The 144,179-nt window shown below is 41.7% G+C and overlaps 5 protein-coding genes and 1 long non-coding RNA gene across 12 annotated transcripts in view; 4 read left to right on the forward strand and 2 right to left on the reverse strand.

Annotated features, from left to right (window-relative positions):
• The first annotated feature begins 4,834 nt into the window (after positions 1 to 4,834).
• On the forward strand, positions 4,835 to 26,239 carry NPFFR1 (neuropeptide FF receptor 1). The gene is made up of 3 exons (XM_042456335.1): positions 4,835 to 5,126; positions 19,801 to 19,900; positions 24,536 to 26,239. The coding sequence occupies exons 1-3, from the start codon at positions 4,937 to 4,939 to the stop codon at positions 25,425 to 25,427; spliced, it is 1,182 nt and encodes a 393-aa protein (XP_042312269.1). The 5' UTR covers positions 4,835 to 4,936; the 3' UTR covers positions 25,428 to 26,239.
• Positions 22,233 to 31,618, reverse strand: LOC121924845. The gene is made up of 3 exons (XR_006102738.1): positions 31,520 to 31,618; positions 29,868 to 29,939; positions 22,233 to 22,540 (listed from the first exon to the last, which is right to left on the reverse strand). It is a non-coding gene; the product is annotated as an uncharacterized LOC121924845 (long non-coding RNA).
• Positions 31,619 to 36,302: 4,684 nt separating this feature from the next.
• Positions 36,303 to 59,124, forward strand: PPA1 (inorganic pyrophosphatase 1). Of its 2 annotated transcripts, XM_042458753.1 has the most exons (12): positions 36,303 to 36,458; positions 42,925 to 42,989; positions 45,544 to 45,588; positions 48,662 to 48,715; positions 49,004 to 49,123; positions 50,322 to 50,408; positions 51,571 to 51,697; positions 52,522 to 52,649; positions 55,309 to 55,394; positions 55,631 to 55,700; positions 57,332 to 57,371; positions 58,756 to 59,124. In XM_042458753.1, the coding sequence occupies exons 1-12, from the start codon at positions 36,395 to 36,397 to the stop codon at positions 58,782 to 58,784; spliced, it is 915 nt and encodes a 304-aa protein (XP_042314687.1). In that variant the 5' UTR covers positions 36,303 to 36,394; the 3' UTR covers positions 58,785 to 59,124. The 2 variants fall into 2 exon arrangements, with proteins under 2 accessions (XP_042314687.1, XP_042314688.1); XM_042458754.1 differs by lacking the exon at positions 45,544 to 45,588 and having other exon boundaries at positions 36,304 to 36,458.
• Positions 59,125 to 67,226: 8,102 nt separating this feature from the next.
• Positions 67,227 to 79,245, forward strand: SAR1A (secretion associated Ras related GTPase 1A). The gene is made up of 7 exons (XM_042459505.1): positions 67,227 to 67,379; positions 71,464 to 71,538; positions 73,248 to 73,367; positions 74,522 to 74,587; positions 75,109 to 75,212; positions 75,588 to 75,719; positions 76,670 to 79,245. Exons 2-7 carry the CDS (start codon positions 71,481 to 71,483, stop codon positions 76,784 to 76,786), a joined length of 597 nt encoding a protein of 198 aa, XP_042315439.1. The 5' UTR covers positions 67,227 to 67,379; positions 71,464 to 71,480; the 3' UTR covers positions 76,787 to 79,245.
• A 3,880-nt stretch (positions 79,246 to 83,125) lies between these two features.
• On the forward strand, positions 83,126 to 97,050 carry TYSND1 (trypsin like peroxisomal matrix peptidase 1). 3 transcript variants are annotated; one of them, XM_042461005.1, is made up of 5 exons: positions 83,126 to 83,249; positions 85,438 to 86,636; positions 87,964 to 88,094; positions 94,545 to 94,730; positions 96,127 to 97,050. In XM_042461005.1, the coding sequence occupies exons 2-5, from the start codon at positions 85,468 to 85,470 to the stop codon at positions 96,342 to 96,344; spliced, it is 1,704 nt and encodes a 567-aa protein (XP_042316939.1). In that variant the 5' UTR covers positions 83,126 to 83,249; positions 85,438 to 85,467; the 3' UTR covers positions 96,345 to 97,050. The 3 variants fall into 3 exon arrangements, with proteins under 3 accessions (XP_042316939.1, XP_042316941.1, XP_042316940.1); XM_042461007.1 differs by lacking the exon at positions 83,126 to 83,249 and adding an exon at positions 83,256 to 83,663; XM_042461006.1 differs by lacking the exon at positions 83,126 to 83,249 and adding an exon at positions 83,895 to 84,168.
• A 41,044-nt stretch (positions 97,051 to 138,094) lies between these two features.
• Positions 138,095 to 144,179, reverse strand: part of SPOCK2 (SPARC (osteonectin), cwcv and kazal like domains proteoglycan 2) — a 108,090-nt gene continuing 102,005 nt past the window's right edge. For all 4 annotated transcript variants that reach the window (XM_042459637.1, XM_042459636.1, XM_042459639.1 and 1 more), the window contains 2 exons: positions 141,683 to 141,820; positions 138,095 to 139,941 (listed from right to left, as the gene is read on the reverse strand). In XM_042459637.1, the coding sequence (XP_042315571.1) occupies positions 139,796 to 139,941; positions 141,683 to 141,820 (284 nt within the window). In that variant the 3' untranslated portion in view covers positions 138,095 to 139,795. The remainder of the gene's footprint in view (positions 139,942 to 141,682; positions 141,821 to 144,179) is intronic.

Raw genomic sequence — 144,179 nt, forward strand, 5'->3', positions numbered from 1 at the left:
TCTTTGCAAAAAACCAAAAAAGGAACAAAAAGCATTCTTGTGATGGGCATTCTTTTCCTTGAAGGAGGAAAAATGAATCAGGGCAGATGGAAGCTTTGCAAAGTCTTTGTAATAATTTTTGAGCCAAAAGCCTAATTGCAGCTTGGCAAGTGTCCGCTCTTGACAACAAAGGGGGGGGGGGAATAAATATCGCCTGCTTTTATCTTTCTCCTTCCAAAACTGAAGTAGGCAATCTTGGAGGAAAGTGAGAATAAAGAAAGAAGTGGCATCTTTGCAATTCATTGGAAGCTCTCCGAACTCAGTAAGGCGACTGATTTCAAGTGTGAGCAACTAGACTCTTAAGGCCAGCTGTTATTCAAGATAGCATTCTTCACTTGAAATAAACAGTTGCCCTCTCTGTGTGTGAGAAAAAGAGAGGAAGCCTCGAGAAAAGAAACATTAAGGAGTGGATTTTATTTCACTGCTGTAAAGAAGAAAATACCTATCTCTTCCCTTCTATAGCTGGAGAAGGGGCTGGGAGACTGACAGCAACATGGAAGATGAGACAGGTAACATTATTCTTATTACTTTTGCAGAATAAACTCAGTCCATTCCAGACAGACTGCATTAAAATCAATTGCATAATTCGCATACAACTTATCCAGAGTCTGCAGAATATAGCCATGTTGTTGCTGCTGTTGTTGTGTGCCTTCAAGTTGTTGCTGACAAACCTAGCACAGGATTTTCTGCGGCTGAGAGTGTGTGACTTGCCCAAGGCACCCAGTGGGTTTCCAGGGCTGAGCAGGGAACTGAATCTTGGTTTTTAGAGTTGTAGTCCAGCACTCAAACCACTACACCATGCTGGCGCTATGAATTTAGCAATTTTATGAGGTTAACAAAAAATGGGGGGGGGGAAGCAACTTTTGAGGCAATGTTTCTCATGTGTAACATATGCTGGAGAGGAAGAAAGTAAGAGAAAATAGGATGAATAATTTTCTGTTGCTCCTACAAACGATATGCTCAAGTGCCTTGCAACTACTATCTCTTTGCATCAAAGCAGTGAGACCATTTCTGCTATAGACAGCTTAGCAGTTGTTTTCACATGTATCTAACAATGTGTAGTTTCTGGTTAGTTGGAAAATCCTGTAGATGTACAGGGGTACCTTCAAGGCTTATTATCCAGATCCTTATTTTTCCACAACCACCATCACCATGAGCACCATCATCAGCATCTTCATCAACAGTAGTCATAACAGTAGCCAGTAGCAGTAGTAACAACAACAACAACAACAACAACCATCACCTTACAGCAGGGGTCTTGGTTATCTGAAGGACTGTATACTATCATATCAGCCTTGAGACATGGGGGGGGGAGGTACTTCTCTTATTTTCACAATCCTCAGAGGCATATCTGGTGGGGATGTGAGAGTGGGTTTTCTTAGTGACTTATCCTAGACTCTGGAAGTCCCTTTCGATTGCCCTTCTATCAGCAAACAAACAAATTATTATTATTATTATTATTATTATTATTATTATTATTATTATTCTGGCAGGCGTTTTGGCATCTGAACAGTTTGTAAGGAAGAGGCTTTTAACAGGTGGCTGCTGGACTTTGAAGCATGATGTGTCTTTTTCAATAGGGTTTTGAATTGTCTTAAATGATGCCTTTAATTTAATTCCATTCTAGTCTTTGATCAATTCTACCCTAAGCTGCCTCAAATCTCATTTTGGAAGCAAAACAGGCTATCAGTCCAACACCTAATAGTTAATTTGCCAAAATCCATGTGAAGCATCTAAGCATAAACTCTGCCAGTTTGTACAACTGACAGGGGGCAGCCTACTTTGTGTAGTCCATGTGGCTGACAGCATTAATCATGGAGATCTCCTGGTAGAAAAAGTAGCTTTCAACATGCTCAGCCTTTGACTTTGATTAATCTTACCCAGCATGGACAAAAGTAAGGGATTATGGGGACTGTGGTCAAAAGCATCTGGATTACAAAATATATTCCCCACATTACAGAGTTGCGATTCCACCCTCAATCCAACAACCCTACGCCATTCTCATTTGAGTTTTCATCATCCAATAACAGAAGTTCTAAAGGAAAAGCTTGACCATCCATTTCTGTCATTGTTCCAAAGGACTGAAAAACCATATGCTACAATCCTCCCAGGACTTTTCCACTTCAGGAGACAACCAAGGGAACTGAAAAAATAAGTCAGAATCAACAGAGTGGTCAAGGTCCAGCCCAGCCCATTTCCAGACTCTTAACAACCGAGAGGACAAGTGCAAGGGGATGCTTGGCTCCTTTCACAGCAGTGTCCATATGGCAACCTGTTACATTTTCTTGTCAAAGGGAATGACAATACTTCACTTCTACAGGGAAAGATTAAAGGCATGGATGCTAGATCTATTCCTAGATCTAATATAGTATAGTATGTATGCTTATGGAGGAGGTCTATGAGCTGTGCATTTCAAGCATCTTCATTTTTTGGGAGAAAAATGCCAACACCAATTGAGTTCACTTTCCTCTCAGTTCAAGTTCTCACATTTTTATCTGCTCTCAATTTTTCCATTTTTGGGCATCCCCATACTTACACTATATGTATCCAGTGTAGAGTGAGAAGAGACCATGGGCAATCCCCTGGAGATTGATTCCAGGACACTCTAAAGATACCAAAATCCATGGATGCTCAAGTCCCATTATATACAAAGTTGTAGTGAAATGGCATCCCATATATAAAACGGCAATATCAAGCTTTTTGGATTTTAAAAAATATTTTCAAGCTAAGGTTGAATCCGTGGATGCAGAATCCATGGCTACAAGTGTGTGCCCAAGTGAATCAGATGCGGGCAAACATGTTGGGGGGCCCATAATTACAGTGGGGTGTCCAAACTCAATTTAGCATGAGTCTCCTAGCCCTAAATGCTTTCCCAGAACCAGAGACGTTTCACAGTACAGTGTTACCCCGGGATACGAATGCGCCGCCTTACGAAATTTCCGGGTTACGAAAAAATCCAATTGAAAAAAACTGTTCCGGGTTACGAAGGTTATTTCGGGTTACGAAAGAAATTTTGGTGCTTTTCGGCGCTTTTTCGCACCAAATCGCGGCTTTTCCCCATTAGCGCCTATGGGGTTTCGGCTTGCGAAAGCCTTTCGGGTTACGAAAGCGGCGGCGGAACGAATTATTTTCGTAACCCGGGGTAACACTGTACACACTTACAATGCTATGTTTCTACTTCAACTGTTAGAATGATATACTATGGAATCCTGGGATTTGAATTTTAGGGAGGGTGTTTAGAATTCTCAGACAGATTGTTCTAGTGACTCACCAAAATATAAAGCTCAGGACTCCATGGCAGTTAAGGCGGAATAAAAGTGCTATAACTCTGTGGTGTGAAAGGGTCCCCAGCTGGAGTGGCCAAATAAAAAAGGATAGGGCTCATACCTTTTAAAAACCGTGAAGAAGAGAGAATCTAAGCAATCATAGCTTATCAGAGACAGTGGTCAAGCATAGGAGCATACAACAATTTACAAAATAATGAATGAATCCTCATGACTGATTGATCATATACTGTAAAATTTGGCTTTGGGGGCTTGGTTATAGAAATAAAAATTTTTAAAGCTTCACTTGCTGAAAATCCCTTTTCTGTTCACCTATTGCAGGTGCAAAAGCTCTTTCCTCTATGGCTTGCAACCACCATAGACCCAATTCAGCCCTTAGCTGAAATGTCTTCCTCAGCCCTGTTTTATTGTGAGGCGATGTAATGAAGGAGTCATTGCCAAGTGCCAAATTTCCCAGTAACTACAAGAAAGTGTTTAATGGCACCAGAAAGATTAACAAGTTTATTATGCTGCATGCTTTTGTGGATCAGCATGCATGTATGGATTTGTGTTTGTGTGGGCACGTATTTAATTGCTGTTCAAACTTTTACTGGTGTTGCAATTAACCCTATTTTTATGACTGGTTCTGAGATGTTTCTGTGCATTTTTGTTGTAAGCTGCCCTGAATACAATTGTTAAACGGTGAGTTATAAACACATGTAGGCTTTAAAGCATTCAGCAGGAAGAGTTTAACCTCTGCTTCCCTCTGATGTTTCATTTTACAGTTGGACGACTCCAGGGACCTTATTGTACACACTTTTGCCCCTGATCTGGGCACGAACAGGGGACATGCGTGGCCAACTGAAAATGCATTTTATCGCATGCCATACTGTCCTCAAGGTGGCCCCATGCCATCCCCCAGTGCTAAGCCGTCCCAGATCAGAGCTCAGCTGCGTGATTTCGCTCAGCTGGAAAGCTTCCGTCTTTCAAAAAGCGGACTGTAACCTCCAGCAGCCCTGGTGAGGAATGCTGGGAGCTGTAGTTTGTGGATGCTTTGAGGACAGTGTGGCATGCGAAAAAATGCATTTTCACCCAGCCACGCACTTCCCTTGCCTGTACCCAGATCTGGGGCAAACGTGTGTGTGAGATAAGGTCCCAAGTTTAGCTTTTTGATTTGAATACATACCTGTCTCTACTCCCTACAACCTGTAGTAAGACCAATAATACAGGGAAAGCTTTTCTGCATAGATGATAACCATGTGGCCCTTCAGATGGTTTTGGACTGCAATTTCCAGCAGCCCTGAGGAATGCTGGGAGCTGTAGTTTGACAACATCTGAAAACTGCAAATTTTCACACTACTAGTACTTACTTATTGTACTTCTACAAACCAGTCCCTAGTGGGATTCAAGGGACAGCATACATGGAACTTTTATTTGTTTCAGAGTGAACCATACATTTATTGATTTTCTTTTCTATTATTTCCCTTTCCTTGCTCCCTTCCCTGATTTCAGGGGTCAGTTTCTGTCCTACCAACAGCAGCCTACTATCCTCTAAGAATGAAAGCCACAAACAAATCGTCAAGGGGAACTATACCTTCTCTTCCTACTACCAGCACTCTTCTCCTGTGGCTGCCATGTTCATCGTTGCCTACATCTTTATCTTCTTCATGTGCATGATTGGCAACATGCTAGTGTGCATCATTGTGCTAAAGAACCGGCAGATGCGAACGGTCACCAACATATTTATCCTGAATCTGGCTATCAGTGATGTCTTGGTGGGGATCTTCTGCATGCCAACGACCCTGGTGGACAACTTGATTACTGGTGAGTGAAAGAGTAGCAAGGAACAGAACATAAATGCACGAAGGCTGCACTATAACATCCCCTCAAATTTCGGCATGTGGAGATACACTATGCCAGCACCACACAAACCCATGCCAAGTCACAATATTGTGCAACACGTGCCAGTGACTGGATGCCATGAAATGTGCAGTGCACAACATTATCCTATGTTCAGCTGTGCACATGTATCTTGTGCTATGATAAATACATAGCACCCTATATGCATAGCATGACTTACACATGAATTTGGCATTAACAGGATGCCAGTCTCCAGGTGATGATAACAGTGGGCTTGTTACACTTTTTTTAAAAAATCCTCACTCTGAATTTGTGGTGATCCAGTCATACAATGTTCTGTCAATTTGGGGAATTAATGGGGGGGTTGAGGCCTGAGGAATTACTTTGTGGCTAGTCCAGGGAAAAACGAACCACAGTTTTCTTCAGATTTTCCAGAAAAATCTGGATGTGAGATAATGTGGCCAGAAGATTCATACTGATGGCAGGGAAAGAACAGTAAGTGATGAGTCCCCAGATGTGTGTGTTTGGAGCAGTGCAATTGTATTTATGTTGTATTTGTGTGCATATGCACATAACCTCATCTCTTTGCCTTTACCTTCACTCCTCCACATTCCTTGATGGACAGGTGAAAAAAAAAGGATGTTGTATGGCTAGAAATATCATATATACTTAACTATAAGTTGACATCATGTATAAGTCAAGGGCAGGTTTTGGGGCCAAAATTATGGATTTTGACATGACCCATGGACAAGTTGAGGGTAAAACTTAGTAGCATGTAATAAAGGATGTAAAGGCTGAAGTAAAGGAAAATGATGCTAAAAATCTTTAAAAGTTTTGACATACATAACTGTTTGTGCTCACCCTAAAGGTTGGATGGATGAGATAATGAGAATTTGCTCCAAATATCTGCCCTATCACTGTTAATAGTATAAATAAACCTCAGGATCACAGCAAATCTAGAAAATCCAGGGCACCTGGATTTTGCTGTATGTTTAGACAAGCCCATGTTGAAATGGTGAAGAGTTTCCAGTAAAATTATAACTGTTGGGTGAATATATGTGTACATGCTGAGCCTTCTTGGCTTTGAATCCAATGTAAGGCTCCAGTTTATATCATTTCACAAAATGAGAGGGTGTAAATGTTTTCCGGAATACCACTATCTCCTTCTAACGGCCTTTTCTCCACTTTGATGCATAGCCTGTCTTTTATTTGCTGGACCAGTTTGATGTATCTATGATAAATATTGGTTGCAGAGAGAACAATACTGTACTGTATGCATAGATTAATTTTAATGGTCTTTTTTTCCTTTTGGAAGACAATCTAAGAGCAACTTATTTGTGCAGTCACTTCAAATGTGATAGCATTTGTGGTTTATAAATTGAGTTGAGACACCTAATATCACTTATAATCTCGGACTTCGTTAATTCTCATGATTTGTATGTTTGACCTCCCCACACTCATAGCTGAAGATAGTGGAAATGTAATAATTAATAATAATTTGTTTTATTTATATACCGCTATTCCAAAGATCATAGCGGTGAACAGCAAGTAAGCTAATTAGCAAGTAAGCTAATTTGCCCCCAACAGTCTGGGTACTCATTTTAGCGACCTCGGAAGGATGCAAGCCTGAGTCGAGCTTGGGCCCTTTTGCTGGTCTTGAACTCGCAAACCTTGTGGTTTTGAGTGAATGGCTGCAGTACAGGCATTTACCCACTGCGCCACCAGGTAAGATTCACTATCTGGGATGTGAGTATTTACCATTCATTTACTACTCATTGGTGAGTTTCTGAACAAAAATAAAATAGGCCATCAAATGACCAGCAATTCTCTCCTGTTCTCTGTACTATTTTATTGTGTTTTCCTCAGTTTTGCCCATAACATCTTTGTTCTGGCCACCTCTGGCCAAAATTATCACTGCCTCTGAAGGGACAATAAGCCAGTTTCTGCAAGGTTTTTCTGGATTATAACATCTATACAAATTCTAGAAATTCCTCAAGATCATAGAGTTCACATGGATCAAAAAGCCTAATGTAACATGATTCCAGAGGAGGACCCATCTATGTTTGATTCTGTGTTCCTGCATGGCAAGGAATTGGACTGGATGGCCATTATAGTCTCTTCCAACTTTACGATTCTATGATTCTATCTGTCCATCCCTCCACAGATCAATCAACACAATACAGGCTGAAGTATAAAGCACCAGGGATCTTGAGCTTGGACTTCAGCAGTCACAAACTTTACCCTGGGTTCTAGTGTGGTAGCTTACTAGAAGTTGGAGCTAGTGGCTTGTCCCCTGCTGGGCTTACTCCATAGCATGGGAGTATTTCTTTTGAATTACAGTTGTCAGAATCCCCAGCCAGCAGGCCAGGGATTCTGAGAACTGTAACCAACCTAAGAAACTTTTCCAAACTCTGCATTAGGCACTACTTTTGTAGATGGTGAGAAGGGAGCACTGGTGAAGTGATCACATCAAGGTACAATAGGATTCTATCTAAAAAAATAAAACCCACCATCTGATTCTGGCACAGCTCCTGACAGGAATAATTAATTTTTTGAGTTAAAGTGCAAACAGTCTCCAGACTCCTCCTGTTTTCTTGATTTCTCTCTCTCTCTCTCTCTCTCCTCGACACACTGGCTTATTAAGTCACCTTCCTCTCTTCTCCATTCCAAATACTTGCCAGCTCACCTGTATTCCAAACTCCCCTTGTCTTTGATGCTTCGTCACTGTCAGAGTGTCTAGTTTTGACCTATGGTGATCCATGAGCAGGGCCACTACAAAAGGCACATATCCAAAAAATCTGCATGAAGTCCTTTGTAAATCCAGCAGAAATCAACCCTGTGTTGAGGAAAGGTAAAAAATACCTACAGGTTCCCTGGCCTGTGGATTTGAAGCCCCATTGACATGGAAGCCAACAGCTGCCACTATAGGAGAAGGAGTAATGTTGAGTTGAAAGGCTTCAAAGATTCACCTGACACTTTGGCTGAAGATGTGATGGCATGCGAGGGTGGCACACCTCTACACACACACATATACACGCACACAATCATCCAGGTTGTGGAAGGCTCCACATAGTGGTGGCAAATACAATCGCCCTCTCCCAAATACAAGCCTTCCCGGGCCTCCATGAAATTCCACTTCTGATTTGTCTTCTTCCTCTTTCTGATTGCTTAGTAGCTAAGGCACCCTGCACCTAGCCTGAGGGCATTGTACATGACATGGTACCTTCCTGAAGTCTCTGAGTATTCCTTGCCTAAGAAAACCCTATGAAATTAATCACATATGCCAACAGGTGTCTTGAGGGCACACACATGCTCAAGCGTGTCTTAGAAAAGCCGTGAGGCCAAATGCTATAGTGAAGCCTTTGACTTCAAACAGAGGTCAAATACTGCTTGAGATAAAAAATGTGTTTCCTGCTAAGTGAACACATTGAATACTTTGGTGATATTACACTCAAATATCAGATGATAGAAAGGATAAATGATGGGCATTCTAGCAGGTCCTGCTGGCAGTGCTGGGCTGAACAAGGCAGATGCTTCTGACCTCCACAATACAGCTGGCCATTAACCCTTCCTTTTTCTTTTGAAAGACAGAATGCCCAAGGCTTTCCTAATGGACACAAAAATTCTAACCGTTTTGCTTTTGCTCCTTACACTTAATCTTCCTCTCTACCTCTGCTCCCAGTATAGTTTCCCATCCATAATACTGAGCACAGGAGTAGAATAACTTGAGGCTTGCAGGATTTCTTTGCTTTTTGACTAGAATCCTAATATCCATCAAGAAATTGAGTGTACATCAATGATTCAGCCAAGTAGACATATACCAACAGTTGAGAAACAGACTGCCCTCAGTATCTGCTCAGCCCAGGAATTTGGGTTCAGCACCAGAACCAACCTCACAAATCTTTCCACACAAAAATCTAACCCTGGTTGTCCCTCAAGGGTTCTTTTTTCAGCACTCAAATTTAGGGAGGAAAAATACTTTTCTGTTATTGCAGTTATATGGCAACATGGAGCCAGAAATTGGTCTCAGAAACTTGCGGGTCCCTGAGACATCACCCAGAGATGTACCAGCTTGAGCTACCTTCATTTTATCCTTGACTTAGTCTATGATTCATAAGATGAAACCTGACACTATGTGTGTGTAGGTGCATTCAAGTAGCAATCCTTATGGATATCATACAGTTTTCTTAGGTAAGGACTACTCCAAGGTGGTTTTGCCAGTTCCTTCCTCTGAAGTATAGCCAACGGCATCTGATACTATCACACCTCAAATAATCTAGCCTACATCCTCAGTCTTGAGGCTGAAGCCTTACGTCATAATCAGATCCTATGGCTTTAGTATTGAGCCAGGATGATTTGTGGACTTTCCTGTTTCCAAGCCATCCCAAGTTCTTTAATGCTCAGTCATATGACAAGTTCTTAAGGACTCAAGATGTCACCTGTTAATGATATTTTAGTGATCTGTTATTAATAGTATTACCCAACTCTAGTTTTGTTTTTTGTTTTTGCTCATAAACCATACAGCTATGTTTGTTTTTGTATTATCCAGTGTAATTGTAATTGTTCCAGCTGCCATCCAACAATTCTGGATAATATCCAATGCTCGGCAGCATCTTAATTATAAATTTGGACTGATTAGTGTCTCTTGCGATAACAGGGAATGTCCAGCATTGATTTAGTGACAGAAGACAGAAATGAAATTGCACATTCTACAAGTATTAACATCCTTATTGCATACACAGAGGAGGTGCGGAAAAGGAGAAGAGTGTGGGAAATGTCTACTTATTTGATCTGTAGGAACAGTTTTTCAAGGTTAGGATTCAGACATTGCACAAGACAACAAAAATAGTATTTTGTGTTGAGCTTCTGTGGATAGACTTCCCCTCTCTTCTTTCACAAATAAGAACATTCATTTCCACAGAGAGTAGCAGACTGTGAACCAATGTCTTGAGCATTTTGTGTCATGGAAGTACAATCTCCAGACAGTATGATTGATGAAAAACATTTGTCAGTGTGCAAACCCATAACGTAATTGTTTCCTGCATGCTGAGTCACCTCTTTCCCTTCAGATCTCTTGTTCATTGTCAAATCTGGAAATTGAGTTCCCTTCACTTCTTCACATCAGGTAGTGGCTAGATAGATGGGGGCTTGGCGAGATGTCAGGTAAAGCTAAAAGCTGTCATTTTGTTACAGCAAAAACCTAAGGAGTCTTGCAGCATCTGACAAATAAACAAATTTATTATAGCATAAGTTATTATGTAGTAAAGTCCAACAGAGGCATGATGAATTGACTTTGATACAGATATATATGCTAATATTATGAACAGTAAAATCAAAGGGATGTGAAATGAACATGCAAGTAATGATGACTATCAATGTCAATTAAGTTTTTAATAGTGGCCATTTTAAAAAAAATGGATATTCTGGCATTGGTAAATTAATCAACACATCCTGTGACAAGAAACCTTTATCTCTATTTAAGTCACAAGCCATAAAACTGGATCTCTTAATGAAATGTAGTTCAGCTGCTTTGCACTGGAGCTCATCTTTGAAGTTCCTTTGTTCAGGAATAGCCATTCTGAGGCCATTGACACAGTGAACCCCCCTCCCGTATTGTGGTTTTTAATATTGCCATTTGCGATTTAAGATTTGTGTCCATTTATTATTTTGTGAGGGGCCTAAATACCCTAAAGGTACTAAATCCTGTCTGATCATGGATGCTAAGTAGGATCAGCCTGATTAGTACCTGGATGGGAAACTGCCAACAAATGCCAGATGATGTAGGCTATATTTCAAAGGAAAGAACTGGCAGAACCACTTTGAGTATTGCCTAAGAAGACCCTGTGGATTCATAGGGTCACCACAAGTGGACAGGTGACTTGAAGGCACATACATATTCAGAGAGACTCATATGTTTGTCCAATGAAAAAGGGTGATGCTGTGACATGATAACTTATGTGCAAGTGCATGAACTTCCAGTGCCATGAATGACTCCATTAGGTCATGTAACCATACTGTCAAAGGAAATATGGAGACAGAGTTGACAACTGAATCTACTTTAGCATTGGGCCCCTGTGTCTATAGCTATATTGTGTAGTTCCTTGTTGCTGGTGAATAGCTGTTCTATCACCATGGGCAACTCCTCTAATGTTTGGACTAAAAAGCAGGGTGGATTCTGTGTCTCACTGACACCAACTGCCTATGTCTGTAAACCAATCTGTTCTAAAAAAAATTAACAGCTGCAAATGCAAACAATGCAATGTTGTAAACAACTAAGGAATTATTGCTATTTAACAATTTCTACATGATTTCTAACTTCAACTTGCTGACTTCTGCATAGGAGTGTGGCAGCAGTGTATCCCTTCTGCCTTGGTTCTGCCATGAACTCAGAAGGCTGCCTATGAATAGGCTATCAGACTAACCTGCCCACTGCTTCCTTGCCTCTCACAATGCAGAAATATCAGAAGGCCATCTTCTGTCCAGACTCTTCAGATAGTGTAAAGCAGGGGAGGGCAACCTTTGGACAGGAGTAATAACATCACTTTATTATTCCTTTGCCATTGCACCTGGGGCTGCTGAGAAATTATGTCCAAGAAGGTGCAAGGTTGGCCTATAAGTGAAATGCTCTGCACAGGCCTTTGGTTGTAGAACAGCTATTCTCCAACAACAAGAAATCACACAACATATTTCTTAAACAGTACTGTGCATAATATTGCTTACACCTTGGCTCATGGAAATGGCAGGGGAAGATAGCAGTTGACAAGTGATTGGCCTCCCCACCCCCCTTTTATCCCTTTAACCCAGCGGGGAAGTGAAAATGTGATAAGAAAAAGTTAAAATGCAAAACAACTACTTTCTGAGAACTGCAGATAAGATATGTAAATGCATGGGAAGTTTTACCTAAGCATCAAACACCTTTGCCGTCATTAGAGAACTGGTCTTAATCAAAGCATGCCAATTATTCTTTTGATGGGGGCAATACATTGACCGCTTGTATAATCTGATGATAAAACCATCTCATGGTAAATAACTCCTTAAATTCGATTAGGCAAGCCTTCGCTACCCCTAACCATAAGACTTATCAGTTTGAAGCGCTGAGGAACTTCTGGTGAAATTTTCAATTATAATATAGGAGTAGATTCTTGCTGTTTTTATTAGTCGTATTATTATTTGTTGTGTTCCTTCGAGTTGTTTCTGACTAATGGCAACCCTAAGGCAAACCTATCATGGGTTTTTCTTGGCAGGTTCCTTCGGAGGGGGCTTGCCATTGCCATCTCTGAGGCTGAGAAAGTATGACTTACTCAAGGTCATCCAGTGGGTTTACATGGTCTCCAGAGTCATAGTCCAATGCTGAAACTACTACACCATGCTGGCTCACATTTGTTTTAGTTACATCTTGCCTTTCCTTCCAGGAGGGCAAAGTAGAATTCCTGACTTTCCTCTGCTACGTCTTATCCTCACAACATCCTTGTGAGGTAGTTTAGGCTGCGAGAGGGTGTGACTAGCCTGGTTTTATCCACTGAATTTCATGGCCAAATAGGGACTGGGAAGCTGCTTCAAGTCCCAGGACCTTATCACATGTGGGGGGGGGGGTTTGCAGCTGAGATCCGCAGTCACTCCTGTTCTAGTAATGCAAAGTGTGATGTTTTTTCACACCAGATCCAGAGTCACTCCTGTCTAGCAATGCGAACTGAGGTTAAAACGTGATGTTTTGCCATACCTGGCTGCCTTTTTGTTGTCCTTCCGAAGTGAGGGGCAAGCGAAGTCAGTTCTATTCCAAGCAAGTCACGTGATGCGGACTCAAGCAAAGGGGAGTGAGAGCACATTGTATTACCACACCAGATTTGAATTGTCACCCTGCGGAGAAAAGGGGATGGGGGCGGGGCTCCCTCCTCCTCCCTCATTTCCCACGGGTGACAGGGCCCCCTGGAAGGAAAGGACTGGGAGGGCTGCCTCCTCCTCTTCCCTCCCTTCCTGGGGATGATGGGCATCATCCCCAGGAAGGGACTGGGGGGCTGCCTCCTCCTCCTCCTCCCTTCCCATGGGTGCCAGGCACCCACGGGAAGGAAGGGACAGGGGCTGCCTCCTCCTCCTCCTCCCGGGGTGCTTGCGGTGGAGCACCAGAGCAGTAGCAAAGCTACATTCCAGACCAGACCAATCTGCAGTGCAACTGAAGGCAGCCTGGAAGCGAATTCTCTGAAGTCACTTTTTCCCCGTTTTTACCAAAATCAGGGGTGACTTCAGAAACACTGCTGAAGCACTTCGCAAGGGGCTCCCATAGAAATCAATGGCGTCTGATAACACAGTCATTTTACGACCTGAAACCGCATAGTTGGAAGTGCACTCACTTCGGAAGTGACCCTGAACTGACCCAGAAAACCACCCAAAAGCTCTGTGTGATATACTCCCCAGTCCTGCTTTCTGAGCAGTGCACCACACTGGCTTTCACAGAGGAAGCCCCAAGCCATGCAGTCCTTTTAAAGCAAAGATAGTGTACGTGAAAGGTAGTGTCAAAACCTGTATTAATCTTCAATCTGTAGTTCTGTTTTATTAATGAAGGGAATTAGAGATGTCATGAAATGTAGCTAGGAATGAGTCTGACAGCTCAGTACAAAAAGACTAAAATGGTTTTGGAGAATGGATGTTATTTTTACACCTGGCTGGCCACCTCTTGCTCTGATTTCTTCCCCTGCATTGGGTAACCCTTGGCATTGCACTGGTGTAAGTAATTTGCACATAAAACCAGGTCAGAGTTCTGCCTGATCATTATGCAAAGCAGGCAGGCACACTGCAGCTTAGTCAAGGGGCACTTTGTGTTTGTCTGCATTTAAGACAGCGGTACTCAACCAGTTTTATGGTTGGGAGTCACAACAACATGAGAAACTGTATTAAAGGGCCATGGCATTAGGAAGGTTGAGAACCACTGATGTAAGATCTGAAAACCCTAATTTGTAAAAAGCATATTTATGTTTCTGAACTCGTGTTAGCACTTTAGAGCAACAGCATGGAATCCTTGTGTGCAGAGAACAATATCACACTACAAGTAATGCAGTCTGACCCTGCTTTAACTGTCCGGGCTCCATCCTATCTAATCCTGGGGTTCGTAGTTCATTGTGTCACGAGAGCTCTTTGACAGAGAAAGCTAAATATCTCACATAACTATTAATCCCAGAATTCCATGGCACTGAGCCATGGCAGTTAAAGCAGTGTCAAACTGCATTAATTCTGCAGCATAAATGCAGCCACTGATACAGCACTATTATTCCACTTTAACTGCTATGGCATCTTCCTGTGGAATTCTGGGATTTTCAGTTTAGAGAGAGGCATTTAAAATTTTCAGCCAAAGACCTCTTAGGCTTCACTAAACTACAAACACCAGAATTCCACAGGAGACAGCCATAGCACTTAAAGTGGAAGAATAGCGCTATAACAGTGTAGTTTGATATAGCTGATATTTGCCCCCTGCAAGAGATTAGCCAGATTTTCTTCTTCTGGTTTTCAGCTGCTATTTTGCTCTGGATAACATTCAGATTTTGGGTAAGGAATAAAAGATTTTTGAAGAAGGCAAGATTCAGATATTTCTTCTTCCATGAGGTCTGATTTCAGTTGCAAAACAAAACAAGAGTTTCACATTTGATGTTACTGTATTATTTTTCTTTAATTTCCAGCAGTATAAGTAGCAGTGCTGTTAGGAAGCCTACTGGGTGATCTTAGGCAACTCACACATAGGAGCTTATCGCATGAACTTTAAAAGTGTTTCAAGCCTCCTGGGATGGAGCCGGGATGCGGGATGAAGGCGTGGATTATTGCATGCTAAATTGCCACCTGCCATCAGCCCAGGTCCAAGCCAGCACTTTTTTAGAAGTCAGAAGCTTCCCGCATCCATCCTGTATCCCAGTTCCCGCCCGGGAGGCTTGAAACACTTTTAATGTTCATGCAATATGCTCTTCTCTTAGCCTCATAGGAAGACAATGGCAAACTACCTCTGAATAAATGTTGCCAGCAAAACCCTAGGATAGGATTGGATTGCCATAGGTCAGAGTCAGCTTGAAGGCATCAAACAACAATTGTCAATATTAGATGGTCCAACATATATTTATGGTTAACTGATTTTAAATAATCTGAAACAATAAAAAAAGTCCCATTGTTTAAACAAGTCATAGTAGCTCTGTATGACTAACGACTAATTTTAACAAATGGGACTTGTCTCTCTATAGCCAAGAACCACTGTGGAATAATGGTTTGAGATCAGGATTTGAGTGCCAACTGAGCCATGCAAACCCACTGGCTGACCTTGGGCAAGTAATACTCTTTCAGCCTCAGTAGATGGCAATGGCACAACTACTCTGAACAAATCTTGCCAAGAAACCCCCATGATAGCATCACCTTAGGATCACCAAAAATCAGAAATGACTTGAAAGCAAACAGCAAGAAGTGTCTGCATTCAAAGGGTGACCAGACACCCTCCTTTTCCAGGACATGTTTTACATTTCAACCTTCTGTCCAGGAGGAATTTCAAAATGTCCTCCATTTTGAGCATGACTAAGAAGCATAAATTTACTTTTATATTAGTGTTTCCAGCTTTTATTTGCTGATGCCCTATATTTCTCGTGAATGTCCTACATTTTTGGTGCCTTGTCCTCCTTTGCGGTTATGACATTCAAAAGTTACCTCAGTTCTGGATTTCACCAGGTGTCTGAACTTGATTTCTCCCTAGGCTTGTGATTTTTTTATGGGTTCTCAATCGAAGAAAAGCTAAGCAACCTTTCTCCTTCTTCTGCTTGTTGTTATGTTTGTTTAATTACTGATATTTATGAATTACATACATTAAAATTTCTAAGTGATATACAAACAATTTTGATTAAAGCCATAATAAAATCCAATGTGAAACATAAAAGTGGCAGTGATATGACACCAGTGGGAGGCAGGTGACTATAACCACACTTTTGGGAAAGCTTGTTAGAACAAGTAAACCTTCAAAAGGTGGTAAAAATCCTGAAGGTTTGGAACCTTTTTTTTAAAGTTAAGGGTTGTTTTTTTTTTAGAAAGCGGGTATTGTACTCTTAAGACTCCATTTCAAACCATCATGGATGGGGCTTCCAATATCTTAGGTACAACCTGATGGTATGTTTCCTTTGTAGATTGCCACTTACGGTTTTGATGTCCTAATATGATGTTCATCTGATGACGCCTTCACATCTCTTGCCTTCTGGGAAATGTTTCCATTTTAATTTCTCTGCAGACGAATCTTTGGCGCACCATGGAACTTTAAAACATTGCTAAATTTGCTATTTTTTAAAGATCTTGTGGCATTCATGTGTGTTTGCTGCAACAAGTTAACACAATTACCCCCTTTGGAAATGGGTAGTTCAATTAAGCATATATTGAAAACCACTTGCTTACCTATTATTTCCAATGAAATGCTTGTCAGATCCCTTCATTTTGTTTTGTTTTAATGGGATGATATATCTTTGTTCTTAGAGGCTCTGCTGAGTTGTGAAAGTGGAGCTTTGGGGTTATTAGAGCCTTCGCAACCACAGCAAAAACAGATTCATGCCTGAGTCTTTCAACTCGGTAGATCTGAAACCTGTCATTTGGGGAGAGAAACTGGTGACATATTCTGTGAATTCTTCTTTCCCTGTTTCTCCCTCAGTGAATGATGGATTGGAGGTTAGCTCTAACTATGCCTTTCTTCTCCCTTCTGAGTGACAGTTGTTATTTGGAAAGGCAGCTTTTGCCACTTCAAGCATTGAAGCTGAGAAACAATTAGGTATGCATCAATAACTATGGGCTTTATCACACCAGGGTCGTCTCCTGCTAATATAGCACTGTTTCTAAAAATGCTATACAATCTGGATTGTTTTCTTTTCTTTCACACCTTTCCAGGATTGCAACCTTGGTTTGCCGGTACTCTAAAAGCTTATCACACACATGACATGGGAATGCCACCCAGTACCTTCTTCAAAACATTATTTTCACCCCTTTTCTTAGTTTTGCACATATGCGCACATGTGTGTGTGCACATGTGTGTACATGCGCACACACAGATGCCCCCCAGAATATAAATGAAAACAGTCTTACGTTTAAAAATACTTTTTCCTTACCCATGTGTGTATATATGTGTGTGTGTGTGTGTGTGTGTGTGTCCTGATTCAGGTTAGATTAGACTACAGTAGCTGGTGGCTTTCATCTACCAGAGATTAATCAAGTCTGAAACTCTAAGCAGCAAGGACAGGCAGAACAGGGTTAATGAAATAAATGCTTTTTTTTAAAACTGTAAAACCTTTTCCCCCTTTCCACTTATATTTTCAGGCATGTATGAGAGAGAGAGAGAGAGAGAGAGAGATTTTATAACTGGACTACTCTGCTGGAAAAAGAGGCAGGGAAGTGGAAATGAACAAAAATGTGCATTCTTGGCTTTGCTTACAAGTCCTAATTTGGGACGGAGGTAATTTGAGAATGGACTTTTTTCCTATAATTTTTTTTATTTAAATAAATCTCAGTGCCTAAATGAAAGGAAATTTTAAATTTCCATCCTTCTCCTTCTCACCTGATCACTAGGGCTTCTACACCACACCTACTGACCACCCACCGACCACTCAAAATCAGCATTAAAGTGGACTTGAACTATTACACTGGAAATCATAGCAAAGCAATAACTGGAATGGAGATCATTAACAAATTTTTGTGTTAATAAAAGGAAACACTTTCCAAATGGTCTCCCACTGGGAAAACAACAGAAGAGGAATGACATCAAATGATAAACCCCAACTGAAGAAGCTATTATCCTGATGTAATTGCAATTTACCTGCCTAGTGTGAGAAAGTCCATTGTAGACTCCACTGTGACCCACACCCTGTAAGTCGAAAGACAACTCCAGCAGGAAAGAAGAAACACTGAAAGTAAACAGAGTTTGGCTACCAGTCCTGAAAAACGCTAAGATCAAGACTCAGCACATGCAAATGAACATCACCCAGGGTCAGGGGGTTTCCCAGAAGACAATATATCATTAACTAAATAGACACACATATCCTTCCCGCATAGCCTCCTACCCTGAGGCCTTGCCATTCACCAACAAACCAACACACAGATTAACATGAAAATCACTTCCTCTCAACCAAGGGTCACACAGTGTGTGTGTATATATACACACCCCACACACCTCCATGCCACCATTCTCTGAAGATGGCAGCCACAGATGCAGGCAAAACATCAGGAAAAAATTCGTCTACAACACGGCCTTACAGCCTGAAAAACCCACAAAAAAACTATCAATGGAGAGAGTCTTTATTGGCTTTTCTAATAGAGCAGTGAAACAAAATAGAGATATTTATTTGCTACTCAACAGATGTACACTGAAAGTCAACAGTAGAAACAGATGGTGCACATACTTAAAAAAGGGTGGTGTGCATAGTAAAACCTACATTCAAACAGAGCACTTTACTATGCTGGATTAGTTAATTCTGCAACCTATCTGTTGTTGTTGTGTGCCTTCAAGTCATTTTTTGATTTATGGTGACTAGACAAACCTATAGGGTTTTCTTAACAGAATTTGTTGGGTTCAAACCCTGGTCTCCCAGTGTCCTAGTTCAACACTCAAACCACTGCACCTCACTGGCTTTCAGCCTATCTATATTTTGGAATTTAAAGACATTTGTGCTATCTTTTATCTTTTAAAAAATAGTTTGCATAAATTATTTCACTTCCACTAGCTGTAAAACATTTCTATGCAAGCAACCACAATTTTGTGCAGCCCGGTGCTAATCTTATGCAGCAGTCCACTTTGCTTCTGAGATTTCACTGGTTATTACACATTTTTACAAACCTAAGGGCTATGAACCTTTAAAAAAATCTACAAAGCTAGCATTCTCAACAACCAATGTAGCCATCCTTCTGAGTATTTAGCAACTAAACTCTCCCAGCATAAAAGACAAAACAGATTCTAGCAAACAGTTAATGCTTCTGAGCAAAAAATGTGTTCTTTCTTTCCTCCTGCAGGAAATGTTTAACCTGAAAAATTTCCAGCAGAAGTATCTAAAGGGCATTGTAATGTTTTGGAATTCAGCTAGTCCAGTGCCAAACACAAACCTGATCAATTTAGAAATGGATGGGGATGTGATCTCATGGTGGATGGAGACATCTAGAGGCAATTGGAAACATTATGCTTACTAGGTTTGAAGGAATTTTGAACATGAATGATTATCAGTGAAGGGACATACAGTATGTAAAGGCAGATAAGGATTGGCTTGGGCTGATTAAGTCGGTAAATCCAAACTACTTCCTGTAGTTAAAAAACAGCTGTTAAGTTTCCTTTGTTCTCTATTCCAAAATCTGAAATACTCCAAAAATCAAAACTTTTTTTCATAGGTGGCTGAAATAACGATACCTTTGCTTTCTGATGGTTCAATGTACACAAATTTTGTTTCGTGTACAAAATTATTTAAATTGTGTATAAATTTACTTTCAGGCTGTGTGTGTAAGGTGTATAATTGTTGGATGCATGCATCATTTAAACAGTAAACCTCCAAAGTGACATGAAGCAGCTTTATTTTGGCCTGTCTCTTCGGGTCCTGAGTCCAATAAATTATTCTCTGTTGCTAACTAGGATGTAAATATGTTGCTTTACATATCACTTTAGGCTGGCCATTTGACATTGTCATGTGCAAGATGAGTGGGCTGGTCCAAGGGATGTCTGTCTCAGCTTCTGTCTTCACCCTGGTGGCCATCGCAGTAGAAAGGTAAGTCCGCATCTCAGTTCAGCTTTATTTTCCTTGATTTGCAGCCAGGAAATTAAGTTTTGAAGCCATAGGCATTTTTATCTAAGGACCCAATGGAGTTGCCTCATCTCAGAAGTTGATGGGATTACAATCAACTGTCCATAGATGGCAAGAGTGATGGATTGAGTCCAAATTCCCATTCAGCCATAAAACTTATCTGGACAGTAATTCTCAGTATTGTTATGAGTTACTGTACTAGCAGGACTGTTGTGAAGATATAATGGGAAGAAGAGCCATGTATGTCATTTTGAGATCATTGGAGGAAAGGTAGTGCGATATAGATGTGACAGACAGATACATTCCCAAGTAGTTTGCTAAAACAAAAAGAATGCTTGGAGTGGGGCAACCAGGAGATTTGTTTAAGAAAGGACCCAGATGAGTCCTCGTCCTGAAAATAAATTACACCCAAACCCTTAATAAATGTATGAAATATCACTACTACACTACCATCATTTTGCATCTGACTCTTTTTGACAGATCTCAAGGTCCTGTCTCATTATGATCAGCTGTCCACTTGTTAATCTCTTCAGGGCAGTCGTTATCTAAGAAGGTCTGTTTGATGGTTAAACAGGAAAGGGCTTTCCTCCTATGTAGCTCTCAGACTGTGGGATGCAATCTATTCTCACTGTCACTCCTTTTAGGAAGTGTATGAAGACACATCTCTTCAATCTGGCCTTTTGAACTGTTTGGATGACTGAGCTGATTTTTAATGGTTTTGTTGTTTAATTTGTTTTGAGTGATATTTGTTAGCTGCATTTTACTATTTTTCAGTGGAAAGGTGGAGTAAAGTCTATTAAATTAATGAAGTGAGAGAGAGAGAGATCCACCAATTCTCACCAAGTCTAAAAATCTCTTGTGCAGAGCTTTGAAAAGTTACCTTTTTATATTACAACATTAAAAACACCCTGATTAGTGGCATGCTGATTGGGGTATTTGGATGTGTTAGTCTAAAAAAGTAACCTTTTAAAGCTACTCAACAGAGTAGCTGGTTTAGCTGTAGCTCAATGTTGTCATCTCCAGCTGTAAGTAGATGGAGACTGATCTTGGAAAGAAGTTTCCCCAGCCTTGCTTTATTGTTGTTGATGTGTGCCTTCAAGCTGTTTCTGAGTTCAGTATGTTATATTACTATTAATAAACATATTTTTAAAAAAGGAAAAGCAGCATTAGTCTCATCAAAATTGGAGGAAGGAACATCAATAATGTAAGATATGCACATGACACCATACTACTAGCAGACCATATCAGATTTTGAAAGATTATGGAAGAGACAGAAAGCTCAAAGGCAGGTTTATAGCTGAACATCAAGAAAACAAAAATTATGACCCTGGATGATCTACATATGTTTTAAAGTATACAACGAAGAGATCAAAATAGTTCAAGACTTCCCATACTTGGGCCCAGCTATCAATCAGAGTGGAGACTGCAGTCAAGAAATCAGAAGAAGTCTTGGACTTGTAAGGCCAGCTATGAGGAAACTAGACAAAACCCTGAAATGTAAAGATATATCCCATTCCCCACCACCACTCCCCTCTCCTTTTCTGTCGTGTCTTCTTAGATTGTAAGCCTGAGGGCAGGGAACTGTCTAACTAAAAGATTGTAATTACAGCGCTGTGTAAATTTACAGCACTTTATAAATAAAAGTTAATAATAATAATAATAATAATAATAATAATAATATGCTAATGTTAGGATTGTCCATGCCATCATATTTCTGATTTCTATGTATGGGTGTGAGAGCTGGACAGTGAAAAAAGCTGATATGAAGAAAATAAACTCATTTGAGATGCAGTGCTAGAGAAGCGTTCTGTGAATACTGGTGGACTGCTAAAAAGACCAATAAAAGAGTCCCAGAGCAAATCAGGCTTGGAGTCTTCCTAGAAGCAAAAATGACTAAAATGAGGTTGTCATATTTTGGCCATATCATATGAAGAACGAACTTACTTAAAAAGACAATAATACTTGTAAAAGATGAGGACAACAGGAAAAGGGGAAGACTGTATACCAGATGGATAGATTCAGCCATGAACCTGCAAGAACTGAGCAAAGCAGTTGAGGGTGACTTGGAGGTCTCTCATTCTTTGGGGCCGCCATGGGTCAAAGTCAACTTGAAGGCAGTTAACAACAACAAAGAATAGACTCATAAAATCACTGAAAACTGTTAAGTCAACATTTATGAAAGTGCCCTTGGTTCAACAGGTTTACTATGATTAAGGTTAAGAATAAAATGAGGTTTAGATTCATCTATATTGAAAACATGTTCTCCACCATTAAGAAATGGTTCTCTAGTCTGATGGTCTGGAATATCACAATTTCCAACTCTTGTGGGTAAATGAACAACAACTCCATATTCTCTGTAGATAAAAGTGAAAAATTTGCTGTTTAAAACAAAAAAGTGGAGGAGGGACTTACATTATATTTGTTTTGCTGGTGATAACAGGTGCAGCGCTAGCAGCATATTCTGCTCCCCGTGGTTTTGTCATATCATGCCAGTTTCTAGACAACTGTGCCATTTCCAGCTTGGCTTTCTATCTGTAGTCTGGATTGTGGTGTGTTTTTAAAAACCTGTCCCAATTGCCTGGAGTCCAGTCTGATCCAATATGCCTGAATGTGAAGAAGAATGGAAAGAATGAGACTTCAAATTGAACTGATGGGCAGGATATTAAATTTTAATAAAGATCTATCCAGGGTGGCTGTAGGATATTAGAATAGCCCAACATTTCTCAGCAGCTAAAATTACACAGTGAAAACACACTTGGACGAATCTCCAGAAACGCATTCTTTTTTTTTAAGGGAGTGTTTACCAATAGACTACAAAGGAAATAAATGTTTAAAATTACTGGCAAAGGCCCACTTCAGCCACCGTATGCCAATGAATACAAAATGACCATTCATATGTCTTGGCTTACATTACTCGCTGAAAAAAATCTTCTTCATCAGCTATGGAAAATTTCAGAATGGTATTTTTTCTTTTAAAAGGGAAGCATTTAAAGTATATTTTATTAACACATCACTTAAAAAACAACAACAACACTATTACCTTCTATGTAAGCTGTCTCTGAGAATGTATGGCATAATACATTTAAAAATAATAATATTGCAATCCTTCCTGGATACTTTGGTAGAAAGACAGGCTATAATAAAAATGGCTGGAATCCTCTCTGCACTACATTGGTACATAATCACAACAGATACGTAGCTGTGTAGTGAATCGCTGCCCAATCTCCCCATCCCTATTTACCGTTCAGCAGCCTCTTTGATTGCGGAGATCGGTTCCCCTATTGTTCAGGAAGCGGATGACTAATGCACCCTTCCCCTTGTGTAAGCGATCTCTATTGCAATAGACAGAAACAGGGTCACTGTCACAATCCTATCTTGCTGGAGAGATCATTTGCAAAAAGGTGGAAAAGTTAGTCACCTGCTTCCTGAGTGACAAGGGAACAGACCCTTGCCAATCGCAGCAGCTGCTGGCTGGTAAATGGGGATTGGGGGATTTTTCACAATCTCTGAGTATCTCCTAAACCACGTAATACATAGGGATTGTGAATATAAAGCAATCACAAATGCGTAACTCTCAGTTGCACACTCATGATTACCTAATAGGATTCTGACCAATAACAGTAGTAACAGCAACATCAACTCAAGGGAATATTTTGTGCTGTCATCGCAACAATCTTGTACATTATGTTGGGCTGGGAAAAAATGATTGACCACCCAGACTGATCATCTGATAAAGTTCATGACTGATAAGTGAATGTGAGCTCAGGTTACCTCAGTTCAATTCTGTTTCCAGGCTTAGTTTCACAATGTAGTTATTTTTGCTAATGTAAACAGCTTGCACAAATAGTTCTTCATAATGGCTTTTGTCCCATGATTATCCTTTTTTTAAGAGAAGCTAGACAGTTAAGATTTTTGGTACATTATTAACACATAATGGCCAAGATCCTATACAGCAGGGCACAAAGTAAAACTTCCACAGATGGAACTAAATTATGTCTTTCTTCCCTACCATCCACCCAAATATGCCACTTGGCCAATTTAGTCCCCTCTGCTGCCATTCAATGATGGGAGGAGAACAGGGAGAATTGGAGACGCATCCCTGTAAGCAAGATGCTGAATGATTACATTATCTACTGACATCCACTGGGTTCGTTTAGGGATCTCAGCAGATGATGCCATAATTCTGTGCCTGGTGACATGAACATAGCAGACACTTCTCCAATCCCACCCCCTGCTCCCCTTCAGCCAGTGAATGGCTGCTGAGGAGGCATGCAACAGCTAGAGTGAGTCAGGGAGGCTTTAGTCACTGCAGAGGAAGGAAGAGAATACCAATATCTACCATGAGAAGGGGGAGAGAGAGAGAGAGAGAGAGAGAGAGAGAGAGAGAGATGCAAGCATATGTTGGACATGTGTGGATATGTTACTACCAGGATGCCAGCCAGTTTAATGGGGGGGGGGCTGTCAAGGGCACCTGCAGAATGTTACCTATAAAAATCCTTTCAGTACATACTCTTGTAATACGTAACAGACCATAACCTAAATGCTTGTTTCATATGCCTGTTCCAGTACTGAATATCTTGTCTTTCCTTTCTCTTCTAGGTTCCGTTGTATTGTGTACCCATTCAGGCAGAAGCTAACCCTAAGGAAAGCCCTGATCACCATTGTTATCATCTGGGTCTTAGCTTTGATCATTATGTGCCCCTCAGCAGTCACCTTGACCGTCACCAGGGATGACTACCACTTCATGGTAGATGCCTACAACCATTCCTACCCACTCTACTCCTGCTGGGAGGCCTGGCCAGACCAGGAGATGCGTAAGATCTACACCACCATTCTTTTCTCCCACATTTACCTTGCTCCTCTTACTTCGATTGTTATTATGTATGCTCGTGTTGCCTTCAAACTGTTTAAATCATCTGCACCCATACGAGGCTCCCAGTCAGAGGACAACGAGGGGAGAAGGGTCTCCAAGAGGAAAATTAAAGTGATCAACATGTTGATAATTGTAGCATTGTTCTTCACTCTCTCGTGGTTGCCTCTATGGACTTTAATGCTCTTGACAGACTATGGGAACCTAACTGAGCATCAACTGAACCTCATTACAGTTTATTTTTTCCCCTTTGCCCACTGGCTGGCTTTCTTTAACAGCAGCATTAACCCAATCATCTATGGGTACTTCAATGAGAACTTCAGGAGAGGTTTCCAAGAGGCCTTCAAAGTCCAGCTCTGCTCCATGGAGAAGAGAGACAAGGACACCTATTCTGAAAGGAACAACAGCGGGTTCCTTTTTGGGGCACGTAATCGGATTTTTGTGGAAGTTCAAGGCAGTGACTCAGCACAGCCCTCTGAATCTGGCCAAAGCAGCCTTTTGAAGGCAGGATTATTCCCATCAAGGAATGGACGGGCAGCTCACCATGGGTTCGTGGTTGAGGATTTTGACAGTAAAGGTTGTTCTCCCAATACTGTCAGTGTCCCAGCTTGGGATATCTAAGGATATTTCAGACTCCACAGGCTGGTGCTGACTTTGCTAGATATCATTGTGTCACACAGCAGCACACATGTGAACCAAACACATGTCAAGGTGGCTTCTCAAAACCAAACTCTTTACCCTGTAATCTGTGCAGGGACATGGGATTTTCATATCCCACATGGAAGGATTTTCGCTTCTTCTAGTCAGAGGTTTAGATACTTCAGTGTGGCTTGGATGAGTTTTGAGAAAGTGATTTTATTTAAAAATGTGTATCCCTCATCAAACCTCAATAAATGGGGCGGAGGAGGCCTCAGGCTATATTTTGTGGCTCTAGGACTGATTTCCTTGTGTTAGAAGGAAATAGGACAGAACCCTCCTTTGGAAGAAGGCTTCTTAGCAGGAGCACAATTGACTATGACTGGTCAACAATTTCATTTATTGGACACTATTGGTGTGCTACCTCAGTAAAGAAACAACAAAGTAAGACTGAGAAATAAGAGGACGAAAAGCATTCATTCTGAGAACAAGAGCACCAAATGTTTGTAGTGTCTCCACAAAGAGAGACACAAAAAATGATGAATCATTTATTCTGCATCAACCTAATACTCCCTTTATCTTTTGTGACACTATGTCAGAGCACTATGAGATGGTTACAGAGAGCTTGGTAAAGTTATGTTTTTGGACTACAGCTGCCAGAGTCATCTAGCCAGCATGGTCAGTGGCTATACCAAACTCTAGACAAGTCATAGGAGGACTGAGGAAAAAGAATCACACTGGTGTTTCTGTGGTCACAAGAGGTCACTTCATCTAAAGGGCTAAACTGGGTTGTCACTTGTCACTCCAGTTCTCTTCAGTCTGTACAGATGTAATTTATCTGCTAATCCTGGCTAGGAGATTGAAAGCTTGCTCTTTCTCCATCCTAATTCCTTTATCCGCCTTTGTCTTATTTGCCTGACAGTGCACGCCTTTTTCGGATACAAAGCAAATGTTCCACAATTGTGCCTCATACTAGTCCAGGAATGGGCAACATGTGGCTCTCCAGATGTTGCTGTGACTCCCATCATCCCTCCTCATGGGCTATGCTAGCTGGTGGGAATTGGGGTCTTTATGGATCCCACATAACAGTATTAGCCAGAGTTATACAGTGTTTGTTTTTTAAACCAACAACAATGTGGAAGAAGAGTCATGAATCCACACACAGAAAAGGAGAAGGAGGAAGGGAGAGGGGATGCACAAGCCTAAGGCATGTTGCTGAGCACTGTAGGTACATAATCAGGGAAAGTAATGACTCCATCTCAGGCATAACTCTGTTATTTCCCCAAATTATAAGGATATAAGCTTATTTCTTTCACCAGGAGCCATGCTTAGATGATGGTAGCACATTGTCCTTTCACACTACATAGCCATACCACTATCATTCTTCTTTTAAATACCATGGCAGCATACCAAGAAATTCTGGAATTGGCAGTTTGGTGATGCAACCATGGCAGTTAAAGGGGCTAGAACTGTGTACTGTGAAAGGACCCTAGGATTGTTGCCACACTGCAGAAGTAATGCAGTATGACACCACTTTAAATGCCATGACCCCATGCTATGCAGTCTTGGGACTTGCCGTTTGTTGTGGCACCAGAGCTCTCAGGCAGAGAAGGCTAAATATCTCACAAAACTACAAATCCCAGAATTCCATAGCACTGAGCCATGGCAGCTAGAGCCATGTCAAACTGCATTAATTCTTCAGTGTAGATGCAGCCTGCTGTTTAAGGCTGTAAAACTTTACATACATCCTGCAAGAACGTTCAGTTCAGAGTTGGGAACATAAGGCTTTCAGAATTAATTCATTAATGCTGCTAGTTAGGAATTAGGAATTAATCAGTTGATGTTAACACTGGGAGGACAATGTGTAGCTTTGATCATTTGTTTTTTTATTATACTGACCAGTTTTTAAAAAAGCTATATAGGATGTACAGTAAATGGCTTTGGATTGACCTGTTGCCCTCTAGTGGTAATTTCTATTGGTTTCTTCAAAAGTAATACAGTAGAGTATTTCCATTGTTTTAAATTGTCTTTTTCAGCCTGGCAGTTTCCAGATCTGCTGTAGTACAAATCCCACAGTCTGATAGCAATGGTGGTGAGAACTATAGCCCAAATGTATTAGGACTGCTAGGTTGGGGAAGGTAGGCCTAAAGCATGGAGTCTAACAAGTGATCGATAACATCACTGACCTGCATATCGTTTCTTCTCTCCACCTGCTCCAACATATATGGTGTTCACTCAAATGCCCTGAATTGTTGGTTTGGGTTGGAAAAGATGAATTAGGAATGATGTGTTTATTCTAGCTGGAGGATATGGATCTGACATAAAACTGAAGTATACCAACAAGTAGCTACAACGTTCATTTTGGTGAATTCTTAATCAGAATCTTAATCAGAAATACTGTATTGTGATACCTGATCATATACTTCTGAGCATATGAACAACATGCTTCTGCACTGCTAAATAATTGTATCCTCTGACTCCCTATTCAGTTAGAATTAAGAAAAATGGTATGGAAAGATCAGTGATAGAGCAGATGTTTAACAGATGTGATAGAAAGAACATAAACTCATTTGCAATGTGGAACTGGGGAAGACTGGTGAGGACACCATGGATGGCCAAAAAGACAAACAAATGGGTCCTAGAATAGATTAATCCTGAACTCTTCTTGGAAGCAAAGATGACAAAACTGAGACTGTCATACTTTGGCCACATCATGAGAAGGCATGACTCATTAGAAAAGACTATAATGCTAGGAAAGGTGGAGGGAAGCAGAAAGAAAGGAAGACCACATGCCAGATGGGTAGACTTAACCAGGGAGGCCACAGGCCAGAGCCTGCAGGATCTGAGCAGAGCAGTTGAGGATAGGGAGGAGTTGAGATGTCTCGTTCACAGGGTCATTATGAGTCTACGGGGATTATCATATGGAGGTTTACTATGGGTTAAACACCAGCAAAACGCTCCTGAAGCACAAAGATGTGATAGTCAGTTGTGCTACCAATTCGTCACTGAAGCATTCCCTCACCTCTCCCATCCTCAAAGCATTCACGAAGCAGTCATCTCTTCATAATGGAAGTTCCCTCTTCAGGAGCATTTTCCCGGCGTTTAACCCACGGTAAATCTCCTGTGTGATAATCCCCTACGTTGATTTGAGGGCAGTTAACAATAGCAACAAGCAGCCTGGGATGGGAAACAACTTTGCTTATTTTTCTTAATTGTAAGAATTATCTGTTTCCCTCTACCCTCTGTTTATAATGTTTAACAATCAGATAGAGATCCATAGGACAACATCATTCTGTATTTTTACCCTTGAACTTTGAAGTTTACTTAGGATTCTTCGGTAAGGTATTTTGTCAAAAGCTTTTTCAAAGTCCAGGTATATATTCCCTATTAGATCACTCCAACTTATGCACGCAAAGGATTCTGGGGAATCTTTGGCCTTCCAGATGTTTTGGTCTACAACTCCCTCAGCCCTGCTCAGCAGAGCCAATGGTAAGGGATTATGAGAGCTGTGGAAGACATCTGGAAGACCAACATTTCCCCTTCCCTGTTCTAGAAGGCAGGATGAATTCTCCTTGGGGAAACCATGCTCTCTCCTCAAAGTCAAATTGTGTCTCTTTAGAACAACTGAAAATGGCAGCTATATGTTTGTGACCAGGGTTACTGCACTTATATTATGTGTTATTTTACATTTATTTTATAATGACTTTCTCCTTGCCCTTCAAACATGTTGCTAGGATGGGTATCTCTTCTTTCATTTTTACACCTGCAAAGGGTATAACATACTCCTCTCATTTCAGGAAGGTGTGCAGTTCTGCAGTATGAGGATGCCAACTAATGTCAGTAGGAGCTACCCTGCTCCTGTGCCTTTAACAGCAGCTTAATCTGCAGAAGACTGCAGCATCACTGCTTGCAGCTCAAGCTCATCTAAAGACACAGGTGCAGAGAGTAAAACAAAACAAAACAAATCCAACCCTGACAACTCTATTCAAACCTCATGCTTCATATCAACAGTTAGTTCTGAATCTGAAAGAATAAAACAACCAGTGAAATTAAGTGTGCATTCAAATCAGGATGTGTCCTTGAAATTCAAAGGCAAAAGCAAGTGGAGAATTCATCTGCCTAATGAAAATGTTTACTGCCTGTATTGGTCCTTTGTCTTCTACTGCACTCACTGTTAAGTAAAGATTTTGCCTTTGTATTGTAAATGTGATGTTGCTATTACCCAGTTCTTGACTGTGTACCAGAAATAAAGGATACTCTCTGTCGCCATCCTGTTTTAAATCACAAGGGTGTAAGCAATGGGTGCTGCAGATTTGCGCAGCACTCAGGACTGCCAACTCTGCAACATGCCCTTGCACTTGTCCTGTTGATCTGTAGTAACGAGCAAGGGGAAATGTTTATCTCCATGCCATTAAAAACCTTTACTTTAAGGGTGGGAAATCTCTGGCCCATCAGAGGTCTTGGACTTCATATCACAGAGGTCATAGCCAGGATAGTCTGGAATTATAACAGTTATAGTTATAAAACAGCTAGGGAAGCAATGGTTCCCTATCTAATAATGCTTTACCTGTTGATAGGTACATATTAGACCTGAGCACAAATACACCTTGAAAGTCAAGATGGTTAAACTTAGGCTGCCATACTTTGACCACATCATGAGAAGGCACAGATCACTGGAAAAGACAATAATGCTACGAAAGGTGGAAGGAAGTAGAAAGATGACTAGGTGGATGGACTATATTAAGGAGGCCAGGGGTATGAATACAGTCACCCCTCACGGGCTTGAGATGTGTGGTTTTGATTATTTGCGGAGGGGCGACCTCCGTTAAAGTTAATGGCGTGCGTGCCCGGCTGCGCATGAGAGCAAACAGCCATTCAAGCCTATGGGGCTTTAATATCCTCCGAATTTGTGGGGTGCTGGTGTCCAGAACAGATCCTCCATGAATTCAGAGGCTGCACTGTATACAGAAAGAAAGCAGAACAGTGGAGGACAGGAATTCTTAGAGATATCTCATCCACAGGGTTGCCGTGGGTTGAGATCGACTCAAGGGTAGTTAACAACAACAAACAAATATACTACAACATCTCATTACTTAGCAACTTATATAGAAAGGCATGCTGCCTATGCTACTGGATATACAGCCCTCCTGATTAGCGGTCATTAATGGCCATATCTTCTTCTAAGGCCATCCAAGGGGCTCGATAGACTGCCTCTAAGAGACGGCTCTGCACCGCTCCTGGAAGTGCTGTGTTGTGGATGCGGCAACCATACTCCAAGCCCCCGACCCAGTGCAAAAAGAAGCTGCAGCTCCTTTTTGCGTCACAGCAACAGCACCCTTTTTGCTGCCACTATAGCTCTTCCATGTCTCTTTGGCACAGCATGACTACATGCTGTGCCAAAGACACAGTGTGACACCACTCCCATGCGGTTTGGCACATGGCATGATAGCGGCATGATGGGGGCAGGTGGCATGTGGTCGCTACACCCCTGCTCTGCCCTCATGCCAGTCTGTTTAGGGCCTCAGTTGGCAAAAATAACAGTCCCGTGGCAGAGAATTCCACATTTTAACTCTTCTCTGCATAATGAAGTGAGCCAGCGTGGTACAGTGGTTTGAGCCTTGGACTACAACTCTGGAGATCAGGATTCGATTCCCTGCTCAACCATGGAAATACATTGGATGACCTTGGGCAAGCTGTTCTAATTTAAACAATGTTATTTCCTTATAAAATGTTAAGATATGAATATACCTAAATGAATGAAAATATGCACGCTAAATAAAATATTTTAATTCATACACTTTATCAAGTAGAGGAAGTGCTATGTCTGCATGTAGGTGTCAAGGGGTGTTGCAAGGGAGGAAAGTTTGAATACCGCTGCCTTAGCAAATGCTGGAAGATTATTACAATGGCAACTGTGGGTTTCATTTCCTAAGTGGAGCATGAGCTGTACAGATGGTTGGCTGCCCATTTCTGCATGCTTTCGTTTTTTAACACAGCATTGGGTAAACAGGGTAGCAACATGCAGGAGAACCAAGCAAAAATTCCTAAAAATCTCCCAAACCTAACACCATACAGACCTGCTGGACTATACAATTCTCATTCTTGTGCCGGCTGAAGTTGATGGAAGTTGTAGTTTAACACATCAGCATGGTTCCAGACTGGGGGAAACTGTGAGCCTTGTAAAAGAAAAGTAGGGAAAATAGATGTTTTAAAGCAAAGAAAGTAATTAGGAATTTTCCATGTTTGGTTAACCTCTGAATCATCAGTTACACAAAGAAACCACATTTGCTTTCAGTTTCATTATGAAAACAGATAAAACAGTTGCCTGTTCCTGGAACTGAAATGGAGTGAAAGCAAAAGTCAACTGGTAAAGCTGTTTGGTTTTTGAAGAAGAAGAAAAAGCCCAGCACATATCACCACACAAGCCTTTTAAGCCTTGCATGAGTTTTGCTCTGGCTCCAGCTCAGGTGAGAACAGAGCAATATCTCACTTTGGTTCATCAGGCTCTTCTTCCTAGACAAAATGCTACATAATCAGCATACTGTATAGCTAAAGTTGGGGTGTGAGAAACTGGGCCTAACGGGACTGAGATGTGCATAAAATGGTATTTACACTAGGCAGGTCTTTCAGTGTCCTAATGAATTGACAAGTAGCATAACGTTTTGTTCATCTTCAGAGAAAAGTGATTGCATGGTTAACTTCTAAAATGTATTCTGGTAACAGGTTGAAATTGAGAAAGGTTTTTTAAAACCACTGTCAGCACGTTGCAGTTCAAATCTTTCAACCTCAATTCTTGAAAGGTGGGGAACCTGCAGCATTCATCCTGCTCTTGTTCTAGGTAAAAATAATCCAGCATGAATCCAGGTTGAATCTCCATTGTTCATGTGCATTCAAAATATACCTGAGTAAAAAAAATAGGGGGGGGGGGGGGTTTGCCAGAAAAACCAATCAGGGATAATCAATATCAGGCTTTCCCACAAGTTTTTAAAAAAGAGCTGCATTGTCGGTAGTGTGAATAATAGTGTGTTTTCAAGACCCGAATAGATCCGGGATAAAACTGCATGCCTTGAACCAAATGCATTTGCATCGTCGACTCCATCTTGATTCGAGTGCTTGCACATGTGAGCAACAGAACTTGCAGAGAGGCACATAGATACAGTTCTATAGTGTGAATAACAAACCAGGAATACATGCGTGAGATTATTTGCATCATCATGCAAAAAACCCCGCAACATCCTAATTTCAAAAGCCCTCTGCAACTGGTAAATTTGGATATTTGGGAGAATTATCTGGCAACCCACAGGGCAGAAAAGGCAGGGGGAAAGAGAGAAAGGGCCTACTTTGGGCTCTGGTTCCAACCACTGTTGGCTTAATCTCTGGCTGTTTACACAGTGCAGAATTAAGACAGTTTGACACTGCTTTATCTGTCACGGCTCCATCCTATGGAATCCTAGGGTTTGCAGTTTGTTGTGGCACTAGAGGTCTCTGACTGAGAAGGCTAAATGCTTTTTTAAACTACAAATCCCAGAAATCCACACCACTGAGCCATGGCAGTGTCAAACTGCATTAATCCTGCAGTGCTGATGCAGCCCCTGATGCAAGGATGCAAAAAACAGGGCTAGCCATGTTAGCTGTAAGACAAATGCCGGAAGCTTTTACTGGGGCAACATCTTTATGAGGATATCCAAAGGGGCACAAAAGCGCAGCATAAACTGACTTTTGCTTTCACTCCATATCAATTCCAGGAACAGGCAACTGTTTCAGCAATGTTTTCATACTGAAACTGAAATGTCCCCCTGCCTCCTTCCCTGCCCTGTAGGCTGCCAGATGATTTCATGTTCTCCAGATCACTTGGTCAGATAAGATGTTGCAAAAAAGCAGATGGGGAATAGGATGCTTGCCCTTACAATCCCTTTGTATTGTAATGGAGGGCCAGAAGAGTCTGCAGAGATTAAAATGAGATTTTTATCTGGTCAAGTGATGGCACTGCACTATGTTTCACAATGTAACCCATAAGCAAACAAGAAGCAGGGGGAAAAACATAATTTCCCCCCCTCCCCATTCAATAAAGAGATGCAGAAAGTATTTTATTTAAGGCCCACCAGGATACATGCCATATTTATACTTGCACACTGCTTTTCAATTCAGTCCCTGTTATGCAACACATCACAAAACATTCTTTTTAAAAAGAGGTATAATTTTTGTTTTAAAAACAATTTAAAAAGCAGCTCTAAAACTGTTTGCATCATGGGCAGAGCTCATTGCCACATCAAGGGAAAACAGACTAACCAGAGGACCTAAGTGTGCAGAGTGGACCCAGGCCATGTAGGGCTTTAAAGGTTATTAAGACAGATCTCTTCCAGCAGGCCTTTCCAGACTAGCCTCCCCCTCACCAACATCGATGGCCCTGTTCCCCTGAGAAAAAAGATACTTGTCGCACCTCAAATCTACCCCTAATTTTAGATAATTTGTGTTTTAATTTTTTTAAAAATTTATATTAATTTTTATTTTTACTGCTTTTTAGCTGTTATTTTTGTGATTAGGGAGGAAGGGTTGGGGTATGGGATTGTTTATAATTGTGATTTTTTTATTCTTTATTATATTTTATTGTTTATATTTGTTCTGTAATCCGCGTTGATTCCCTCAGGAAAAGGTGGAATATAAATAAATTATATTATTATTATTGTTATTATTATTATTCTTCAGGCTAGCCTGAAGAAGAGCCCTCCCTCCAATCCATCTGCCTTGGTCCAGGCCTCAGAGGGAGAGAAGAACCACTGGACCTCATCCCCTTTCCCTCCATCATTCCCTTCTCCTTTTGTGTCGTGTCTTTTAGAGTGTAAGCCTGAGGGCAGGGAACCGTCTAATTAAAAATAATCATTGTAAGCTGCTCTGAGAGCCATTAGGGCTGAAGAGCAGGGTATAAATACCACAAATAAATAAATATTAATATTATTATTAACTGTGAGGTACAGTATAGATTTTTCTATGTATCAAGGTACCAAATCAAATTAATCAGGACAAAACAAATGAAGCAGCAATTTCCAATGTATTAATTATAATCATGCAAGAAGGGGTGTCTCAGGCAAGATCCCGTCTGATGTTTGGCACAATATTTATAAGACATTTTCTGTTGCAATATTTTATCTGAATTTTCATTGGATGATGTACAATCTCTACAAACCCCCGTTATATGTATTAAAAAAAACCTGTGTTCTTGCCAATTATTGAGAATGAAACTCCTGTATCCTTGGAGTTTATCAAATGGGAGGAATTTCTCTTAAATTCGAATGAAAAGAAAGTGGGGCCAGAACGCATTCACTTAAAGTCGCTAGTTTAGCGCAATTACGTGAATGCTCATTGCGTCCGAACTGGCTCCCCATTGCCCAAAAATAGCATGTCATTGCCTGAATTTGTGTGTGGCAGTCTATCACGCAATAACATGAAACCACATGATTGCGTTCGGACTGACTTCCCATTGCCTGAATTTGCATGTAGTGGGTTATCACACAATAACGTTAAACCCCATGATTGTGTTCAGATTGCCATTGGATTATACTTCCAATTCCCCTTGTCTGATAAACTCCCTTATCTTAACTCCCCTTTCTCCTTGGATCCCAGGTGCAAATCCCGGGTGCAGACAAATAATTTTAATGTGTAACTTTTTTTATAGATTTGCTACCTTTATAATATAAGTCTAGTTTATTATTTATTTTTAAACAGAACATTAATCATTTTTGTAGTATTAATATAGCCCAAAAATTACTATTTATTCAGTTTCTTTTATACAATAACTAAGACCAGCATATTTTATAAGTGTAACTTGTTTATTATCAAAAATATAACACTCCCTCTTTAATCTTACAAAATAATGTCTATATATTTAGTAACTTAAAGTCCAATATACTTTTATAAAGTGAGCATGGTATAAAAAGCTTATCTAAAAACTATTTCTTCTATTAACTTATATATTGTTTATAAAATTCCCTTTCAGTTAAAGGGTCTCAGCCTTTGACCTTAAAACTAACCATTAATGTTAAAGTTAAAGGTAAAAACTATTAAAGTTACACAAGGTTTAACCTTTTGTTCTATTAGATATATATTTTGATTGGAATAGTACAGTATATATGAATATATGTGGTTCCTTATTATCTCTATATATAATCTAATTACAGAGTGATTACATGATTTCTATTCTATTTGTGTTTTTAACTTTTTAATTAACTCTTATGTGTTTGATTCAAATCTGTTTCTCTCACTAACCAAGCAATCTTTATATTGATAAGAATGGAGGTTATTTTAAATACCGGAGCAGGTTAAAATTGGTCAGTAGAAGTCAAAATGTGAAACGTGTGAAAGGGATCTAGGAGTCCAAGTGGAACATAAGTTGAACATGAGTGAACAGTGTGATGCGGCAGCTAACAAGGCCAATGCGATTTTAGGCTGCATCAATAGAAGTATAGTGTCTTCTGCTGAGGAAGTTGGCAATCCTGCATGGAGCAGGGGTTGGATTCGGTGGTCCATGGGGCCCCTTCCTACTATATGATTCTATGGTGTCCCCCCCCCCTGTCAAGAATAAACTCTTCTGGTTGCAGGACAAAACAAAAACACAGGATAACAACAACAAAGAGTGTAATGTGCGTGAAGAAGTCACTACTCAGACACAACAGAATAAGAAGACAGAGCTCGCTCCAGAGGAGTCTGGGAGTTGTAGTCTGGAGAGTGAGCGCGGTCACTGCGGAGTCTGCGCAGTGCCGTCCCCCAAGATGGCGCCCGGGGTGATGAAACCTTTGAGGGGAGGGTGCGCATGCGCAGTGCGGCGGTGGGAGGGTATGGAGGCACGGAGAGGAGGCTCCTCGCTGACTAATAAGCGAAGGAGGAGGGAGTGAGGGAGGGTTGAGTGCTCCATTCTCTGCCTTGGAAGCCGGTTGGGGAGGAACAAGGGAGCTGCCATGGCCAGCTACAGCGTGGAGGAACGTGGCTGCCCCAACAGTCTCGACTACAGGCTCTTCTTCAGTGAGTCTGTGGGTGGAGTGGTTGTTGCACGTGTGAATGGGTTACGTGGGTGAGAGCGACGCGTGTCTGCCTCTCCCTCTTCACAAGGGTCTCTCTCTGGGGCGCCTTCCACTCGCAGGAATGGTCATTGAGGCCAGCCTCCTTGGCACCATTTGTGCTAGCAGTAATAATAATAATAATAATATTTCTGCTAGCAATAATAATATACCAATAGTTTGTGCTAGCAACAATAATAATAATTTGGGCTACTAATAATAGCAATAATTTGGGCTAGCAATAATAATATTTCTGATAGCAACAATAATAATAATTTTTTGCTAGCAATAATAATAATAATAATAGGGTTAGCATTAATAATAGTAATTGTTATTGAGTGCCTTCATGTCGTTTTATTGGCAATTTTCCTTCAGAGGCAAGATGACCTCTGAGGTCCTCTTCCTTTTCAAGGACCTGTCCTCCATTTCAGCCTTCTGTCCAGGAGGAATTATAAAATGTCCTCCATTTTGAGAATGATAACTAAAAAGCATGAGTTTACCAGGGTGACCAGATGTCCTCCTTTTCCAGGACATGTCCTCCATTTCAACCTTCTCTCCTGGAGAAATTGCAAAATGTCCTCCATTTTGTGAATGACTAAAAAGCATGAGGTTACCAGGGTGACCAGAGGTGGTCCTCCTTTTCCAGGACATGTCCTCTATTCCAGCCTTCTGTCCAGGAGGAATTCCAGCATGGCCTCCATTTTGAGAATGACTAAGAAGCACGGATTTACATTTATATCAGTGTGTTTAGCATTTATTCAACCATGTCTTCCAGGTCCTACATTTTATGGTGCATTGCCCTCCTTTGTGGTTAAGACACAATGAATCTCCCTGCTTCAGGATTTTTTCTTTTGCCATTGCTATCCTTAGAGGCTGAGAGAATGTGACTTGCCTAAGGTCACCCAATGGGTTTATATGACCAAGCCAGGATTCAAACCCTGGTCTCCAGAGTCATTGTCCAATGCTCAAACCACTGCACCATTCTGGCTCTCATAATAAGAATAAGAATACTTTATTTATGTCTGAGCACTAAAGTCAGAATTTGTTATATAGGGTGAGTATTATGGTTTCAGAGTCTGTAATGTTATATTGGTTTTAGATGATACTTTAAATTTTGTTATTGTAATGTGATTCTAGAATAGTATTTATTTGTGAGCCGCCTTGGGTCTCTTTCAGGGAGAAAGATGGAATAGGAGTAAAATGAATAAATAGTCCAAGTCATAGTTTTCCTTGTCATCATGTACAGATGTGAGGACTGTACAGTCAAGAAAGTGGATAAGAAGAAAATAAGCTCATTTGAGCTGAAGAAAAGTGCTGTGGACAGTCAAAAAACACAAAACAAATGGGTCCTTGAAAAGATCAAGCCAGAAATCTCCCTGGAAGCCAAGAAGATCAAACCAAGGCTGGCGTACTTCAGCCACAAAGGCATGTCTCATTAGAAAAGGCGATGATGCAAGGAAGGGTAGAAGTTAGTAGAAAGAGTTGAAGACCACATGCCAGATGGATGGAGTCAATCAAGGAGGCCATGGGCTTGAATTTGCAGGACCTAAGCAGAGCAATGGAGGAGGTGTCTCACCCACAGGGTCGCCATGAGTTGGAGTTGACTAACAACAACCTGTCCTTTCTCCCAGGACAGGGCCCAAGGCAGCTTTCCAAATCAACAAATTAAAAACGTTTACAAAAAGTTTTAAAGCCAGGTTACTGTACTAATAATATAATAATGGGTGACCTTTGGCAAGTCACATGCTCTCAGCCTCAAGGGAAGGCCTTCTGAACAAATCTTTCCAAGAAAACCTTATAATAGAATTACAAGATAGAGCTGTGTTAGTCCGTAGAATCAGTCTGTAGAGAGATTTTGTAGTGCCTTTGAGACCAACTGAAAGAAAGAAGTTGGCAGCATGCGCTTTCATAGATTAAGTCTACTTTCTCAGGTGCCACTCCATCAATTCCACTCCACCAAATGCATCTGAGGAATTAGACTTAAGTCTATGAAAGCTCATGCTGCCAATTTCTTCCTTTCAGTTAGTCTCAAAGGTGCTACAAGATCTCTCTACAATCTTATAATAGAGTTGCCTTGGGGTCGCCATAAGGCTTGAAGGCACACAGCAACAACTAAACTCCCTTGTTAGATTGGGAGTTTAATGACAGAGCTCAGCCCTAAAAGGTGATAAATGTTCTTTATAGGTTGTGAGGAATGATCGTGATAAATGTTTGTTATTCCTGGCATTAGAGCTGCTTTAGTGTTGTGGCAGTCATCTTAGCCATGCCTACTCCCAAGTAAGTGTGTGCTCAGAAGGGTTTGGAGCCAGAAATCCATGATTCAGAGTTGGCTTCTGTGTCGGATGGAGCCAGGTAGGGTGGGGTCAACCAAGCCACTTTCTCTTTCACATTTTCAGTCACACACACACAAATCAGTAGTAGAAACAGTTTTGGCCTCCCTCACAGCACTGCAGCAAAGGCAGTGAAATGTTTGGAGTGCACAGTCATTTTATCTAATACAGAAATGTCAAATGGAGGGCGGGGTACCTCTCTGAATGAAAGGTAGGGTTGATTTTACATGGAGTGTACCAAAACAAAGGATAAGAATGATACTGCTTCCTTTTATACCCAAGTGGTTGTTGAAAGGATGTACACAAGTCATTACTATTTCTTTCCAAGAAAATGGACTTGGAATTTGAAAACCAATGGCAGTACTACTTCCACCAAACCCTCCTATTCCCTTTAACCTAGTGTGTGACAGAGTAGGAAAGAAATGGGTTGCGTCACCAATAATGTCCCAACCAACCACCCTGTTTGAACTGTTTGGGATGTTAATCCCTTTTGCAACTTGGAACATTTCTCTGGAGCTGTGCTCAAGAAGGAAAAGTGCTTCACCTCACCAAAAGAGGTTTATGAACAGTGAAGGGGCCATATACTTCTTAAATTTTAATTGATCTTGGTGTGGGAAGATAACCCACAAACTTAAATAGAACCTAAGAAGGGGAATCGAAGCCATATCACCCCATGTACTGTATGAGAGTTCAAGGATGGCTGCCTCAAACCTGGAATGAGCAGAGGAGACCTTTAATGGTCTCTGAATCTTAATCAAATATTCCTTAGGGTGACTTTTATACCATAATAAAGTTCAAAAAACTCTACAGAACCTGTTGTGATACAAAAGTAGCTGAGCTTCTGTTTTTTGATGAGGCACTAAACACCTGGGACTCAGCTTCAGATTCGGTATCAAAATGCTTGTAGCTTTCAGAAGCCCTGACACATCTCATTCAAACAAAAATCCTTCATTGACTGACTGGAGGATAATAATTCTGAAAGAAGAGCTAAGAGGAGATGGAGGCTGGTGGGGGTATGTGGAAGTTGTTTGGCTTTATTGAATCTGGCAGTGATTCAAGGTGGTTGGAGTAGGTGCACTGTTCGAGTGTCTTTTGGTATGTATGATTATAATGTTGGCTCTGTGTTTCTTGTTAGATAGCATTTGCAATAATTAAAAAAGAGAGAGGGAAGGCGAATACTACATTGAGGCTCCAGAAGTTAGAAGGGGAATAATGTTTGGTGCTCTGCTAGTTGGCAGGTGAGCTCCTGGTGAGCTGTCTTCACCTAACCCTTCCCCCATTCAACAAACAGCTATTGGGTTTAAAGTCTGAACAGGCTAACGGATAGGGACAGTGAAGGTGGCTATAAAACCAAAGCCTGCTTCCTTATAATCCTTTAAGGCGATTTTCTTTTCTTCCTGGCATTGCTCCACCCCAAAACAGTTTCAGTTTACACTGTGGAGGGAAAAGTGTGGTAAGAAGAATATGCCATCCAAAGTTTGCTTAACTGACACGCCTTAATGCTGCACTTATTGCTGCTTTGTAAACTGAGCAACTGGGATGAGAGAGTGCTACCCTCATCTTAAGCTATTGCAATGTCAAGCAAGGGCACCAAGCATCTTAAGAGACAGGATGGCAACAATTTATGCAGATACTGGGATGAGGGGATTCATCCTGCAGATCTCGGGTACTGTTGCTTGTACATGTTGTACATGATAGAAGCAGCAAAAATATCCTTTCAAACCAACTCCAGGCTATGTAGTCCTCTGATCTGAGGGGGAGGAAAGTTAATGCCATTGCTTGTTTTTTAAAGGTCAGCATTGTAAAGTAGTAATGAAGTTAAACTAGAAGGTTAAAAGGGAAATTAGCTTTAAGTGAATATGAACATAATGTAAATATAGCTTGCATTGTGTAAGACTATCTATTCCTGGCTACTGCACATTTGGAGGTGGCGGGGTTGTGACGTCGTAATGGTGGCGACCGTGTGGAACAGCCACCGCCATTTTGTGCGTGCTCCGCGCATGCTAGGGTTGGGGGCGTCTGGAAAGGACACCCCTTTCTAACCTTAGTATGCGCGGAGCGCGCACTTTTAGGCCCGTCTGTAACGGGCCTTTGTTTACTCATCTTGGCTTTTAGGGATAGTTCAGGCCTTATTTGTGTCAGAACCCATTTATTTGTCTTTTTAGCAATCCATGATATCCATAGAGCTCACCTCCAGCACCACATTTCAAATGAGCTGATTTTTTTTCACTGTCCAGCTTTCACAATCATACATAGAAACTATATATTCCATTTGTTGTTTTACTATGTCTTGCTTTCCTTGAATCATGCTTCTCATGTCTCATGTTCCTATAATATCAGTTGTGCATTTTTGGACTTGCCTTTCATCTCTGACCATGCCAACTACCTTTCCGTGGTGGTGGGATTGTGTGCTTTTATGAGACAAGAGCATGCTACTATGCTGATGGTAGCAGGCTGCTAGTAGAGTCTCCCATGTTAGACAGGCTTTTGTCGAAGAGCCAGTCTAAATTTTGTGCCAGCTACTGGACAGCAGCAGTAGTAGTGAGGAGGGGAGCTGACTCTGCCACAGGATCTCTCAGAGACAACTGACACAATTAAGAGTTAATCATATTATGCCACATGAGTAAAACTAGAGGATTGCATTGCTAAATTCTAGCTACTTTGAGGGGTCATATACATGGCAAGGAACCAACATGTTTTATATCAGTATGAGGTTATAGGAAAATAGCTGTAGCTGTTGTGTGCTGGGTTAGATCATTGGTCCATCCAGGTTAGCCTTTTCCAACAGCTGGCAGATGCCGTTCAGTGTCTCAGGCAAAGGTCTTTCCCACCCCTATTGCCAATACCATTCTATGCTGCTTGTTGAACATATTTTCTACTTCTGACTTTTTAGCTCTAAACATGGAACTTTCTTCATATGTGTGTACCAAGACATATAGAAACTACTTTCTCCATGACGATAATTTCATGAAGCTGTAACATGTGGCTAGGTCAGTGGGGGCATTGGTGTGAGTCTTTTCCTAGCCTTCAACCTGTTGAGAAGTAGATAGATAAGCAGCCTCATTGGATGGAAAGATGGATAAAACTGGCCCCACTTATCTGGTTGTTGTATACACAGAAACATGAATACATATGAGATATTGTTGTGAATAAGTGATGCTGTATGTTGGGGGAGGAGGGTTAGAAGTAATGTTCTGTGAGTGTTAATGTATTTAACACATTGTGCTGCCCATATTATCCAGACTATGTTGGCCATATAGGAAAACACTTGGTTAATCCTTGGAGAAATAATGTAAAGCAGTTACAGTATTATGTAATGACACATATGAGCATAGCCTGGGGGCTAGATACTTGACCAGTCTGTGTCTGAGCCTAACTCAAAGATTTAAATTTTGAAGAAGATTTTACAGCTTCTTGTTGAAGCAGAACTCTGTTGAGGTACCTTGCAAAATTGAAATCTCTGTGATGGAAGTAGAAACACAAGAGAAGTAACAGCCAGGTTCAGCTTGACCTGTGTGTAGGCTGGCTGGCTGTAGAAGGATTATGGTAACTTCTAAAGATGAAGGTAGAGGTGTTACTGGCCTGTTGGAGTTTGACTTTGGACACTGGCTGGCTTCTTTAGCACAATAGTTGGCTATGAGAACCATTAAACCCTTGGTTGGGAGTGCTAGAGACCTTCTGTACTCGACAGCTATCACACCTGGTACAGAAACCACTAAGGATGCTCAGAGCTTTGACAGTAGCATGTCAAACTCTGTTTTGGTATGTCAGTGCTCAGAAAATCTAGGACAAGAAGGAGCTTCATCAAATTGCTAGTCCCAACTGCAGTAAACCCATTGAATCAATTGCTGAATGGCAAGTCAACACTTACATACATCCCATTGTTTCTAGATACAATCTGAAATATTTCTGCTGATGGGTACAGTGATTTCATTGGGACAAAACCTACTTTGTATTGAGATCATATTGATTTCTCTTTCTTAGACATTCAAATTCTTTGGGCAAAATCGAGTATCATGCAAGCATTTTTACCCTCTTGCTTTCCTCCTGCAGCTCTTGTTGCCTCTAAGTTTGCTTTTAACATTTTTCTTTCTTTTCCAGAAAATGACAAAGGTGAATACATTTCTCCATTCCATGACATTCCAGTATATGGAGATGCTGGCAAGGTAATCCATGTAGTTATACTGAACTATTTTGCTTTGATCCCCCCAACCCATTGTTTAGAAACAGTTTAGCTACTAGATACGTAGTTACAGTGGGCCCTTCGAGTTTTGTTCTGGGACCACCTGTGGATAGCAATACCTGTGGATGCTCAAATTCCATTAAATACAATAGCATAGTAAAATGAGGTTCCTTATATAAAATGACAAAATCAAGGTTTGCCTTTTGGAATTTGTACTACAGTATTTTAAAAATGTTCTCAACCCATGAATGCTTGAATTTGTGGATAAGGAATCAGTGGATATGGAAGGCTGACTGTACAGCCTGCCTGCTCCAACTGCAGGCTTGCCATCCGTGGATGAGTATGCATGGATGGCAAACCTCATTGGCCCTAATGTACGTGGACATGGTGTGCTGCCATTAAAAGCCACAGGATGAGGTCCTATGTTTTTTGTCATCTGCGGGGTAGGTGGGTCTGGGAACACAACTCCCACAGATACTAAGGACCACCTGTACTTTATGCTAAACAGGAAATGATTTTTGTGTGTATCTTTTAACAACTTCAACCTAACTTATGATGGTGCTTAATCAAAGTAACTATTATTGCACCATCAAACAATGTCACATAAGTAAAAAAAATGACTTCATGGTAGGGATAGTTTAAATATAGTGTGCTCATGCAAATGAACTACAGTTGACCCTTTGTTTTTGTGGGGATCTGCAAAAATGGAGGCTCACGCATATTCAAGCCCCATAGGCATGAATGGGGCCCATGCCTGTGTGCATGTACTGGGTGCATGTGCTGGGTGTACACCCTATTAAAAATAACGGAGGTCGCCCCTCTGTGGATTTTCAAGGTTGTGGATCGCAGATCTGCAAGTTAGGAGGGGCAACTGTATTTTTTAAGCAGGATGGAGGAGAAAAATCCTTTATAACTTTCTGGCCATAGGTAGTTCTACATTTGCTCTTTTTACTAGAGAACTGCCTGCCTTCCTTTCAGCAAGCTCTGACTTCCACTAGGAAAATATGGAAGTATTTCATCTTCATAGTATGATGGGGCTCTTGAGGGGAAAATAGAGGAGTAGGTTCAATGCATTTCACGTCGTATTGTTTAAACTGGCAACTTTAAAAGTATTTGATTCCACTAGTAGTTCTGGCCTAAATGTGTTTTGTCTTCCATTCCAGGCTTGGAAATGACTATTTCAAAACCAGTATTTAACACTTTTTTCTGTACAACTTGTTTGCACTCAAGGATTTTTTTTATTTCTGGTAACACAATGGTGTGCTTCAAATGTTATAATTTCAGTCCAGTAAACCATATCCCCACTCATTCATTATTCTTTTGTCTCTCTGTCTTACCCAGATATCTGACAGTTTTCCATTTTGTCAAAATGTAATGGTGAGACTGGTGTATTACATTCTTTCAGAGCAGAATATTAAAGCAGGGCTCAGCTTGGACCAAAGATGTGCTCTTGACCTATTAAACCAGGGAGCATGTGATGCAGATTTGGAAGTTGGGGACCACACATGTGCATCCCAACTGTATTTCTTTGCTGAGAAAAAAATAGAAGACCTTCTCTCTCTTACCCATCAAATGACTCTGATACAAATTGTTACTAATACTGGAGGAGGAAGTATCTGTATGAACTTGGGGATGGAATTATGGCACTCTTGTTGGGATGCCTGAAGCTTCACTGCATAGGTTTTGCACTCCTGCAAATAAGCCATGGTTCACTGGACTGGGCACATTGCATTTGAAGTGGGACAATACTATTATTTAGCTCTTGTTCTAACATTAGTGTGAGTTCAGCAAATAGGTTGTGGTTGTGAATCTTCATATCTTAATTTTTAGGAAGTTAGATAAAATAATGTTATATTGTTTTGGGGAGCCCAGTGTCTTCAGAAAGAAGAGGTCAATAATGTTCTTTTCAAGGCATGATAAGTTTTGTTATTTTTTTTATTAATTAGTCCGTGTGGATATTTATTAAGACTCCAACATAACAAAAAACGAGGGATTTAAAGTTACTATTGAAAGGGTAGCCCAAAGGGAGTTGATACAACCCAGTAATAAAAAAATGAAAGCAGAGGTGACATGTAGAACTGCAGTTAACTTCACACATGCACAGATCAACACTGTAGTACCACTGAAAATGCTTTTGAGGGGTACAGCAGCTTATCAAAAGTGGAATGTCATTTCTTTTGAACTCAATGAAATTGGATTCTGGAAATGGTATCTTTTGATCAATAGTATCTTCTAGTTAGTATGTTAACCAATTATTATTAAGTGCCCAAGTATAGCTTTAGTTTAAGCTAAAAACAATGGAAGTAGAACCTACAGGACTAAAAACACAGCAGAGGTAGGAGCTTCATCTGCATGTAGAGTTCAGAGTCATGGGAACAATTACGAAGTCCAGTGTTTATATGAGATAGACCCTTCTTATTTGGAGGGGATATGCTGCTTGCTTATTCTAATAGGCAGGTGCAAACATTTCATTATCCTGGAAATTTACTGATGCAATGTAGATTGTTAGACTTCACTTTTCTTTGTTTTTATTGCAGGGATGCCTCCCATCATGGTTTCACCGCAACTTCAGTGGCAGCACAGTTAGGGAGTCCAGTTTATTTCATTTATTAATTACCCAGCGTTTCTCCTGGCATTGCCCAGTTTAGGGCAAAAGGTTACATTACCAAGTCTTGTTTCTAGCTCTTGTTCCTAATCCTGGTATTTTTAAGATCTTGAGAGGATTATAAAGTATCTCGCAGTCTGGGATCGGAGATGTTCTAAATTTATCAGGACTGGGCTTCTGCCCTCATTGTATTCTAAATGTACATGGCTTCTGTGTGCCTTTTTATACTTGCCCTAAATGTGTCAGACTAATTTATGTTTTTGAATGAATTTGTTTTGTATATTCATTAGGACAGAAGCTTTCTGATGCTGAGACATAGACAAAATGAAAACAATAAAAGAAGATTATTAATATAATAACATAAAAGTTTATTATCAGCAAGCAGTCATGTGTTCTTTCTCGAAATGCAGTATCCACTTTATATGTTAGTAGTACAGTACTCTAAAATGCTTTTGTCATCCAGTTTAAACATAAGGAGTTGTTTAGTTCAGTACTTGTGACAGAAGTATATTGTGATATTAAAAAAATCCACAAGCTGATTCCAAGAAATGCAGGTGACTGGAATGATATAAAAGCTCATTTGAAGCAAGCCTAACACTTGCAGGGATATTTGTATGTTTCTTTAAAAAAAAATGCAACTCTGAAGGAAGAATGGGGATTTCCCCTCAAACTGAACCTAGTTGAGATCTAGAACACCATTATTATACTCTTCAGCTAATAAAAGCCTTCCAGAATAATTTACAAATGAGAAAGCAGGTCTGTCCTTCAGGCTTACAGTCTAAAAGGAAAGTGTATTGGGGAAGGAGGAAGAAAAAAAGCAATGCTAGGCACCAATGTTAAAGTTGTAGTGCTCCTTGGAAAGCCATTCCAGCTGAGATGAGAATAGTTCAGGTAGCCTTATGAAATGGCTGCTACAAAGTGATTGTAGAGAAAAAGCTTGATGCTAGGTGATATGTTTTTAGAGGCAGTGGAATAGATATTTTTTTTCTTCTCTGCCTTCTTTTCTGCAGCCTGATGAAATGTGGCTGCACTATATCAGGAAACTCTTAATACATCTAGATAGAACATGCAGAGCTAACTTTCTAGACTAACTGACTGAGGAGATGATAAATATGTGAATAGTATTTGGTGATTCCAACTGTAATCCTTTACCCTCTTACTTGGTACCAAGATTTATCAAACTCATTGGGACATATTTGGGAATAGATAGCCATGTGATTGTAATGTAAGACTTGCTTGCGGGGCTCAAATATCCCATCAGAAGTCTAGCTTTTGAAATATATTTAAGTGTAGTGGCAAAAGTATCTTTGCTACTTCATGCTAAGCAGTTGCTTATTTTTTTTCATGAAATGCTCTTCATATGTATAGCGTCCTTTCTTGTGAGTACAGTATACAGTGCGCCCACGCCATACACGGCCTTGAGCATACACGCTCAAGCCGCGGGGCAGAAGGGGTGCCGCGTCCCATTCAATTGAATGGGCGCGCGCGCCTGTTGCGCCCTGCGCCACCGCGCCACCGCGCACGAGCCCCATTGTTTCCAATGGGGCTCGAGCATAGGCGGAATTCGCCTTACGCGGAGGGATCCGGAACGGATCCCCCGCGTAAGGCGAGGACGGACTGTATATTCATAATTGGAATGTGTAGGGATGGAATGCAATAGGGCAATATAGTACTTGGCTGTTCTAGCAAGAGAAGTCCAGTCTGTGGCTATTGACTTAGAAGCAAGTATCACTGAGTTCAGTGGGACTCACTCTCAAGTCACTTTTATACGATTGCAGCCTTAGCCTGTAATTATGCAGGGGAACTAGGAGAAACCCCTGTAGTCTAGAGTTCACAGGCCAGGCTGATAGCTTAGATCAGTCAGGACAGAAGAAGCAGGGCAGGACAGGGACAGGCGAGGACAGAGAGATCAGCAAACAGAAGGGATTCATCTGGTGAACTTTGTCTTGTAATTACTCTTCTTGGACTGTGCTATATTGATGGGTCTCTAACATTAGGGTGAAAGTGTCTCCATATTTGTTGCTAAGAAAATGAAGATATAAAAACAAAAAACCCTGTAAAACATCTTTGCCCATTACTGAAAGCAAAACCAGAGCTTAGAAGTGTTCCTTTTTGGGACTAAAACTCCAAGAATCTTCCAGTGGCCATGTTGGCTGGGGAGTCCTAGAAGTTATAATTTAGAAAGTAATTTTCCAATGTTCTGAGCAAATATACTCTGATAGCTTCTTCAACCTTTAAGTCTTGCTTTTTATTATATGCCTTTAACTGTATTAATAGTTACAGTTTTGAGTTACCACAAGTGAGTTGCCTTTGTGTTCATTTTCAGATTTTCTCAAAGTCAAACTGGTTCTGTTAAAGGTTGAGAGGGCCATCTGTTGTATTCTTATCAAAATGATAAGCATCCCTGTTCTGCCCCAATAGATTTCCTCATGAAAGTATTCTTTCCATTCCTTACTGTTCTTGCTAGAAGAAACTTAACTAGGATACAAACTGCACTGCTACTTCCTCTGCTGTAAGGTCTATTACTTGAATAGTTATCAAGGGATAACCAATGTCTGGCAAGCTAAAAATTTGTAAACTGCATAAGTTAATTACACAGAGATTCAGCTCTGGTTTTTTAATAATAATAATAATAATAATAATAATAATAATAATAATAATAATATTTATTTGTATACCGCCCTCTGGCAAACCAATCCGGGCGGTTAACAACAGTAAAATATAAAATATGACAATTAAAAACACTTTATCCCTCCCCCCCCCTTAAGACAGTATTAAACAGTATAACATATTAAAACACAATGTCAATGCATAAAAACAACAATTAAAAACTAAAAACCCTGATATCCCTCTGTTGATCCTCAACCATCACTAAGATGGGGCCACGGGAGGAATGAGGGAATCAGGAACCTGGGCCGGGATGGTTAATCTGGAAAAGCCTGCCGGAAGAGATCCGTCTTGACCGCTTTTTTAAAGCTGTCTAATGATGTTATCTGACAGTGCTATGGTCTATAGAATTCAGTATATACCTGGTTTCTTATTCTTTTCAGGATATTTTCAACATGGTGGTGGAAATACCTCGATGGACCAATGCTAAGATGGAGGTAATTTCTTGGATGTGAATGAAAAGCTGTAGTTTAAGGTTTGCCTGTCTCAACTTCAACTTTGTCAAAATCAATTTGTCACTTTTGAGCTGGGCTGTCAAGTTAGTAGTATGGAAAATGGCAATGCTATGAAGCTGTAATTCCATGCACACTTGAGAGAAAGTAAAATCTGGATTAATTTTTTTTCTATGGAAATAGGAATTGAAGCACCTCTAAGCACAATATTTTAGGCTTGTTTTATTTTTGAATTTTTCCTTGAATGCTAAGCTAAATGAATTCTGTTTTTAGATTGCAACCAAAGATCCTCTAAATCCAATTAAACAAGATGTGAAGAAGGGAAAACTACGTTATGTTGCTAATGTATTTCCCCACAAGGGATATATCTGGAATTACGGTGCCATTCCACAGGTATTTTAATATGATGTGTCCTTTTTGTTTCTTACAGAACCTAGAAACAACAGTCAGCAACAGTAATGAAGGAAAATTTGTTACTACTGCATGGACAACAGTTAACAAAATCACAGGAGAAAAATTAGAGTGTTGTATGTGCTATAAACAAGCAAGCTGTTTGTTATACAGCTGAAACAGTGGTTTCATAAAACACAACTTGCATAATAATAGGGTTGTCTTAAGATTATATGGAACCCTTCTAAAGTTAGTGCTGGTTAAAGTAAGCACTATATAAATGGTGACTTACATTTAAGGAACATGGCATTCTGGAATGCTAATTTAGCTCTTTTCAGAGGAGAGGAAAAGCTTGTCTGTGAAAGCTTTGATTGTAGCACAAATATTTAGACTGCAGTATTCTGTATGAGATTTATTGGACTCTTTTTTCTGTGACTGTTTTCTGGTGTCATTGATTATTTTCTGGGAGGACGGATAATCCTCATCAGTTGGTGTTGGGATTATTGTTCTTTCTTTTTATTAGACTTTGAAACATGTATTTTAACACAATCCCTATCACCATGAAACGCTGTCAAACTTGTTTTTGCTTTTTATATTTTCCTCTTGTCTTTTGAAGATTTCTTCCAATTACACTAATTTCCAAACTTGCAGCCCTTATTTTCCCACATAAACTGAGATTGTCAGCGTAAGACAAGGATCTGCTATTGTATTAAATATGAAAATGCTCTTTGCCAGGTTTTTAATAATCATGCTTCTGACCTGGAAGGAAGTTAGGTCAGTTTCTATTAAAGCAGTCCTAAACTGCAGCTTCCTGCTGGCAAGTACTATCAACACATTCGTATTTCTTTGTAAGAGACGAAGGGACTTATGTGGTAGTCTCTTGGACTTTTATTCATATAAGCATCATTTTAAATATATGCATCAAATAAAACTGAATATCAAAATGTGATGAGTATTTCCCTACAGGATTCATATGCAGAAAAAATTACTTTGTGTATAAGAGATGCATTTGTGCCTGAAGCACATATATTCAGCTAGAAACTGCAAAGTAATAGTATTGCCTTGGATTCTTTTGTTGTTCAGAGACATCAGAACTGTCACCTGCTGTCTGACTGTTAGTAAAGGCAGCTTTGAAGATGCATATAGCTAAGATAGATATTTAATATCTAAAGAGTATGTTGTCTTGCTCTTTTGTTTTTAGACTTGGGAGGATCCAGCACATAAAGATGAAAATACTGGCTGTTGTGGAGATAATGATCCAATTGATGTTTGTGAAATTGGAAGCAAGGTAGAAAAATAATTTTTGAGGTAGAATATGTATGTTATAATATGCCATCAAAGCCTGTAAAACTGTACTGATGTGAGCATGTGAGGGAATTGTAGATTTGGAGCTTTCAACCAAGCTGCCCATTATATAAACATATAATCGCTCATATGTGTTTAGGTCGGACTTGTAACATTTAATCCTAATCATCCAGTGAGCTCAAAACCAGTGGTAAGGAACTTGTTCTTTACATGCAGCAGATGGACTGCAACCCTTCTAACTACAGTGTGCCATTGCCTTACACGGGGATCCGTTCCAGACACCACCACCCTGCATAAGGCAAATGCCATGTATGCTCAAGCCCCATTGAAAACAATGGGCTCATGAGCATTTGCCATGGGCATGTGCACCATTGCCTGTTCCGTTGTGTGGCATTCAGAGTAAGCTGAAACCAGCATATAGTGCACCCACATATGATGTGGGTGCACTGTACTATGTTGAAACTTCAGTGCATAGTATTTAAGTCTGGAAAATGGGAGGGAGAGAAGTCATATTCTGCATATTTTGTTAAAGTTGTTAACCCAAGTGAGGCCTTGAAAGAACTTGATGCAGTGGAATATGTAACTTGATCATGAAAACATTTTTATAAGCTTTTATAGTTGTATTTCTAAAATTTGCTCCTATGGTATACAGTTTGCATAGTGATAAAAATATGACAGGTAAACGTCTTTCCACAAATGTTCTGATTTCTGTATATTGTTGGTAGCTTAGGCAGAACAGTAGTTCACTCATCTTATTGACTATTCAGACAGTGGCCACAGCTGGACATCACAACAAGCTAGTGTGTTGGTTCAGGCTAGCTAATCATTTCTGTTGCAGATGGGAGCGATGGGAGAAATCACAGAACTTATATCCATGGTTTATTTATTTTGTGACATCTGAACTCTGCCTTGTCTTTTTTTACCAAGACAGAGAAGTAGTCCTTGTTTTGTTGTACATTTATTTCACTGGCTTGTCATAGAGAGACAAGTGGAGTCCTGGGTTTGGATATCAGGGTTGACAAATTTAGCTTAACATGATGTCCAGAAACAGGCTAATGAGAGGTACTACCTTCAACTCTAGCTTATTAGAACTAGTATTATTATTAGAACTAATTTATATTAATTAGCAAATCTACTCAAAACAGGTATGCAGTAGAGGAGAAATAATTCAAGTGAAAGTTCTGGGCACACTGGCACTAATCGATGAGGGTGAAACAGACTGGAAGATTATTGCAATTAATGTTGAAGACCCTGAAGCTGCTAATTTTAACAGTAAGTAACACTGAAGCAAGGAAGTAGATGTCTTTATGTCCTGCATCTCCCTTTTATTAAGATTCCCAGGATGGGAAGGTGCATTTAGTGCCAAGTAGGGCTGACAAGAGGCTGTTCATGTAACAAGAACAATAGAATACTGACTCAACTTATCCACAGGTCAATGTAAGTACTGTACTTTAATGCTTGTTTTAAAAAAGAAAAGAAAAAGGAATCATCCTCTGGTGAAAGGCAAGAGTGTTATCTCTTCTGGAAGCACTGATCCACCCACCCCTCTATTTTCTCATTCATCCAACCTTTAGGGTGAGCATAAACAGTTATGCCTGCTGGAAGTTTGCAAGTTCTTTGGCATTGCTTTCCTTTGCTTCATCCTTTAAGTCCTTTATTACATGTCCCTGAGTTTTACCCTCAGTCTATCCACAGGTCATATAAAAATCCATGATTTTGGCCCCCAAACCTGCCCTTGACTTATACATGAGATCAACTTATATCCGAGTATATATAGTAACCCCAACTTTCACTTCCATACCAAGTCTCAGTGTAATATAGTTTTTATTCAAAACTAGAACCAGTTATGAGTCATATGAAAATTCATAATTTTGGCCCCAAAACCTGCCCTGGACTTATAGATGAGGTTGACTTATAGTTGGGTATCTATGGTAATATGTGAACCTTCTGAAGGTTCTGCACACTACCACCAAGAGTCTTGGTGCCACATGGTATTCTGATTGCATTTGTTCAATTATTCAATTATTGGTAACATGCAGTAGAAACTCTGACTAGGTTCTGAATGTATGTGTCTTCTTATTTTCTTTCTAATTAAGATATTGATGATGTCAGGAGGATTAAGCCTGGATACCTGGAAGCTACAGTGGACTGGTTTAGAAGATACAAAGTACCTGATGGGAAGCCAGAAAACCAATTTGCATTTGATGGAGAATTTAAAGACAGGGTATGTTTCTATCTTTGCTAATATTTTTTTCAGTGTTTAATAGGGCTTATTCTTTTTTCTTTTTTTAATAAGATGAATGACATACTCTAAGCAATTAAAAGCATAAACAGCATGTCTGCTGCTTCCATAGTAGGAAAGTTCACACTTCTGTGTTACCAATTACTCAGTCAGGACCCCATATTTCTTATGTGGAAATTGGTGACACATTAACTTCCAAATGTCTATGTTGGGGTAGTCAGTTGTAGAGAGAGGATTGGAGCCAATTTTTGCCCTTCCATGTTCCCTCTACAGGCTGCACTGACATACCCATTGTGTTACTTCTGGTTTTGATTGTGGTTTGTTACCAGCACTGCTCCCCATCCCCCCAACCCAGATGGGGAACCACTGCATTTTGTGTGATTCTGGAGTGTCTAAAGGTGAGAATCATCTGAGGAATTGGGGGACTTCAAGGGCCATAAAGTCCACGGCCTGTATTTCTCCCACATTGTTCTAGACAAATGCCTTCAAAAATCCTCCCTGATCTCTGGGCCTTATCCCCTGCTCAGCTGTGGAAACCCTCTGGGTGGCCTTGGGTGAGTCACACACTCTCAGCCCCAGAATACTCCATGATAAGTTCACATTACGGTCTCCATAAGTCAGATGCCACATGAAGGCACGAAACAACAGTTTGTGCCAAGTGTACACAGTTCCCACTCCTACCAGGTAGGTCAGGCCAGACACCCTCCTTGTATTTTTACTGCTATGATCCATGTTGTTCAAACTTTGCATTAGAAGGACAGACTTTTTTACAAACTTCCTGTAACCCTTAGAATTGGTCAATGGTCATGGCAGTGTGGGTAAACCTGTTTATCATGACTGTGCAAAGAAACAGAACTCAAGAGTTACACTTAAAAATTTCAGTAAAAGAGGCTGCCTTAAAAAACAAAAGGCCAAATTAATTAGATAACATACAGTATTATCAGAAAACTTAAATCCTTGTGATAATTTACTACATTTTGAAGCAGTTTATAGATGTGAGTCTGGATTCCATAGACTGAAAGGGCAAGTAAAACCCACAATGGAAACAATCAGACGGTGGAAATCTTCCTTTTATTTCTTTTATCTGTGGAAGAGGGTTGGGAAGTGAGAGCCAACTAGTCAAATGGAGAATTTGACTAGTTGGCTGCTTCATTTACACAGAGCAGTTGTGTCATTACTATTTGCCAATAGCCCAGTAAGGTGATGCAAAAAGTGTAAATAATGGCACTCCTTGTTTTTGATATATGGGGATGCTGATAGACAACCCATATGCATATGAAAGATATACTTTGAACATGACTTGTCCTCTTCTGGGTAATGGCGTTGAGGGTCTAGCAGTTTCAAGGGGAAATTGAGACTCGTATCTAGAGGTGGAAAGAACTGGCTTACCACCACAGCATGAATAAACAAATGTAAGTGTGGGGGGATTCCAACTGTTGGATATTTTCCCTCTGGGCATGTACATAATCTTTCTCTCGGGCTGTACAGACAAACTGGACAGACTGTATGCCACCCCTATAAGCGCTGGTTTAGGGATGTGGCAGCCGCATGCCATGCCCCCAACCTGGTGCAAATGGTGGGTTCTTTTTCTGCCATGGAAAGGGCATCATAGCCATCTATCATGGTGCGAAGAGGGTGTTGTGGCTCTGCCAACAGGCCAGCACAAACTGCTGTCCTGTATTGCCCCTTAGATACAGATATCCTGCTCCATATACCCAAGCACATCTACCCTGTTGTTTTTACACAACCTAGCCATGCTCTTCTCCAGGCTGAGATGTAGAGTAAAGAGCCTTTTAACTAGCTTCTCATCCAGTGCAACAGTAGATTTCTAATATTTTGTCCAACTCAGGGGTCATTTCTGTGTGTAGATCAAAGCACATGTGAAGTACTTTAAAGTACTTAAAAGAGACATTCTGCCAAAGCTGCTGATACTGTAAATACTGGATTGTAGGTTGCTTTGAACTGGGGACCCTTGAGCTGAAATGTTAGCTGCTCCTGCTTTTACTTATTGTCAGATGCTTATTTAAATATTTTGAAAATGTATTGACCTTTCTAATATTAACTTGTTTGAGATGGCATGTGATCCTAAAATAGGCGTTGGGATCAAACAGCTCCCCAGGTGATTGCTAGGCTACACCTCTCATTTGCCTCATCCAGCACAGCCATGGGGGAGGGATGCTAGGAGCTGCAGCGCATCGGCATCTGGAGAGTCACAGGATTACCATCCTGTCCTACGAGGTGGTATATCTGTGTATAAATAAATAGTCCTTAGCCTGTGTATCAGTTTATGTGGAAATGGATCAGTAGATGGAGCTAGAACTGCTGTCCTTTGCATCCACTGCTCACTTCAAAAAAGGCTTTTGTTAAAAATCAGCTGTCAGCCAAGAGTGTTCGTAATGCCAGTTTAAAATTAAAAGGAAGATGGGTTTCCACATAAATAAAATAGCATAAAACACAAAAAAATAAATTGGCAGATTAGTTTAGCAACACAGTGGAAAAACTGGCAAAGGGCAAAATGTGAACTGCTGCAGCTGTGGCCTAGGCTTTCATAAAGAAGAAAAATGTTTTCTAAATACATGGCATGATTGCATCACAGCTGTTCAGAACAGACATTGAACTTCTTTTCTTTTTGAATGTTTAGGACTTTGCAATTGATGTTATCAAAAGCACACACAATTTCTGGAAGGCACTAGTAACTAAAAATGCAAATGCAGGAGAGATTTGCTGGTAAGTTACCTCTGTTTTCAATACCTCTGCGTTCAAAAAATGGAATCTTTTATCCAGTTAGAGGAATATTAGTCTTGCACATACTAAGTGTAACAATGGCTGTAGCATCTGTACTGATAGCAAGTCAAAGACATACTTATCTTATATGTGTCCACATAAGGATAATCCTTAAGATTTTTACATTTAGTAGGCTAGAGGAAAAATGGCTACTTTTATAACTGAACTTTCTCTTCCAGCACAAACACAACTTTGGCAGACAGCTCCTTCTGTTGCAGTCAAACGTCTGCTGCATCTACTGTGACATCGGTAAGCAAATTTGGCATTTTCTGTGCTCCTGAAAACATTGAGTCACTGTTCTCATGGGCAGGGTTGTGCATATTGTGTGTTTCAAAGGCAAAAGGCCATCAGATGTATTGGGTGCAGAATTTAGCATTTTCAGAATCAGGGTTTTGATGTGTTTTTAAACTTCTCATTTGTATGGGCCATGAGAGTGGGAGGCAAAAATGTTGAAATGCTGTGCACTCAAATCTTTGGAGCTCAAAAGAGTTTCAGAGATTATATCAGTCCTAAAGGCTGTCCTGTATATAGTTCATTATCCTTCTTTGTGCCAAGCATAAGCAGAATACATTATAAAAATGAAGAAATCATGTAAATTGAGGAGACACTTATGCAGGGCACAGAAATCAACTTCATATTTATCAGTATGACTTACTGGTAAATACATTGTCTCCCTTGTACTTAATAATGTACTTATTAAGGGCTCTTGTTCCCGATCCCACTCTAATGTGTGTTAGTGCCATGGTATTGACATGACAGCCAGAACTGTGTTTTATTTTTTAAATTTATGTCTTGTAACTTATGAGAGTCTCCTGTAAGAAGATATGTACAATTGCTAGAACCATATTTTTCTTTGAAAATCTTTCTAAACCATTTTGGAAAATGTATCCCACCCACTCGCTCTTCATACTGATTTAGTGTGTAGGGACAACATACACAGCCCATTTTTCTGTGGCCTCACATTGTTCTTTGTTTAACTGTCTATTCCTTGTGTAAAAGCAAGCACTATAATGTGAATTTCTGCAGCTGTGGCCTGGGCTTTCATAAAGTAGAAAATGTTTTCTAAACACATGGCATGATTGCCAGAGCATTCTCTGAAGATGCCAGCCACAGATGCTGGTGAAACGTCGGAAATAAACTCTTCTACAACATGGCCACATAGCCCTAAAAACCCACAAAAAATAAGCTCTATAAAGCAAGAAGCAAACTTTTCCTTGTAGGGAACAATGTGTAGATAGAAACCAGAAACCCATATAAATAAACAAATAAAGGTTAAACAACTGCAAAGTACCTTTCTTATTTGGATTGGGATTCATTTACAACAATCCCAGAATATCCTTTTCCTTGTTGGCATTTGAAATACAGACAGAATTAAAACTTCAGGATGCTTGGAATTAGTACCAAGGTACATTGATTTGTTTCTTGTGGAACTTGTTTCAAGCCCCAGATAAACAGTTCTATGGTACGCATCTCGGGGATAACTGCTTCCTGCAGTTAGGGCCAACAGGGATGATAAATGCATGTGTGTGTATGTGCGCTTTTACGCTGCATGTTGACTTACGATGACCTCATGAATTTTATAAGGCTTGTCTTAGGCAAGGAATACTCAGAGGTGTTTTTGCCATCTCCTTCCTCTAAAATACAGCCTACAGCACCTGGTGTCCATTGGCAGTCTCTCATTAAAATACTAACCAGGGCTGACCTGACTTGGCTTCTACGATCAGATGAGATCTGGTGCACAGGGTATTTAGTCTGCTAAATGCATAGATTCCAAAAACACCCTAAACTTAATTGACATTCTATATTTATTGTAAATCAGAATACTGAAATCAGAATCAGCCCAGGTTTCTGAGTTAAAAGTTTAATGCTCTCTGTTTCAGGCACCTGCCTGCGGGCCTGCCAACCCATTACCAACTGAAGGTAAGACACTTCAGTTCAGAGTGGATTTTAGAAGTGCATGTTCTCTTAGGATGAGAAGCTGACAGCTCTCACCCTGCTTTATAACTGGTGTGATGGTTTAAAATGTATAGTTGTACTTCATTGTGTTCTCCAAAAGCCACAAGACATTGATACTGTTACTGGCCCAACAAAGATGCACATTATACACGTTGCAAACTTTTGAAGCTTCACTGACTTCTTCATCAGGCAAAAGTGTTAAAAATGATACAGGAGGGGGGAAACGGAGGATATTGAGTCATAGTCCTGCATTTGTCAAGATGTTGTAGTTGTTTTCAGTTCAGATGTTATGGAAAGGTATTCATGCAGGTAGGCCCCTCGCCCTTCTGGCCATGCGGGTGCTGGAAGATTCAGTCCAGGAAACAAACTTTAAATTCCAGTTCCAAGACAAAAAACTACTGCCTTTGAGATCCAGTCTATCTCACATCCTTTGTGAGGCCACAAACCTCTTTGTTAGGAAGAGAACAAAAGGATTTATGGCATAAATCTTCATAGACTACAGTCTATTGCATTGCGTAGTTGTTTTCACTCAAACAGTCTGAGAAATTGTATTTTGAATAGTTGTATACAAATGATAGCAAAGGCATCTCCTTCATATAAAAATCCATTAAAATTACAGGAATTAGCCTCGGTATTAATACTTGCTATTCCTGATTTATGATTTAGGTCCAAAACACACTGCAGAAGTAATCCAGTTTGAGACCGTTTTAACTGCCCTGGCCCAATGCTAGGGAATCCTGGGAACTGTAGTTTTGTGAGACATTTAGCCTTCTCTGTCAGACAGCTGTGGTGCCACAATAAACTACAATTCCCAGGATTCCCTAGCACTGAGCCAAGGCAGTTAAAGTGGTCCCAGTCTGGATTATTTCTCCAGTGTGTTTTGGACCTAAATCATTCAGGAATAGCAAGTATTAATACTGGGGCTAATTCCTGTAATTTGTGGCCCATAATGATTCTGGGATGCTTTCCATGTTACTTTTCTCATATTCTTAATAAGCAGGGTGGGAATTACCTATACAGTGTTAACATTATGCCTTGCTGGAGTGCAGATGATTTGATGTAAGTTCAGGACATAATGCCATGGAGAATTTCCAGAAGCTGTTTTAGCAAATACCTGTTTCTTGTCCACCTGAAGTTTAAGGGACCCAAGCCTTTAACTCTCCTGTCTTACTGCTTCTGTACTCCAGCAACAAAACCAGGAGTACATTAAATAGGGTTTGGCCATGAGTAACTAATGTCTTTTAAGTTACTTTAAATTCTTACAGTAGCAAGCAGCACTTTGTGATGAACATTATTACATTATATAATAATTGACGAATGTCTCTCTGTTCTTTTTTTCCAAACCAAGTGGACAAGTGGTTCTACTGCCAGAAGTAGTGAACTGGAATGCAGAGGCCGAAGTAGCTGCTGTCTTGTTCACCAGGAAACACTTACAGAGAACTAGATGAGAACTGAGAACTTCCGTTTCCAGAAGAATCCTCTTTTTAAATAAGTAAATTGCCTATTATGACAGAACAGATTTTACAGATTTATCAATAATGTGTGCTCAAAATGTATAAAGATCATACAGAATCTGAGCAGTTCTTATGTAAAATACCAGCTTAACAGTCTTCAAATATTCTTGTATAATATGGGATTCACTGTTATGTAAGGAAATTATGTATAGACAGTCAATTGTTGTTTCCTGGATAAAAGAAACATTTTTTGCTGCAACTCATTCTAAAGTGTGTCAGTGTTCTTAACTGTAAAATACAAATAGTTTTATTCAGAGAAACAAGCCTAATTAGGAGGCAGAAGCAGAGCCAGAATCTTGGTCACAATCCTTCTCTTCTTTTACTTTCTTTTTGGAGTCAGCAAAAATAACAATTATCATTATGGTGGGGCTGAGATTAAATACCGTACATACCCTGGAATGCAATTTTCAGGTAATTCTTAACACATACCTAGTGCTTCTTAGGTAGAGTGTTGTAGGGGTTTACCACTTAACCCACTGCTTTTTTATCATGTGGAAGGCTTTGCCTAAACCCCTGCTGCCACCAAATGTGAAGACTTCCATAAATCTCAGGTTATCACCAAGAGGAAGGGTTTTCCCTTGCCCCACCTCTGCAAAAAGTGTAAGGGCCGCCTCCTGTGCTACTGCTGTGGCCACCAATTGTGGTGACCTTCCAGATGTCTTTAAGGTACCTATGTGAGACATTACATCATTACTGGACACCAACCCTCTTTATTCACTACTGCTACCATAGATTAACATGCCAATTCTGATGGTTGGAAGGTTGGCAGTTCAAGGCCCAAGTGCTGCATGATGGGGTGAGCGCCTGTCAGTAGTCCTAGCTTCTGCCAACCTAGTAGTTCAAAAGCATGCAAATGCAAGTAGATAAATAAGCACCAGTGGGAGGGTAACAGCATTCAGTGGAGTCATGCTGGCCACATGACCACCAGAGCAGTCCTCGGGCAACGTTGGCTCTTCCACTTAGTAACAGAGGAGTACCACTCCCTACAGTCAGTTACAACTAGACATTCATGTCAAGGCACTACCTGTACCAATGTCTGAATCTGTAGTGGTCCTGGAGGCTGAAAGCACATAAAATACAAAAACAATACTTTATTAATAGAAGTTGAATATAACAAAACAGATTAATATATTTAAAGCACATATCACTCACATACTCCCCTCCTAGCTAATTTAGACTCTTATTTTACTTCCTAAAACTGACTTCACCCCCAATCCTCCACTTGCTTACTCTTCCACCCTCTCTCACTACCATAACTGACTACGGCTCTGTCCGCACTGCAGAAATAATCCAGTTTGACACCATTTTGACTGTCATAGCTTAATGCTGTGGATTCTGGGAATTGTAATTTTATGAGCCATTTAGCTTTCTCTTTTAGAGGGCCTGGTGCCCCAGCAAACCTCAATACCCAGAATTCTATAGTATTGAGCCATGGCAGTTAAAGTGTTGTGAACCGGGATTATTTCTCAGTGCAAACACAGCCTTTATCAACTCTCATCTCAGCTGTCATTCAACAGTCGTATTCAATCAATCACCACTTACTCTCGACATTCCATTCTAAACAAATTAAAGCAACATTTTATACCCAAACATCCATGGCATCACAAGTATTCTTTTTCATCTAGTGAGAAGACTGTGACCCTTTTGTTTGAACCTGGGAACCATCCACTTTTTGTACTGCAGTGATTGACCAGTGGAGCTGCCATTGATGATTGCTTAAGATGGGTGTGGATTCAAGTCTTAGAGCGGGGAAAACAGGACAAATTAATTTGGTCTGACAGTGCCCACCACTGAGTGGTTTGCAGCCTGCCTGCTTGTAGTGGGGTACAAACTGATAGAATTACTGACCCATGCTCCTGCTCTGTTTCTGCTATTTTCATTTGAATTAGTCTGTCCCCAGAATAATGAGGGAAGCCAGGTAAGTCAGAAAATGGTATCTGTAAGTACACAGTCAGATGAAACAGGTTCTTCTGCAATGCTACCCTCAAATCAGGGGTGGCCCATCAATAGCAATGCTGAATAGTGCTCCTGGCCCATACCCCTGTTCTTGGCTGAGGTTTCCCCTTGAAATAGGCATGGTTTCCCAGCCCCTCTCTTGCTTTGCTGAGAGAGTGAAGATTTTTTTTGCTTTCTGCTTGTCAATCTAGCTCAGATCCCTTAGAGTTTACCATTTTGATTAATTGAACTACTAAGGTTGTAAACAACAGTAATGTCTAGTAGACAGGTCAGCATTTTCCTTAACCTTCTCATGCTTTCTGCCTTTCAGGAAATCTATATGACAGAATAAAATGTGCAGCTTTATAATAATTTGTACATTGGTTAAACAACCAGTTTATACAGTTTATCTGGGGAAGATCATCCTATCACAGGCATTTTCAATCTAGGCAGATTCTCTGACACACATTTCAGAGTGTAGACATACATTTCTTATCAATGTAGTTTATCCTTTATAAGGAACATTGCAGTGGTAAAGGATATCAGCTTATACCGTATTTGTATGACATGAGCATTTTACATTGCATCTGTTCAGGAAATTGCATGTTTTAGACCTTTCAATACATTTCAGCACTTACGTTCATTGCGTTGATAGCATGGAGATGGTTTGTGAGGAAACACTTGTAAAGAGAAGGAGAGTAGTGGAGGGTTTGAAGTCCCAGGAGCAGGGAAAGGGGGGAGCAATTAAGGCTTACACCTGTGGGATGGGGTGGAGCCCCGGGAAGAATGAAAAGGAGCCAGGGAGAGGCACTCGGGAGGAGGGGAATGACTGGAAGAAGGGAGGAGGACGCCGTGGTTGCCGAGACTCCTCTCTGGGAGGTAGAGTGCGGGTAGGCCCAGTCTGACTACTCACCCCGCCTGTCCCCAGGAAGGGATTGGAAGCAATGGGCAGCCATGGAACCCTGAAGCAGGTTGGAGGAGAGGAGGGCCAAGACAAGGAGAGGAGCCGTGGTGGGTGTTGAGAGAGAGGCGCCAGGCAGTAGACCTACAGCGAGGGAAGGGCAGGAAAGTCCAGCTTGGGAGTATCGTCCGCCCCGCTCACGGACCCTTTAAAGAAGAGACCCGGGCGACTAGAAGAAAAGCCTTGCCTGACCAGTGAGGTAACTGGGTCAGAGCCACGGGGACTCCAAGCCCGGTACTAAGTTTACCACTCCAGTGCAGTAACTAGGAAGTGGGCTTATGCAACGCTGTGACCGGGAAGAAAGAATAAACGTGTTCTAAGTTTTGTTGGCAAAGTTATATCGGCCTTAGTGTTTGTTTGTAGCTACTTTCGGGGCACACGTGGAGCCAATCCCAGGGGCGGCGACCAGGGGCACAGCGGCCCCACCCACACAGTCAGACTGGCATGTTATCATAAATAAAACACTTTCACCCATTTGGAGATATAGTGGACCTTGGTATTTGCTGGGGGTTGGTTCCAGGGCCCCCTGCAAATAGCAAAATCTGTGGATGCTCAAGTCCCATTAAATACAATGGATAGTAAAATGGTGTCCCTTATATAAAATGGCAAAATCAAGGTTTCTTTATATATATATTTTATTATTTTCAAGCCATGGATTCTTGGAGCTGTGGATATGGAGGGCCGACTGTAGGATACAGGCAAACATCTTTTGCCTTTGGCTCTGTCATGAGATGACTAGCCCCAAACAACTGCCTTTCCTATAATTACATTGAGCTTGCAAAAATTTGCATCTTTCATCCAATGACTTTACCAGGCCTCATTTAGTTTTAGACATACACTTTGTCTCATTAGGTTTCCTGCCTGAGTTTACTTACATGATAGCTATTACATAAAAATCTAAGTTGGAGGAACCAATATTGGCTTTGTTTCCAGGTATATGCAGTGGGACATAGTTCCTTATCTCTTGTTTACTTTTAGCTGGCTAGCTGTCATCAGCCTGCTGCTCTTTTTTGCCATCTTGTATTTTGTATATCTCTGTTTCTTACAGAGTACCTTTTAAACTCTTCATTTCTAACACATTTTATCTCTTAATATACCTAATGTGGGATGACAAAATCATTGTAGTTGACAGAAATCCTACCACACACTACTACTGGGAAACAGGCAGGACTAGTAAGGGTATCCATACCATATGGACTAGGTCACTATTGCACATACCCACAGTCATATCATTAGCAGCAGTGAATACCTAAATGTGTGCATTGCTCGTGCTAGGTATGCTATGAGAATACAAAAGCATCTTAGATAAAGAATATAACTACAGTATGTTGTTGTCTACCTTCAAGTCATTTCCTACTTATGGCATCCCTAAAGTAAATCTATCATGATATGATTTGTTCAGAGGGGGTTTGCCATTGCCTTCCTTCCTTTGAGGCTAAGAGAATGTGACCTGCACAAGGTCATCCAGTGGATTTCCAGGAGTGAGGGGATTTGAACTCTGGTCTGCCAAAGTCCTAGTCCAACACTCAAACTAGCACACCATGCTGGCTCTCCTGATACCAGAAATGCCAATTAAATTGCACTAGGCTTAGCATTCTTCATGCAGAATTTATCAGCCTACATTTTGGTGGGGCAAGGTTCTGGAAGCATGCATATTTATTGCTCTAGCATCTCAACTTTCAAACTGCAATGGAAGGAGCGTGTTTTCTGCAACAAATATACTCCACACACTCTAATGCCCTAATTGGCTGTTAAAGATACTGTGTTTGTGAAAGATTTGCGAACTTGACAGATAAAATACATTTTGTGCTGGCTAAGGATAAGACACGGTGCTTTCCTCTCACCAGGGAAGCACTTTTGTAGTACGTCCTTTGCTGCACATGGTATTTCAGTAATAAAAAGGATCTTGAAAATTAATTGGCCCTTTAAGCAAATGGTTTTTTGAGTGTGCTTTTTGGTTGATAGTTATAATAAGCTGTAGGACAGTCTTCAAAGAATATACTAAGTATATTTCAAATACCCTGCCTGACCCTGATTTTTCAATTACTGTATGCCTTATTTCAGAACCCCTGCCTTCCACCATCTGGTCCTATACTGAAAGAACCCATTTTATGCTGACATCCAAACTAGTAGAATAGCAGCACCTGCCTTGCTTGCTTTTTGAAAGTGTGTTAAATAGCCTTTGAAATGTATCTCTGCATGGAGAGGTATGTTTCAAATTGAGAAATGAAAGAGTATACTTCAGAGACCAAATAAAATGGACAAGTGTGATGATATGGAATCCACACATTACTTGTTTTACAAAATACAACCAGTTTCACCTATGCCCATAGTTTACTTATGTAATTCTTTAAAATAGCCATGAGCAACTTCCAACTTTCCAAATGTCATTAGACTGTAACTCCCATCAGTTCAAGCCAGTGATGGTGAATCGTGATGGCATCCCAAGTAACAAATTTGAAAGGACCACAAGTTGACTGACTTCTACAAATAACAATGGCTCCTGATCCAGTTCAAAAGCCAACTTCTCAACAGTTCTCATTGATTACACAGGCGTGCAAAACTGATGGTTATAATAAAAAAATTTTCTAAATGTATGCTGGTTTTATAGGAATTTGGCATTCTAAATCCAGAAATGACCACAGATTTTCTCCATCACATACGTTTTTTTCACAGCTTGCTTTGACATTTGTATGTTGTAATATGTGAATTAAATTATCCTCCGAACAATATCCTGCAAAGAAATAAGAAAGTGCTAAATATTTCTAACAGACTTAATTCGCTGATATGAAACAAAAACCAGTTTCAGGTGCCATCGGTTCACAAAACCCAACAGAGACTGTAATGAGAACCAAAAACATACTATATGTGACTTAAAATGTGTTTACAACCATGAAAGAAGCAGCTTTGGCAATACAGTACTTATTGCATGACAACACCTCTAGCCCAAAGCTATGCTCTCCCCGACATGTCCCTTTTAATGGAGCAAGAAACACATCAATGACCTGGCAAGCGCATAAGTCCCCAGATGTGAAGCATCACTCCTAGTACAGTTGCGTGATTGCCAGTCATATGGTGTCAGTATCCCTCTCTCCCTGTGCCCCTTGTAGCAACACCTGCATATGCCACACTGTATTTTGGGGTCTTCATATTTTCATCGGCTATCCTATTTTGAGAGATCAATGATCTTTCACGAACACTAGGTCAGTTTCCCAGGAATGAAGGAACGTGTCCCAAGGCATGTGTACATCCAGGTAAACAAGACCATTAAATCTAAATGTGGGAATTAGTGCTCCTTCCTCCCAAAGTAATATGCATTCCTCTCCCAACTTGAGGCAAAGCATTTCCTCACACCCAAAATGGTAAGCCATCATTTCTGTTGTGTCCCCAAACAAACTTCCTTGTCCACGCCTTGGGGATATCCTGATCCAGTTATAAACTACGGTTAATATTAGCACCATCTGGAATCCCAAGGTCATTTCCTAGAAAAAGACAATTCATCCTGTTACCTGACCAGATCTAAAGTATAAATATGTTTCAAAACCTACAGCCAGCACATTACACATGGTCTAGCGCGCTGTGATGTCAGTGTCACCCTCAACATCCCAGTCTGAGCCTCTACAGCTTTTGTGGTCTATCATAGGACAGGCAATATAACTCCCTGCAAACCTCTAAAAAACCCTCTATCCGGTTTCTAATTTCCATTTGGTTAGCTCTGTATTTTGTGTCTGGGTGAATTGCTATCTTTGTGTTGTTAATTGCACTCCTCATTTTTCTAAACGAACCTTAATTTCCCCTAAATCTGGAACCCCTGAGTTAGTACTGGTATAATAAACAGGTGCAAATGGTGCAATTGTTACCCAAGCCTCCGCAAAAGGTAATTTCCCCAAAATTTGAAGTCCCTTCCTTCGCCTGTTCTTGGGTAATGCCGCTGCCTCTCTATTCCCAAGAATCCTGCTATCTTTATTTTTTTTCTCTCTCTTCTCTTTCTTCTTTTAAACTTAAATTGAGGTAACAGAGTCTGGAATTACATGGAAAAGTGGGAATTTGAAATAAAAATACCCAAAAAAGCTGCCAGGCAGCAGGGCATAAAACAGGGAGGATTGGTTAAGGGAAAACAGGGAAGACACTACAAGGGGGGAGCGCATTGAGGTGGCGGCGGTCATGGCTTTCTGCAAGCAACGTGCTACTTGTTTTATGACTAGAATGACTGCTGTGAGAATGGGGCTCTGTGATAAAGTCCTAAGGATTGGAAGAACGGCTATGAAGGAACAGCAATAACAACAACAACACCAAACATTTATACGAGTGTTTTTTTGCATTTGTTTTTGTCATGCCCTCCATTTTGTCCTCCTTTATGGTTATCACCTCTGGTCACACCACCCAAAACAAGAACCTTTATTTATTTAGAAAACAACATGTGGGCAATGCCTTCATTGGCAAACAGAAATGCCAGCTATTTAATGTTTACTTAATCTGAGGCCCCATCACTGAGGGCTTGGACTCACAATCTTATAGATTAAATTATAGTTAATATATTTTATTTATACATTACCTATATGGATTTACTGGGGCTCAAATCCACAACTTATATGAATTTCCATTTATATGCATATTTAAATTTATAGTATAATAATTTATAATATAATAGATTAATAATAAAAAATTATATATATATATATATACACACACCACACATATATATATTATGTATGGTATATGTGTAATCATATAATAAAATTGTATATATTATATATATTTAAATGTAATATATGTAATATAATATAAAATATTATGTGTGTTGTAATATAGATAATAATGTATATATTATAATATAGAGTGTGTTGTATATAGATATATATATATTACACATTATAAGTAATATTATAATATATTCTAATATATTATATTTTGTATATATTACTTATATGAATTTACCAGGCCTCTAACCCTCAACCCTGTATTAATTTAAATTTATATCAATATTTATAATGTATTTATAACATAATTTATGATAAAGGTTAATAATAATAATAATAATAATAATACATATTATTTTAATATATTATATACAGTATTTAAAAATTATATATATATATATATATAATATAATATATGATATTTTATACATATATATATATATATAATATGTTATGATATATTATACTATAATTAATAATTATAATGTATTATAATTAACATAGTATTTATTTACATAGTACTCCTATGAATTTACCGGGGCTCGAACCCGCGACCTTAGGGAGAGAGACGGAGACAGACCGACAGACACAGACGCTACGTCAACCGCCACCGTCACGCGCCTTACGCTTATGTGGGCAGGGCTTACTCGCGTGGCCACGCCCAGGCGGGACACGTCAGCGCGCGAGAGAGCAGAGCCGCGGTGGCACAGCAGAGAAGCCTCTCTCGCTCGCTCTTTCCCCCTCCCCAACCGGAAGTAAAGTCTACGTACTTCCGGCGTGGAGCTGGCGGCTGAGGAGTGAGCCAGAAGAGAAGAGTGAGAGAGCTTGAGGGAGACAGAGAGAGTCTGAAGCGCCGAGTCCGGTGAGGAGAGGCTCCGTCGCTACGGAAGCCGGGGGAGGCGAGGCAGGGGGCGGTGGGGCCGTTGGGCCTGGCTTAGGCCTGGGAGGGAGGGAAGGGAGGCCGGGAAAGTGACACGCAGGCGAGGCGGGAGGAGGGGTCTGGAGGCCTCGGCCGCTTTAATCATCCATTCTGAGAGCGCTTTAACTGCCCTGGCTCAGTGCTGGGGGATCATGGGAAGTGTAGTCTTGTGGGACATTGAGCCCTCTGTCAGAGAGAGCTCTGGCGCCACAATAAACTACAATTCCCAAGATCCCCTAGCACTGAGCCAGAGCAGTTAAAGCGCTCTCAAACTGTATTGTTTCTGCAGTGTGTTTTGGACTGGGGAGGGGGATGGATTGGGATTAATAACCATAGCAATAGCAAGTACATTTCCCTGCTGCTTATCAGTGCCCTTAAGCACTCCCTAAGTGGCCTGCAATGTGTAATAAGCTAAATGCCCCCAAGTATCCCCAATGGATACTCATTTTAGAGACCTAAGGAAGGAGGCAAGCCTGAGTCGACCCTGGAGCCCTTGGTTGGTATTGAGTTGGCAATGAGGAAATCAGAACAGTTAAAAAGTTTCCCCCTTTCTTTGGATCAGACATTGATCAGGACAGAGACTGCGGTCAAGAAACCAGGAGAAGATGAGAAGGACAACTATGAAAGAGCTAGACAAGGTCCTAAAGTGTAAAGATATAAAGTTAGCATCATCCAAGCCATTGTATTCCCCATCAGTATGTATGGACATGAGAGCTGGGGAGGGATTGGGATGTAAGGTGTGTATGTTCTTGTTTTCATTTTGAGCCGCCTCGATGGCCTTCCACAGACAGGCAGGGTAAAAATAAAGCTCTTACTGTTTTATTTCTTGTGGAGAAAATGGATAGAAAGAAAACCAACTCGTTGGGGATGCAGTGCCAGAGAAGAGTGCCAAGGATCCCATAGACATCCAAAGCGACAAACAAATGGGTCCTTGCGCAGATCAAACCAGAAATCTCTCTAGAAGCCCAGATGGCAAAGTTGAGGCTGTCTTACTTTGGCCACTTTGAGGGAAGGCATTAGGAAAGACAGTAATGCTAGAAAAGGTGGTAAAGGTAAAGGTAGTCCCTTGACATAAGTGACTGCAGGGAACAGTACTCACCTCTGTGACTAAGCCAAAGAGCCAGCGTTGTCAGAGACTACTCTGTGAGCATGCAGCCAGCATGATTGCACAAAACGCTGTTTACCTTCCCACTGGAATGGTACCTATTTGTCTACTTTCCAACTGCTAGGTTGGCAGAAGCTGGGAGCGATATCTGACTAGGTCCTCTGGGTGGTCATAGGCAATCTTGTTTTTATAGGCTGTGGCAAATTCCTCCCAGAGGACCTGAGTGTGTGGGGTGGATTATATGGCAGGAGGCAGAACTGAAGATAGGTTGGACCCAAGCCATTTAGGGCTTTATAGGTAATAACCAATACCTTGAATGGGCCTGTAAACTAATAGGCAGCCAGTGAAGGGATCTTAAGATTGGTGTTATATGGTCTCTTCTGGATGTGCCTGAGACCAGTCTGGCTGCCATATTCTGTACTAGTTGAAGCACAAGGGTAGCCCCATGTAGAGTCAACAGAGTCAGCGTCTTAGAAAGAGGTCTAGGTAAATGGACCTTATTAAGAAACTTGTGGGTCTTCATTTCATAGGAGCTGAACGTAGCAGTGGAGAACAGGAGGGCTTGGAGGCTTCTCATCCATGAGTTAAGGTTGACTCAAGGGCAGTTAACAACAACAATCAGGGGAAGGCAGTGTCAAACCACCTCTGAACAAATCTTTCCAAGAAAACCCCATGAGCCTTAGAGTCGGCCTAAGCCAGAAGCAACTTGAAGACACGTAACAATCCCAAAATAATTGCGTTCAGGGAATAAGCCTTTTCCAAGCCTCCCCCTTCTTGCCTAACTAGTTGTAGAACTTCATTGTATGGATTACTGAAGTAATTTAGCTGAAGCTCTTGGAACAGTTCACAATGTTCTCCCAGAATGCCCCTCACCACAACCACCCTCCCTCCTTTGTTGGTTTTATTCCTTATGGTAGTGTTCCCTTTCCCCTTGTGCTTTTCAAAAAGCGTGAGAGATTACTGATAATACAGGCAATACAATACCGGCAGTACGGTGTGGCAGTACAGTGACACCGGACTATGTAATTGTTGGGTTGTTATATGGTTAATCACAAAATAGCAACCTGACCGGTTGAGGACAAAAATATAGAAAAGAACAGGGTGGCTTTTCATGCGAACATGGTGAGTTGCCATGAGGATTTATAGGCTTTTAAATCATTTAGGGCCCTTTTGTCCACTACAGGTATTGTTTTACAGCTCCTCCTGTCCTTTACCATTGGTGATGGTAGGATGAGTTCTGGAAGTTGAAGTCCAAAACATCCAGATGCCCCAAAGTTCTCCATTTTGGATATAAGAGGTCACTTTTAAAATAACCCAAACACTTGAGGATTAGGCTTCTCTAAAACCCATGGCCTCTGTTCCAGAAACCCTGGGAGTTCATTTACAGTATACTTCTATGTATGCCTACTTGGAAATATGTTCTGTTAGATTAATTAAGGCTGCATCTGCGCTGCCAGACATAATCCAGTTTGGCACCATTTTAACTTCGATAGCTCAGTACTTTGTAATTCTGGGATTTTGAGTTTTGTGACATATTTAGCCTTCTCTGTCAGAGCTCTGGTGCCACAATAAACTACAAATCCCAGAATTCCATAGCATTGAGCCAAACTGGATTAATTCTGCTAGTGTGGATGCAGCCTGAGACTCTCTCCCAGAGAAATGTATAGGAGCGTTGAGAATCCTGTGGTCCTCCAGAAAATGTAGGATTGTCCTTCCCAGCTTCCCTAGACATCATAGCTAATTATGAGACATGTGGCAACTTAAACGGAACAACATTGTTATAGCCACCCAGATGTGTAAGTCTTACCTTTTGCATTCTGTACATGCTGAGAATTGATTTTGGACACATTTTTCCAAACATTTTCTAGTCACGGAAAACAGCTTAATGGGTTTGTCTAATTCAAATCAGGTTTCGATCTGGGCCTAGTTTCTAGTTCAGATTTATTCAGTAATCTTTTTGTGGAGGAAAGAAGAAGTCATAACAAAACCAACAAGCTGCAGCCTAACTCTCAGACAACATTTTAACCTTCTTCATGACATATACCATGCTCTGCGATTCAAACCCATGTTTTATTGTAACCGGAAGTTTTAAATTTGCTGGTCCAAGATAAATTAATGGAATAATCTATATTCTATTTATTAACTAAATAGTGTTGTGTTTATACTGCAGCCCATTAGTGTTCTTTGTAAAAATGGTATGGAGCATGGGAAGTCTTACAGTGTGTTATGAGAAATTTGGAATCGAGAACATTTTTTCTCCACTCTCAGGAATGTTTTATGTCTTGCTTCCTGAGCATATTAGTTGACAAGGAGCAGAGCCTATGTGTTGCGTTTACCACATTTACGCAGTGATAAGACAACTGACCCATAGTTCTCTAATACTTGTCATACTGTTTAGAAAGCAATGGTCTTAAAGACCTGCCTCCTTACATGAACCTTGAATTGCATAAATGTCCGTATCACATAAGCTTTCCAGTCGTCATTTATTGTGTATTTTGTAGCATCCTAAGTTTTACATAAAGATAGTAGTGAAGTTCAAGAAGCTTTGGACAGACAGGTTAAGTTTCTGTCAGAACAGATTTTGGCTATCATAGTGGTTCTCATAACCTATTATTTCTCTCAGTTATGTTAATAGAGAGACTCAGTTAAGAGTATAGAGGCTATTTTATAAGCTGTTTAGCATATATGTATATGTATATGTATGTATGTATTGCTGTTTGAAGGAGGAAGTGTTGATTTGCCTTCAAACCTGTGAAGACAGGTTTACCATCTGAACAGATATACCGTTCAGCCTGCTCTTTCTGTCAGTCTTTCTATGTCAAATTTTTATTGTTAGTTTTCTAGCTTGCAGGTAAGTGTAATGGTTGAAATTTTTTGGTACATAGCCAAGACTCTTAACCATGTGTGTGTGTGTTTTTCTAGGCAACTGATTTTCCACAATGTCCTTCATATTTGAATGGATCTACAATGGCTTCAGCAGTGTGCTCCAGTTTCTAGGTAAGGCTTGAAATAATCAAATATAAGCAGCTCTCTTGATCTTATTGTCAACCTAGACATGAAGTGGTAATTGAAGTAGGTGTAGTTGTGGTTCATACTGGCTTTCACACTAGCAACTACTGATAACTGTGTGTTTTGTCATCCATTCCATCACTTTTCTTTTCTGCACACCACATTACAGATACAGCCATTCGACAGCTGGTTAAAGCATGATGTAATATAATTTCATCTATTAAAAAAAACAACAGCAATCAATCTAAATTGATCTCCTACAGCCCTTAATTTTTTTTAGTTGAATTTCTTATACTTGGCAATAATATCTCAAAAATCTCTGACTTCATCTCTTAAGAGGCAAAAGAAGAAAGAAAGAAAGAAAGAAAGAAATTCACCTACGAGATTGCACTTTGTCCATATGGCTTAACCTGCACGGATTGGCAGTGGCTCTCCAGAGTTTCACATTGGAGGCATTCTTTGCTGTAGATGGAGAAGCCAGGAATTGAAAATGTGATTTCTGAATGTATATGTGATTGTACAAGTGCTGCACCATAGTTTACTATTCTAGGAGGCTTAACAGTATGCAAACTGATGCACAGGAGCAAGAGGCAAACCAACATGAAAATAAAGAAGAAGAGTGCTAAACTAGGTGCCTATAATAGAAAGTAGTGTGTTCTGTTTTCAGCAGTGTACCAGTTAGAAAACTGAGTATATATTCATGTATAAGTCTAGAAATTTTAGGCCTGCAGCCGCCCCTTTTACAACCATATTGGGGCCACGGCAACCACACGCTGCAGCCCCAACCTGGCATTTGCAGGGCAGCGCCAGAGGAGCACCATGACACCGCACACCATGTGGTGCAGCGCATGGCATCACACCGCCCTGGGGCAGGGTCGAGGTGTGCGTCATACGGACGGCACGCCCCAACTCCACCCCCAGGGTGCCCTTTTGCAGCAGTGTGCACAGCCCCTTATTCAGTTATTCAAAAAATTGACCCCAAAAACCTGGGTCCGACAGTGTAAGTACTGTACTTTTAACTCCTATCAAAAAAGGGACCATCTATTTCTCTGAGTAGAATGGTGAAAGGCAAGCGTTTAGTCCATCCAGGGAGAACCTAAAAGAGGCACCCCCCTCACTGTTGCAGCATTGCTTCTGGCATTGACGCTTCCTCTCAGAGAATCTCTGAGACAGTAGAGAGGGTCTGTGCTTCTTTTAGGTTCTCCTCTGTTTGAGGAAACACTTGCCTTTCACGACTCCACTCTGAGAAGGGGGTGGTTCTTTTTTTGATAAGAGGGAATATCATATTTTCACTCTTGCCTTTGCATCCTTTTCGCAAGTGTGTGTAAGTTCTCTCTTCATTCATCCAGCCTTTAGGGTGAACACAGACAGTTATGGCAGCCACAGTTTTGTACATTATTTGGCATTGTTTTCCTTGGTTCATCATTTACATCCTTTGTTAATTCCCTAAGTTTTACTCTCTATTTATCCACAAGTCATATTTTGGCCTCAAAACCTGCCTTCGACTTAAACATGAGATCGACGTATACAAAAGGATCTATAGTATACTTTTTTAGACAGTTCTGAATATTGTTATCTGTAGCTTTTGAAACTGCCCAGAAACATGGATATTCCAGAGATGGTTTGAAAAATATGCTTATTCTTACAGTATGTCACAAATCCAGTCTTTTTTATATATTCTCTTTTCTTTTGTGCAGGATTATACAAGAAGTCTGGAAAGCTAGTTTTCTTGGGTTTGGATAATGCAGGCAAAACCACTCTTCTGCACATGCTTAAGGATGACCGATTAGGTCAACATGTCCCAACACTGCATCCAAGTAAGCTTTACCTAGCTGAGATTGGTGTTATCTGTTAACATCCTTTCAAAATTGTGTTTCATGTTAACAGTCTTTAGAACTTGTCCCAGATTTTTAATAAAATTGCTTCATGACAGCACTCATTGTTTTGATAGTAAAACATTTAAAGTTACTACTAGACACCATGCTCTAAGATTCTTAATATGTATTTACTGTTTAATATAAAATGTATGTTTTATCTGAAGTTTTAGAAATTAACGTTAACAATAATTCCATATCATGTGAAAAGTTGAACGATTTAAGGAGTCACTTCAGACTCTGTTGATCCTTAAAGTTTAAAGTCTTGTAAGACTTTTCTGTCATAATTACTATTCTTATATTTGAGACAGTACATACATAGCCTTTGCTTAGGCTCATAAATCATTTCCCATTTTCTGGAGGACATGCCCTGTGATAGCTAAATTCTGGAAGTCACTTCATTTTAAAATTAGTGATATATTAAAGTTATATTTTGAGCTTTCACCAGTATTATATCTGATAAATATGATGCATGGAATTAAATCAGAGGATAGATCCAGATTTTGGAAAATGATCTTATACATGGTGTCAGTTGCATGAGTCTTAATTGCACAGAAATGGAAATCAATGGATACACCAAGTTTAGATAATTGGCTATTTAAGTTGCTTGACCTCTATGAGCTGGACAAACTTTCACCTGTAATGGAAGGACAAAATTTTGATACTCATAAAGAAACTTGGTAAGTATTGATAGATGACTGTGAAAAATAAAGGAATATGGAAATATTGAAGAATAGAAACTCATAAGGAATACTGTTAAGCTAGAATCTTTGAGGAACTGATAAATATTAAATGGAAAAGAAGTGGTTAATGTTAACAGGTATCTTGCACAATACCTTGACCGGACAAGTGAAAGAGTAATGCTATATATGGACAATATTATAAGTGGGAAGTGAATGTATGGGTTGATTTGTTTTTTTGACATTGTATTTTAGTGAACTGGATTACTTTTGTAGGGAGTGGTGAATTATAGCTATATATGTTTGTTTATGTTTTTGTTTGGTAGTTGTTTTTTATTGTTGTTGTTTGCTCATCTCTGTTGTTTTCTAGTTTGTAATATAATAAACACTGTAAAAATCATTTCCCATTTTCTTCAGCATCAGAAGAGCTGACAATTGCAGGAATGACTTTCACAACGTTTGATCTTGGTGGCCACGAGCAAGGTAGAAATTGTTTCTTCCCTTGTGACTAGCATTTGCTTCATATTTTTGTTTTTACAGATGTTTCTTACCAAGGAATTTTTACTAGCTAGATATGCATAAAGGGTCCCCAGGAACACCTTGTGAAAACCAGTGCCCTCCGTTATTTCATTAATTGAAGAGTTACAAAAGAGCTGCAGCAATTATTGTAAAAACTGTGAGGTGAACTATCCTCAGGGATAGTTCTGTGTGAACTGTTTTTCTCCCTTTACTGATTCTCCTTATTTCAGCTGAGAAGTGATCACAAGTCTATGAAAAGTCTTATTGCAAAAATACCAATAATACATTTAACAGATGTTTTAGATTACTGTGCATATTTGTGAAGGATATGCTTATTGTCAAAAGGATGAGATCATAAAACAGCAATAACCACTTGCTTCTGATAGCAAGGTAATATTTCAAAATTTCTTAGGGCACACAAACTATCCATTTTATCCTCCTTCAGGTATGCAACTTCTGCTACTGTTTCTATTGTTTCCTCTTAGCTCGCCGTGTCTGGAAGAACTATCTACCAGCAATTAATGGGATAGTCTTTTTAGTGGACTGTGCAGATCACACACGTCTTATGGAGTCGAAAGTGGAACTTAATGTACGTAACTCCACACCACCACTAAAATGCAAATGCCATTACACAGCATAGTCGTAACCCGTGTAAAATATCTTCTCTGTTTCTTAATAAATTAATGCCATATGTGTGAGAGGATGGGAGAAATCTAATATTCGAATTAGGGGTCAAGAGGGAAGTTATCTAAGTGCTGCTATTGTAAAAAGTGGCTTTGTACTATAGTATGAGAATGTAAAGATCCCGCAAAAAGAAATCCAGGTGTCATCTTCAGTAATGATTAGCAAGAAAATTATTTCAGTAGCATTTTCTGATACTGAAGTTGGAATATTTACTGTGAATCATTGTTTGCATGCTGCATATACTCTGTGACATGCAAGTATTTTTCACCCCTCTCATTAGGCACTAATGACCGATGAAACAATATCCAATGTGCCAATTCTTATCTTGGGTAATAAAATTGACAGACCAGAAGCTATCAGTGAGGAAAAACTGCGAGAGATTTTTGGGCTTTATGGACAGACCACAGGCAAGGTAAGGAGTCAAACCTTGGTTCAAAAAAAGAGAAATGATCCTGTATTACAAACTTTATGTCTTTTCTGGCAGTGCACTGTATTTCAAGATTCACCCTTTTTAATGGCTTTTAAATTGGCTTAGAAAAATAAGTAACAAGCTTTCAGTAAATCTGTGTATTATATAGGGTGTTTTTCAAAAGATGAATGAAGTTTTGAAGGTTAGCATATTACATTTTCATACAGTAGAGTCCACTTGATCAGATGCATGAAGTGCCATAAATGCTTGTTTATAAATTGAGAAATTTATGCCCAAAAATTGACCCTAAAATCCCAAGTCAACTTATTTGTGGGGCAGTATGGTAATGTGATAGCAGCTCTTTTAGATTTCCCCATGCAGTCAGCAGAGCAGTTTATTTCTCTCTTGTGCCAAGCAGAAAGAGTCCTGGGTGATTGATTGCTTTTAAACAAACTTTCCCTCTCCCACCCACTGTCTGGAGAGTGAAGGACAAAACAAAAGCTGAAATGATCAAGCAAAAAGCCTCAATTAGAGTCTCTTTTGCCGTACACACACTGAAGGAGCCTCCAATTTTTACCCTTATCCACGGTTCATGGCAAAATGCACTCCTGCTTAGAGAAGAACCATTGAAATGAATGAGACTTGTCACAGTTGACTTAAGTCATTGATTACAGGAGCTATGTTCTAAGTAGGATTTAGACCAAATTAGTTTTAGGCCATTGATCTTCATGAGTTCATGGCATGAACTCCATGCCTGGGGAGCCTACTTTTCCTTGGGATACACAGGCCTTAAGTAGCTCTAGAGCAGGTGCAAAGATCATATCAAACCACTATGGCTAAACATCAGGAAGCCTTATATGTTTGCCTTTGACCCTGTACTTGAACCTGGAGTCATTGTCATTGAAGAATCCAGCAGCTAAGTCTTGTGAATGAATTCTTATTTGACTCTCTAGGGTAACGTGCCACAGAAGGACTTGAACACACGCCCCATGGAAGTGTTCATGTGTAGTGTACTGAAGAGGCAAGGCTACGGTGAAGGTTTTCGTTGGCTGTCGCAGTATATTGACTGATATTGGAGAGACAGATCTACTCCTGGACTGGTCCTCTTCACAGCTTCCTTATGGACATTTCTATTAGACGTGGAAGGCTCTCCAACCATATACTGGCAATGACCAAGAGACTCCTGTCTTCAGTTACCCTACATCACAGTGGTGACACAATTCTTTTTCCTTTGTCTTGGAGATTACATTCTGTACACTGGTGCAAGTTGTCACTTCTAGTGCCCATTGTTTCCAGTGGAAACCATGGCTTTCAGTTACAATGGGGCAGGTGAGGTGGAATGTGGAACTCTGCACTCAGCACTCTAGTGGCTGGAAAAGAGATCATGTCTCACCACTGTGGCCAATTGACTTAAAAGAAAGCAACTATATTTTTTAAAGTGTTTAATGTAAATTTTGTCCCTTTAGATTGTTTAAGTTAGCATTCATCTTGTTTGGGCCAGAATCTGTTAGGGTTTTTTTTTTTAATTATTTAATAGTTCCCAAATGACTGAACCAACTATCATGATATTCAAATGGAAAGATGGGTTTAATTGCCCTGTAAGATGGTTGTGCTGTCACACTGTTTGATCATGAAGATGGTGCTGTTGGGACTGATTTGTGCAATGGTTTTTCCTCTTTCTTTGACAGAGGTTTTAGTTGGGGGAGGGAAATGGATCACTTACATAGAGATACACTTGCTCTAGCTTTCCATGATGTCATTATATTTAGAAGTCTGAGACATGGTTAATCACTTTGGCCCACCTCTAAAAGTTACTGTCACTCTCTTGTCAGCAGGCTTTCTTCTTTGCAGCACCAGTGGGAAGGACTTACGATGCAAAATGTTTTGTGTTAGAAGCAACTGCTGAAAAGAAAAACAGTAAAAATCATGAATTTTGTTGGATTATTATAGCATTAAATTTTTCCAACAAGTGCATATCATAATGCTGTTAATGTAAACTAACCGTGTTTCTTTTATATCCAACAGAGCATATGTTTGAAGTTTCATTAGTTGCCTAAACGTTTTCATTTTCAGTAAAACACACAGGCGTCCTTCTCCTTTAGGGGTGTGTGATGGTGCTTTAGTTTGAAACTATTTCTAGTATTCACTGGCAAATATATTTCAGTCTATGGGAACATGTGACTCAGAGTCTGAAAACAGTTGCTTGCCTACTCTGTTACAAAAGATGAAATGCAAAATGGCAGGGTATCATATATTGTGCCATGGGCACTTAATTCTTTTAAAAAGTATAGTATTGCTAAGACATAATGGTAAAACACAGGATGATATGGTTGTTAGCCACTGTGATCTAGTATCTTGTCTGAAACATCAAATTTCTTCAAAGACAAAGAAGCCTCTAACATAACAATTAACAATGGAAACTCCCAGAATTTGTTTGTGATACTGAAAATCCATTTACTTTAACTTTCAAGTCTGCCACTTGTTGCCCATTGCTTTGTGCTGCCCTTGCGTGTCAAGTGACCACATAGAGTCCTCTGAAATACATAATGCATCTGTAAGACAGGATAAATTTACTATTTCTCTGCCAGCAGGAAAAGCTGAATGTACTGGAAACATGATAGTTTAATTTGTACAGGTTGATACTGTCTGATATGTAATGGTTGATGTACTCCCAAGGTAGTTTAAGCTGGATTGTCATTGAAAGAACCCTGAGACAGTAGACTATTCTTGAAAAGGATGACTAGGCAATGTCTAATTAGCATCAAGCGGGCTCTCTTCCCATTTCTGCAATGTTAGTAATTCTAGATCTGTTTGCAATGTCTTAACTTAAAATGGATGCATATAGCGTCATTATTGAGTTCACTTTTAATCTCTGTAAATACCTTTGGGTTTTGCATAAGAAGTTTTTCAAATCACCTGTGAATATCTCCTAGGTCAAAGTGCCTATGAGTGTGGTGCCAAGGAGTTGTAGTGAACACAACAGTCTACAGTAGCCCCATAAATACTGTTGATCAGATGCATATAATGTAGCCTCTTCAGTCCTGAGCATATAGTTTTCCCCATTTGGCAATATAGTAAAGGGATCCGGAATGGATGTCTCCTCTTGAAATAATATGACTCCTGGTGACTCTTATCAGAAGTGGCATTCTCTGATTCCATGCTTAAAAAAAGAAGACTCAGTAAACAAGAGCTATAGGATTGATGCCTATTATAAACACAGCTTTCTGTGAAGGTGGTGTCCTAACCACTGGAGAAAGCAGTTGTGAATAGCTCTGACCTGTTTCGTCATCCCCGCCCCCGCTTGCCATGTATATTGTCATCAGACAAGTCTAACTCCTCACAGCGTATGGATATAAAGTTTAATATATTATTTAGAAATTGGATTGCAGATTGGAAAATTGGGAGAAGTGTGTCATTCTGTCAGCAAAATGTTTTAATTTCCCATTCCTGGAAACGTTAAACGTGTTTGCAGAGAAAGTTTGTCTGTATCCAAAACATTTTAATAAAAGTTTTTTAAATACAACAACAACACACAAATCATATTCACATGCAATGGGCTGAAATTGCTACAATCCTGTTATCTAACAGTAAGCAAGGAATGGCATCTACAGTGCCTTGGTGTAGAAATTTCTGGATCCAGTGTTCTTAAAGTTTAAATCAAAGGAATAAATGTAGTAGCCAATAGAACACATGATGTCCATTCAGTAAACAATATGTTTAAAACGTTTATATAATTTAGGAGTTATATAACAATCATTAAGGGAATTTATAGTTATATCATCCAGCATTTAAATATTTTAAGCCTCATATTGACACAGTTCTTTGTTTCAGAAGGGGGAAAATGTGGTGCTGCTTAAAAACAGTGTATTCCGACATCTGTTAAAAGCTTGATGTTGAGTCAAATGTTAAATGAGAAGTACAGTCAGAACAAATCTATGGTGTGTGTGTTATATCTGCATATGATACTTCAGCCAGTTCATTTGAGTGGCCTTCTAGAGGAGAAGAAAAACTAAGACATGCTGAAATAAGCAGCAGTGCTTGCAGTCTGACATTGGAAGAAAATTCTAAGGTGGGCAAGCATGAAGATTGCTCTTACATTGTCCAGTAGAGTATTTTTTTCAATGATGATTGATATTTGTATTCAACGTGTGTGTATTCCTGTTTGTGTATCACCCATCATATAGTGCCCAGTATCATTTTGGAATAGAAAGGATGTTGCTACTATCTGAATTTGGTTTGAAACCTCTCTTACTGATTGTGATCATAGAAAGAAAAAAGATGCTGATTTGCACATATATTGGGGGGGTGTGTGTGTGAAATATATTTATTTATTTCGTTTCTATGCTGCGTTTCTCCCAGGAAGGGACCCAAAGTGGCTTACAAGATAAAAACATTTTTAAAATGTCACAGTAATTTTTAAAAACAATTAAAATCATTTATTTAAAATAATAGATAATATAAAAACATATCGTAAGTTAAAAACATATCCATGGCATAGGTCAGAGGCAGGGTATGCTTCACTCAGAGATTTGGAATAGTGTTTGGAAGTGACCAACTCCAGTGTTCCTGGGTGTCAGGTTTTAGATTCTGGGACTCTTCGGTGCCCACGAAAAACAAAAGCAGAAGTTTACTTTGGGTTTTGAAGCATGGGTATGTAGGGATTAAAGATGGCTGGGAAGCCTGGCATGTTGTTAGGAAGGACAAATGGCAGTATTGTTCAGTGATGAAGATTGGTGAAAGAAGCTTCAAACCAACAACTGGAGAAACCCAAACCACATTTACCACCTCCACTTACCAGTATATGTTATGTCTAGAAATATATGGTGGGTCATGCTAGCCAAGGAGAATGATAACAGTAGAAATATGGGTTTTAGATCAGGAAATAAGCAAGAAGTTGCCACTCTTATGCTGTAACTTGATGCCTTCTTACTTGGAGGTAAGCCCTGTTGAAATCACTAAATATGATGTATCGTTTTTTCCCCTTTTCTGGAAACAATGAGAGTAGGTGGATTTTTTTGTAGAAGAAAACATTTCTTTTTTAAAGTTTTATTTGCAGCCTTAGGCATATATGTTCAAAAGTAAGTCCCCGAATTTAAAGGGCCATGTAAATGTCTATAAGACTGAAGTCTTAGTCTCTCTCTCAAAATATGTATGTGTCCTATTAATGACAGAAGCTGTGGACATTTTTGTAGTAACTCTCAGAGTTCTTCACCTACTATAACAAATGCAAACAGCAGTTTTGTGGTAGAGTTGGTTGTAGGATTCTGGGAGTTGTAATCTAAATCAGCTTTTTCCATGCCCATTTTTATTCATAACGCAGATTGTGTACTAATAAAAAACGTTGGTTTTGGCACACATTCACAAGGCCACAGGAGAAATGGGTCTGGATTCACCTGAGCAGAATGAAGCTCTCTATTCATTTCAATGTCCTTCGAGAGTTCATCTAGGTCAGTGGTTCTCAACCTGTGGGCTGCAACCCCTTTGGAGGTCGAATAACCCTTTCATAAGGGTTGCCTAAGACCATCGGAAAACAGCGGCAAAATTAAAGTTATAAAGTAGCAACGAAAATAATTTTATGTCGGGGGGGTCACTACAACATGAGGAACTGTATTAAAGGCTTGTGACATTAGGAAGGTTGAGAGCCACTGTCTAGGTGGTTTTTCCTATTGATTTTCCACTCTCCCTCCCTTTAGTAGAGTCATATTTAAAAGCAGTAAGGAATTGCTGAGGTTTACATATAAAGAAAAGTGAGCCAGCGTGGTGTAGTGGTTTGAGCATTAGACTATGGCTCTGGACAGAACGGTTCGATTCCCTGCTCAGCCATGGAAACCCACTGGGTGATCTTGGGCAAGTCGCATACTCTCAGCCTTAGAAAACCCTGTCATAGGGTTGCCTTAGGGTCACCGTAAGTTGGGACTGATTTGAAGGCACACAACAGCAACGTAGACAAACGAAACAGAAATACTTATTTCAGGGCATTTTAAAAGGATTTGCCACCTGATGTCTATTCTCTTATAAAACTATTGTTTTAAAAGGCACGTTTTTATTAAGAATCTGTAATGACCGTGAGCTGTCTGGGGATGATGGGAGCTGCACTCCCATACAGATCTGGAAGTCACCAATTTGGAGAAGGCTGTTTCTCAGAAAATTGGTGTTGAACAATAGGAAAATTTCCTGGCTGTGGGTGGAAAAACTGTCTGAGTTGGGCGTGCAGTTTGTACCTATCAGGAACAGCCACATAATACTGTATGTGTGTGTACTGTATGTGTGTATATATAGTCATTTCTAATGTCCTGGGCTCCAGTCCTTTTCCTGGGATGCCTGGCTCACTTCAAAGGAACATATAGAAGAATGTCTGAGGTTACTGTAGCCTGAGTGTTTGGAGGTCAGCACTCTGTATATACTCCTTACTGTTATGACGAACTCTTGATACTGGAAATAAAGTCTGACTAAAGGAGCCAGCCTGGTATGGGTGTTGGAACAGGGTCCTGGAAACCCACTGGGTGACCCTGGACAAGTCACACTCTCTCAGCCTCAGAGGATGGCCATGCCAAACCCCCTCTGAACAAATCCTGCCAAGAAAATTCCAAGATAGAGTCGCTATACGGCAGAAACTGCAACAACATCAACAACAAACGGGTCTTAATCCAAAATTTTCATCCACACTGCAGAAACAACTCACTTAGATACTGCTTCAACTGCCCTGGCTCAATGCTAGAGAAACCTGGGAACTGCAGTTTTGTGAAACATTTAGCCTTCTCTGTCAGAGAGCTCTGGTGCCACAACAAACTACAATTCCCAGGATTCCTTAGCACTGAGCCAGAGCAGTTAAAGGAGTCTCAAACTGGATTATTTGTGCACTGTGGATGACTTCCCCTTAAGCAAAAGTAATAACCTCCAAGTCGGGGTTTGCATCAAGGCTGCTAAAGATCCATGGGGAGAGGTGGGTAATAAAAATTATTATTATTATTATTATTAAACATACTATATTTAATAACATGTATATAATATATTAATACATATCTATTTTATATATAATATACTTACTATAATATTTATATATAATTTATTATTGTTGTTGAATGTGTATAATATATGTAATAATAAGTATATTATTATTATTAGAGTTTTTTGGAGCCAGATCCTGGGTAGGCCCTTTAGCAAAGGGTGCTTGTGTGTGTCTTTGTGTGTGTCCATTTATTGAGCACAACTTGGGAAAGTTACTTTCCTAAGTACATTCCCCCCCCCAGGGCCTGGTCTAGCCATCCTTTTCTCTGCTGCCTCATGGGAGTTGTAGTCCAGAAAAGAGTAACTTCTTGTGCAGCCCAGGAGCCAATCTGGGAGCACGCTTGTAGCGTCAGTGTTCCTTCCAGCCAATGGGAGCTCTCCTGTTGACGTGGCTCAGCTCAGGAGGAGGAGATTCCCTCTGACGTAGCTGGCTCTCAGTCAGCTGGTTCCCATTCCGGATCTAAAGCCAAGGGAAGCCCCTTTGTTCCTCCAGTGATGGGCGGCAGGGCAGCAGACCCAGGACCTGTAAGTTGCAAGCAGACCCAGGATCCCAAAAGATCCCAGGAGTGGAGGGGATCCCAGAGATCCTTTCCCCTCCCAAGGGACTTAGCTGGAAACGGGGGGACCATACAAGGCACCCCAAAATGGAGGGCCTGCAAGAAAAATGGAGGACACTCCACAACAAAAGCTCAAACACACTCCCTAGAAGTGGGAATTCAAGCTTCTGAAGTCAGGCTCACAATGGAGGCTGGTTTGGACATTCCTCCTGGACAGAAAATAAAAGCTAAGAAACACTCATATAAATATAAATGTTTCCTAGTTATGCTCCAAATGGAGGACATTTTGGGATTACTCCTGGACACAAGGTTGAAAGGTAGGACAGGCCCTGGAAAAGGAGGACAGTAGTCACCAGATGTCATAACCACAAAGGAGGACAAGGTACCACAACATGGAGGATATTCAAGAAAAATGGAGGACATGACCAAATCAAAAGCCAAAAACATTCCTATAAAAATAAATGTGTGCTTCTTAGGCTCAAAATGTGGACATGTCTTCTGGATAGGAGGTTGAAATGGAGGACAGGTCCTGGAAATGGAGGACCTGTGGACACCCTGGCCAGATGTCCTAACCACAAAGGAGGACAAGGTGCCGCAAAATGTAGAGCATTCAAGAAAAATGGAGGACATTGAAAAATAAAAGCTAAAAACCACTCATACACATGAATTAATTTCATATGGTTTATTACATACACTGTATTTTGTTAAGTACTCGGTTGTATTTTTTAGATGAACTTATTTTCTCTAAAAGGCCGTGTTGGCTTGCAATATGCTTCTAGAACTCTGAGCAAGACAAAGGCTTAAAACAATACTTTACTAGCAACAAACCCTTGACTGAATCTACATTTCAATGATCCCTTCCATTTGTCCACTGTGCTGAAACTAAGGTGAAAAGCCTTTCTCCAATTGCATTGTGTCCTCAGACAGTCCATTGCCTAACATGTTTGCTGTCCTTTTTCACTCTGAGAAACAAACCCACCCTGAGCTCTGGGTGCGAGTCTTGTCTGCTGCTGCTCCTAGGAAAAAGAAAAAAATCTAGAAGGATTTATCCCTGTTTGCAGTGAGAACAGGCTGTCAAGTATTTTTCAAAAGGGAACAGCAAACATGGTGTTACCCAATGGGCTTCTTAGTCATGCTCAAAATGGAGGATGTTTTGGAATTCCTCCTGGACATGAGGTTGAAATGTAGGATGTGTCCTGAAAAAGGAGGGCATCTGGTCACCTTAGCAGGGATGCTTTCCCAGCAGGCACACATCTTGTAAGTTGCACCCAATTCTTTTCAGCTCCTGGATCCCAAAAGATTGCAGCCATGGAGAGGATCCAGGCCCCAGGGCCTTAGCTGGCGACCCTGCAACTCCTATCTTTGCAAGTTCTTTTAGGAAGCTTTGGGTTGCATCTACACTGTAGAATGAAAGCAGTTGGACACCACTTTAACTGCCCCCACTCTATCCTACAGACTCCTGGGATTTGTAGTTTGTCAAGACACTAGACCTCAGGCCAGGCTGAATGCTTCACCTATCCACATGCATCTGAGCAAGTAAGCTCAAGTCTACGAAAGCTCATGCTGCCAATGTCTCTCTTGCTCTCCAAAGTGCTACAAGATGATCACTTTGTACTGTGTCTACAGATCCCAGGATTCGACAGGATGGAGCCATGGCAATTAAAGTGGTGTCAAAGTGCTTTATTTCAAAGTGCCGCCACCCCAAAAACTTGGAATGACCTGCCAGAAGAGATTCGCCAATTATCCTCATTGGAGGCTTTCAAAAAAGCGACAAAGACCCTTCTCTTCCGGCAGGCCTTCCCAGATTGATCATGTCCAAAACCAATTGAATCCACCCTCCTTGCCACTTTCTCACTCGCGGATTGTGCAATCATTTTGATGTATTGTTACATATATTTTAACTATATTTTATTGTTTAATTTAAAACTGGGAGGGAGGGTCAGGCTAGGGTTTTGTGGGTTTACTGTTTTATCACTGTGTATTGTATAATCATGTTGTTACCTGCCCCGATCCCCAAAATGGAAGAGGCGGGACATAAATAAATATTTCATTTCATGCATTTCTGTGGAAGAGATGTCGGTCTCACTCCCAAACTCTTCTTCCCTGCATTTTCCTGCCTTAGTCCAGTTCCATATTGAATTTCCTTTTCCTCCCAGGGCTGCTGAGGCAGACGGTTTCTTTCCCTGATGGCTGAGTCTCTGCGCTTGATAGCCGGGAAGTCTGGCTGTGTGGTCACTGTCTCGCGTTCCCCTGACAGCAGTGAAGCTGTGGGCGCTTTGTCCGAAGGGCCCTGGAGTAGCAGCGGTGTCCTCTTGGCTCCTGACCCGGGCATTGTCCTCTGCCATGGCTCCATCTTCTCCCCTTTCCTGCTGGAACCGGAGCACCTCGACGTGTCCCAATGCAAAGTACTGCTGCCTGAGAGCTTCTCCACAGATCTTCGAATCCAGGTGCTGGGCACAGAGGAAGGAAGCAGTCAAACTCCGTGCAGGAGTTGGCTAGGTGGTGACCTGGGAGACAACATCCCAGTGTTGCGGTTCAACCCGCTTTCCAGTCTGCAAAAGACTCCCAATGGCCTGAAGCATCGGGAAGCCCAGCTGGTTCTGATGGCCCCCTGCCTGCAATTCCAGGAGGCTTTTGCCAAAATCTTCACTGCTTCCGACCAGTGGCATTTTGGTGGGAATGAGGTTGGACAAGAATCTGGTTCTGCTGTGGATGACATGCGTTTCTTGCACTGGTTTGCCTTGCTGAGAATCCTGGACAGCCATCTCCCTGGTGCTGGGTGGCTGAGCTGTGCACCAGCCAAGTGGCTGAGGAAGGGGGACCCGGTCATTACCTGTGGCTCCCCTTTTGGCGCATTTTGCCCTGACATTTTCATGAATACCCTCAGCAAAGGGATTGTGAGCAACTTTGCTGGAGAAGGCAATGCCCTCATTCTGACAGATGCCCGCTGCTTGCCTGGCACGGAAGGCGGTGGCATCTTTGCAATCTCAAAAGCTGGATTCCACTTGGTTGGCATAATTGTTGCTCCGCTTTGCTGGAAAGCTAATGAGTGGGTTGGTCTGACTCTGGTTTGTGCCGTCGACTGCATTCTGGAAAATATTGGGAGTATCCTTTCTGGACCCCCTTGGTTTTGCCAAAACTGGTTACGCCCCATGGCACTGGCAGCTAAGCCTCGTGATGGTTTGATAGCCAAAGATGGGCTGGTTCAACAGATGTTAGCCACTGTGGTTCTGGTGGAATGTGGACCAACCTGGGGGTCTGGTGTGATGGTGACTTCAAGGCTTGTGTTGACCTGTCGACATGTGGTCAGTGGTGCCTCTAGCGTATGTGTGAGATTACAGCCCCATCTTGGAAAGTAAGTCTCAATTCTTAGACATGTGGAACAGGACTGGATGACAATTACAGTGGGCCCTTGGTATCCACTGGGATTTATTTCCAGGACTCCCCGTAGACAGCAAAATCCATTGATGCTCAAGTCCCATTAAATACAGTGGCATAGTAAAATGGTTTCCCTCATATAAAATGGTGAATTTTTGGAATTCATATATATATTAATATTTTCAAGTTGTGGATGCTTGAATCCATGGATAAAGAATCCATGGATACAGAGGACCGACTGTACCAAACATTCCTTGTTAGTCTTTTGTGCTACTTGGTTTAGAGACCTCATGTGTATAAGGGCACATTGCCCTAAATTTTCTTTTGAACTTCCTTGTTATATAGTGATTTCAAAATCAAGTTTATCTCATTTTAAAAAATGAATTTAATTGACTTTTTTTTTATTTTTTACATCTATATCCAGGGCATTGCTTACATGTCCATAAAACACATATGGTACATATTAATGGCTAATACAGATTTCCAACAGTGTGTATAATTCAGGCCCATTTGCTCAGGGTTGTGTAACATTAACACCTTGTGATCTCTTCCAACTCTACGATTCTATGATTCTATGTGGTGGCAAATGTATATAAATAGGGCCCTAAAAATATTTGTCCTCCAGCAACCTCTGCTCCTTCAAAATAAGCACATCTATCTTGATTTGGAGACTTGCAACTATTAGAGAAAGGATGGCAATTTGTCATTCTCCAGATGTCATGGAACATCAGCTCCCATAATCCTTCATCAGCCATTGGCTAGGCTGACTAAGGCTGATGGGAATTGCAGTGCAACAACATCTGGAAGGCTGCAAGCAGCTTCTTTTTATTTCACTGGGGCATTAGATACGAGCCTTTTACAATGTGCCAAACCAAAGGGGTTTGCATATATCTGTCTTTTGAACAGAACTACCATTTAACAATGTCAAAGGCTTTATCTGCATTGCAAAAATAATGCAGTTTGACACCACTTTAACTGCCATGGCTTAATGCTGTGGAATTCTGGAAATTATAGTTGTGTAGCTCTCTGATAGAGAAGGTTAAATGTCTCACATAACTACAGTTCCCAGAATTCCATATCATGGAGCCATGGTAGTTAAAGTGATATCAAACTGAATTATTTCTGCAGTGTGGATGCTGCCAAAGTAACCATTTGTTTTTATATTTCCACATCCCTGAATTGGGAAATGTTTTTTATTGTAATTCCTAGGATTGCCCAGTTGTTGGCCATAGTGGTGATGGGATTCTGGGAAGTTCCAAGCTTTGCTGACATATTTTTAATTCTTGCCTTCTGTTTGATCTTAGGGTTTCTGTAGCTAAAGGAAAGGTGGTTTTTGCAACCAAGGACTCTTCTCCCTATGATGTTGCTCTCGTGGAGTTAGAGGAAAGTTTATCCACTTTTGCAGAGCCTGTTCTTGCATCAGAGTTTTGCCCAGGTAAGACCTAAGCAATTTACTTAGCTTGTTTTGGTCCCATCCTGGATCTATTTATTATGTTTATTTCCCAACATAAATGAAATAATTCCTTCTCTGGGGCAGAAAGACGACCCATGTAAACAATCTGAATTTACTAAATGGAAAACCTGCATGAGTTTCTTTTAATGTGTGGGAGGATTTATTTGCTTTGGTTTAATTTTGAATAATACTCCATGCAGTGATCATTTGTAAGCCTAAGTACCCTAAAGGCATCAGATCCGGATGGGTCTTGGAAGCTAGCGGGGTCAGCCCTGGTTGGTACTTGAAATGGGAAGCCATCAATGAATACTAAATACTATAGGCTGTATTTCAGAGGAAGGAACTGGTAAAAGCACCCTGGGATATTCCTTGCCTAAGAAAACCCTATGAAATTCATGAGGGCAACAGCACTTAACGGTGATCATTTAGGATGAAGTACATATAAAAGAAGAATGAAAGTACATTGTATGTACATGACTAAAACCAAAGGCAGTTCAATATTTAAATAAAATTAAGCTCTGTTCCCAAAGTCTTACTCTTTCCCTGCCCTCTGGAGGAACCCCTCTGGCTTTATGAAATACTTCTCGTGAAATGGGAATGAGATTACAAGGGCTCAAGAGGCCTCAAATTAAACTCAAATTAAAGAGTATTGTTCTGCAACACCACATCACATTGCAATGATGTATAACCAAAAGCAGCGGCTCAAAATATCTTAATGCTCAAGACACAGGGGAAGTTGGCGTCTCACCTCCCTTCCATGTCCCAAAGTAAACAGGACTAGCAGTTGAATCTTACTTTTCCTTCTTCACATCCAGGCTATACGACGTACACAGCTCAGCCCCCCAACCAAAGAAAATGGGCAAGAGACTCTGGAAGACTGGCTGGGGAGAACTCGCTTTGCAGGCAGTTACTTCATTATGGCTGCTGCCACACAGCAGAACTAATGCAGTTTGGCACTGCTTTATCATGGCTCCATCCTATGGGATCCTGGAATTTGTAGTTTGTTATGGCACCAGAGCTCTCCCACAGAGAAAGCTAAATAGCTCACAAAATTACAAATCCCAAAATGCCTTAGCATTGAGTCATGGCAGTTAAAGTGGTGTCAAGCTTCATTAATTCTGTAGTGTAGATGCAGCCTTTGACTAAATGATTTGGCTGGCCTCTGTAATGAAGCTTCCCCTGTCTCTTCCCCGTTGTAAAACACTCTTGGGAGTGTTGCACGGGGGAAGTTACTTGCCAGTTACTTTTCACTCTGCAGCATTCTCTTTCTTGCAAGGACAGTGATGAAGGAAATGTTAAGAAAAAGCAACATGGGATATACAGTAAATGAAATAAAACATGTATGTGAGAGTCAGGGTGACTCAGCAGAAGCCAATTGGGAACCACACAGGTGTAAATGGTAATACAATTAACAAGTCCTGAATGCCAAGGACAAGAGATGCAAAGTGGATAATTGGACACACCTGACAATTGTAAAGTGGTCAAGGCTGAGATGATGAAATCATTAATTGTAGGATGAATCAAGAGAACCAATGAGAATGATGTACACGCCTACTGGGTGGAAACAGACAACAGTGGGTGGTACCATGCATTGACTATAATAATGACTATACATCCCAATGTATTTTGTGGGTTGTAGAGTGGATTGTAGTAGTAGAGTATTGTTGTGTTGGATAGTATTGGAGCTGTATATAGTAGAATAAAGTAGATCTTTTATTTAAGACTACTGAGTTGTCTGGTGTCTTGGGTGAAGCTACAAGAACCAGCTGGATCCTGAAGAAGGGTGAAGACTTCTGTGGAAGCAAGAGTGAGAAGGCTTGGAGAGTTTGTCGGGGTCTTCAGCCTGTTCTCTGTAACTCTTGCTAAGCTATAACCACTGGCCAAAACTGGTCAGCGCGGTGCACAACCAGGTGGTGAGTTCAAGCCAGAGGTGAAGAGCTACAACTCCCATCATCCCTGACAAGGGTTATGGGCCCAGATACTGCAGCACCCAGCATCCACAGAAGCTGAAAGTTCCAGAGAGTGGAAGACAGTTTTGTGGAAGACAGATCAGAGTAAGCTGTTTGCGCTGCACTGATAAGCTCCGTGAGTAACTCCTCCAGTGTTTTGATTAAGCCCGAAAGGGGTCAGCTGTGTATACTCAGAAGGACTGTGTCAATTGAGTCACTGCACAAGTTAAAATGGAGACTTTGAAGTTTAGTAAATTGAACAGATCCAACTACCCCACCTGGAAGATTTATGCCCAGTCCCTACTAGTAAAGGAAAGTTTATGGGCCACTGTTGAAGCCGGGCTGCCAGCCGATGCTAATGCAGCCGCGAAAGAGAGAGATTGCAAAGCTAAAGCCTGTATTTATTTAATGTTAGAAGAAGATTTAATTAATGACGTAAGAGATAAGGAGACGGCGAGAGATGTTTGGGAAACACTTCAAAGACTACACACTCCTTCAACTGCCTTTGCAAAAATGCTATGGTCTAAGAGAATTTATAGGCAGAAGATGGCAAAGGGGCAGTGTGTGATAGAACATTTAAAAACTATGCAAGACTTGTTTGTGCAGGCTGAGCTAAGAGGAGTGGAAATAAATAGAGAACAGCAGTGTTATATTTTGTTAGAGTCCCTAGATTCTTCCTGGGACAACATCACTAATGCATTACAAAACTTACCGGCAGAGGAACTAACGAAAGATTTAGTTGTGGCCAGAATTCTGGAAGAGAACCAGAGGAGACTGTCTGAGAGGAATGACGCTCCAACTTCCAAAAGTGTGCCAAGTGAGCAAGCCAAGCCTGATGTGCGTGGGCTGGACCAAGCAGCTTCTTTGAGAGAGCAAAGGAAATGTTTCTACTGCAAGAAGATTGGACATCTGCAGAGGAACTGTAAACAATTGGCTATTGATAGAAGCAAGCAAGATAGCAGATGGCACGGCCAGAGGCAGAAGCAGTTCAAGCCGCCATTTTTGAAGGACAATAAGAATAATAATAAGGTGTTTGCGACCATGATTAAGGAAAGACAGAAAGCAAACTCTAAATGGCTAGTAGATTCTGGTGCCTCAACCTCCATGTGTAACAACATTAATTTAATTAGTGATAAGAAGCAGTCTAACGTAAATACAGTGGTTCTAGCTGACGGGAATGAGCTCACAACTATAAATCAAATGGGAACAGTTTACATTCCAGGGCTGAAAGAAAACTTTAATGATGTTTTGCATGTGAAAGAATTAGAAAACAATTTATTATCAGTGAGCAGATTAACAGACAGAGACTACATAGTCACTTTTGAAAAGAACTTGTGTAAAATAACATTGAATGGGGAATTACGTGGCATAGGTTTGAAAAAGGATAAGCTTTATTTTTTAGAAGAGAATGTTGATAAGTACAAGGTTGAGAATGCTAACAAAATAGATAATGTTCCGTTGCACAAAGACTGCATACATGAGCTCCATAGGAAATTTGGCCATGCAAGTTTTAAGTGTTTAAAGAATTTAATAAGCATGTGTCCAGATTTAAAAGTAGCAGAATGTAAAAATCATTTAGACTGTACTGTTTGTAACCAAGTGAAGGTCAGAGCTTATCCAGTTGCTAAGAAGTCAAAAAGGATAGCTCAAAGACCATTTCAATTTGTACATGCTGATGTAGCCCAAGCAAATTTTTTTGTCTCTAGGGGGAAGCAGATATTTCCTGGTAATTGTTGATAGATTTTCAAGATTTGCATATGTAAGAATATTGAAATATAAGTCAGAAGCTGGGCAAAGTTTGAAAGCATGGGTAAGAATGATAGAAAGAAGATTTGATAGCAGAGTTGGGACTATTGTTACAGATAGAGGTGGAGAATTTTTAAACAACCAGCTGTACAATTGGTTCCAGAAATAAGTCCAGGGATAAGACATGAAACCACTAACCCTGCTTGTCCAAGTGAGGATGGGTTAGCAGAAAGGAAAATCCAAGACATAAAAAGGATTTCTGCTTGTTTAATGGCAGATGCAGGAGTTGGAGACAGCTTCTGGGGTGAAGCAACCCTGACTGTCATACACATAAGTAATAGGTTGTACCATTCAGAGATTGAAGACATTCCCTACAGGGTTTTATATGGGAGAGTGCCAAATTTCAAATACCTAAGAGTTTTTGGTCAATTTGCACATGTGTACATACCTGCTTGTTTTAGGAAGAAAGGAGAACCCAAAAGCAAAAGGCTAATGTTCTTGGGATATTCAGGGAACAGTTACAAATTTCTTATGAGAGGAAAAGAGATACAATACTCCAGGTCTGCAAATTTTGAAAGACATGCTGGCTGGGACAAGCTGCATGCCAACAAGGAAGTGTTCTTGAGGTTAGGTAGCTCAAGTGAGCAGCAAGCGCAGACTGAACCAACTTCAGGAAACGGAGGGGTTTCAGTCAAGCCAGAAGCCTCAACTAGCAGTAGTGGTAGTACCTCAGATGGGGAGACACAAACAAGACCAGTAACCACTAGAATGACAGAAGACAAGAGATTTAGCAGAAAGACAACAACTTCTAGTGCAGACAGTGATGAGGAAAGAGGCAGAACGACAGAATTCATACCCAGGCATAGTCACAGAGTTAGGAAGTCACCGGATAGATTTGTTGTGACGCAGGCAAGAGCTTGTACAGTAGTAGAAGAGCCTGAGAGTTTTGAAGAGTTAGAAACCTTTTCTAGGGAAGAACAGGAAAGATGGTGTGAAGCAATGGAAAGTGAGTTTAGTTGCTTGGTGAACAAGGATGTGTTTGAAATTGTTAAGAGACCCAAAGACAAGCCAGTGATAGGTTGCAAATGGGTATATAAGAGAAAGGAAATGCCTGATGGAAGCATTAAGTACAAAGCTAGATTAGTAGCTAAGGGTTTTGCACAACAGCAATATGAGAATTTTGACAAGACTTATTCTCCAACAGCAAAGCCAGAAAGTTTGAGAATGGTGTTAGCTGTAGCAGCAAGGAGGAATCTAATAGTAGAGCATTTTGATTTTGAAACAGCTTATCTAAATGCAAACTTAGAGGAAGAAATTTTTATGGAACAGCCACAAGGGTTTGAGGAGAATGGAAGTCAGAAAGTTTATAGATTGAAAAAGGCATTGTATGGTTTAAAACAGAGTGCCAGAGCTTGGAATTTGTGTACTAATGATGAGCTAGTTAAGTTAGGATACAAGAGGAGCGTGGCAGATGCTTGTGTTTATACGAAAGGAGACATAGTGTTGGTGATTTATGTGGATGACTTGTGCGTGACAGCAAAGTCAGAACAGGACATTGAGTCAGTTAAGAGAGAACTATCAGAAAAGTTTGTTTTAAAGGATTTAATAATAATAATAATAATAATAAAGTTTTTATTTATATCCCGCACCTTCCTTCGGTCAGGGCGGCTTACAGTATAAAATTTAAAACAACAATACATACAATAAAATCCAAAATACATCACATATAAACAATAATTTATATAATAATTATATAATAATTTAGGATTGTTGAAGTCTTATTTAGGCATTAATGTTGAGTGGACACAAGAAGGACATTGTTTGTTAAGTCAGAGGAAGAAGATTGAGAATTTGATAGAAAAGTGTGGTCTACAGAATGCTAAGATAGTTAGAGCTCCTATGACAACTGGTTTCATTTCTGAACCAACAACTAGAGATTTTGAGGACAAGACATTTTTCAGGAGCATAATAGGATCATTACAGTTCATTTCTTGCCACACTAGACCAGATATTGCTTTTGCTGTGAACACTTTATCTAGAAGAGTTTGCAATCCTAAGATTGAGGATTGGACAGCTGTGAAACATCTGTTGAGATACTTAAAAGGGACATTAGACAAGAAGTTAATCATCAGAAGCAGCAACGCAGATTTAGATTGTTTTGTAGATAGTTCATTTGCTTCAGAATTAGGAGACAAGAAGTCAGTTACAGGAATGATCATCAAATATAGTGAAAGTCCAATAGTTTGGAGAAGTAGAAAACAAACAAACATAGCGCTAAGTACTTCTGAAGCAGAATTTGCAGCTTTGAACGAAATAATGAACGAGGTACAGTGGGTTGAACAATTGTTAAATGACCTGAATGAAAATTTCAGAGTTCCAGTAGAAACTGTTCTCTGTAACTCTTGCTAAGCTATAACCACTGGCCAAAACTGGTCAGCGCGGTGCACAACCAGGTGGTGAGTTCAAGCCAGAGGTGAAGAGCTACAACTCCCATCATCCCTGACAGGAAAACATTGGCTTTTGTTTTTTTCCTTACAAAACTCCTGAATACTCCAACCTCCTTCCAGCCTCACTGCTCTGCAAACTGCCCACCCCCAGAATGGTTTGCACCATTGAAAGGGCTAAAATTATACTATCAATGTGGTATCATAAAAGAGGGGGCTATTGAAGTATCAATAGCATTTTTAAAATATGTATTTCTTTGCTATTTTCTGTTGTGTGCATTTCCTTCATCTAGGTGAAGAAGTGAGTGTTGTTGGCTTTGGTGTCTTTGGGCAAGCCTGCAGCCCATCTGTAACATCAGGGATCCTTTCAGCTGTGATCACTGTGGAAGATAAGCCTGTGATGCTTCAAGCAACCTGTGCGGTTCATGGTGGCTCAAGTGGGGGAGCTCTCTTTGCTAGGCGCAGTGGAAAACTCCTAGGTATATAGTGTACTGTCTCTCAGTCTCTCTCCCACTTCCACCTCCCATCTCCTGATCTCACTGGGCAAGCATAGAAATCACTGCTAGAGAGGAATTTAATCTTATATGAACTGGTACTTTAGTTTTCTTGTAGAAGTCAAGTTTCTAGCCCTTAGAGTTGAAAGGAGTGGTTTAAAAATAAGCATGTGGAGCCAGATCAGGAATCCCATTTGTCAAGACTTGGGGTGTATCCACACAACAGAAATAAAGTGATTAGACACCACTCTAACGGCCGTGACTCTATCCTATAGAATACGGGGATTTGTAGTTTGGTGAGGCACAAAATGTCTCTGATAGGCCAGGCTGAATACTTCCCCAAACTACAAATCCCAGGATTACACAGGATAGCAAGCAGTAGCAATAGCAAGTACATTTTTATACCGCTTATCAGTGCACTTAAGCACTCTCTAAATGGTTTACAATGTGTAAGCCAATTCCCCCAACAAGCTGGATAATAGTGACCTCAGAAGAATGCAAGCCTGAGTCGAACCTAAGCCCCTGGCTGATATTGAACTCACAACCTTGTGGTTTGAGAGTAAGTGGCTGCAGTACAGGCATTTAACCACTGCACTACCAAGATGGAGCCATGACAGTTGAAGTGGTATCAAACTGCTTGATTTCTGTAGTGTGGAAGAACCCCTGGTCTTCATCACAATTTCAGGATTTTAGACTAGAGAATTGATAGTAATCCTGAAAGTCTTGGAGATAAGAAGCTCTACATTCCTATGCTAATTCTGCCATTTTCATTTTATTGATTGCTTTGAGGCTAGTATCCATAGCAACTAATATCATTAAAAGCAATAATTAGTGGAATCAACAGTTAATAATAGATGAAAGAGAAATAGCAGCAGATAAAATAAAACTCTTTAAAATAAATTCATATCCAAAATGCCTTTGCATAAACAGCAGAGGGAATCCTTTGGATTTCAAAATTCGTTTTAATATAGCAATGTCTGTTGAAATCTATGCTGAAACAGCTGGAGGAAAACATGGTTAGTTGTTAAGTCTGATCGGAGCCGCAGTCCAATACCATTTGGAGAGCTGCAGGTTTTGCACGCTTGGTTTAATATAAGAGTAGACAAAACTTGTTTCTCCAGGTATTATTGGACTGTAGTTCCCAGCATCTGTCTAGGAGCGATAGGAGAGCCATCCAGTGGCATCTCAGTTATCTACCCCTTGTTTAATATTTGGTGACTGTGTAACTTCTTCTGAGGTAGTGGATGATGTATGTTTCTGAGTGTGTAGATGTGTGTAGATGTGGGACAAGAATCTAACACAGTTGAAATACTGTAAGACTTAGTTTTTCTCCTCTTCTCTCCTCCTGTCCCGGTGCCCATCTGCCCTGCTCCAACTACAGGTATCGTGGCCAGCAATACCAGGGATAACAGCATAGGTGTGACGTATCCACACCTGAACTTCAGCATTCCCATTACTGTCCTGAAGCCAGCCATTTTGGAATTCATCCACAACAGAAGCCTCCGTGCCTTCAAGGAGTTAGACAGGGTGGGTGACAGGATCCAGGTTGTTTGGAGGCTCCAAAGAGAACCAGAAGAGATACCTCTCAGCAAGTTGTGAGAGTCTTCAGAAGCAAGAGGGAAAATGTGTACAGATCAGTCACATGAGGGTGGGAAGCTCCTATCTCTAGATGCCCAACTAAGTTATGAAATGCACATTAAATTTTGGAATGGTTTGCTTTGTGAGGCATTGGATTTGGTTTTAGCAGGATTTTCCTCACCTGAACTCAAGTTTGGAAATGTTTCATTTTAAACTACAACCCCCATAATCCCCCAGCCAGCATGGTCAGTAGCCATGCTGATTGAGGAAGGGCATTCTGGGAGCTGTAGGCCAAGAAAGCAACTTTCCTGGGCTGTTTTTAAAAACCTTTCCGACATTTTGAGTAATTTATCTCTTTCCTTAAACTGGGTATAGGGAACTTAGGGAACAAAACAATCTTGCCAGTTGTTGAACGACAACAGTGTTGTGGTTGGACCAAAATCCCTTGCCATCAGGCACATTGGCTGAGTCTTATGGGTTTGTAGTCCAAAACACTATGAAGACCCCAAATTCCCCACTTCTGCCTTAATTCTTTCACCATGGCTGCCTCTTATCCCCATATGTGTTTCCATCTAGTTGCAGCCATCTTGCTGCAAAATCCACCTTTTTGTGTGTGTGAAGCCTCTAGTTTTATCCCATTAAAGCAACATTTCCTTAATTTTACTATGGTGTTCAATAATTAAATAATAAAGTTACAGATGACGGAATAATAATAATCATAATAATAATAAGTATTAGCTTTTTTATTGGTTGATGTTCAGTGTTTCTTATTGCCCACCAGAAAGTGCCACTGTTCTGAGCAATTTTGTATGCAACCAGGAAATATATTCAGCGCTAGCCATGTTGGCAATTCAGCAAAATGCAACAAAATACGAAATCCACAAGAGCACAATACAGTATATTGGTTGGCTAATTGAAACACATCATGCAAGGTTTCGATGCTCTACTGGCAGCTTCATCAGGCAAAACATGTTTAAAAAACATACAGGAGAAGAAAGGTGGTAATGGTAGAGTCACAGGCCTACATTTTGTATCAGATGTTTGTGTTGTCATTTGGTTGTTTTGGAGGGCTCTCACTGGACGTTATCAGACAAGGGAAATTGGAAGTATAATCCAATGGCAATCCAAACGCAATCATGGGGTTTCAGGTTATTGTGTGATAGACTACCACACGCAATTTCGGGCAATGGGAAGTCAGTCCGAACGCAATTGGGGTTTCATGTTATTGCGTGAGAGGTGATCACACACAATTTTGGGCAATGGCAAGCTATTTTTGGGCAATGAGAAGTCAGGTAAATAGCAAGTTCACGTGAATGTGTTCTGGCCCCACTTTCTTTTCATTCGAAATTAAGAGAAATTCCTCCCACGTGATAAATTAAAGAGTGGTCAAAGACTATTCGCCTTGGTCATGTGGGGATTAGGGATAAAGGGCGGGATTATTTTTCTTTTTGATTTGTGATAATTTACAGAGGAGTGGGAATCATGCTGTCAACAGAAAACTATGTGTCCAAAAGCCAAGGCTATGTACCCATTTGGACACAACTTTAAAAATGCCTTGTTTGTGTCACTGAGTCTTGCAGATTCTTTCTTTGACCATTTATTGCTCACTGTGTTTCTGTAACCTCCAAAACACACACTGGTGATACCTTTATTGGAACAACTAGAAAGCATACATGTGCAGAAAAGGTAGCTTTCAAAGGTCACTAGTTTCTTTATCAGGTGACAGTACAAAGTTAATGCAAGGGAAAAACTGGCACTGTTGTAGTCACAGATTGCAGGTCTGCATGTTAGTTGACAAAGGCCTTTAGACCCTGTCTCCTCCTTGCCTAAAAAGACAATGGGAAGTACAAAGAATGCAAAAGTTCAAAGACAGAATTCATAAATAACTAATAAATGTTAAGGTACAAGGGCATATTTCAAATCAGATCCCGATGGATATTCGTGAATAAGAAACCTCCATGGTAGAAATTGATAGCTGCTGGTTTATTTGACTTTCTTGATAGTAAGGACTGAGGACAAACATGTTGCCTAGCAGTATAGAATCCATTGGTCTGGTGAACTAAAATGAGCAAAATGCTTGAATAGAAGACACCAAATGATAGCCATTCAGTGCCCAGCCTCCCAAACAGGTCATTCAAATGTCCCTGCCCATCTGTCCCCTCTTATGTCTAGCTGAAGCAGAATGACAGGATGAAAATTCACACACACAGTGGCTTGGTTTGAATGTATTGTGTTGATGGCCTAACTCTTGTTGCTGCCACACTATAGAAATAAAGCAATTTGACATCACTTAATGTCCATGACTCAGTGCTATGGAATCCTAAGTTTTATATCAGAACTCTCTGACAGAGAAAGCTAAATAGCTCACAAAACTACAAATCCCAGAATTCCATAGTATTGAGTCACGGCAATTAAAGCAGTGTCAAACTGTTTTGTTTCTGCACTGTTGGCAGCAGCCTCTCTTCCTGTGGGCATAAAATACTGATTGCATGAACCTAACTCCCCAGTGCAATGATAGAGATGTGCACATACACATATAATCTAAATTGGATGTGCATCTGAGAGTGGGGACACAGGTCATCTGTCTGTCGCTTTGAGTTGGTTGTGAATTTCAAAGTACACCTGAACACACCCTGGTGGCCACTCTGTTGTGCTACATATTGGCTGAAGTCCTTCATGGAGCTTGTAGAGTATAAATCTCTGTGTGTGGAGTTAACATGTTGGGAATTTAGAATTCATTGGCAGAGAATTTCCAAATAATCCTTTCAAAACTCAGGATTCCAGAGGATGGAACCATGGCAGTTAAAGTGGAATCATAGTGATATAATCATGCATTGCAAAAGGGCATAAGACACCAACAGGACTCTTGCTGCCATGCTATGTGGAACTAGATCTGGTTCAAACCAAGAATAGAGTGGGCCCTTGGTATGTGCTGAGGTTTGGATCCAGAACTCCCTATGGATACCTAAATCATGCTGAAGTCCCATTAAATACCATGCCAGAGTAAAGTAGTGTCCCTTATATAAAATGGCAAAATTAAGTTGTTTTTTTAATTGTATGTGAATATTTTCAAACCATGGTTGGATGATTCCATGAACGCAGAATCCATGGATACAGAGGGAACTCTATGGAATTGTGGTGCTTGGTAAATGATCATTCTTGTTTATGTCGTTTGTTGTTAACTGCTCTCGAGTGGAATTTGATTCATGACGATCTTGTGGACCTCCTCTCTTCAATCTCTTTGCTCAGGCCCTGCAGGCTCAGACCTATGTCCTCCCTAACTGGGGGGCTCGACAGACTGGCAGTTTATGCTGGTCTGCGTGTGCGGTAGGGCTCAGTGTTCACACACTCCAAGCCCTTCTTTCTCTTCTGGGGCACCATTATGCCATGTGCCCTTCCAGATGGCGTGCACCATGATGACATCCCTTGTGCACAGCACCCAAACAGCGCTATGAACAAGGGGTATCATAACACTGCACTGTGGTGTTTATGATGCCCCTTCTATGGCGCAAAAAAGACCCCCTTTTCAGGGCTTCTTTTTGCTCCGTGTTCAGGCTGCAGTGTGTGGTTGCTACGGCTTGCTTCCAGGAAAGAAGAGGAGGCTGGATGCCACCGATCTGTACAGTCCCTGTGTCTATCCATTTGACATGTGGTCTTCTTTTTCTACTGCCACCTTTCCTAGCATCATTGCCTTTCCTAATGATTCAGTGTTCCTCATGGTGTGGCTGGGCAAAGTATGAGAGCCTCAGATTAGTCATCCTGGCTTCCAGGGATAGTTTGGGCTTGATCTGCTCTAGAACCCATTTGTTTGTCTTTTTGGAAGACCATGGAATCCTTAGCACTCTTCTCCAGCACCACATCTCAATTGAATTGATTTTCTTCCTATTGTCATCCCCTCCCAGTGTCCAGCGGTCATCTCAATACATGATGTTTATACTCATTTATACCAGAAGACACCAGTTTTTGAATCCCTGCTTGCCCAAAGAAACCAATTAGGTGACCTTGGGCAAGTCACACTCTCTCAGCCTCAGAGGATGGCAATGGCAAATCCCACGAAAACTTCATGATAGCTTCTCCTTAGGGTTGCCATAAGTTGGAAAAGACTTGAAGGCACAAAACGACAATACCAGAAAAAAAGAACACCAGAGACTTTCCATATATTTTTTTACTCTGAAAAGCTGTGGTGAATAGTAAAATTTAGTTAGAACATGCTTGACATGAGGTGGAATTGTTTGACATCGGACTGATGAAAATCAGAACCCTATGCAAGTCAGAATTCAGTCCCTTGAATTCATTGGCGCTTACTCCCAGGGTTTAGGATTGCATCTAAAGAAGATAATCTGAGGATCTCCTTCAGGGTAATTTCAATTGCTTTCATTTGTTGTTGTTACTGTGTGCCTTCAAGTAATTTCTGACTTATGGAAGTAGGTTATGACGACCCTAAGGTAAACCTTTCATGGAGTCTTCTTGGCAAGATTTCTGAGGTTGAGAGAGTATGATTTGCCCAAGGACACTCAGTGGGTTTCCATGGCCAAGGTGGGATTTGAATCCTGGTCTCGAGAGTCCTAGCCCAACACTCAAACCACTACACCATGTTAGCACATGCTTTCATTTACTGACGAAGGAAGTTGCATCAGAGCAAAATTCAACTGATTTCCATTTTAGAACAAAGTCTCATAATTTCCTATTTGTAGAAAGAGGGTGTGAGCTAACCTAGCATCCACTAGGAGGCAGCCTGGCCCTTTCAGCAGCTCCCCTGCACTGTGTCCAGCTGGGCTCTCAAGTATACCACAAGGACACTGGAAACTGCTATCAGCACAGTGTTCCTTCTGTGAAAATGGTGCCATCAATCGGCATGTGCCATGAGCTGTTGGATAGCCAGAGGACTGACCAAAATGTCATCTTCTCCAACAGTCTTTATCGAGCGTAATCCTAATTTTCTGCCTCCAGCTTGCTTTTTACAGGGACGGGAGGGATTGTCTGCTTGCAGTGTTAGTGTGAGGTTAAATTGCCCTTCAGGTTTCAGCCTTTTTTTTTTTTAGCTGCTAAAAATCTAAGATTTTAGACTTAAATCTTAGATTTAAATCTCTTTGTAGAGAGGGTGTAAGGCCTTGCTACCTCAGGCTTTGTGGAATTAAAAGACAAGTTTGCAAGTGTGAAAGTACCAGAGCCTGTCCTGATATACGCTGTATTTAAGAGCATTTATTCGCTGTATTTCTTCTGAAGACTGAACTGTGGGATTGCTCTTTTTCAAAACGCTAGCTCGAGGATGGGAATTGTGTGGTCCTACAGATTTTGGTTGCTTTCATGCTACACAATTATAGCACTTTAATTACTGTGACGGCATTGTATGGAACCCTGGGATTTATAGTTTGGGGGGCATACTTAGACTTCTCAGCCAGAGTATTCTAATGCCACACCAAACAACAAATCTCGGGACTCTGCAGGATGCAGCCGTGCCAATTAAACTGGAAAAGAGATGGTTGTTGAATAGCAGCTTCCACAATTCTTCACCATAGGTTATGCTAGTGGTTCTCAACCTTTGGTCCTCCATTTGTTTTTGTCTTCAGCTCCCAGAAGGTCCAGCCAATTTGGCCAATAATAAGAAATTATGGGAGCTGAAGTCCAAATCATCTGGAGGTCCAAAGGTTGGAAACCACTGGGCTATGCGGTTTGGGATTCTGGGAGTTGTACTTCAGTAAGATTTCAAGAGGTGCACATTTATCACCCCTATTCTAGCTCATCTTTAAAACCTTCTTTAACCAGTTTTAAAACTAAGTTGAAGACCATCCTGTTCAGAGAAGCGTTCCCAGCCATTGTGTGACTATTGTTTGTTATTTGACTTTTTAATTTGTTGCCTGCTTTACTTTATCAAACCCTTTCCTGTATTTATATGTATTATGCTATTATTTCTTAGATTGTACACCATGGACAGGTTTAATTTATACTTTTTATTGTTTGTATATACAGCGCTGTGTAAATCTACAGTGCTATATAAATAAAGCATAATAATAACAACAACAACAACAACAACAACCTGTGGCCCTTCAGATGTTGGACTGCAACTCCCCTAATCCCTCCCCATTGGTCATGCTATCCAGGGATGATGGGAGTTACAGTCTGATCACATCTGGAGAGACACTGATTTTAAGGGTGCATCATCTTTTGTTTTTGAAATGATGCCAAGTTAGCTTCAGAGTTAGAGAGGATGATCAGTGAGATGGGATAGGGGAAGCTGAGGACAATTGTACGCCTTCTCACCTGTGAAATGTATCCTCCAGATGCATTTGCCTTCAGTTCTCATCAGCACCATCAGTACAGTATGATGGAAGTTCCAGTTTGACACACTTGGAGGGTACTGGGTTGAGGAAGACTGTGGGATAGTATGAAACTCAAATCTTTGGACCAGAACTGGGCCTGCTGTTGAGCAGAGTGAAGTGGCCATCTCAGGTGAGGGTGTCAGAGAAAATGTCAGAGCAGAGCGGTGTGTGCCCTATGGCTTGCTTTGCACCCTATAACCTTTTACAGACTGAGTGCACAAACTTCAACCCAGACCCCACTTATTTATTGCAAAGTCCCACGTCCCTCTGGTTTTCTAGTAAGAAACTCTGGCAAACTCTATGCTAGGGCGACAGCATGTGTGCCAACAGAGAGGGCTCCGAATGCCACCTCTGGCACGTGTGTCATAGGTTCGCCATCACTGACCTAGACTGTTGAGATTACGTTACAGTGGAGCCCATTATCCTACCAGGGGTATTGAAATAAGTTTTAGTCTTCTCAGTATCTACACTTCCCAGTGTCTGGAATGGAGATGTGGAGAGAAGGACCATCTTTTCCTTGTTCTCAGGCCAGCAAATATCTCGTGATGATCCCAGTTGTAATACAAAAACAGCTGCTGCTGCTTCATTGGTTTTATAGACTATTCCTGGAGCCCTTTCACATTACCCAATTGCACCATTATTGAGATTACCACATCAAGGCTTACCATCCTTAAAACGTGGCTAGATCGTCCCTAAAGCGCGAGGGTGTGATCGCCAATCACTCTTGTCTCCCGTGATGAAATTGTCATGGAGGCATCCCATCATTAAAGCATTTGCAGAGCTGCCATTTCTCTGCATAATAGGAACTTCCACTATACAGAGAAATGGAGGCTTTAATGCTTTAATGATGGGACACCTCCATGACAATTTCATCATGGGAAACAAGTGTGACCAGCGATCACACTCTGACATTTCAGGGATGATCTAGCCATGTTTTAAGGACGGTAAGCCTCCAAGTGGTAATCTCCTATGATTCCACTTCACTATTAGCCATGGCTACATCCTAGAGAATCCTAGGATGTGTAGTTTTCAGAGCTCTCTGGCTGAAATTCCAAATACTGTAGTAAATCCAAGAATCCCATAGGATGTTGCCATGGCAATTAAAGTGAAATCATAACCCTATAGTTGTGTAGTGTGAAAGAGTTCCTGATTCCTAGAGAAATAGATGGAACATCCCTCAATTCTCTTGTCATGGTTGTCCCTTGTCACGGTTGTCATCTGCAGCCGTTGAGCTAGTTTTCTTAGAGAGAAGACTTGGACATTTAAAAAAAAATGAAATGAAAACAAGAGTGGATTTTTTTTAACCTTTGTTTTAAACCTGAGGCATGAAAGAGAAAGGACAAGATTCCAACCATTCACATTAGAGAGAAGTTGAAAGAATGGACCACCTCCAGAATATGATCTGAAAGGAGGGCTATATTCTTTGAATATCTTTATTAACAGTTTGCTCACAATCACATCTGATGTCCAGATGGCCACTTCGGAAATGGATTCTTGTTCTCTTTTGTTTTGTACAAGGGACCACATGGTGATTGAGTGCCAATACCTTCAAAACTGGTTAACTTTTAGGTGTGAGGTGGATCTAGCAGCTCAGTGACATATGGGCACATTCAAATTGCCACCATTAGGGATACAAATTGGTGGCCAACTTTTCCACCCCTTCCTATGGCCCTAGAAGTTGCTTGATCTGCAGATACTATTAGGAATGATTTCCACTCAATAATAGACAATGACTAGATAATGCTGCTGTTTGTGCTATGAGAAGTATTAAACCTGCTGGTTTCTCCAATTCAGGCTGTTATAAAGGCACAATAGCAGGACAGCCTCTTTTCCCTGGTCAGTTGACAACCCTGTGTAATAGGAAATTCTGATTGCTGCTGAAAATAAGCCATCATCTGTCCATCTTTTAACGAAGGTGTTTCCAAGGAAATGAGTTTTCAACCTGTGCCTCTGAACTGTTTTTCTTTCAGCATCTGGGTAAATTCTCCTCCCAGCAGCAACAGTCAAGTGAGACACTTTTAAAAATGAAAAGAAGGTCCAGAGTTGTGTTACACAAGTTATAAGTACATGAAATGTGAGAAACATGAGCCAAGGGAAACTAGTCATACTGTATATACTTGTGTACAAGTTAACCTCATGTATAAACCGAAGGAAGGTTTCAGGGTCAAAACCATGGATTTTGCTATGACCCATGGAGAAGTTGAGGGTAAAACTTAGGGGGCTATAACAAAGGATGGAAAGGAGAAAATACCACTAAAATCTGCCAATGAATATAGAAAACAAAGCAGTGGCCCACAGACTGGAAACAATCAATATACATTCCTATACACAAAAAAGAGACATAAAAGACTGCAGTAACTACAAGACCATTGCACTAATTTCCCATTCAATACAATCATGTTCAAAATACTGCAGCAAAGACTCCTGCCATTTATGGAGAGAGAAATCCCAGAGGTACAAGCTGGATTCAGGAAAGGAAGAAGCACTAGGCATCACATTGCAAACATACAATGGGTAATGGAACACACCTGGGAATTCCAAAAGAAACTCTGCATCTACTTTATTGACTATAGCAAAGCTTTTGACTGCATGGATCACAAGAAGCTATGCAATGCTCTCAAAGAAATGGGAATGCCACTACATTTGACTATCCTGATGTGTAACCTATACTCAGGACAAGAGGCTGTCATTCGAACTGAGTACAGAGAAACAGAATGGTTCCTAATCAGCAAAGAAGTCATGCAAGGCTGCATACTATCACCCTATCTATTCAACTTTTATGCAAAGCAGGCCTAAATCCAAGACTGGAGGAGTGAAGATTTGAGGAAGGGACATTAACAACATAAGATATGCAGATGACACAATACTACTAGCAAAAAACAATAAAGACCTGGAGCAATTAATGATGACGGTAAAGAAGGAAAGTTCCAAGGTAGGCTAGATGTTGAACATTAAGAAAACAAAAATAATGCCCATGGAGGATATGGACAGGTTGCTTACCTATAACGGTATTTCTTCGAGTGGTCATCTGCGAATACATACAAATGGGTTTCACTCCGCCTGCGCAGTGCTGCTCGGAACCTACTGGAATCACTGGGCAAAGTTTACTTTGCAACATATAGAAACTTTTTGGCGGTAACTCCGCCCACCCGTTATAAGGCCCCTGCCTTCCCGCTCTTTTCCCCAGTTCCGCAATTTTTCCGCCAAGCAGGCGATGGAAAGAGCCAATGAGAGCAGGACATTGAGGGGACGGACGGGTGGGATTTGTATGTATTCGCAGATGACCACTCGAAGAAATACCGTTACAGGTAAGCAACCTGTCCTTCTTCTTCGTGGTCTCTGCGAATCATACAAATGGGTTTAGACTGACAAGCTAAGGTATGCAGCGGAGGGAGTGTCCTGAAACCAAAGCTATGGTGAACCAAAGGTATATTTATTATAGTAATAAACACCTTGAACCATAAAAAGAGTCAGTCTTTGTTGTTCATGAAAAGGCAAACATAGCAATAACATTGCTAAACCTGAGAAGGGAACAGAGGTCATGCAAGACCGGTCCCGTAGAACTGTGCAAATCAACATTCAACCGAATGTAAACAGTGTATATATGTACATAAGTACTGAAACACAAACCATCAGTAGTGCAATCAATGCAACCCTGAAACCAACACAGCCCTCCCGAAAGCTGCGTCTCGGATGGCCCTGGTGTCCAACCTATAATGTTTGATAAAAGTCAGAGGTTGGGACCAGATAGCAGCCTTGCAGACATCCTCCAAGGGGATCCCCGACAGGAATGCAAAGGATGCTGACATTGCCCTTGTGGAATGAGACCGAACCCTGCCAGGGAGAGGTTTGCCCAACAGTTCATAGCAGAGGTGGATGGTACCAGCCACCCATTTGGAAAGCCTCTGCGCAGACACAGGCAACCCTTTCTTCGGTTCCGAGTAGCATTGGAAAAGTCTCTCGGACCGGCTGGAGGCAGCAGTTCTGTCCAAATAAAACGCCAGTGCTCTCCTGACATCAAGAGAGTGCAGGCGTCGCTCCGCATCCGAAGTCGGGCTGGATGCGAGAGTAGGCAACACAATGTCTTGGCACATGTGGAAAGCAGACACTACCTTCGGTAAGAAAGTAATGTCTGTCCGGAGGACCACCTTGTCCTTGTGGAACCTCAAGAATGGCTGGTCCCTCCGTAAGGCACAGAGTTCGCCCGCACGGCGGGCAGAGGTGATGGCCACAAGAAAAGCGGTTTTCCAAGTCAATAGTCTCAAGTCCGCTGTGGCCATCGGCTCAAAGGGCTTGGATTGGAGGGCGGACAGTACCGTCTCCAAACTCCAAGCCGGTGTAGGTACCGACACAGGAGGGTAAAGGTTGGCACATCCCTTAAGGAACCCCTTCACCAAAGGGTCCTTGAAGAAAGAAACCCTCCCCCCGAACTGGTATTTGGCACAAATGGCAGACAGGTAGCATTTGAGGGATGTAAGGGACAGCCCCTCATCCAAGAGCGCCATCAAAAACTCCAGCACCACTGGAGTGGACACCTGAGCAGGAGACAAGCCCTTTCGGTCAAGGAAGAGACTAAACCTCCTCCATTTCAGGGCATAGGACCGCTGGGTGGAAGGTTTCTTTGCAGCCAGGATCACCGTCCTTACTGCCTCCGGCAGAGCAGTCAGGGCTGTATCCTCCAGGCTACCAGCGGCAGGCTCTCGATGTCCGGGTGGAGAATCCGTCCGTCCTGGATCGACAGCAGGTCCGGGCGAGGGTCGAGGCGGAGGAAGCATCTCCTGGAGAGGTGAAGAAGGGATGCAAGCCAGGGCTGTCTCGGCTACCACGGGGTGATCAGGATCGCATGCGAGTGGTCCACTGTCATTTTGGACACCACCCTGATGATGAGAGGGAACGAAGGGAAGGCGTAGAGAAGCTCCCCCGTCCAGAGGAAGGCGAACGCGTCTCCGAGGGATCCGTCCATTCGCTTCCTGGAGCAGAACTGGGGACAGTGGCTGTTCCACCTGGTCGTGAAGAGGTCGATCCGGGGGGTTCCCCACCGGTCGAAGAGGTCGCTGACCGTCTCGGGATAGAGCCTCCACTCGTGGCACACCGAGGGAGATCTGCTGAGGCGATCTGCCAGCTCGTTGTCCTCCCCGGGAAGGTGAATCGCCTGGAGGAGGACGCGTCTCTGGATGCACCAGTCCCAGATGCGGAGCGTGAGGTCGAGCAGGGTCCTGGACCTGGTACCACCTTGCTTGTTGATGTAATACATCACGGTGGTATTGTCCGTCCTCAGGAGGACCACCTTTCCTGTGACGACGAACTCGAACGCCCTCAATGCCTTTTCCACTGCCAACATCTCCAAAGCGTTGATGTGGAGGAGCTTGTCTTGTGTGGACCACCTGTCTTTGACGACCAAGTCGAGCAGGTGAGCGCCCCATCCCTCCAGGGATGCATCGGTTGTCAGAGTCAGTTGTGCCTGGGGCTGATGAAAGGGCATTCCGGTGCAGACGTTGCGGCGGTCCAACCACCATCTGAGGGAGGCGGCTATCGGTCTCGGTACCGTGAGCCACTTGGACGGGGGGTCTTCTACCGGAGAGAAGACCGAAAGGAACCAGGATTGGAGAGGCTGAAGACAAAGTCTTGCCCAGGGGGTGACGAATGTCGTCGATGCCATGTGGCCTAGGGCGACTTGGACGTCTCTGGCTCTCACCCTTCTGTGGGAGATGCACGGCCTGAGGGACGTTGTCAGGGCCTGAAACCGGTCCGGAGGGAGGAAGGCTGAGCAACTTTCGGAGTCGAGGATGGCCCCGATGAACTTGACCTGCCTGGTCAGTGTGAAGTGGGACTTTTCCCTGTTGACGACCAGCCCGAGGGAGTCCAAGAGGTGCAAGGCGAATGAGACTGCCTCCTGCAGCTCGTGTTGGGATTCGGCTGCAAACAGCCAGTCGTCCAGGTAGGGAAAGACCATGAAGCCCTTTTGATGAAGGTATGCCACCACCGGTGCCATGCACTTTGTGAAGACCCTTGGAGCCGTGGCCAAGCCGAAGGGAAGAACGTTGTAATGGTACGAGGTGGAGTCGACAGCGAAGGCGAGGAATTTCCGGTGGGATTCTCGAATCCCGATGTGGAAGTAGGCGTCCTTCAGGTCGATGGTCGCAAACCACAGGCCCGAGCAAGGCGCGCACTTCGTCGAGAAGGGTGTCCGAGGGGGGAGTGGACATGAAGGCTCCAGTTGGAGGGAGCTCTTGGAACTCGAGGGCATAACCCCTACGGACGATGTTGAGAACCCACGAGTCCGATGTTATGGAGGCCCAGATGTTAACAAAGGGCCTCAAAATGTCCAAGAAGAGGAGGGGTGAAGGAGGGACGAAGCGCGCTGTGTCCCTTCAGGTTCTCTTCTTCCCCTGGTCGGTGTCCTGCCGGCGGGACTTGTGGTACCGAGGCGGGAAGTTGCGACGGCCAGAGGAGGAGGAAGACTGCGAGGGAAAGCGGCGTCTCTGGGAGCCCTGTTGCTGGGACTGCCGATCCCGGGAGAAGGTCCCCTGTGACTGACCTTGTGGCTGCCACGGGCGCTGACACTTCCGAAATGGAGAAGCCGGTGTCGAGGACATGCCATGCTTCTTTGCCGCCGCCTTCATCCTGAACTTCCTGTTCAGGCGGTCGTCGGTCTCGGCATGGAAGAGCCCGGTCCCGTCGAGCGGCATGTCCTCGATGGCCGCCTTGACGGTAGGGTTGAGGTCCGAGGCCCTCAACCAGGCGTGGCGTCTGAGTGCCATGGATGCAGACATGGCCCTCCCTGCACAGTCAGCCATATTTCTGGAAGTGGTGATGAGCCAGCTTCCGATGGAGTGTGTCTCATCCCTGACCTCGACCAACTGCCTCTGGACATCATCCGGGATGTCCAGGATGGGGGGGGGGAGATCCGTTCCATGAGGGTCTGGATGTAGGCCCCCATGCAGGCAGTGTAGTTGACGGCCTTCACTGCAAGGGCCGCTGCCGAGTAGGCCTTCTTGGCCAGGCCATCAACTTTCTTCGCCTCCCGGTCGACCGGGGACGTCGCCTGCTTCGGGACGAAGCTGTGCTGGGCTCCCTCCACAATAGCAGAGTTCGGCCTGGGGTGGTCGGCCAGCCAAGGACAACTCGCCGGAGCGACTCTGTAGAGAGACTCTACCTTGCGGGAGGATGCAGACAGGGTGGCCGGGGAGTCCCAAGACCTCTTAACGATGGTCTGAAGCGAGGGAAGCAGAGGGAGGCAGGGTGGAGTAGGCACCCGTCCGTGCACCCAACGTTCCACCGGATCCTGAGCGTCGTTGTCCGGAAAAGCGAGCTCGATGTCGAGAGCCCTCGCCATCTTCACGACGTGCTCACTGAAGGAACGAACGTCGTCCGACGGGGAAGATGGCTCAGGATTGTGCATCCTCTGAGGCGAGGCCGACACGGAGAGGACATCCTCATCGGATGGTGCCTCGGACGGAGGCAAGGGCTCCTCATCGGAGTCCAAGTCGGAGGAGAGGGCATCCATCACTCTGACTTGGGATCTTGGTCGGACCGGGACGAGGTTGGTCGAGGAGCGTGAGTGCCTACGAGGTGGAGATGGCGGCCTCTCGTACACGGATACGGTCGGGACCGATCTGGACGAGGTGCCCTGCTGAGGGTCTGCTGGATGGGGGTTCAGTCTGGTGAACTCCCTGATTGCTCTGTCCTCCGATACCGACATGTAGTACCGGCCCGACTGAGTGTCGAGGAACAGGTCCGGTATCTGTTGTCTACGGGGTGGGTCCTCGTAGTCGTCGTTCCCGGAGTGAGGAGGCGACCGCTGTTCTGGAGAGAGAGGAGGAACGGTGTCCCCTGTCCCGTGGACGAAGTCCATGGTGGGCTGAGGCGGTGGCGTGTACGGTACCGGAGTCAGCCGGACCTCGGGCGCAGGCTCTGGATCACGGGGGGCCGCCGGAGTGGAGGCGCGGGCCTTCTTGGAAGGGGAGCGCCTCTTGTCCTTCGCCTTCGGTGGGACGGTACCGGGCTGATCCTTGGACGTCTTAGCCCTTTTAGAGGCAGGGTCACGACCCGTCTTGTCGTGATGCCTCTTCTTTCCCGGCCTCGGGGTCTCTTCCGGTGGGAAGAAAGGATTGTCCGGAAGATCCAGGAGGACAGCCGCTGCTCCTGATGAGGAGGGTCTTGGAGACCTTACCCTGTCAGCTGTCGGGACGTGGGCCGCTCCCGAAAGCACAGCCGGCTCCTTCGGCTTTGGAGCGTGGCGAGATGCCTTGGATGCCCTGGAGGACGAAGGCGAAGCGAGTTGGACCTCTGCCTCGGTCGCTTTCCTCGCATGGGAGCCCTCCGGTCTCTTTGTCGATTTGGAGGCCGGCTCGGTACCCTCAGTCCCCAAAGGCTTGTGGGGGCGCTTGGAGGGTTCGTCGGTGGCACTGGGTGGTTTTGAGCCACGGGCCACATCGGAGGTGGTGGAAGGAATTGTCCCGGCCGGGACACACACCATGCTGGAAACGGTGGCCCTCACGGGTGTCACGCTGGACACACTGGCCCGAGAAGATGAAGCAGGGGGTGCGGAAGGCAGGACGGAAGACGAACGCGAACCTCCCTCTTGCACCTTACCCAGGGCAATCGCCGAAGTAAGCCGGGACTCACGGTTTTTCCGGGCCTGAGAAGAGAGGGATCTGCAGAGCAGACAGGCCTTGGTGTCATGGTTCTGTCCGAGGCACAACAGGCAGGAAGAGTGCGGGTCTTGGATGGGCACTTTGCCCCCGCAAATGTCGCACTTCTTGAAGGGTGCGGGCATTTCCATGGTCGTCAAAGCCAGAGGAAATTCAAAGCGAGGTCAACAGTCCAAGAGTCCGAAGTTACCGGGGGTGGGAGACAAAGAGTGGTCAAAAACAGTCCGAGGTCAAGATGAGAAGTGATTCCAAATGCAAGCTAAAGCGAGCGAAGTTCCCTGAAGCAGCTAGCGCGGCGGAAAAAAGGAACTGGGGAAAAGAGTGGGAAGGCAGGGGCCTTATAACGGGTGGGTGGAGTTACCGCCAAAAAGTTTCTATATGTTGCAAAGTAAACTTTGCCCAGTGATTCCAGTAGGTTCCGAGCAGCACTGCGCAGGCGCAGTGAAACCCATTTGTATGATTCGCAGAGACCACGAAGAAGAAACAAGAGTTCATCCTCGATAACGAGAAAATTGAAATAGTCAGGGAGTTCCCATACCTTGGATCAAACACTGAGTAGAATGGAGACTGTGGTCAAGAAATTAGAAGAAGGCTAGCATTGGGAAAGGCAGCTATGAAAGGGCTGGACAAGATCCTAAACTGTAAAGATATATCTCTGAACACTAAAGTGAAGATTGTCCAAGCCCATTGTATTCTTCATCACTATGTATGGATGTGAGAGCTGGATTGTGAAGAAAGCTGAGGGAAACAAAACAACACCAACAACAAAAACGCATTAGAGATGTGGTGCTCTAGAAGAGTTGTGAGGACACTATGGACGTCCAAGAAGACAAACAAATGGGTTCTAGAACAGATTAAGCCCAAAGTCCCTGTGGAAGCCAGGATGACTAAATTGAAGCTATCGTATTTTGGCCACATCATGAGAAGGCATAACTCATTTGAAAAGATAATGATGTTAGGAAAGGTGGAGGGCAGTAGAAATAGAGGAAGACCACACAGCAGATAGTTAGACTTGATCAGGGAGGACATGGGCCTGACCCTGCAGGACCCAAAAGAGCTGTGCAGGATAGGGGGTCTTGGAGATTTCTCATTCACAGGATTGCCATGAACTGAGGTCGACATGAGGGCAGTTAACAACAACAACAACAACAAATGAGACATAGAGGTAGTGAGGCTGCTTTATGCCCAAAGTGCCATGTTGCCAAACAAATGTGTCCCCCCCCCCCCCCTTTTTTTTTTCGTACCAGTTTTCTACTCATCTTTTCCATCTGTGAAGGTCTGAATGAAGTTCTGAAACACAGGGCCCATTTCTGTCCTGGTCCCTAGTGCCTGGATTTACTGAGCGAATGAGATTCTCTCAGCTGCCAGCTGTGCTTTGAGCGTTCCTTCTCTTCCTTAATATGAACCATATTTCAGGCACTGGTGGCTTGGACCATGTTGGGAAAAGGCAGAACAAGATTCAGAGCCAGCCAAAGGATGGTAGTATTTTGTGGCTGTCAGGATGCTATTTTAAGTTTGGGGGTTGTGAGTGGATTTACTACTTGTTATTGTGGCTATTATTCTGCGTGATGTATGGCAAGAATCTCCTGGCAATAGGTGGTGCAGCTGCTGCCATACTCTGTTAAGGCTTTATGGCTCTGTTTCCCAAACACAGCAGGGCACGGAAGGAACAAAGCATCACACAAGGCATCGTAGCATGCATTTTGGCTGTGTGGGAATAATGTGGGATTGCTGAGCGCAGGCAGTTAATGACAATTCTTCCAAGCTAAACTGCCCAATCCATGCAGGAGCTGGGGATATCCCAGTGGCTTCTTGAAAGAAACAATCCAGGCATAGCAGGAGGAACACTGAAAAGGGTCATTTTACAGCAGATATAAGAATCATGTAGAAACCCCCCCCCCATGTCATTGGACGGTAGCTCCCAGTATCCCTTGCTATCATCTCTGCTATCTAGGTTCCCTGGGAGTTGCACTCCAGCAACATCTGGGGGGTGGCAAGATTCTCACTCATTTTACCCAATGAGATAGTTTGACTCCTGCCCAGACTCCACTGCAACTGACCTTGGGCTGCACAATGAAGTGATTATATACTGGAGTTTAGCCAATCCTCAACCATCCATCCCAGGAAAATGTGGAGAGGCAGAGACAACCCAAAAGTGCCACCTCTGCCTTACACCAGCCTTTTCCAATGTGGAACCTCCTGGATATGTAAGAACATTGCTCTCCCGATCTCCAATGGCCATGCTGGGGAAGAGGGGGATTGTAGTCCTAATGCGTCTGGAAGGCACCAGGTTGGAGGAAACAGTTCCATATGCAGCACTTTGCAGCCAGTGAGGGCTGGCATTGTATTAGTGATGTATAGTTCATTTTATTTTACCATTGCAGAGGTCAGAATTGGCTACTGATCATGCAATGACCAAACTTTCCCCTCCCACAAAAAAATCCTACAATTTAAGGTGCTGCAGCTTTCCTCCCTCAATATGGCCATTAACTGGCTGCTGGAGAGCAGTGGCAGAACAGGGTCTGGCTAGGTTCCTGTCATTGGATGCACAACATTGACATCATCTTCTGGGACCATTGGAGGACTCCCAGAAGGATTCATGTAGTATAAGAACATGGCTGGATGCCACTCTTCCGCTGGCCAGTAAATGGCTGTTTTGGGAGGACTGCAGCAGTTGAAAAGATGGGATGAAGGGGAGGGTGAAGGCGAGGTGTGTTGTATTTCTGCCTGTGCAGAACTTTACAATCTGCCTTCTGATCCAGAATCGTGGCAGTGAATTAATCCAGAGAATCGATACCAATCCCCCTGTTCAGTATGTGTAATCACTCAACCAAGCACAAAGTTACATTCTGCAGTAAAACAAGAGTATCTCTAAGCATTCACCAGGGGTATTTCCCTCAACAATAAGTCATGACAGTCCCTCTTCACATACTGTAACTAAGAAGACAGATGATATTTGAGGTTAAACAGAACTCTTGTACCTGCTTTTATTTATTTAAATCCAGGCTTCCTTGAAAAGGGAGAGGAAATTTAATGTTGGCTGTGCTGTTCTGGAAGTTGCAGTTAAAAACTTCATTTTTCTAAGTTCTGGGGAAACCCATGTATTGAGTAGCCTAATTATGGGCACAGAAATGTAATATAAATGTGTTGTGGTGTTGTGAACCACTTGAATATATGCCACTTAGAGTCAGGCAAATGTTGGTGCTGATCTCACCATTTAGCCAACCTGCCCAGACCTTCTGTCAATAGATACATCATCATTCATGAAGCTCAGGGAATCTGCAGGGGCAGATTTTTCCTAAGCAGTAGCACCTCGCGTGATTTCCTCCACCTAGTCATTAAGGCATTTGAGAGTAGTGCTTCTTTGAATGCTTTACTTGAGATTAAAGCACACTAAACTCCAACTGTAGATGCACCTAGGATCATGCCATTAAATGGGTTTGTCTTGAGAGCCGCACGAAAGTCCACATTTGTTCGCCATAAAGCAGCTGCACTTCCATGCTTCATATGGGCCATTGAACTTCTGGGACCATAAGCCAAAAAGCAAATGGAGGGCTAAGGTTTCTGGATAAGGTTGCTAAAATGAAAAATGGAGAGGATTCTTGTACTTTTAAATGTTTGTATAGATGTAAATGAGGGGATTTCAGTAGGTGATGTTTATGGTTTGCCCACATATGGTGTGGATGCACTATATATTCTGTTATAAGAATCTGTTATACTGTATTATGCATGTTTAGGATCTGTGGTGTCTATACTGATATATGCCTACCACATGATCCTTTCTCTACTTGCTTCTCCAGAAAAAAATCCTTAGGAATATAGTGGGATTTTGTTGTTCTTGTTGCTGTGTGCCTTAAAGTTGTTTCTGATTTATGGAAACCCTAAGGTGAACCTTATCACGGGGAGTTCTGGGACTGAGAGTGTGTGACTTGCCCAAGGTCACCCAGTGGGTTTCCATGGCCAAGCAAGAAATCAAACGTTGCTCTCCAGAGTCAAAGTTCAATGGTCACACCACTACACCACACTTGCTCTGAGTGGGATTTTACTCTCAATTCAATAAACACAGGATTATAATTTCAGACTCCAATCTGAAGCACAGTTAGTAGGGAGCAAGTCCCAATGAACTTTGGTGGGTTTACTGAGGAGCAAACATAGCTTGCGAGTATATTAAACTGCTGCAGGCTCTGATCATAGCTCTTGTTCTACTGATCACAATAGTCTAATTTGTTTCAGAGGGGAAACAAAAATGAGTATAAAATTATTACTCACTTGGGGATAGGAAAATAAAGGTCCTCCAAAGGTATTTTCCCCAGGAGCTCCAATTAGCATGATATAGGTCATGCGGTGGGGGGATTTTTGCCACAGTTTTGGGCTGCTCTGGAGCATTTTATGTCCAAGAGGGGAAAAAATAGAAAGTGACAGTTAAAAAGACTTCTCCTGGGTCTAAAATGGCCCAGCCACCCCCCAAAAAACATTGCAAAAATGCACACCCCTAAGAAGGGGCTTGGGGGATATTTGGGGCCTCAATGTCAAAAACAACAACAACAACAACAACAACAACAACAACAAAACAGCTGAAGGATCAAAAGGTCCTTAGCTTTCCATCTATTGTTCCGGTATACTACTACTACTACTACTACTAATAATAATAATATAATAATAATAACAATAAATGTTATTTCTTTTGCACCTCTCCCCAAGGCTTGAGGCAAGGTACAACATGTTCAAATACAAAACACTTAAAAAAAAGCAACACATAAAACCAACCCTTAAAATACAATCCTATAAAACCACAAAAATACTCACAGTCTTTAAAATAAACCAATTAAAAAATCATGATGTGAAATTGACTGCGTGATGTAATCATCACTGCTGACAAAAACCAGGCCAAAGTACCCCTTTCAGTTTTAAATCATGACTTTTTAATTTGTATATGCTCTTAGGAATGCATTTTGATGGTTTTATAAGCTCTGGGATCCTGAAGAGTCTTGGTTCAGAGAGGTGGTCATGATGGTGAAGGAGGTGACAATTCCTCCTTAAAGGAGGGCAGGTGGAAAGCCTTTGGCAGATCAGTTATCCAGAGACTGAATCTCCTCTGAAATTGAGCAGCCCTCTTTGGAGCTTACTTGGCTTTTGCCTCCTGTTGTTGGTTCAGTGTTAGGCATTGGAGGGGTTGGAATCATGTCAGGCGGATAGAAATGTCAGGAAGTGACAGTCTGTTGTGTCTCCAGGGACATGGAAGCTGCGACTCGCTTGCTGCCCTCTTCGCCTTCAGCTGGTTTCCTGGGAAAGTGTATCTTAATAGCTTGCATCGCAGCTGCAGGATGGAAGGGCAAGGCTGCTGGGCCCTGGCTGGCAGATCAAAGGTGCCCTCGCTTCCTGGGCAGTGTCACAAAGCCAGCTGGCCGCCTGGACAGCCAGCCAAGTGCTTTTCTTTGCAACAACCCTCTTCAAGAACAACTGCAGCATGCCTTTGTAGCAGCAGTTTTTGGAAACGTTATTTTCATTTGCTACAACTCCCAGATCACTCAGTTGACAGGATCACTGCGAGAGATATTTATTTGTTTCATTTCATTTTTCTGCTGCCTTTCCCCCAAATTGAGACCCAAGGCAGTTCCCAAAAAGAGTAATTTAAAAAAGCACACACATAACAATATATATATATTTAAAACCATTACAAACATAAAATCATTTAAAAGACATATAAAATTCAAAAAGATAGATAAAACATCTTATTAAAAACACCTCCCTGCTTATCAGCTGATCCGAAAGCGGTGGGTTACCTAACCTTTCTAAGTTCCCTGCTTATCAATTAAAAGTTTGCTTAAATAGAAAGATCTTTGCCTGCAAAGGAAGGCAGGAAGGAATCCAGCATAACCTCCCACCAAAGGGAGTTCCAGAGGGTTGGAGAGGCCACCAAAAAGGCTCTCTCCCATGTCTTCACCAGGCAAGCCTATGATGGTGTTGGGACCAAGAGAAAGCTTTTGCCTGTAGATCTTAGGACCCTTTCAGGTTTGTATGGGGGGGGGGATACCATTTTTCAGATAGTCCGGGCAGGCCTAAACCATATGAGGCCTTTAGGGGAACCCTGGTGGTGCAGTGGTTAAATGTAGTCACAAGATTGTCAATTTAATCCCAGGGCCCCAAGGTTGACTCAGCCTTCCATCCTTTTGTACGTTGGTAAAACAAATACCTAGCTTGTTGGGGCAATTGGCTTACAGATTGTAAACCACTTGGAGATCACTGAGTTCACTGATAAGTGGCGGTATAGAAATGTACATGCTATTACTATTTATAGGTCATGACGAGCCTTTGACTTGTGCCCAGAAATGCTGTTTTAACATGGGAGGCACATGCTTCCTATAACTCCCTATGGATAGGTGATTTTGGAAGTTGTAGCCCAAATATGGGGGGGGGGGGAATGAAACAAACAAACAAACAAATTGTGTGTGTGGTGTGTACACACACACACACACACACACACAATTAAATAAACAAAGTTTGGCTCCCAGTCCTGAAAAATAGCAAATTCAATACCTACCAAATGCAAATGAAAACCATCCAGGGTGAGGGGTTTCCCAGCAGACAATGGATCATTAGGTAAATAGACACCCTGAGGCCTTGCCATTCAATAACAGAACAATACACAGGTTAACATGCCAATTGTTTCCTCTCAACCAACTGTATGTATACCCCACTCTCTTCCATGCTAGCATTCTCTGAAGATGCCAGCACAGCTGCTGGTGAAATGTCAAGAATAAACTCTCCAAGAACACGGTCTCATAGCTTGAAAACCCCCCAAAAAACTATAAATAAATAAATAGCCTTTCCAAGTTCTGTTTTGTATCTGGAATTTCACTCTGATTAATTTTGATATCCTGATTTCATTTTCATCTTAGGGTGTAAGGAACAACCTTGCACCAAAGGAAACCATGATCTATTGCCATGTTTATTTATATCTCATCTTTCCAAAGAGTTTACATTAGGTAGCAAAGAAGAAGAAACATGATATACATAGAAATTATTTAAAAAAATAATAATAATAATCAAGATGCAATTCAAATGCTAATAGTGTGATCCTGTGTAGATTTGCTCAGAAGTACATCACATGTGTATATCCTCCAACATTACAGGGGTGAAATCTAGGACATGCATGGCCAAGCAATTTCAGAATATTATGAAGATAGCAAAAGTTGTTAATGGGAAAGAACATACAAACTGGAGGGGGTTGTAGCAGTTTGCTTTTGACTGAGCCATCTGGGAAGGGCAAGATTACACCTCCTCCTCCTCCTCTTCTCCCTCCTCCTGGCTGAATTAACTGAGTGTTGAATTCAGCTTGCTGCAATTGATGTAAAGTGAGGACAAAGGGGGAAATCGGAAGGAGGAGAGAAAGACTGGGACATTTTAAAAGCAGCTGAGAAAGTGGGGTAGAGTATAAATCAGGACGGTTGCTGCCAAACTGGGAGAGTTGGAGGGTATGCTTGTGTGTCAGGCTGGTGTTAGAAATGTGTTGGTTGATTTGATTTACTTCTATGTCCTCTTTCTTCCATGTTTGGGATGCCAGCTGGACTTACAACATAATTTAAATGTTACAGTAAAATACTATACAGTATATAGGAAGGGCACAGATGAAAGAGAAGCATACATGATTCTCTATGCTCCACACCCCTATTCTATTCTCACAACATCTGTGAGGTAGACCAGTTTTAAAGATACATAAAATAGTGAAAAGTCCTGAGTCTGGGCATGATGCTTTTTGTATGCAAAGTATTTCTGTGGGAAATATTTGATACTCCTGTTAGTTTATCACTCCCATTACCTCAAGCCAGCATAGCCAAAGGTAAAGGCAGATGGGAGCTTCAGTCAAAAAGCACCTGGAGGGCCACACATTCCCCATTCCTGGCATAGGCCCTCTACTCAGTCATTGCTTTCTTTGCCAGCACTTGTTCCTTTATTTATAGACATTCTGGGCTGGACCACATGAAGATATAGGGATGCTCTCACCTTGCTCAAATTTTTCTCAGGCCTCTGCAGTTCTGTGTTGCTACCATGTGGTGACCCATCTGCTGATTTGTAACCTGTTTGCACAAGATTTATTATTTTTGCATGATGCATTCCACCATCTGCACTGTTTTGCATAATATACTCTATTACTGCTCATCTTTACACTTTGGGAGGCCATTAACAATGCAGTCCTATACATGTCTGTTCAGCGGTAAGTCCCAAAGGGCATATCCACTGGTAAAAGGATATAGGACAGCAACCTAAAGCTCTTCCGCTAAGTGCTGGAAACCTTGTTCATCCCCAGTGCCTGTGCTCTACGGAGATGTTAGCAACACCTTTTGCAACATACCTTTGCACTGACAAGGACTAGGAACCTGCTCTCAAAGGAGAAAAAGGAGAAATAACAGGGTGGAGGTGCCTTTTAAGTCAGGAAGCCAGTTTTCTGCCCTGACACCTTCTGGGGGACAGTCCAAGATACAATAAGCAAACATATCAACCTGAAGTGGCTATTTATTAAAAGAGAGGCAATTTCTACCTTTTGTATTCTCCAGAAAAAGGGTAAAGAAAGCATCCCCCCTCCCAACCTTAGGCCATTTTCTGGGTGACAATCTCAGTGCTCTAAATAAAACCCATAAGGCATATGTTTCCTCCATCTCTGGTGTGAATGTATTTTCCACAGCCATTCACACCGCTGCCTGCCCTTCTGTCTCCTCTCCCTTGGCACACAAAGATCTAACAGCAGTTCCTCTTGTACCCTTGGCTTGTCCTGCAGAGATTTCTCCTTATAGAAACAAACAAAAGGCGTTGGCCAAGGAGTTGCACTTGCTGCCAAGGTGTCACCACCTGCCTCCTGCAGGACTCTTGCAACCAGCAGTGAGTCCCTCCTTTGCCTCTCCACTGCTGAATAGGCGGTGTGAAGGAACTGAAGGGGAAGGAAATGCACAGCTTTTCTCCAGGGAGGAGAAGAAACCTAACATAGCTCAGGTGTGCAGAAATGGCAAGGCCACATACATTTCTTTTGTTACAATGGCATATGGACAGTCTAGGTTTGGGCCTGCTTTGTTTTGTTCCGAAAAGCATTTTACCCAGGAATAGTCAGAAGGTGTATCTACGCTGTAGAAATAATACACTTTGGTACCACTTTAAGTGCCTATGGTATCCTATGTAGTTTTATAAGGTCTTTTGCCATCTCTGTCAAAGAGTGCTGGTGCCTCACAAAACTACAGATCCAGATTCTGTAGGATGGGGACATGGTGGCTGAAGTGGTGTCAAACAGCATTATTTCTGCAGTGTAGATGCACCCAGATTCTCTCTCTCTCTCTGTAATACAGCTGCTGTGTTATGCCAAAGGGGAGCCAATTCACTGAGCCATTTCCATTTGTTTTAAGGCCAGGTGGAACCTTTTTTGCAAAACTTCAGGTGTTGAATGAAGTCCTCCCAACTGATCGAAAACACATTGGGGAGGTAGATGTTGTCATGGAGAAATTGCCTTTTGTGCCTTCTAAGGGGTACAAAGAGTGGTGTGTTGTTTTTTAATGAAAAATGATGGCATGAGATTGTTGTTGCTTTGTGCCTTCAAGTAGTTTCTGACTTAAGGAGACTCTAACTTGAAAACCCCATCATGGGGTTTTCTTGGCAGGTTTTTTCCTCTGAGGCTGAGAGAGTGTGACTTGCCCAAAGTCACCCAGTGGGTTTACATGACCAAGCTGGGATTTGAACCCTGGTCTCCAGAGTCCTAATCCAGCACTCAATCCACTACACCACACTGGCATGGATATCGAGATGCTTTTACTCACCCAGGTTTATTGTTTCAGAAAATCCACTCGGGGAATGCAATAGGTTTTTTTTTTTAGTCCAAACAATTAATTTTTACAGCTCTGTATCTTTGGCCCCTGTTAATGTACTTGGATGCATGCAGCAGAACTGCAGCATGAAAAGTGTAAGTCCTGCTGGGTACATGGAGAGAGGTGTTCTGGATTGTGGCAAGCATTATTGTGTCCTAGGAATAGAGAGCAGAAGAGGTCTGTTGCCAGGAGGCAATACAGTACTTGGCACTTGATATTCTGTATGATAAAAGGTTAGCTGGCAGGAGAGATGATGAAGGAGAGGAGCCAGGAAACCCTAGAGGCGTTTGTATGTGCTATCTAATGCCATACTCACAATTAGGCAGCCTCACATGACTGCAGAATCAGGCCACCATGAAAAAGGGGGAAAGTGTGCTGTTGTCCAGATGATAAAAAGAGATGTCTGTAAGTGCCAAATAAGTAGGTTAATTTCGGATACTATGTGCCTTGCCCTCCACTGAGTATGCGTGATAGTATTTGGTGTGCTTTCTCAGATAGCAACATTCCTAATCAGACCTTAGGTTTGTAAAGAATTTGCTTATGGCTGTAGATCCCCATTGGGAGAAATGTCTTTTTGCCTTCCAGGTTGAGATCCATACCCCTCTCCTTTCCTGCCCTCTCCAGGTCTCTTCAATGCATACTTCTAAGAGATGGATAACTGACATCAGGACTTTTCTTCTCCAACTGCACTAGCTTCAAGTCTGCTTCTGAGTCCAGTTCAAAGTGCTGATTTTAACCTTTAAACCCTTCACAGTTTAAAGCCACAGTGCTCAAAAGACCAACTGTCTCCATGTGCAGCTACTTGTACACTGGAAATATTCAGGGCTGCCTGTGAGTACTCCCACCATGACCTTGGATGAAATGTGTGTAGGGCTGCATTAATACTTTATGAATCTCTAGGCTATGTCAAGTTTGAGGGGCTCTAAAGCACTGCCCAAAGTTGGAATTTGGAAGGTGTATGTATGTATGCATATCTGTCTGTCTGTCCTGCTATCCCTCCATCTCCCCCTTCTGTATTCCTGCTTAGCAAACTGGATGTTGTGGGGCTTCAGTTCCCAGCAGCCTTAGCTAGTGCAGCCAATGTTGAGGAATGTGGGGAGCTGAGTTCCAACAATATCTGGAGTGTCATACTTCCCTTGGGTCTTGGGCAAAGAGAAAAATGGGATATAAATGAAAATAAAAATTAAATTCTTGATTTAGAGGCTCCTCATCATCTAAATGCCTAAAATGTAGTTTGTTTAGTTTGCACTGAAATCTAGCAGTGGATAGATGGCTCCCAGAAAGATGGTCTTCTCAGTGTTGGCTCCCAATTGTGGAACACTCGTTCCAGGAAAGTTTGTCTGGTATCTATTATATTGTGCTTTGGGCCTAATGAAGCAAATGTTTTCATATTTCCCCAAGCTCTGTAGAAGCCGTTATAATTCTTCTGTCTGTTTATAGTGCTTTATTTCATTTTATTTTTTATCTAAATTTATTATTTATTTTTTTATAAAAAAACTGCCAAATTGAAGGTGGTATGAGAATACCTACCAGAAATATTAAATATAAAGATTAGGTAAATCTTGCCTGTTCAGGGAATCCAAGGAACTGCCATACTCCAGGTCAGAATATTAATCTATCCATTTGAGTAGTTTCTGCAGTGACTGCAAGTGCAGAATTCAAAGGTATAGCTGTGATAGTCTGTAAAATCTGAGGAAGTAGACTGAAGTCTACGAAAGCTCACGCTGCTATCAGTTAGTCTCAAAGATGCTGCAAGATCTCTCTACGTCCTGCAAGTGCAGAGATATTCCTCATTATCCTCATTATCCACAATTGGAAATAAGCAGGGATGCTTCTCCCTATGCCAAGGGAGGGGTTTTTGGGAAGGAAGGGTCCTGGAGAACCTATAGCAGGGTTGATTCCAACCTGGGCAACCCAGATGTAGCCTGTAATGTGGAGAGCCATCACTATAAAATGGATGCACAGCTGAGGTCCGTGAAGCTGTAGAGATGCAAACGTTGATCAGCACATGGAAAGCAGTCAGGCACAGATTCCCCAAAAGATCCTCTAAGCCTCTGTCACACTGGTTTGATAAGTCTAGCACATTTTCCTTGCTCACAAATATGTCATGAGCAGACAAAAATGATTAGCCAGCCAGGACTCTGGCCAGGGGATCACAGCCTCTCTGCATGGCACTAAAGCCCTTGAGCTGTGAACTCTGCAAAGCAGCCCCAAGAGAGCCAAGAAAGCGGCTGGTCAGCAGTTAGCATCTGCTGCTTTTGGAGGCTTTTAAGCCTTCTGGGTCCCCTTTGGAAATAGGCGCGTGCACACCAGTCAACTGACATTCAGTGAACATGGCTGTCAGGAAAAGCAAAACTGCCAATGCAATACAGTCAAGGACAGGGAGAAATTGGGCATGCACTGATATTCTACATCAGCTACTTCATTGCAAATATCTCATGACATGATACCCTCCAGCCTATCAGCTGCAGCTTCAAGTGAAGGAGGTTTGGGGTACAAGGAAAATGATGTTTCCAGCCCTCTCCCACCAGTGCATGAGGCTGAATGTCCTGCTTGGCCCAAAGCTACCATCCCAGTCTTGAGGTGCTTACTGGCCAGTTCACAGTCACCTATCAGCAGCCCCCCACCCAACATACAGATCTGCTGATGGGAGGCCTGCCTAAAATATGGGGCAGGGTCAATGGGACCCAATCCCACTCTCAGCAGCCCTGAGGGTTTTTTCACAGGCCAGGTGACCTTTGGCAGTGAAAACAAGGGGGTGGGTGCAGCTACATTGTAGAAATAATGCAGTTTGACACCACTTCAATTCCTGTAGTCCTATGGAATTCTGTGATTTGTAGTTGTACAAAGTCTTTAGCCTTCTCTGCCAAAGAGTGGTGGTGCCCCACGAAACTACAAATACCGGGCTTCTGTAGGATGGGACTGTGGTAGCTAAAGTGGTGTCAAACTGGATTATTTCTGCAGTACAGATGCACCTTGAGAGGTCTACCTGCAGAGGGAGAATGGAAGGGACTGGATCATAGCTGATGTACCTCAATTGAGGGGATAGGAGAAGCTGTAGATTTGTCAAATCCAAAGCCCCTTTGCTTTTAACGCACACAGCAGAAGAAGGAGCAAGGGAATCTTCCAGCTCTGTAGCTATTATAGTTTATTTCTGTCCCACTGGAACCAATGGGAAGATTTTTTTTCCTTTAAGTCCTGAATAAAGTTCCACTACTACCTTCCCATCCCATGAAGCATAGGAAAGTGTGGTTCCTCTGCTACAAATTCCTCCCTGCTGCCCCGTAAGATTGCTTAGCAGTCCCCACATGAAAGTACGAATGTCTTTGGGGAGAAGCAGTACTGGTGATCCTTTTCCCCTACAGTGAAGATGTTTGGTCATGCCCTGCTCTCCTAACTTTTAGGGTGGTGGGGAAGCCAAGCATATCTTTAAGGTTTGGCCTTTGGAGTCGCCCTCCTACTGACAAAAGGGCTTATTGTCAGTTGTGAGCCAAGTATGTTTTATCTGGCAGCTCTGAGTGGTACTCGCTGCCTCAAGTGTTTGGAGAGGCAGTGCATAAGTGACATGGGAAGATATTGCTGGTGCCAGGCTTTCATGGGAACTGTCTTGAGGAGACTCACCAGACAAAAAGGGATGCGCTTCACCTGCCTTTTGATATTGCTCACAAAAGCTGGCTCTTAAAAACAAGCCCCTTCAGAAATTGGTGCCAAGGAGGAGATAACATGCTTTGGGAGCTAGAATCAACAAAGAGGCCAACTTCTTCTCAAAAACAGACACATCATAATTTCTGGGCAGCCTGGAGGCTTTGCTCCAAGCGGTGGCTTTGATCCATGTCAATGAGGTCGTGAATCCAACCTGATTTTTTAAGGAGTCTCCAAGGAGTTGGGTCTGTTTTGGGAATAATGTTCAGTACTTTTTAGTTCAGATCAAAACCTTGAGCAAATTCACCATCCCACTAGTAAAGAAGCCGCCACCACACACACACACACACACACACACACACACACACACACACGACAGAGGGATGCTCCCCACTTTGTGTGTTTGTAATTGGGTATGATGGGTAGGTATTTAAGTAGGTAAACCGATAGGCTTTCCCTCAGGCCTAGTCAAACACATATTATACATAAGAGCCAAAGAAGAATTTTGCTGGATCAGATCAAAGTCTCATTTAAACAAAGGCTGCTGCATTTCTATGAGCTATCCCTGCTGTAATCCAAAGTATTTTGGGCTGGCTTGGTCTTGAGTTGGCAAAACTCATTAGCTTTACAAAACAACTGCTACTGCTAGAAATGAAAACACCTAAAAATATTTTATATCAATATAGCTGTCGGCTGCTATAGAGGGCCTTACTTCAAAATGTACCTCTACACCACAGATCATCATATTGTCTAGAACCTCCTCCAAGTGTGCATCTACACTGTAGAAATAATGTGGTTTGTCACCACTCTAAGTGCTGTAGCTCCATCCTCTGGAAACCTGGGATATGTAGTTTAATAAAGTATTTAGCCATCTCTGCCAGAGTGCCAGTGCTTCACAAAACTATAAATCCCAGGATTCTGTTGAATGGAGCCATGGCAGTTACGGTGGTGTCAAACTGCATTGTTTCTACAGTTGGAAATATTTCACATGAAAGATGGGCTAGGGGGAACTGGAAGCTGCCTTCTAGATATGAAGGAAACTTGTACCTAATTAGTCTTGAGACTAACTAGGAAAAAGAAGTTTGTAGCATAGGTATTTATAGATTCAGTCTAATTCATCAGAAGCTGAACTGATGAAAGCTTATGCTACAAAATCTCTCTCCTACTTAGTCTCAAAGGTGATAAAAATTCTTTTGTATGCTAATACAGACTAACATGGTTATGCTTTCAAAGATGCCTTCTACAGTGAAACTACCATAGCTCCATCCTGTAGAATCCTAGATTTGTTGTTGAAGGAGATAGAAACATCTCTGCTAGAGAACTATAGTCCAGTGTTTGTCAATCTTTGATTCTCCACATGTTTGGGGCTTCAGCTCCCAGAATACCTGCCCATTGGCCAAACTGGCTAGGACTTTGAGGGATCCTAAATACCCAGAGGATGAAAAATTGAGAACTGCAGTGGGCCCTTGTTATCTGCTGGAGTTTGGTTCTAGGACTGCCTATGGATACCAAAGTCTTTGCATGCTTAAGTCCAATTAAATACAGTGGCATGGTAAAATTGTGTCCCTTATTTAAAATGGATAAATCAAGCTCTGCTTTTTGGAATTTATATTTTTGGGGAATATTTTCAAGCCATGCATGCTTGAATTTGTGCATAAAGAAAGCGGGCTGACTATACTGATCCACTCCTCTTAACCACTGCACTAGAACACCTGACCAGAGAATTTTAAGAACCTCATCAAATGACAGTTCCCAAGAGTCCATAGGATGGAACCATGGTGGTTCAAGGGGCATCAAACTACTGTAATTGCAGATACACACCTTATTTTGTCTCACGTTAAGTTCCATTCAATGCATTTGCTTCCTATCAGACAGACAGAGAGATCACCAGTATCTGGACCACCAGCAGGTGATAAGTAGAGAAAATGGTGTGTATAGTATTAGTGGCAAATGGCATAAGCAAAGCGCAAACTTCCAAAATTTGCTGAATTGCAGTTCTCATCATCCCCAGCCAGCATTACCATTGGTGTGAAATGTTGAGTGTTGCAGTCCAACACCACCTTGAAGGCTTCATTTCACCCATCCTGATATATATTGGTATATCTTTCATAGCATACAAAGGTTCCTGCCTGAGGCATACCTCATATATGTCGTCCTCTTCCTCTGGCCAGAATATTTTTCTTAAAAGGGTCTTGTACCACTTTCTGCCTTTATCTCCGCCTTCCCCTGATGCCATCTGAGACAATTTATTTCATCTTGCTCTTTGGCAAGGCCAGCCCAGTTGATGAAATGCCTAGAAGTTAGGGGATGGTGCGCAGGTGTGCATTTTGTGCTTAGGAATGTGTATTCCCTTCACCCATGGAAAATGCAGTGTACCAAAGGTTCCTGATAATATGGAGAGTTAAATCTCTCAGCAGGTGTTGCTCAGACAAAGCCTTTCTGAACAGCCTCGCCATTGTTCTGGGTTTGGAAGGCAGCCTAGAAGGACAAGCAGCTGAAGAGACAGCTGCAACTTGCAAAGTCCTGGCCAAAGGCCCATCCCAGGGTGATGCACTGATGATAATACGAGAGGCATGGACTTGGCGGAGGGAGGAATAATAATCTCTGTGGTTTGTTGGCTTGCACTCTGTGAACCACCAATACAGAATGACACTGTTGCCCTGTTACAACAGGAAGAGGCCTTCAGCATTTTAAAGAAACCCAGTGTTTCTTCCATTCTGACTTGGCAGGACTCACTTTCTTCAGATCTTGTATGGAACTGGGGGATGAAACCTCAGGGCTACTTTTCCCAACTACTGGCCTGCATAGCAGGGAGTGCCTTCTGGAACTCTCCTTCTTTTTAAATCATCAGGACCACCAGGATCATAGAGAAGCCCATGATGGCGGAAAGCCATCTAACCACTGCTTCCCTTACAAACATGGGGAAGCTTTGTTTTGTCACTAGGAGGCCTGAGGAAGAGCCACCATGATAGATAGTTTCACCAGGAGTTTGAAAATCCAGTTTTGACTCCCCACTGACCCATGAAACTCCCTGGGTGATCTTTGAGCCAGCCTCTCTCATTCTCTCTCCGCTTCACCTGCCTCACAGGCTGGTTGTTCTGAGCATAAATGTGGAGGAAGAGAACTGTGTGCACTACCGTGAACTCATTGGTGGAAAGGTTGCGTATAAATTTAACACATAATGAGAAAGCAAGAATTGTTAAGTGCAGTATGGCTCTGATATGTGCTGCACAAAATGGTGCGTGGTGAGAGGTTTCGTGAAGGGTGTCCCCATGCCTAAATGGCTAAGACTTTCTTGGTGTGTATGAGACAAGTCTGCTGTTAGTACTTTGGGCAAAACAGAGGCAGGCAAAAGGCAGGCTTCCAGATGTTGCTGGACTACAGCTCCCAATAGCCTTCCCCATTTTAGCTAATGTTCAGAAATACTCAAGAGTTGCAATCTGGAGATAACAAAGTGATGTAATTTTTTGCTAAATTAGTTCTCAAAATAACAAATAATTTCATCAAGATTCTGTCAAATATTTGCTGTACAGAAAATAATATTATTATGCAGAAATATTATTTTCTATGTAGAATTTTTTTCTGTGCACAAAATACTGCAGTTGGGGAGTTAGGGGCCAACAGGCAGCCCTTGTTGGCACCGGATCAGGGCTGCAGCAACTACATGCTGTGCACCTGATCTCTACTTTCCATGGTGTAAAAAGGAACCGCAAAAAGTGGCTCCTTTTCACTCTCTGGAAAGGGCGTATTACTTTTCCGTGCTCTTTTGTTGCTGCATCTATGTGGACACCATGCTCTGACTTCTCCTCCAGGCCAGCCTTTCCCACGCACTTTACAGCCCCTTACTGTGCATAAAACACACATTTTTTGTCTGCACATGAAACAGCATTTTCTGTGCAGGAAACAGCATTTTCTGTTTCTGAATATGCAGAAATATTATTTTTAACACAGAAAATATTGTTCTCGGTACAGAAAGTGCTGTTTTATGTGCCAAAAACAAACAAACAATAGCAGCAACAAAAACTTTTGTGCAAATTTGCACAGAATAAGTTCCAAATTGCAAAGTTTCTTATTAGTGCAAGGTTCTTCTTGTCAGAGTTTCCTGACACATGGGAAACCCATTTTTTGACTTTACCAAACATTTTCAAATATTCTTTGCATCCTTAGTGTGACACAAGGAGCCACACACACATCTTATTTATGTTGTGTTAATGCAGAAGCAGGGGAAACACCATAGCTTCACTGACTCTACCATTGCTTTTAGCACTCTCTACTTGTGGAGAGCAGTGAGTTGGAAGAAGAAGACCTTCACTAACCAGGGATGCTCTCTGTGTGAGTTTCTGGGGCATGAAGTTCCTGATGTCTGTAGAGAGCCTCCACAGACAAGGAGACTCTCCATTGCATACTCATTACCCTCCATGCACAGGAGAGTGAGGAAACCAGGGGAAAATGGCCAATGAGTGTCCTTTCTTTTCATGTCAATAGAACATGTGAAATCACAAATAAATAGGGCTACTGAGACAGCACATTGTTTGAGTGTTTTAAATACATGTATTTACACAAATACATGTTCTTAGCATTTCTCAGTCTTTATGGAGATAGAGGAACAATCTCGTATTATGCTGGAAACATGATCCAATTAGAAAGATGTTCAGGTGTGAATTCCTTTGCACTTTACATATGGCTGCACATATAGATTTTCTCGTGGCCAGATTAAATAATAACAATTTATTTATATCCCACCCCTCTGCACTCAGGCAACCAGGGCGGTTTAATTCTACTTCATCTTCCTTTGGCTTTTGTAACTTCCCTAGGAATTAATCATGTCTTTTTGGCTGCATCCTTGGAGCTTCAGGGTCCATAAACTTGCTCATCATAAACAAAAAGTAAATGATTCTTATGATTCAAACCTCAGAGCTCTTAGAGTAACCACTGTGATTTCAACAAGTGCACTTGTGTTTGCAACCCCAGATTTGTGTGCTTCTATGAAATGACAGAATAATTTGTCTTCATTTAGAGTTCTCTTTCTCTGCACAAGTCTTAAAGGGGCTCCTGCATCAATCAATTTGTAAAATGGATGTAAAATATTTAACTACACAGGAGAGAATAAATAGAATAAAAGGAAATAAAACCTACAAGGTCTGCAGTGGCTGTTTGCATTAAAAGTGTCCCTTTCCACACCACTGGCAACCAAACATTCATATAAAGTAGGACATGATTTATTGTAAGTCTTGTGGAAGCACCTGTGCAACACATTGGCCCTTGGACAACTCTCTATGCACCCCTTCACACTCCACAATTATTGTGCTTTCAGTTGTAAGTACTATGGGGCCCTTCCACACTTACCCACTACTCAATCAGAGCAATATTTTTACTTTGCCATGGATAATCCTGTGAAATCCTGTGTTTTGTAGTTTAGTGAGACCCTAGCTCTCTCTAGATGGCATTCTATACAACCCACCTAAACTACATATCCCAGGTTCCATGAGAGATTGCCATATCAGTTAAAGTGGGATCATGACACTACATGTGCAGCGTGAAAGGGCTCATGTTCCACCTTACGACGTCTGAGATTTGCAGTTTAGGGAGGAGCATTTTGAAATCTGAGCATTCTAGTGCCTCACCAGAAGTCCCAGGATTCCATAGGATGCAACCATGGCAGTTAAAGTGGATATAGCATTACAATTGTATAGTAGATGGGTTGCCATAATTCTCTACTAAACCAGGACAAATGTAGGACAAAATTTAGACCAAAATATAGGACAATTGTAGGATAAAATTTAGCTCAAATGTAGGACATTTAAGAAAAAAGCAGGACCTTAAATGTCCTACATTTGGTCTAAATTGTCCTACATTTTGTCCCGGTTTTTAGTAGAGATATATGGCAACCTAAGAAATTGTTGGACTGCCAGCTCCCATAATTCCATCATTGGTTATGCTCGATAGAGCTGATGGGATGTTGCCAAGGAAGTTAAATTGGAATCAAAACACTGCAACTAGGCAGTGTGGAAGGGCCCTAGGACAGAGCGGGGAGCTTTCTTTCTTTTCTTTTTTACATTCAAGTTATATTGATTAGAATCTGTTTAGGGCTGCCTTTTTGCAAAGAGACAGGGCTAGAGCCCAAAGCTTTTAGAACAGCCTACTTCAGCCTGGCACCTTCTATATGTGTTGTACTGCAACTCCCATCATGGGCCTGGGGGATGATATGAATTGTAGTTCAATGCATCTGGAAAAGGTTTGTGTAAGAGACAGGGAACTCAGCAATTTTCTGTATAGATTCATGTGCCTATTGATCTATTCTCGCTTTGGATAACATCTCAGATTCTATCCTCTTTGCAAATGGAACCAAACAGGGTAAAGTGGGAGTCTATTTATCATCATCATCATTGTCGTCATCGATATTGTTTTAAAAAAAGACAAAAGTATCCTAACACAAAAAGTAGCTATTGTTTCAATTCATCTTCTCTCCCTTTACACAATTTGTTCTTATCTTCCCCTTTTCATACACTTAAATTTCCCCTCTTTTCCCTTGTTTGATCCATATAGGACTGAGTTTATCTGAAATGGGAGTCTTAAGTGCCAAAGAAAAAGAGGCACACTGTGGGCAGATTTCTTATCCAACTTCATGTCAGCCTCCATTGAGATAAATTTATTTGAGATGTGATGCTGGAGAAGAGTGCTGAGGATACCGTGGCCAGCAAAAAACAAACAAACAAATGGGTCCTTGAACAGATCAACCTCGAAATCTACCTGGAAGCCAAGGTGATCAAGTTGAGGCTGTCGTATTTTGGCCACATCATGAGGAGGCATGACTCATTAGAAAAGACAGTAATGCTAGGAAAGGTGAAGGGATGCAGAAAGAGAGGAAGACGGCACACTAGATGGACACTCTATTAAGGAGGTCATAGGTGTGAATTTACAGGACCTAAGCAGAGCAGTGGAGGCTAGGGAATCTTGGAGATGTCTCAGCCAAAGGGTCACCTTGTGTTCAGCCAACTCCAAGGCGGCTAACAACAAACAACAACCTCTCTCCCCAGCCGACAAAATGCAAACAAAAACAGAAGTATGTTTATAAACGTTTATTTCTTTTTTAAAAAATAATGCTGTATTTCATTTCTTGGAACAGTGTATGTGTGTACTCATTTCCTTAGGTTAAGTAAGTTATTAGGCAGAGATCAACAATGTGAAACAGATTTCCCAGGAAGCCATAGGGAAGCAGTACAAGAGTGTCACAGGTGGGAGAAAGGGAGAGGGGGGCCCTAGGAAGAGGGAAAACAAACAAACGCTTGGGGCAAGATCCCGCCAAACATGAGCTCTTTTAAAAGTCTCATCGTGGTTTCCCTGGGATAGGTTTAAGGAAGTGCTTAACTCTCCCAAGGGAGTTTCAAAGGCTTTTTGCTTTGGCGGGATTGTACCCGTGGTATTCTAGTGCCCATCATAATGCACACATACATTCTAACACTTGGGAGGGGGAGGGGGCTTTTACTTTTGTTTTGTTTTAAACATCTATAATTACTGAGATACAATTGCAGCACTTAAATATACAAACTGAAATCGAAGCACTTGAACACGATTTTTACCTCTAAAAGTTCAAAAGTTATTATTGCACATAAGACTTTTTTTAAAATATGTTTTCAGGCTATATAGGCAGGTTTGCTTCTCTCTCAGTTCTGATTTATTAAGCATATAATGCTGTTGTTGTTCTTTAAAGAAAACACCGAGACAACATATTTCAACAATTTTAAGATAGTTATCTACGGGTGTTTTTCTTCTTCTTCTTTTTAAAATATACACAGTCTTTCCATCAACACTGAGCTGAGGTCCAGTAGAGAGGAGAAAAAGTTAATAAACAGATTGGAATGGACACCTCTAGTTTTGCATGTAGTGAGCAAGGAGACTTGGAGGCTTGTGATAAAAGTGTGTGGAAATGATCTATTTAAGGTTTTGAAGCAAAGGTGAGGAAGATATATGCATGTTTTTGCAAAGGGGAAAGATTACAAAAGCAGCACACTGGTGAATCCAACAGCCTTATCCTAAACACAATTACCTTGACGGAGCATGGGAAATCCTAGAGCTTGGAATTTTTTACTCTTTTGGATAACAACTCCCTAAATCCCCCAGCTAGCATGTTAACCAAGCTCTGGGAAATCGATGTGGAGAAGCTTCTGCACCAGAAGGAGGTCAAGATGGAAGCTGAATCCACATATCAGTGCTCATCTGAGACCCACTGAACAAGCAAGACTTTTTTTTCTTAATGCAGGCTGTGATATGCTACCCTGTCCTGTTTTACTAGCTGTTGCAGAAGAGTAGATTATGGGCTGAGGACCACAGTCATTTTTTGACTGAACTTGTTTCTCATGGTGCTTAGAGCAGCTTTAAGATGCAATCCTCAAACAATATGCTTCAGAAGAGTTGCACTCAAATTCATGAAAGCACCTAAAGAAATCAAGTTAGGGATTGGGTAGGGGAGGGCAAGGATTTCCAACAATACCATACTCCATGTTAGGTTCAAGAGGCTCAAGAACTGCATTCTATTCTCCAAGTTTAAAAATGAAGTCAAGACCATGAGATGAATGAAGACCTTTGGAAGAAACACGATACAGAATGATTAGTGATAGATGGATTAGCTTAGAAGATCATTGCAGACCTTAGCAACAAGCATGCTTTTCTCTTCATGTATACAAGGATTTCCTGCCCTTGGTATCCATCCTTTGTAGGTGTTCTCTGGAATCAAAAGAAAGACTCTGCCCTTCCACAGAGTATCCCAAATGGTTGTAAATCAAGGGAATAAATTCCTATGTTTATGGGTGGGTGGGTTGGTTGCAACTGATGTTTTATATTCATCTAATGTTAATCAACATAGCTTCCATGTAAGTCCACTTACTTAGGCCACAGTCAGAAAGGATGTTCTAGCGGGAGGTAGTTTCTCCTTGATCTAAGTAAGGTCTGAGAAGGCTTGTGATACTCTAAGCAGAGAACTGAATCAAACTAGCTTGAGCCTCAAGGCCCAAAGTAACAGAAGGGGAATTTTTACTTAATAATAATCTGACTAAATGCTACAAGGATCAAATTGCTAGAGCCAATTCATACATGACACAGAGGCAAGTCCAGGATTGCTACTAATTGAAAGCCTCCAAACAGGGAGCTATCACCAAACACAGCCCTCTGACAAGAAATTACACTGCCATACATTTTCTTGGAAACCAGCGTAAAACAATACATTCATACTTGCAAGCATACACATAAAAATATAAATGTATGAGGGGGTAAACCTAAACATGTACTGTATGAAGTAGACAAGTAGTGATGAAGACTATAATCTGTTACTGGGGTGGCTAGTTGCCTGAAGACTTGATGTTTCTCCACATTTAAACATATTCAGATCCCATGTTGCTACTTTTAGGCTGCAGAACACATGGCTCTTGAGATGTTGTTGGACTGCAGTTCCTATCAGCCCTAGCCAAAAGGATGGGACAATGGGAATGGCAATTAAACAGCACCCATAGAGCCTCATGCTTCATGGCTTGTTCATATCAGAGCTAAAAAGGTTGTTTTTTCAGACAATTTTCAAAATAGGTATTCAGCACAATTTGAGTTGTCAGAATAAAAAACTATTCCAAGTTCTGTTTCTTTTAAAGTTATCTTAAAGACACCCCCTCCACACACACACACCAGGCTTCATGCCAATGCCATGTTGTGTTCTAAAATTCCTGTCTCCTAATCTGGTTCATTGTAACAGTATGATAAGACAGTGCCTATCTCTTCTCCCAATCTGCCAGCCCAAAGATGACCAAAATAGTTGGAATTGTCAGAGCAAGCCTAAATGTGGAGCTCCAGTGATGGAGCTCAGTGTTTGATGTGGTGATAGCATGGTGATGATATCCTTCTCAATTCCCTTGGGGAAGGAGAATCTTTAATTATTTCTTTTTCAACACAAGTCATGTGTGGTGTTGAATTCTCTGACTGGTTAGACAGTTCCTGCTCTTACAGAAAACAACTCATGATCTCATGTGGGAGAGCTGTGAAAAGGAAGGGGTTGTGAGAGGTGGGTGCGAAGTCCTGCTTCCTGAAATGCAAGTTCAAACTGGCTTCTTGGTTGGGAGAAAAATGAGAGGTGTTTTTTGAAATCAGGGCTACTTATTTTAATTAAGAGCATGGAGAGGTGATTTCTCTCCCTGACTCTATCCTACCAAGCTCCTGGTGCACTGGTTCCTTTGTAGAAAGTCCTGGGCCTCAGGGACTGACTCAAAAGTGAGACCCATGACTTGACAAAGACCTACCACATAATCCCAGATATGCACTCAGAGACCCTCTGTTTTTTTCTTTTTTCTTTTCCTTTTTAATTCTTAGTATGCTTCATAGTTGGTCAAAAGCAAAAAGGACTGGGGGTGTGAGGGGGACTGAGACTTGAATAACATGGTTTAATTCTAGGTCTTGATTCTCTGCTGTTTGTTAGATTCATAACAGAAGAAGTGCTACAGAGATACAATATACCTCTCCCTGCCTGCAGTGACCAAAAAGCTCACACTATAGAACTATCTAGTCTCTATTAGGATAGCAATTGACAGCTTTAGGAAAAACAAGATGTCTTCAGTTTGTACCCAAGCCCAATAGGTGATGGGAGCCCCTCAGGAGTTTCCTTTGTGGAGATACATTGAGACTAAAAATGTCTTCTGCTTTATTTAGCATTGAAGACAGGAGATGTAGAATGGGTAATATGGACCAGCCAAAGATATAAACAATGGGTTTTAAAACGAAAGACTGGAATTCTGTATTACCTACTTAGTTAAATATACTTAACTAAAGTTTTTGTGGAGTGTCCTGGGCCTAATACTCCATCCATACATGACAGAAATGCAATTCACCCTCTCTCCAATCAACAGCAGAATGGATTTCCTTCTTCTCATGCAGCTGATGCCCAGTAAAGTAGGTGGGGAGAGTTATGATCACAACAATAGCGTTGAAGCGGGACTAAGTAGTGATTGTGAATTTGGAACACTTATGATTAAGTCTAGATTCTATATTCACAATTCCATATTCCATATTCACAATTGTTATTTAGTCTTGATTGAGACATTATTGCCACAGTCACTCCCTCCCCAACTTATCTTGCCAGGCATCAGCTGCATGGGAAGGAGGCCCATTCTGATTGGAGCATGGCCAGAAGACGTTACTTAGGGGCAAAGCAGACTGTCCCTTTGTGCTGGCTTGGGGGCAGGGTCTGAGTGCAGCATTTAGATGCTGCACACTCTGATGCCACCCCAACACTGCCAGGAGGTTGTATGGTTGACCACATGTGCACCGGCTTCACAGCATTTTGGCAGCATGGCCTTACATGTGCCGCACCACAGAAATGCTGAAAAGCCGCTGCTGCTGTGGACAGGGTGGCTTTTTTCCACTCCAAATAGGAGTAGACCTTTTCCATTCCTATTTGGGGCAGAAGCTGACTGGATTTGGGCCATGGCATGAGGTTGCCACAGCCCCAATCCAGCTGTCTCGGGGGGGGGGGGGAGAGTTAATGCTGCCCCTTCAGTGCCATCTGTTTTGCCCCTTTGTCAGTTAAGTAGATGATACTGAATTCCATCCCATAAGGCTAGCAGCAGACAACAGAGCCTTCTGGTTTTGTTTTTAAAGAGATAGAGAGAGCTGGTAGAAATGTTTGCTTTCTAGAGTGAGCACCCATATCTTTATTCTCACCATTGCCTCTTTGAACAAGCAAAGCTAGGAAACAGAAATGAGTTTTTCATTTTCTTTTATAAAAAAGGCTGACCATATTATTATGGAGTCATCATATTTCATGGTGCTTATACTGTCGGCCCTCCTTATCCATGGATTTTTTAATTCACAGATTCAAGCATCCACGGCTTGAAAATATTCCCCAAAAAAGTATAAATTCTAAAAAGCAAACCTTGATTTTGCCATTTGATATAAAGGACACCATTTTGCTAAGCCATTATATTTAATGGGACTTGAGTATCCATGGATTTTGTTATCCACGGAGGATCCTGGAACCAAACTCCAGCAGACAACAAGGTCCCACTGTACATATTTCCACAGCTTAGAAGTAACCCATTGAAAAGGAACATCATTACTCGGTACCTGGTGGATTTTTTTGTTTTGTTTTGTATTTTGAGTAAAAATAGCTAACAATATTACTGTGAATTATTTTATTGCTGGAAATGTTAAAATTGCAAGAGGGAGATGAGTCCTGTTTACTTGTTATTTCAAAAATTGTGCATTTGGAGAATTGTTTTGGGGATTCTCTTTTTGTATTTTCAAGTGATCTTCATTAAAAAAAATAAAAAACCAAAGGAATATTTTAGCAAGATTATTGACAAGTAATATCTCACTTTTTAGGCAGAGAGCAGCAAGTAACAGCAACAGATTGTTTTCTTTTAAAACAATGTCTCCAAGCATGCTTGTGCCTTTTCTCTCAGCATCGTTGCCAATCACACAGAGACAGAGAGCACTGGGACTAGCTAGAAACATACAATTTTTGAGAAGATGACTTCTTAACCTACCAAAACCATTAACAGAGGCAACGGGAGAAAGAGAGTCAATGCTATGGAACACCATTTGTATGTCACGCCTTATCTGACTCTCTGGAAAAACAATATTATCATCTGACCCAAGCCAATTGTCAAAGATGAATGAAGGACAAGGAACCCTAAACCATAAATCTGGTTAATACAACCAAAATAAACTCTCATATTGAATTTGTGCCAATTTTACTAAATAACTGACCAAAGTTTTCATTTGTGATTACGGTAATCTGGGGGTGCTGCTCTGAAGAGTGCAGTTAGCAATGATTGCTTTTTTGATTTGAACAATATGCTTATGGGCATATATTCAACATGCATAACTAAGAAGTTCATGCCCAGTGCCACTTACACAGAGGCAGGGGGCAGAGAGAAGGAGAAAGACCCCAAAGATGATGGAAAAGTAAGGAGGAGAATTGCAAAGTGGAGATACGAGAAACTGAAGCTTGAGTATGAGTTAGCAGGATGCAGACAGACTTTTAGCAGCAGAAAGATGAGGAAAGGAGGCAGGGAGACGGAATATTAACCTGCAATCCCTAAGAAAAAGCAGTCCCTGTAGGGCACTGACTGAAAAGGTCACACTCTTCTGCTACTGACATGCTCAAGTCTTGCTCAGTCATAATCTATTATTCTCTCTGGAGAGAAAAGAGGGAGAAAAAGTTGAACACAAGAGGCTTGTGAAGCATCAGTGCAGGTGTGTGAGTGCATAAGAGTGTATATAGAAACACAGAGAAAGAGTAAGCCTGGGCAAGAGGGAAGGTAGCAAGATCAACACAGCAAGGTGCATTTTATTATCACAGGTGGGCTACACACAAATTCTCTGTTATGTGCAAGCATGTAGTGGAGCTTGCTGGGAGATTAACTCATTTTGAAAACCCTCAGTTTTGTATATTTTAAGGGTATGCTGAAGAACATAAAGCCTACATGGCTCTAACCCAGAATTTTTGCGCAAGCTTTGGAATGCTCAATGTAAGTCACACTGGCTACCCCCTTTCTACACATGCATACAAGCACACACACATGTACACCATTCCTTTATGCCACATCTGGCCATGGGTGGTTGCAAAGCACACCGAGTCACAATACTGACCATTACACACTTGTGAGAATACATATCTACAAAGCACTGAGTGTCTCTGAATGCAGTGGAAGTGAGAAAATTCTCTCCCTAAAAGAAAATGTAAAATTTACTGTGGTGGATTGACACAATCTAGGTGAAAAACATAAAATCCCATCACTTTGGGAAAGAATGAAGGCAGAGAGCACTGGGACTAGCTAGAAACATACCAACCCACCAACAGTACAGCAAACAGTCCAATCTCAGATTATTCAGAGATAAATTGTTGGAAAGGCTGGTTCACCACTGGTGAGCAATGGTTTTCTTTTTATCATGCCAGCACCATAAAGGGCTAGCCAGGGCTGCGTTTTGTTTTGGGTTGCCCATCTAAGTGATCCTCCACAGCCAATAGCTTTAGTCGTCTGATCTTTATCTTAAACAATATTCTCACCCCTCCATGTGTCTAGCAGGGCACCCAGAGGCAACTAGGAAATCATTCATCCCACAGCTCTAGCTGGCAAAACAAATGAAAAACAACTAGAAATAAAAGAGAGACAAATTTGGAAGCTTTCTAGAGCAGGGACAAGTCCATCAGAGAGGATTGTGAGTCAGTGATTAACTCAGCATCAAGATACCTGGCATAAAATTTCAGGGAGGCAGTATCTTGCAGGTCCCTTTATGCGGCTGAAACATGGTAGTAATATGGTAGATAACCAGCTGTAGGCTATATATCCCTGTTTGATATGTAACATTTAGTTGAAAAAGAGGGGCTGCTTCTAATCCTTGGCCTGTCAGGCAAATCCTGCTGGTCATGTATCCTTGGCTGTCACGAAGATTCAAGGACACCTGTCTGATTTTCTGGCTATTTGCAGAGCATAACTGCAAAATGCCAGAAGCAATCTCGTGCATCAGGATGTGTGTGTCTATATACATTTATATATCAAGATATGTATCAGGATATGGCTATGTGCCACAGCTAGATATGCAGGGACTTGGGGAGCAGCAAATGTATTTCACATACCTTGAATCTAGCAAGGAGCTGAAATGGGTCACTGACAATTCATAAATTAAATTACATTTTCCAAATGACCATCTGAATGAACCTACAATGCTGAGTACTTTCCCTCTCCCATTTCGCTTTGCTTCAGCATTGACCTCTGCTAAGATGGGAGAAAACAGATCATACCCACGGCCATATGTCAAAAGAATGGGCTCATCCAGGCAGGCACATACGCACACATGTGTACACACACACATACACACTCACACTCAGACATGTTCTGCCATAGTTAGTTACATTCAGCTGTGTTTCCTGATCATCTTGTTAAGCTGTTCCTCTCCTTTGAGTTTTGACTACAGCCTCCCAGCCCTACAGCCAGCATCCTGACCAAACTGCGTTCTTAGAGTTGCTTCTACCAGATGTAGCCTCCATCATCTGCCTCTCCTGCTTCTCCCTCCTCCTCTTCGGCTTCCTCGCCAGCTTCCTCAGTCTCTTTCTCTTCCTCGTCTTCCCATCCGACACCACTCCCAAAGTCTCCTGAGAATCCAACAATATCATCTGCAGCGACAAGAAAAAGGAAGACACCAGTAGGAAAAGGGATATATTTCATCAAATGTCCGTATTTGCCAGGTAGATTTTCTGTTCAACAGCATAAATTTAAATAAAAAGATGGTCCCAGTGATGTCAGACCACACATTCTAACATCCTGCACAGAGACACATTTGTGAACCATGCTGTTCTTTTCTTCAGAAATGACCCTGGCTATCACCTGGCTGTTGATAGGGGATAATGGCATTAATGAACAATTGCGTCACTCTTATCTCTAACCACGTTAAAAATGGGACTATACTTCCCATTCACTAGAATGGGAGCCGGGTTTGCCTGTTATAACAAGGCTGTATAGGGTTTTCAAGAAACAAAGGCTTTTGGAATGGCAGGATATTGCTGACTTAGCACTGCTTTTCTGTCTGCTTGCTTCTGCACCTTTGCAGTCGATGTATATTTTGGAAATAAGCATATTATAAAAGGTAGCATAAGACTCGCTTTCTCTTCCAAAGGCTGCCTTGAATATCCCACAGATCAGGGAAGGTGAAGTATGAAACAACATAAATGTCATAACAATATCCTCTTGATCAACCAAGCCCTCTGATTCATACTTAGAACAAAAAGAGCTGATGGCTTCTGTGCTCCTTCCCCTATAAGTAGAGATGCCAGAGTGAAAACTGGAGAGAGGCCCCTATGTGTAAAAGAGGGAATTTTAGCAGGTGTTGCTTGTTACCTAGTTGTATGACAAGCAATACCTATTGAAATTCCCTCCTCTATCCAATCATTAATGGTACAAGAGCCTGCTCCTGTTTTACTCTGGTAAACCTACCTATAAAGCTAGTACGGTGTAATTATTTGAATGTTGGACTAGGATTCTGGACACTAGGATTCAAATCCCTTCTCAGCCATGGAAACCTACTGGGTGACCTTGGTCAAATTACCCACTCAGCCTCAGAGGAAGGCAAACTTCCTCTGAACAAATCTTGCCAAATCATGATAATCATGAGGGTCACAATAAGTCTGCAAGAACTTGAAGGCACACAACAACAACAACAACAACAACAATGCCTTAGCAATGATACTGCTTAATTACCTTCCAGAAACCTGTGAAAGTCATAGCTCTCCCATTTCTCACTGAAAGATTTTCTATAGGGGATTGTGGGAAGATTGGGAGTTATTGTCAAAAAAGGAACCTTCCCAACCACTTTTACAAATAGCAAGCTTATTTTCTGAGTAGCCAAAAGAGCACCGTGCACAAGAGAGTGGAACTGGCAGGGTTTGGAATGCTCCAAGGTTCACAGAAGTAGATTGTTGTTATGTGCCCAACCCAAAGGCAAATCTACCATGGGGTTTTCTGGGGCTGAGGACCCCTACCGTGGAGTTTTCTTGGGCTGCTGACTCGCCCAAGGTCACCCAGTGGGTTTCCATGGCCAAGCAAGGAATCGAACCCTGATTTCCAGAGTCATCATCCAACACTCCAACCACTACACCATCCTGGTGTACACACATATTTTTAAGGAAGAAAAAAAGGATTTTTCTTTAAACAGCTGGATTAGGATATATAATGCTCAGTGTCCACAGAATACTGGCTGAAAAGAAAACCAGATGGATGAAGAACAGAAAGGAATACTCTGAAAGGAGGCATGGCTAACTGGCTGGTCTGAACACTGAATGGAAACATTGGAGACTGCAACTATTTTAGGTACATTTTTGTTGTACTATAGATTCTCTTCCCTCTGCCCAACTCACTTACCACAGTCTGGATTCCCATGCATCCGTGTTCCTGTCAGCTCTGTCCCAAGATGATCAACACACCAACATTCCCCACTGCTTGAATCACACTGCATCTTGCGGTAGTACCCATCTTCATCACAGCTAGGAATGAAAGTCCCTGGGGAAATAAAATCATCAACAATGTTGGACAACTATCTTTTTATAGGAAATGAAAATGGCACAGTTCACGTCACATAGGTGTCAACACTTTCAGGTCACTGGATCTTTCAGTAATCCTGTGCGGAAGACAAATGGAAGAGGTTGTGAGAGAATAAGGCCACAAGTCAGAAGTATAGTACCAAGTGAGGAAAAGGCACAGTGTCTGCAACCCAACAAATAGCACAGATTCAATTGCAACAAAATAATGAGAGTTCAGTACATAAATAGGGAGCAAAATAAAAATTAGCCATTGAGGAAAAAAGCACCACTAACCCACACACTGGAGACTATCACATGGGGAAAATCAGGAGATTAAAAAGGCATTTTCCCAGAAAAGTCGTGCAATTGTGGCAGAGATTTTCAGATGAAGTTGCAATCTAAGAGGACTTATCCCAAGCAGAACCAGGAATGCTCCAGCAACAAACAAATGCTGGAGCATTCCTGGTTCTTCCCGGGATAAGTCCTCTCAGATCGCGATGTGTGTGAAAATCTTTGCCACAATTGCATGACTTTCCCAGGAAAATGCCTTTTTAATCCCCTGATCCACCCCACCCTCCCAGTGTGATAGTCTCCACTGCTAGTATAAGCTTTGCTGCACTCTAATGTCTATGAACCTTGATAAATCAATGTTTGGGGCAGGATGGGGTCTCCCCCTCACAGCATAGATGTTTCTCAGCTGGCTCTCTGATCTCTTCTCCTCAGGAGATTAACATGGTGGAGTGGCAATGGGGTAAATCCTCTTCCCTTTGGCCTTCCAGATATTCTGGCCATTGCTGCTGGTCTCACTATGAGGTTTATCAGACTCAAGTTTTGGACCCTGCAATTGCGCTAAGGAAGTGTAAAGAATGTTGCGAAATGACTATTTCGCATGATGTCTTACCATATTGCTTGCTTTTCCGTCATTCACCTGTAACGTTATGTTAGCGCTACAATAGCGCGACGTTGCGCGAAAGTTGCGATTTCCGTGATGCGAAATCACGCATTGCGGAACTATTTACTACACTTGCGCCTTCCTTTTGTCTTTCGCATTTCGCAACAACATATTTGTGCATGCGCCTTGGAGGTTTTGGTGGCATCCTGACCTTTTTGCTTTGGGGGGGAGGAGAGGGGAAAGGGGGAGAAGCCCCTTCCAGTCTCCTGTTTCCTGTTTTCGCCTGCAGTGTGTGCATCTATATGATCGCTATGAGCAATCATATATATGCACATGCTGGCTGTGGGAGAATTGTTCACATGGGGTTCACCATTTCCATCCTATGAGGCTGAGACAGTGTGACTTGTCCAAGGGCTTTCTTTGGGAGGGTTGCAGGTCAAATTAGGGGGGCAGATAGGGGGCCTAGGAGAAGGCAGTGGATGATGGGATCAGTGGCAGGCAGAAGGGGAGGTGCAGACGGGCCCCTGGGGTAAGGAAGTGGATGATGGGATTGGTGGCAGGTCAAATAATGGGGGCAGTCAGTATTGATACATCGATCTATATATATTTATATACATTATCTATCTATCTATCTATCTATCTATCTATCTATCTATCTCTATCTGTTTATAAGTAAATATTCACATAAATATGTATATATATATATACATGTATGTGAGTGTATATATATATATATATATATATATATATATATACTCACATACATGTATGTATGTACACGAGCACCCATTTGAATATATATATATACATATACATATACATGTATATGTATATATATATATATACATACATATATATATAGTTATATATATATATTCGCATATATGTATGTTCACGCATGCCCATTTGAATATGCAGATGGGCCCCTGGGGAAAGACAGTGGATGATGGGATCGGTGGCAGGCAGAATGGGAGGTGCAGATGGGCCCTTGGGGAAAGGCAGTGGATGATGGGATTGGTGGCAGGTGAAATAATGGGGGCAGATGGGGGCCTAGAAGAAGACAGTGGATGATGGGATGGGTTGCAGGCAGAAGGGGAGGTGCAGATGGGCCCCTGAGGAAAGGCAGTGGAAGACGGGATTGGTGGCAGGCAGAAGGGGAGGTGCAGATGGGCCCCTGGGGAAAGGCAGTGGATGATGGGATTGGTGGCAGGTCAAATAATGGGGGCCTACTTGCATAAAATTCATTTCCGTATCCAAATTTGAAATCCTGGAAATCTTCGCATCAGTGACAGGAGATTACGTCAGAATTCTGCATGTCTACAGGCTTTAAATAATAAATGACTGCGTCAAAGGAAAGCCAAATCCTGAAACCGTTTAAATTATACAATCAAGCAATTTTGCATAATAAATGTGGCTTTTTAAATAGAGGGTAGCAAAGCATGTATGC

Source organism: Sceloporus undulatus, chromosome 3 (assembly GCF_019175285.1).
Source record: "Sceloporus undulatus isolate JIND9_A2432 ecotype Alabama chromosome 3, SceUnd_v1.1, whole genome shotgun sequence".
NCBI classification, from domain to species: domain Eukaryota; kingdom Metazoa; phylum Chordata; class Lepidosauria; order Squamata; family Phrynosomatidae; genus Sceloporus; species Sceloporus undulatus.

What these genes read in the sequence shown, in the direction of transcription:
- NPFFR1 (XM_042456335.1), top strand. Translation starts at nt 4,937, where the DNA reads ATGTTCATCGTTGCCTACATCTTTATCTTCTTCATGTGCATGATTGGC. An exon ending in GGTGGACAACTTGATTACTG is followed by an intron (nt 5,127 to 19,800) that starts GTGAGTGAAAGA and finishes ATATCACTTTAG; the next exon opens with GCTGGCCATTTGACATTGTC. An exon ending in GTGGCCATCGCAGTAGAAAG is followed by an intron (nt 19,901 to 24,535) that starts GTAAGTCCGCAT and finishes TTTCTCTTCTAG; the next exon opens with GTTCCGTTGTATTGTGTACC.
- PPA1 (XM_042458753.1), top strand. Translation starts at nt 36,395, where the DNA reads ATGGCCAGCTACAGCGTGGAGGAACGTGGCTGCCCCAACAGTCTCGAC. An exon ending in GCAACTTCAGTGGCAGCACA is followed by an intron (nt 45,589 to 48,661) that starts GTTAGGGAGTCC and finishes TATTCTTTTCAG; the next exon opens with GATATTTTCAACATGGTGGT. An exon ending in ATGGAGAATTTAAAGACAGG is followed by an intron (nt 52,650 to 55,308) that starts GTATGTTTCTAT and finishes TTGAATGTTTAG; the next exon opens with GACTTTGCAATTGATGTTAT.
- SAR1A (XM_042459505.1), top strand. Translation starts at nt 71,481, where the DNA reads ATGTCCTTCATATTTGAATGGATCTACAATGGCTTCAGCAGTGTGCTC. An exon ending in CAGTGTGCTCCAGTTTCTAG is followed by an intron (nt 71,539 to 73,247) that starts GTAAGGCTTGAA and finishes TCTTTTGTGCAG; the next exon opens with GATTATACAAGAAGTCTGGA. An exon ending in ATGGACAGACCACAGGCAAG is followed by an intron (nt 75,720 to 76,669) that starts GTAAGGAGTCAA and finishes TTGACTCTCTAG; the next exon opens with GGTAACGTGCCACAGAAGGA.
- TYSND1 (XM_042461005.1), top strand. Translation starts at nt 85,468, where the DNA reads ATGGCTGAGTCTCTGCGCTTGATAGCCGGGAAGTCTGGCTGTGTGGTC. An exon ending in TGCATCAGAGTTTTGCCCAG is followed by an intron (nt 88,095 to 94,544) that starts GTAAGACCTAAG and finishes TCCTTCATCTAG; the next exon opens with GTGAAGAAGTGAGTGTTGTT. An exon ending in GCGCAGTGGAAAACTCCTAG is followed by an intron (nt 94,731 to 96,126) that starts GTATATAGTGTA and finishes CTCCAACTACAG; the next exon opens with GTATCGTGGCCAGCAATACC.